The 144179-nt window shown below is 39.7% G+C and overlaps 3 protein-coding genes across 11 annotated transcripts in view; 2 read left to right on the forward strand and 1 right to left on the reverse strand.

The window, feature by feature from the left end:
• The first annotated feature begins 10482 nt into the window (after nt 1-10482).
• LOC113145492 (membrane-associated guanylate kinase, WW and PDZ domain-containing protein 1-like) lies at nt 10483-88850 on the forward strand. 9 transcript variants are annotated; one of them, XM_026332288.1, is made up of 25 exons: nt 10483-11257; nt 35442-35558; nt 54399-54518; nt 58294-58482; nt 59629-59851; nt 60126-60173; nt 60444-60526; nt 61038-61076; nt 62617-62674; nt 62904-63013; nt 63962-64084; nt 64277-64462; nt 64819-65430; nt 72401-72435; nt 75108-75363; nt 77150-77241; nt 78074-78269; nt 78431-78733; nt 81322-81525; nt 83108-83195; nt 83293-83353; nt 84013-84156; nt 84264-84402; nt 85056-85147; nt 85997-86202. In XM_026332288.1, exons 1-25 carry the CDS (start codon nt 10960-10962, stop codon nt 86051-86053), a joined length of 3873 nt encoding a protein of 1290 aa, XP_026188073.1. In that variant the 5' UTR covers nt 10483-10959; the 3' UTR covers nt 86054-86202. The 9 variants fall into 9 exon arrangements, with proteins under 9 accessions (XP_026188073.1, XP_026188066.1, XP_026188069.1 ...); XM_026332281.1 differs by lacking the exon at nt 85056-85147 and having other exon boundaries at nt 85997-88850; XM_026332284.1 differs by lacking the exon at nt 85056-85147 and having other exon boundaries at nt 81358-81525; nt 85997-88850.
• Nucleotides 88851-94130: 5280 nt separating this feature from the next.
• LOC113145314 (rhodopsin) lies at nt 94131-95189 on the reverse strand. The gene has a single exon (XM_026331890.1). It carries the CDS (start codon nt 95187-95189, stop codon nt 94131-94133), a length of 1059 nt encoding a protein of 352 aa, XP_026187675.1.
• Nucleotides 95190-119684: 24495 nt separating this feature from the next.
• Nucleotides 119685-144179, forward strand: part of LOC113145800 (prickle-like protein 2) — a 31038-nt gene continuing 6543 nt past the window's right edge. Inside the window, exons 1-2 of the mRNA XM_026332884.2 lie at nt 119685-119756; nt 142046-142230. Of these exons, the coding sequence (XP_026188669.1) occupies nt 142099-142230 (132 nt within the window). The 5' untranslated portion in view covers nt 119685-119756; nt 142046-142098. The remainder of the gene's footprint in view (nt 119757-142045; nt 142231-144179) is intronic.

The following is a 144179-nucleotide window of genomic DNA, read 5'->3' on the forward strand; positions in this document are numbered from 1 at the left end:
CAGCCTCTTGTCAAATAAACTTATTATTGTATACCTATGTATCCAGAATAAATTTACGTTATTTAAAAATACTTTAAAATTATATTACACAACATATATGTAATCTATCTCTCATTTGGAATAGATAGCATGAAAATATTTGGTTTGTGTCCTGTGTCCTGAAAGATGCACTTCAATTCCCATGGAGCCCTATTAGGAAACAGGTACTCTATAAAGACAGAAAACATCTGGTGAACACATGAGAAACCATAGCATCTGTTCTTATTTTGCTGCTCAGTGTTAGTGACACAACAAAGTGTGCCAATCCATCACCTGGACCCATAAATATTTAATAACAGCAGCCTCGAAGTCACACAGTAATGTATGTGCAGGTCATCTAATTACTATCAAGTAGCTCTGATTCGTACTTTGTTGCCTCATACATCTTATTGACAATCCACTTTATTTCCTATTCATTTATACAGTTCACTAGTGCAGTTGTACCTACACACTCGGCACTATATGAATGCAGATGATATAATAATGCATATTTTCAAAAAATATTATATTATATCAGATATGTGACACTAGTATTTTGTTTTAACTGAGGAATAAACAATGTAATCTCAATTTGTGTATATTATGAATGGCCACTATGCGTATGCTTGTGTGTATGTGTGTGTGTGTGTGTGTGTGTCTTTATGGCCCTGAGCTCAGCGTCACAAGATGAAGATACAGTCTGCAGCCAGCTGATATAAAAGGACACCCAGCAGCGCCAGCAGTGGAGCCAAAATGATTCAATAAATGAGAACGCAAAGCCACAGTACAAAGCTTTGTGAAGCCAACTGTTTTATTCTCCAAACTCTGTCTATTATCCAAAACAAGGCCAGTGAGGCTGCAGGCAGTCAGCCATATTCAATGGCTTTTTGAAAGATCCAGAAATTAAAAGCTTATTGCTTTGTATAAATGAAGACCTTCTGTCAAATATGTACAATGTTTACTGCCAACAGCAATATTAACATTTCCACAGTGGGTGTACATGTGCAGTATACTTACAATTTATGATCTGGAAATATGACCAATAACATAGGCCATGGTTCTGATGTGGCCTTCTCTGTTAGGGACTGTTTATCAAAATGCTAAAAAATACTGAGTAGATTCTAGATGTGTGCAGTACAGAAACAAAGTTGACCAATAATAATAATAATAATAATAATTAAAAATGTATTTATCTTTCAAAGGCCTTTGATATGGTTGACCACTGTTTATTTCTCAATAAATTAGATTCAATTGGTCTCAGCTCGAATACTCTTCTATGGTTTAGTGCTTACCTCAGTATGTTGTTTTCAAGGTCAGTCAAGCAGTGTTATTAAAAAGGGTGTCCCACAAGGTTCTACTTTATTTTCATTTTCCTCCATACTTAAAAGAATTTCTAGTTTCTTGTGTTTCTTGTGTTTGGTTTCTTGTGTTTGGACCCCCTCAAAAAAGAGGGGGTCCAAAAACACAAAACACAAGAAACTGATGCTTCATCTCAAGGGGCATTCCATTAATAAATTCAAATAATATTATAATTAAATGTAATAATAATAATAATAAGAAGAAGACTTGTTACTGTTGTTATTATTATTAATAATTACATACATCGTTGTTATTATTCTATTTCCATTTGTGTGGCAAAGACCAGAAAAGACAAGATCTCTCCATTTTATTAAAGGAGTCAGCTCTCTCTGTATTGTTGTGGTCACCACCACCACATGATAGGGTTGTGTGCAAAGGATATCCTTATTTTTTGTAAAAAAAAAAAAAAAAAAAATCCCCCCCAAAAAAAAGGCATTCTCTTCTAGTTGCTTTGCTGTGTGACTTCCTGGACACCAAGCAACCATATCCTCACACCCACCAAACATCCTTTGTGTGGTATTCACAATAATGGTCTGACTTATCTCAGAGGGCAGATAATGGAAATCTGTCATTGTATCAGCTCTGTTGCTGTCATCACTGCTGTTTCTAAGACCTTTTTTTTCTTCAGTTTTGTAATAAGAGCTTTGAGACTTTTGCACTTTTGCAATGCCTTTCCCAGCAATACAACTTAAACTGTGTTGGTTTTATTTCACTACAATCAAAGACTCACATTTAGTGGCATCAATACGAAAACAAACAAATTGACTAAGCGTAGCTCCTCCTATTATACTTTTTGAAGTGCAAAGTACGAATCATGAAAAAATAAAACCTGATAGACTTTAATATCTCTTAATTGTATTTGTAGGAATGAGAATGATATTAAAACACACTTAAGAAACAGTGTAGACAAAGATAAGATCTACATACGGTAAAATTGGCAGTGAGCCTATAGTGATCATTGCAGCCTTTTGCCCCTATAGGGACTGTTACCAGTAGCAAATATAGAACAAGATCAATAAATTATTGAGAACCATCATAACATTAACCATTAAAATTAGAGTTTCTGAACACATCTGATGTTGAGCACAACTCACAGGCAGCAGAGATGATAGAAAGCTTCACAGTGAAGGTACAACAAGCAGCTACTTTCTTTGGAAGAAAATAAAACAACAAAATAAATAAATAAATGATAAGAGGGAGCTGAGAACAGCTTCATGTCATCTGCTCCAGATGAAAAAAGTGAGGCAGAGTTTCACATTGATTATCTATATTTTGGTTATTGAAAATAATTATTATCTTATCACTGCTGCTATAATTACTGAATTACTGAATTACTGAATCTGATGTTTAAGTGGAAGAAAGATGTGGCAGCTTATCAGGGCACATAAAACACATTCTTCACGCCTGTTGTGAAAGATCACAGCTCTTGGTAAGTATACAAAAATAATAGTTGCAGCTAAGTAGTAATTTTATCTTACAGATCAGTGATTCCAGTTAATTACATTTTTTTCACATTACTGTGTTTTCTATATATAAACTCTATTGTGTATATTTCTGCCCCATTTACAGTATTATTCTACTTTCTGTTATTAGACTGTCAACCCTCATCTGATGGATTGAGGATACCTTGAAGGCAGAGAGTGCCCCTGAGATTTGAAGACAGCATATTAAAATGGGAAAAAGGAGATATGAGAGTGTGGTTTGCTGGACATACTGCTCATTGACATACATGTATTACCTGTAGACCTGAGCATTTGTTTTCAAAGAAAACAGCTCTGAATATGTCCCTGGGACTCTAAACAACATGAACATATCCATGGACAGAGCACATTTACATGAAATTCAACAGACTCTTCAAGAAGAAGGGATTTTACTAGCACATTAGCATAATATTTGCAATTAAAGCAGTACACAAGTTAGAAATTGGACTTTAATGAAAGCAGTTGTACAGTTATTACCATGTAAGCATGGTTATCAAATGTGATGTTTGAGAAAGTTCACATCAAAGACCACCATAGCCCTTCCTTCTATAGACATATAATCTGTGATCAAACGGTGTATTCACTTCACTGGTTGAGGTGGACTGTTTGTCCCTGTTTCAATCAAAGGTCAGATTAAACTGTAATCTGCAAAAAATTGCATCTTTTTTGGCATAAATTACAAACATTCAAAAGTTTTGAAATTTTATTTTATTTAAAAAAAATCAACCCTGTTTCTACAGCAAATATGAGTGACTACTTTTGACTAAAGTGTAATCTGTGATTCATTGCAAAACGTCTTAATGAGTTATGTTTGAAAAAATGTGTCATGACCTGCTGGGCACGAATGAGCTCATGATTATAAGCTCTGGGGTTGAGTGGTCAGAGTAACTAGTCCTCTGTGTATTTACAATTACTCTAATAGTGAGGACACCTAGTTGATGCCAGCTATCATGTGGAGGTGTCCTTTCATTTATCCCATTCATTTATTGAATGGACTTTACTCTTAACTTTGACTAGCCCTTTACTAAAACCTGATTAAATTTGAACCTTTTAAGAAATGCATGAAACTCAAAACAATTAGTTCAATCAGTTTTCTTTGGGTTTTCTTTTATTTTAAACCACTGTGAAGTTTTATTTGCTTAGTTTACGTTAGATAACCTTACTGGTTAATTTGATTTTCTTTCATTTTACTTCAATTAGACCAATATGTTTTTTAATTTTTACAATCACTTCAAAGTTGAGTTATATGAGATGTATATGTGAGTCTAATGCTGTAATATGTGCTGCTGTGCAGGATTGTGGCAGTCTTACCTTCAGGGGCTCATCCAAATCTTCTTTTGAGGAAACCCTGGTGCTATAATTTTAGGCTTTTTTTGTTTAGGAATTTGAAAAAACTTACACAGGTACTAAGAGTTTAACACTAATATTTTAATCAATGAGTATAAAAAGGATTTAGGCTTCACAAAACATGGTAAATAAATGAATAAAATTAAAAATATGGTCAAGTAAATGTCAGAGAGAAGTCACCGAATCTCAAATTCAGGCGTTTTTATAAGAACTCTGGCCCTGAGGAGGGGAAGTGTTTTACTGTTTATCTCCTCTGCATATAAGGCTGCAGCATGACATCCACTTTTCACTGTGCAAGCAGTCACACCCAAATATAGCTGGATGCACTGTTATTTCCTGTGTTTGCACATAGTGCAAGTTAAGGGCTTCCAGTAAATTTAAAACTTGAACTTAAAAGTTCAGTTCAATTTAATGCAAACTGTAGTTGTAATCATTTATCTGTTCGAACTTTTATATTCAGCTGCTTTTCATTTTCATTCAGTAAATTTTCAAAGAGATTTTGTTTAGCTTCCAACTTAGTACCCTATCCTTAATATACCAATATCTGGAGGAGAGCAAATCGTCACTTTAATTCCACCCTTTTCGACAATTAAATAAAACATTTGAAGTTTAAATTGTTTAATTACCACTTGTTGTGAGTATTGACAGTACAGCATAGCTGCTGACTGTGCCTGTCTATATGTGTGTATATTGGGTTTGTAGAATTTTGTTTTTGTTTGCAGAAAACATCTGTGATGACTACAACCATTGGAAGCTTTCAGTAAAATATAAATATGTTAAAACAGTAATTATCCACTGTTCTTCAATAAATGCACTTAGTTTCTTTGTGTCATGTGGGTGCACATGTGCATAATTAACACCATAGTCAGTATTATCACAACAAACACCACACTGAGAAGCATTACAGGAATTTGCATGAATAACCGACTTTGTCTTTTTGAATTCTCATTGCTTTGGTTTCCAAACTAAAGTCAACGCATCCCTGTTCCCTGCATTGCTGCAATGTTCTCTCTGCCTGAATTATTCAGTATTGCTCACTGTCTGCTCCTGTTGTGTACTGCATGGTTAAGAACCACTGAAGGGGACAGGCCTTGTTTTCTGCGCCTGCAGCCAAGCATGCGTCTTATGTAAGTGAGGGGGGTTGGATGGCCAGAGTACAACGTCCACTGCAAACATATTCTTGCCACTCTGTCATCAAGTGTCTGTCCCATCCACACTGACTTTCTCATTACTGGCCTGGTTTTTAATTTTTTAATTTTTAACTCATCATTGTCTGTCTCATATTCTGCAATCGTGTTGTTGTTCTTTGAGGTGGTCTGTGTTCATGATCAAAACATTTTTTAATTTCTAATGAAACACTTTATTTTTTACTTTAGGAGTTATGTGTTTCCATGCTGTCACATTATTATGTTACATGAGGAAATGTGTATGCACAATAAACACACACTCATGATAAGGTAACTGCAGCTCACTGCATCTACTCCAGTATTTTCTAAAGGAGACAGTTTGAACCTTGTATCCTGCAAAACATCTGGAATATGAGGATTCAGCTGGTAACTGCTGCATTATTTATCAGTCCCTCCAGCCATCTGATCCTTTGCAGGTGGATATGAGTTTGTTTCTCATGAATCCACAGCACACAAACACTATCCCCCTTAGGTATTTCTCTGAATTACAAATAGCCACTGAATTAATGTGTCAATATGCTTTTTATTCCACGCTTGGAAGCTGTTTCTCAGCTTTCCCTGGTTTTCTAGAAGTGAACAAATACTTTAATAAAAGATTAATAAATGTAAACAGTCATATTTCTTTTTAAATAATAATAATAATAAAATAAGGGCAGTATGGTGGATGAGTGGTTAGCACAGTTGCCTCACAGCAAGAAGGTCCCGGGTTCACAACCCGGCCTTTCTGTGTGGAGTTTGCATGTTCTCCCTGTGCTTGTGTGGGTTTTCTCCAGGTACTCTGGTTTCCTCCCACAGTCCAAAAATATGTATGTCAGGTTGATTGGTGACTCTAAATTGCCCATAGGAGTGAGTGTGAGTGTGTGAGGTTGTTTGTCTCTATGTGGCCCTGTGATGGACTGGTGACCTGTCCAGGGTGGACCCCTGCCTTTCACCCAAAGAGAGCTGGGATAGGCTCCAGCAGATCCCTGGGACACCAAATAGGAATAAGTGGGTATAGAAGATGGATGGGTGGATGGATAATAATAAAATAATAAGATTAAAACACTGTTTCTCAACACACTTGATCTGTTACACCCATCAACATGACCAAACAGAAACAAAAATGAAGTGCAGCATGTTGGCATATTTTTTCATGTGGAACAAGATCTAAATCTTTCTAAACTCTGACCAGCTGTTCAACCCTTTTGTACTAATCTCGCTCACATGTAAGAAGTAACTGAAGGCATCATCCTGCCCAGTACACACACTGACTGGACATTTACTTAAACTGATATCAATCAAATATTTTTATAATGACAACATGTCAAATGCCAAATGCAAAAACAGTGGCCCTGCAGATGGCCTGCACTGTGACTGTGCATGCACCAGACAAGTGAGCTGGATTTCCCTGCATGGATAAACCATTAGTTTCACATTGTTTGACCTGCTGTGTTAAGTAGTTGCACAAAATGTTTTTCTTTTATTGATTTTTTTAATGTTATTCAGTAAAGTAGTGCTTCTTCTTGTTGTCAGAGCTCACCATTATGTGCATTTGTTTGTTTGCATTTGTTTTTGCTTGTGTCAGTCAAGTATCATTCATTAGGGTTAGGAGAGCCAACTTATCCAAATTATTGGGCACAGTATGCTTTCCGCTTTTCAAAACATAGAGACTTGTCATGTATATTAATGCATCATTTTCTATTAACAAATATTTAGAGAAGTTCAGTGAAACACCTTAAGCTATCCCAGCACGGCCTTTTGTCACAGGCCAGAGCTTTGTTGCAGTATCTCTCATTCTTTGACCACCACAGCAGATCAATGTAATGTTTGACTTGCTGGTTAATATTTAATTATGGTGCATTGATTCTGGAGTCATGGCATTGCTGAGGTTTGGACAGCCAATTACTGTCACTCATAAAACTAAACATGCTCTCTGTTACACAACACTGGAGGCTTTGCATTTATTATTACTGAGCTGTTGTCTGGATGTGCCACTCACTTGTTACTGTTTTTATTTGATTTGTATAAAAGAAGCTACTGAAATTGTTCTGAAATCTTGTTGAGGGCCATCAAAGTAGAGTCAGTATGGCCTCACATTTTTATTGATGGCTGGTGTTTTCTGTCTAGAAACAAAAGTTAAATTAAACAAGATTACTCTATCTGAAGTCACATATACTATAATAAAACTATCATTTATTTTATAAATATCTTGTTTTAAGTGTTTTTTAACTGAATTGACAAAGTACTTAAAAATACACACAAGGGACACCTGTATACATGATGCTATGAATGATTTTTTTGAAAATGGGAAGATTTGTTAAAATTTGTCTTTAAAAGGAAAAATGTAAATAATTGTTGGAACGTTTCATGTGTCTATGAGTTTCACTCACAGGACTGTGGTTTCTTTGACAAAGGTTGCAAATTATACAAATTCTTATCAAATATACTGTTATAAAGCTTTGTCATTATCCTCACACTCCTTACAGCGTCTTTTATTATCTGCTGCTGGTTATTATTTGTCATTTACAAACCAATAATAGAAGCAATAGGAAAAAAATAGAAAAATAGAAGAATTTTCTTAATGAAATTTGGTTTGATGACACATTTTCTCTCTGGTTGCAAGTTTAGTAATTTCATTTAATTATGACTTGTGACAACACAAAAGGCAAGTGTCTCATGTAAACCATGATAATGTGACAGTGGGTCCAGAACAATACCAGGAAACTGAAGCAGCTAAATCTGAATTCAGCCATCATTATTTTGCATGACATGTCAACCTGCATTATTCTATTCTGTCAAAATGTTTCCTGTAAATAAAAAAGCCAGATTGACATCTCCAGTTTAAAACCATTACCATGGAACTTCTTTATTCCCACCCTTCTTCCCAAGTTCACAGACTTGATTGAAACACAGCTTTTTTTAATGCACCATTAGAACCAAAGGGGCTCTCCTTGCTTTCAGATATTACCATCATATGTCAGAGATTTTGTAGTGCATGTGTAATGTATTTGTGTACCCAAACACCTGACTCTAGTATTAATATGAGCACAAAATAGCTGACAATCAAACTAGAAATAAAAGCAACACAGTGAACCTGTGGGGTCCACAGAGGTTCACTTGCCTGCTTTTCCCCACTGGCAATCTAACTTCGAAGACAACACTCATCTGTGCATTGTACCAATAAAGATAAAGTCTTTGGGTGGAGTTTTCAATTGGCCATTTGTTGCAGTGTACCCTCTCAGCAGTCAGGGTGTGTGTAAGGTTCAATGTACAGTTACTACTGAGAATGTCTATAAGGCTTGTTCCTACAAGTGTTTCAAATCAGCTTCACCAGATTCTCTTTAAGTTGTTGTAAATCACTTGTTTCAGGCAGATGAACATCACCTGGTGCATGTTCATGAGATTTCTTCATTAGCATAGTCAGTTCCTCTAAAATTGCCATATAAAGCTGCCTTTCCCACTTTGTAGTAAAGTTTCATTCATGTCTGCTGACTAACTAACAGCAAACTAAAAATATGCGTGTTGTTAACAGTACATTTGTTGGTGATGTGACAACAGAGCAGTACTGTGGCAGAAAAGAAGAGGGAATGGTTCATGCTACATGAAAAACATCAAAGTGGTCCATGACTAATGCAGAAGACCAGAGGATATTACAGCGTACAGCAGGTGATGTTGCAGCAGAGCATTATACTTGGCATTGACCTGCGTAAAGATCTGTGAGGCAAGAAAATGTCTATATAAATGTAAAATTTAAGTTTAAGTTGTTCTGTGGAAATATGCAAATAAAATTAAAAAAAATAGATAACTAAATAAATCAGTAAATTGTCAAACCATGATGATAACAATAATTCATGCTAAACAATATTAACCTAGCATTCATTTCTTATATATTTTATATATTTTAATTCAATCAATTTAGGTATCATATTTACAATCCAAATTCAGATTATGCAGATATAAATTATAATTCAAACAAGTGACACTGTGATATCTGTACAACACACAAATGGCAGGTCTGCACCACTCGTGAATCATCTTCTCATGAGAAAACTTGTGCCAAAAATTCTCTTAAATCTCTCGTATGTGCCACTTAAGAGGCCAAGTATCATATGATGTGTGACTATCAGCACAGAGCTCAGTTTGTAACACGGTGTCATGAATATGTCGTGTTCACACAAATACAGATACATGTGACTCAGGCTGACGTAGACACACAATAAAAGCAGGGAAAGACAGTTGTGTTCTTGCTATTTGACACAAATACTTTCTATATGACAAGCAGAAGGAGTAAAAGTGACACAATTAAGTGAACATAAACACTTTCAGCACTCCTCGCTGAGGTGAAATGGCATGGAAATGGCCCTTCATGTGCTGTTATCCAGGCCAGTGCCCTCACAGCCTGTGGCAGAGAGCCAGTTACTGTACTTGATCTGACCCAGGAGGAGCCAAAGGGGAAACACAGCTCTTTGTGTTGTTTTTCTCCCCCTGTAATGGCATATGTTTCTCACCTGATCCCACCTTACTCTTCCCAAACAGCAGACGCCTCAGATAGTAGCATTACTGTGGATAATGTTACGGCTAAACATTAACAAGAACTTAAAAAAACAAGCAACCTTGACTTTTTAGTTCAGGACAACACCACAAGCTCCAGTTATACAATGGAAGTTCCATGGAAACATCAAACAGTAATTAGGCCTAACACTAAATTATCTCTTGTCAAAAACACTAAACAACTGACTGTCTGTGGGAGTGAGGCTGATACATTAAAGGGTGTGAGTTCACTATCTGTATGTGAAGAGCTGTCAAATGAGTAAGTGCAGTTTCAGTCAAAATTCAGCCTCAATCACTTCTCACAGGTCCTGATCACCTGAACCAACAATCTCAACAAACCTGCAGCTCTGCTGTAGGCAGAGTCCTGTGTTGTGTCTCCACTGTGTGTGAAAAACACTACATGCAGGAGCTCCTGGGGGTATTAGGCGAGGAGCAGCGTTTGGAAATACTGGGAGGAGCTTTAGGATCCGGGGGGTGTGGGGTCGGGTAAGATTTTCCCCTGTGAGGTTTAGCAGCTGGACGCATGCGCCCGCCTTCCACTATTTCTCCATCCTCTGCGCAGGAGCAAGTGAACTTGTCGTGTTACCTGTTTAAAGGCGCCGCCGGCTGTGCGCACGGATTGGCCTGCTCAATGGAACTGAACTGACTAACAGGCTTTTTTCTCTCCTGGAAAGTTAAAAAAGGGGGAATATATGACAGGGGAGGAGGCAGAACTAGACTTTTCATGAAGAGAAGCGTCTTTGAATGTAAACCGGGCAATCAGCGAGCGGATTAGATCCCACAGCGAGGAATCAGTGCGTGTTGATAAAGATGCGGAAACAACAACAGAAGCGACAACCATCTGGATTTTGACCCACTGTGGTATTTCCATGCAATGGGAGCAGCAGCATGTCGTGGCTCAGGAGAAGGATGAAAATGTTCCAACTTGGAGAGACACAAAAACAGCCCGAAGTTTTCTGTGTGTTGGGACTGTGTTTGTGCCATGACTGTTACACCATTCCGCGGATCTAAAAGGGTTTGGGTTGGACTGAATCATCATGTCAAAAGTCATTCAGAAGAAGAACCACTGGATCTCCAGAGTGAACGAGTGCGCGATTATCCGGGACGCGTGTGGGGAGCTGAACGCGGAGCTGCGCGGCGGAGCGGAGAACGGAGAGTTTCCGTACATCGGGCAAGTTAGAGAGGATGCTGTGGTTTACCAGGACGGGAAACTGTGCGAGGGGGAGCTTCTCCTGGAGGTCCACGGTCTCTCTGTCGCTGGATTACCTCTTTATGACATTTTAACTGTGATTAAATACTGCGAAGACCCCGTCAGGTTGAAAACTGTGCGGCAAGGTAAGATAAATATATAAACTGGAAAGGTACCTATGTGTTTGTCACAGATAGAAATTATGTGTGTGTGTGTGAGAGAGAGAGAAAGCTTAACTCACGCACACACACACACACACACACACCAGAGAGTTTAGAAATCCCAGTGGAAGTTGTTTTATAATTGCCATGTGACAAAGCATTATAAGCACACAGCAAAATGGTGATGTGTGTGAAGTGGGGCAGAGGAGCAGTGCTGCTGCTACTGCTCATCTTCTCAGCTGCCTGGAGTTTTCAGAAGCTTTGACATGAAGCTTCTCTGACAGTCCTCCTGCCCTGGTCTGAGGCCACACTGCACACACTGTGTACAGCTGCAACAATTAAAATATTATATTGATAAGTCAATCATCAGAAAAATGTGTTTTATAAGATCAGTTAATGATTTTATTCATTCATCATTTTTCAATTGATGTTTGAAGTGGATTTTTCTTTATATTCAGATATTTTATATGCCAAACAGTGACTCCATTATGAAACAATCATTAGCTGAAGCTCTTCTAAAACCCATTGTGTCACTGTAGCCTATAATTTTCTCTGCTGGTAGACTCCCATCTGCAGTTTAAAATCTCACTGTTATTTTTTCTTATGAGGCAAGAAACGATTGGTTAATCAGCCAAACATTTTTTCAATTATTCAATAAATCAGAAATATTTAGAAAACACAGCTTCACTGAACCCAAGGTGAAGTCTTCAGGTTTTTGCACTTACGGCCCAAAGCCCAAAGATATTCAGTTTACCATCATATATGAGAAGCATTAACATCCGTCTTAACATTTTGAGAAAGTGGAAGCTGACAATGACAAGCATTTTCATGTTTCAATAGAATGACTGAAACAGTCCTTGACTGAAGTAGCTGTCAATTATTTTTTGTCAGTTGACTAATGGAATTAATTGTTGTATCTGTGTTTTTCTCTAAATTAGTGCTGTGTGGAGTGGAGCATTGTTTGTGAGAGTAGAGAGCCACTCACGGGCAGCTGAGGTTATTTCTGGAAGTGCTTGCTGTGTGTTAGATGAGCTTGACCCATTGCCCACGGTCTGCTGCATCTGCATCTGTCTATGAGGCAGCTACAGGGAGAGGCGTACAGCCATAGATTCAAATTTCTTTTCCTCAGTATCTTCAGTGTATTGTGCATGCCTTTTGCTACTGTTCTTTGATTGCCTGAGCAAATATTCAAATATCTTTTTGTTTAATTTTAAGTCAGCGACAGTTGTATATTTTGCCTTAAATGCTTGTTTCCTCAAACACTCAGGTTCATTCCCTCACTTACTTACTCTCACAGTGTAGCCTCCTGTCTGGGGAAATCATTAACATTATTAACAAGTGTGGTTTAGGTTCAGTGTAGCATTGTTGCCTTTCTGCTGTACTCTATGTCCATAAGTGAACATACAGTGAATGCTTGACCTCTGAAGCTGAAGTCTTGACCCCTGAGACAAAAGCACTGACACTGCCGTGTGTTTGCAGAACAGCTGTTTGTTTGACATATAAACACAGCAGGCCTGCACTGTGGGAGATTTTTAATATCCATAAATGGCTTTGCAACTATGCTGAACTTCTATGGAAAGACTTTGTACACACTGCTGCTGCAGCCTGACTGTTGACATAAAGGATATCCTAATCCTTCTTTGTGGCTTTGTCATTAGTTTATTGCATAAGTCAACAGATGATCCTTGTTTCTAATTAAAGCAGATGATATTCTTCCACCATCTGAGTAGCTCACAAGACCTCCATTGTGCCTCACAGTCTGTAGGGCTCTCATGCAGAACTAGACAAGATCCATCTGGATCCTTGTCTCTCTCCTTCTCTCTCTCTCCTTCTCTCTCTCCTTCTTCCCCGAAGAACTGCAGGTCTTATTACAGGAGGCCACATCGTCTCAGCACTGAAACCCTATCGGTGTGTGCAGGTAGGCAGGTTAGTGCTGTGGTACACACCGGCACCCACAGGTGTGTTGCTCCAGGTGTGTTGCAGAATGAAAAACCACCTGAATGAAGTCTGAGCATTCCTGTGGAGAAGGTGGAATATTACACTCCTGTGGTTGTGACTGTGGATTTTATTAAGCTTTGTCAATAATAGTTAAAATGGTGAAGGAATGAAAGAGACATGAGAGAGCTTGTTATTCCCCCAACAAATGTTTAATCATACACTTTTAATCCCATGGGCCTGGTGTAAAGTATGGAAGTCAGTGAATAGTTAGCTTTTTCCAGGGGTTTTCAAAGTCTGTCACTGTAAGACCCCAACTTCCATAATCTGGGGGCTTTAACAGACGTAAAGAGAAAATGTATTGTTTACATAGAGGTGCTGAGCTAAGATTTAGCGACCAACTTTTTTAGCTTATGTTTTCATTTTGACAAACTAACACAATTAAAAATATACCAAATTACCTAACTAATGTCGCCAACTAATTAACTAACACAAATTAGCTAAAACTTAAAATCGTAATTCTGGGACATGGTTGCTACGATGTGGTAGTGGTTAGTGTGGTTGCCTTACAGCAGGAAGGTTTCAGGTTCGACCCTGGGGTCTTTCTGTGTGGAGTTTCATCTTCTATCTCGGTCTGCGTGCGTTTTCTCCAGGTACTCTGGCTTCTTCGCACAGTCAAGGCTTAGGCTATTTGCCCATTAGTGTGAATGTAAGTGTGACTAGTTGTCTATGTGTCAGTGCTGTGATAGACTGGTGATCTGTCTATGGTGTAATTTGCTTCTTGTCCAGTGTCAGCTGGGATTGGCTCCAGCCCCTTGCGACCCTGGATGTTGCAGGATAAGTGGTAGATAATGGATGGAAGTTAGAGTGTTCCCTTTTCTGTGATTTCTGACTGGGTTCAGGGAAGTTCAACTGTGATGAAAACTGTAGAAAATGAAATCCTTAGAACAGGGGTAGCTAAACCCATGTTCCTCATGGCCAGCTGCCCTCCTTGTTTTCCAACTATCCCTGCCCTAACCTCTGCTGATTACCTGGAGCAGGAGTGTTCAGCCAATCAGAAGCTGGAACATACTGTACCAATTCACTTTGTCTTCCCTCACTCCACCCTCATCTGAGATGCATTAGAAGGACATGCTGAAACTTAGTATGTGTATCATGTCTGTGCTGAGATTTGTCTGAGGTATGACTGAGAATGAGCAGCCTATGAATTTTAATTCAAATTAGGGTGTGAAGAGCTTTAAAGTACCTTAATTGCCTGTAGGAGCCTGATATGCGTGACCCAAGCAGTGCTGTTGCTTCAACTGCTGAACAAACGTGGACTAAGACACCAAACTACAATGATGACTATAATTGTCTTTAGAACAACAGGATGCACCTTTCCCTTTCACCTCACACTGTATCTTTGCTTCACCTCCTCCACCTCCAGTGAGGCATGCTTCACATCTTGAAAACTACGGGCTTATAAAACCAAAATGCATACTCAAAAATCATACTTCACATACACTCAGTTAATGTGCAACATACTCCTCTTCTTTCCCTTTTTTTGTTTGTTTACACAGGCTCAGGTGAATAATGAATAGATTGTCAATTCACAGGTAAAGGTTTTTGTTGTCATTGCTGGGTCCTGACTGGATGTGGAGCATTAGATTATGTATTGGGTGATTATTATTAGATTGATGTCTTTGAAGTTACAAGATTTGATACACAGGTTGGGCAAAATCACAGTTTGGTGTGAATCACACTTTGCTCTACAACATGGACATTCTTCTTACCGCTTGAGTTCTTTACCTTTTAAGTACACCACAAATACCTCAAGTACTTAACGGTTTGGGGGTTTATGGTACTCTGATCATGGTTGGTTTGGCTGGGTGTCTGATCTCTGGGACAAATGGCCCATGGTCACCTTACTTTTTTTCTTCACTTAAACACTTGAACCCAGCCAGGGAGAATCAGGGTAGTCTGCTGGATGCCAGGCATTCCTAAGATGCGGGGCCAGGAGTTCATTTGGTGCACCCCGATGAAAGAGCCTCCGGCTTTCATGTCTAATACCATTTTTTCCCTGCTTTCCTTGCTTTCTTCTATAACCCTGCTCTCTCCTGGGTGTAGTGATTAGGGAGACCATCTGTTTAGTCATTCAAACATTCAGGATTGGAAGCATCTGCACTGCTTAAGTGTTCTTGAGCCAAACTTGTGTGTGTAGCATCTTTGGAGTTTAGTAATAGCTGACTTTACACTTACACTTACACTTATGCTGTGAACAGTAGCTAAAGCAAAAAAAAACAAAAACAAATCAATGCGGTATCATAAAATTAAAATTATCAACCTGGCCTGCTTATCTTTATCAAAAAAGACAGGTGACTTGACATTTCCCCTTATGACATTTTTTGGCATATTTGCAGAAATGTTGGGAGAGATTCTGGGAGTGTGTTTCCCATGGCAACAGTTGACTGACATATAAGAGCTGGTGTTGTGTTGTCAGTATTAGTAGGTTATATAGCCCTGTAGTCTGCATTTCGGTAAAAGACATCACGCATCCATGTATTGTTTGTGTCAGTAGATCACAGTTCGGGGGCCTCTCTTGACCATAGTAAAGGAGGAGGGTAGGTGATGTAGTGTTTATAAAGTCCATGTTAGAAGCAGGTTGTGGTAGATGGATGGGTCAGAAAAAACTTTCTTGAGGATTTTCTCACAAATGATAGTTTTTCTGATTCCTCTGTGAAAGATGTTGGTACTGTAACCTCAGCATTCTGTATGTTACCTGTAATGTTGCAGAGTGTCAGACTAAGCAATGGCTAGTTCTGGCTTAATCATTATTGTGCATCGTAATGAAACAGACTGGTATGTAAAGACTGCACTGGAGTATGACACTGAAATTGTCTCTGTGGCTTTGTCGTGGTTAAGAAGGCTTACACACATCCAGAGGGTGTGAGGGCTTTGCAGACACAGATCTCTTCTGTGCTTGTCCCAGAATGCAAGTGCCTTACATTTTCTTAAATATGAGGACTTTGTCAGTCTTGATTAAGTGCAAGCGACTGCATAAGTACATCCCTGAAAGGCTTGTCAAAGACTTGTGACATGAATCCTGCAGCGTATCTTCTCCTCCTCTCTCTACCCTCTGCTTTTTCCTTTTCCTTCCACAACCACCATCTTTTTATGGGCACTGTGTTTTAGGCAGCAGTGAGCTTTGTCAGAGGATTCAAATGCTGCCCCTGTAGGTATTCATTGTTTTCATTCAGCTGTAGTCATATAACACAGTTTGTCATGAGTTATGTTTTTGTGTTTTATTATACTCTATTTGGGTCAGACGTCAAAACTTGTGTCCATAACAGTATCCAACTGTCAAATACTAAAAACTGACATCTAATGTCTCCTCAGATTGGGTTGCTTCTTTTACCCACTGTTTGATCACTTAGATCCTCATCCAAATCAAAATGTTGCCATTTCAGACACTATTTTAGCTGTTCTTGTTCAGAGGCTTGATTTTAGACATTTAAAATTAGAGATGCTTCTTTTGGCTCCACCCACCCCATGACCCTCTAGCTGATGTAGGGATGGACACTTGGCTTCTTTTACTACATGAAACACCTGGTTTTATTTATTTATTTATTTAAAAAATTACATTTTGTAACAAATATATTGAACAAATTATTTTTGTGTTTGCGTTGAAACTGAAATGTCAGTCCAAGGTTTTACAACTAATATTACCATTTTTAAATTGATCTTCCAATATTTAAATTTGTATTAATAAATCATTTATAGAAAAATAGGAGTGTGAAAATATATCCAACACAGGCTCCCATGGTCTGAGGTCATGTCTTGTTTTGTCTGATCAAAAGTACAAAACCCAAAGATATTGAGTTTATTATTATAGAATAGTACAGAACCAGAGCAGAAGCTACAGCTAGTAAAGCTTGGGATGTTGACACTTTTGGGAAATGGCATGATTTGAACATCACACAAATGAGGCTATTGATGTTATTCTTGTACACAAGTGTTCTTTCAGTGGTGCAGAAAACTGGTGTTGACTCACAGGGATGCAGGAAGTCTCATCGGACCCTATGTGTCCACAGATGTTGTTTTTATTAATGGCTAAATTCAGCTGTGTTTCAGGCAACATCTGAGTTTTGTCTGATCATCAGTGCCCGTACGTAAAGAAGACTTTAAATTTTAGTAATGACCTCAGCTTGAAAGGAATTCTGTATGTGATAAAGGAAAATAAACTCATGACCATTCAGTAGGTTCATGAAGAGGTACTCCTCCGCAGCATAGCAGTCACATTATCAGTAACAAACATGGTGAGCCTTCAGGGTTTTTGAAGTTAAGCATGTTTCTGTCTTGTGCAGTTCACTGGCATCCTAATTCACCTCAAGCAGAGTCCTAACAGAGACAGGACACAGCAAAAACAACAAATAGGCAGATCTTACTGTGCATAGACAATTGCAGCCAAAATGCATTGGATTTAGTTTTAACCAGTTACAGGCACTTTGTCCAACACTGTGTGTGTAGATATCCTGTAAGAGTCTATAGTTATCATAACCATCACTAACCACTAAAGTGTATTAACATTTGATAATTAGCATTAAACACAAATATACATCTTTTAATTAGATGCTGTTCTCTCTGTGCTGTTGACCACATGCTGTCTGCAACAATATTATTGTTCGAATCAGGTGATCCAGGAAAAATTAGTACTGTCATACAGCTTTAAGAGCTTGCAATTGCCTTCTGTCATGTGCAGTGACCTATACACACACACGTGCTCCCTCTTAGTCAATCAAACACACACACATGCTTGTTCACTGCAAGAGAGCCTTGTAAAGTGGAAATAAATTGACATTTAAGCTCTGCTCCTCCTAGATTCACACATCTGGAAGGGATTACTCAGCATTACAGACTCCATTTTATACACATGAATCATAGTTCTACTTTTAGTTTGTTTCTTTGAGTTTGTTGTGGTTGTGTAATTACACCTTTCTTTAGATGCAACATAGCATTTCTTGTGAGAAGCTTTCTATTTTTTCTACATCTTCTGCCTTCGAGCTAGTTTTCAAAGCCAGAGCAGGACTTGAAAATTGAAAATATATTTATTAACAGCTGATCTGTGCTCAGTTGAAAGGTTTGCAGATAATCACTAGAGGATTTGTCATACTGCCTTCTGCCCTCTTAGTCTGTCAATTCAAATTGCTTGTACGCTCTGAGTCGACCCTGCAGGGTTTACTAATCATGGCAAAATACTGTTACCAGTATACACCGCTGTTTTGTCTGTAAGCAGCTTTACACTAGTACTAGTGAAACATTTCAAAATAATATCCTGCAGCATAACTTCAGATGACCGTTAATTCTTTTTTAAGACAGAGAAAAGCTAGATTTAGTTTATGAGTAAACTTTATTTTAAGCTTTACCATTGTTGTATTCCCACTGACAGCACCTGTACTGTGAAAAGGATATGAGGTTGTGAATGTGTTCCATTGGCGGGACACTGCTTGTTTATATTTAATAATTTACAGCATTGGTGATCTAATGTTGTAAGAAGTTAACTTGTTCAGACTTGGAAAGTTCCTCTAATATCTGTTTAGAGGAACCTGACTATTTTTCCCATGATCTTATACCCAGAGTTTGGAAAAAGTGAAAAAGGTAAATCAGAGCACTGACAACTTAAAACAGGTGGAGAAGTACATCCCAAGGTTCAAACACCTTTATGAGCTCTGTGTATCTGTGTGTGTGAGTGTGTGTGTCCCAGCATCCACATTACCTCCTGCATTCCCGATCATATATCTGCAACTTGTGGCAGGTGGAAGGACGTTCTGTGTAAATCAAAGCAGCTCTGTGGGAACTGGCTTCCTCCATCTGATATTCTCATTACACTCAAGGAGCTTGTTCCGTTTGAGGTGGTTTGAGTTAGTCACAGTGGCACTGAAGAAAGATATGACAATAAAGGTGATTAGTGTTGTAAGAGAAGTTTCACTGCTATGGTGTGCACAGCCCTGCAGCTTCTTTAGTGTACACAAATCAATAACAGTGAAAAGGTTGTGGCTACTGTTTCGGACTGATGACAAAGTTTTACTATAATGAAATGTAGGCTACCACAGAGCTCATGTGTTCAGAAGCTTCACACTGTGTGATTGATGTGTAGCATGTAAACAGCTGTATGTGCAGCTGGAATTCATCTGCATAATACCCATAAGACTGATCTCTGTTGACTGGCACATCAGGCTGATCCATGATCTGCCACTGTGAGAGACTTTATCTTCTCTCAGGTAAAATGTTTCTGGTATTTCTGGTCTATACAGGCTACGCTCTATTATTTTTCCAGATTTCATGGTCCAGTTGCTCATTTAATGAAACATTGATTTACTTTATACCAGTAATGAAAGAGCAGAGTTAGTTTCTGTTAGTTTTATTCTACATTGTGAGGAAATTATTGGTTAAGTACACTATTCCACAGAGCAGACTTTCAGAATGAGCTATAGTTGCTAATAGCTCTTGTTATCATTCTGCATGTTGTTATACACGCTCTTTGTCTTTATTACTGTAACCATGACAATGAAGATCCTGTGTGTCTGCTGCCACAGGGCCGATATTTCAGGATATAAACCAGTGCCTTCTGTTAGAGGATAGGAACAAGTGGCCTGTCTGATTGTTTAGGTTACAGGACTTGTGCAATTCCGTAGTATCTTTTATTACTCCTTCAATTTGTCAGTCAAAAGCCCAACAACTATTGATCAGCTTATTGACTGACCAAGAGGGCTGGATTTAAAAAAATATATACATTTTGTATTTAATAACTGTGTAGAATTCCAGTCTATAGATGGACCCTAGACAGTTTACAGGACCATTGTGACCTCTAATTAGCTAACTCTGTGTGTGTCATAGCAAATCTAGAGATCACTACTGAGAGTCAAATTCTGCACATTGACCTCTCTGTTTTTGTGTTTGCTGAAGAAATATCTCTGCTTACAACATGTGAAACCACGCAAGTCAACTGAACAGCCTGTTTGCAGTAGGATCAAGTGGATGTATGTACTTAGATAAAGGAGATCTGCTACTGACAGTCCATGTGTAAGTACATGTGATACAAGTATTTAGTTTGTCGATATGCAGGACTATATGTATGTGATCTAGGTTTTATTTTTTGTGCTGAATTGTTTTTCACACACAGATTTAAAAAATATTGTCATGTTTTGGATAAGCAGGTTTATAATTTAGTTATGATTCTGTGCTTTACAATAGTGTTGCTCTTCTGAATGTATTAAACATTCACATTCTTTGGATTCATTTTGATAAAACATTCAGGGACAAAGAATCAAATAAAAATCAATTAATTCTGGACTAGTTCATCTAATTTGATGAACTATCATCAAATCAGTCGCAACATCCTCTTTAACTACTTGCAATCCTGGACAAATCCTCTTATAGACAGAATGTCTCTGCTGTACAAAAGTCATGCATGACTTTCTGGTCATGACATCACATGAACCTTCTTTAAAACCAAGATTTTCTTTTTGTCCCCTGGCCTGCTTTCACATACAAATCTACCACAATCTGACACGTGCCTCTGCATTTCATATCACTTGCTTTTTTTTCTCCAACTGTGTTTCTGAATTACTGTATTTCTGGAGTAAATTTAGACCCTTTGACAAAGTGAGATAATGATGGAAATATTTTTTTTGAGCTGATGGTGTCAGCTAAATGTGCTTTGAACACTTAACCCACTCTCCCTCTCATCTTGTGCTACGCTGCATTTTGAAAACATGACCTAGAACTGACTCAAATCTCAATGAGCTTTCAGAAGGAGAACAATATTTATTTCTTTTATGTTTGTGTCTGTTCTCAATATAGAGCTTCAGCGTAGGGTATATATGGTAGCTGAGTCTGTTTAATCAGTGAACTGGCTCACCGTGTGCTTTACTCTGATCGAAATGTTTTAAAAACCAAGAGCAGAGACAGGCATATTTTGAAATGCTCAGCAGGCAAAATGATAATGGGTAAATATCTGAAACACATATACGTGGTATCCTCCATCTCAAACACTGGAGATTTTTTTTCTGTTACCATCTGGGACTCTTTGCAAACTTCTGTCTGTACAAGGGAGGGAGTGACCTTGGGCTGTGGCTCTTCAGCAGAAGTTGGCAGCATCTGGCAGTGCAGAGGAGTGAGGTGTGGTGGTGAAGGAGTCAGCTGAACAGACAGAACAACTCTGTGCTGAGCAGGTCAGGCTGCGTTACACAGAGGACAAGACTGTAATTTGTTAGCGTGAGACAAAGCAGCTACAGCAAATGTGATGATATTTGTGCTTTGGCATATTGTCAGTCTATTACCACAAATTGTGGACACTTTCATAACTAGCAGACGTTTGTGGCAGGGAGACACTTGCTTATACAGAGAACGTTTAGTCCTGACATCCTGAAGCTGACTCTAAAGCCCTTCATATTGGCTTGTTCAAGGAAAGCGTGTTTGGTAACTGTCTGATCTGTGAAGCCATATCTCATGGGTGTAATGGTTCTTGGCAGTCAACACTTAAACATTCAGTGTCAGAGGCTCTGAGTGTCTTTGAGTTTACAAGTCTTCAGTTTTAAAGTTTCCAGAAACTGTCTCTGCTTGCACATGCATTATCCAGTGTCCAGTTTTATAGGCTTAACAACTTTTCAAAGGTTTGCTCACCCACATAAAATGACATAAGGCATTTTATACTTACCTCTTCTGGAGTGTAGTCATTCACTAACAATGTGCCTTTGTTTGCCTCCACCTCAACATTATTATAAGGAGCTGAGACTGATTTGCGGTTTTAAAAATCATTAATTATCATTTAATCTATTGAGAAATATGACAAATGTGAGCAACATCATAAGCTGCCCTACATAGCTTTATTATATGAACAGTACTGCAACTAACAATTTGAATGAGTTTGCTGGTTTTCTCTATTAGTTATCATTATAATAGACTTTTATCTGTACATATATAAAACAATGTGAAAAATGGCCATCACAGTTTACCAGATGGCCATAAACATCTTGAATTTTTCATAGAAAATTTTTTTTTCTTGGTTTGTCCAACCAAAAGTCTAAAACTCAAGATGTTTAAATTACTCTCAGAAAAGGTCTGGAAAACCTTTGAATACTGTCATTTGAAAGGCTGGAAGCAGAGAATCTAGGAAGTTGAATTAAAAACAAAAACATTCATTCATTTTTTTTTAAGATCAGTTGTTCAGTAAAAACATAAATATACTGTGCATACAATAAAGAAAAGCTTTTCTGTTGCCAGTCTTTTTCTCTCATGCACATTGTAACTTCCTTCTTGACTGAAAACCCATTAAAAAACCCAAGGTCTTCACTATCTTTGGCTACATTTAATACACATCCTTCCTTCTTTTAGACCTTGAACTCAGCACTAACTTGAATATGCCTGGGTAAGCTCTGGAAATGATCCAGTCCTATTGTCATCACCATGCCAGCTCTGGTGGTTTTCTTGTGGTTAGTTTGAAGGACATGGGAAGGAAGGAGCTTCTAATTGTGTTGTACGGTTCATACAATAGCCTTGAATAGAGGGATGGTACTGTACAACAAAGGCTAGAGAAGTAGCTACAAGAGAAATTAGCTCTATTTCAAAACCTCAAATATGACATGTCACCTGCTTGTTTTGCCATCAGATCCATTTATCATAGATCATAGATGTTATCCTGTATAATTGTACAGTATAAGATTGTTAATTTTGTGTGACCACAGAGTCTTAAAATAATTAGAGGTAAAAAACAAACAAACAAAAAAAACAAGGACACATTACAACACACTAAATGAGCCACCTTGAAGCACTATCAGCAGCCACACTTAAAGACTGCACAGACAGTGAGAGGAAATCAGCACCTGACCTCATTTTAATGATTCCTAACATTTTACTGTTATCTGTGATTAGGTAATCATTGCTGAAACGGACAACAGTTTCTTTTATTGTGTTTATTTTTAAGCTGTCACCATTTTTTCTGCCCATCTTCTCACTTATCAAACAGTCAACATCAATGGTTCCCTGTGTTCTCTCATGCTGCAAAGGTACAGCTTGTGCCATTATGCAAGCGTTTGTCTTAGCGCTTCATATTCACCACAGAAATGAAACCTGTTAAAGCTGGAGGTACAGTGGAGCGCTTTTTTTTTTCTGACCTCATGTCCAAAACGTTTGTTTTGTCAAACTAGTCAAACGTGCACATGAGGTCAGAAAAAAAAAAAGCTATTTATTTTTGTTCTCTTCTGACCTAGGGTGTGGTTGTGTTAGTCTTCATTGGTTTTGTTGTTTTTTGCAAACAAACCAAGAGCTGTGTAAGTAATTTGGACTGTCAGGTAACCTGCTGATTGGACAGTTTTTCTGATTAACAGTGCACTGTCATCAATACAGTAGCTCGAAAGATGCTAATTGGTCAGAGGTTGAACGCTCTACCCTCTCATCCTAGACAGCGCGACTCTTTTACAAAGCTCTTGTCACAGAACATGACCACATTGTAAAAAATCTAAAATCATATGGACACATTGGTTTTTGCCTCGCAGCATGTGAAATCAGATTTTTACGTCTAAAACTAAAAGCACAAATCTGTGAAAGGGAATTTGCATGCAGAAGGCTGAATGTACAAGCATTTAATATTCCACGATGTAGAAGCAGACCACAACCGTTCAGAAAATGTCTAGAATTTTTTGCTTAAAAAGTAACTGAACAATGAATTTATTATAACAGTAACTGACTTTGTTTCTATAAAAAAAATCAATGAACTGACTGACTGACTTTAGTTCTAAAAGATTCTTCTGGCTCGGTCTGGGCGAGGGGGGCCCACCCTGGGTGGACGTAAATGAATTTCTCTTCAGCGCGAAGAGGGGATATGACCCATAGCGATAGCCCAGAGGGCTGCACACCAATGAGACAGAACCAGTTCTTTCCTTTTTCTCTTTGTCTCCATCACCTGTTTATCTCCCTTTATACTTCTATCTCAGATTTGCCACACTCACCTTTTGTGCCCACTTGTCTTTTGTGCTCTCCAGCAGTGAAGGAGAATCTGTGAATTCTCAGTCTGAAGGTCATGTTTGACCCTGAGTGATTTATGGAGGATGCACAGTGTGTGACTGCAATGTAACATCACACATGGAGACATATTCACCTTTAATCTGAGGCAGCTCGACGGTTGGTTGCAGAGTGGACGTGTCAGTGATTTAATGAATGCTCCAGTTTTGGCTCTTCCCGGTGAACAATGGGGAGCTCTTGGACAGTTAACGTGGTTTGTGTCACATCAAATGTCTTTTTGATGTTCATGGAACATTTTGCAGAAAATATGTCAAAATCATTTTGTATTTCGCCTCTGGTTTGTTACAGGTCTGTTTTTATTTTTTTATGTGAATTCATTTTTGCATGTTGCTGTTTACACACAACAGGGACAGACTCTTCTGTTCACCAGACCATCTGTTCTTTCATCACCCATGGGGATATGCCATGAATTTACCCAACAAATCAATCCCATTGCATCACTGAAAGCCAGTAGCAGCTCCTTGCCCCCTGAGTTTAGGAAATCATAATCATCCTAACATCAGTTTTTGCAGATACATTACTGTTTGATTGATTAGCTGGCTTTTGGTGTTCTTTATAGTTTAATCAAGACTGTTCCCTTTTACTTGTTTTCATGGTTTCTGCCTTTTTAGTAATTTTTTGTCTCATTCTCTTGTTTGATCTTTTTCTTTTGTTTTTTTTTTTGTTGTTGTTGGTGATGATTAGGTTTGAAGAGGCAGAACCGATATGCCCTAATGAAGGTTTGCAGCATCATAACAAAGAGGCTGGCTCCTAAGATCCAAGGTTTCACTTAAATCTCATCTCAGCTGTTGATCCCCAGCTGACAGTCTGCTGCATGTTATCTCTGCTCTGACACTGTGATAGAGTGAAGTGAATCATTCTTACATTTTTTGCCCATCTGTTTGAGAACATTTTTCTTGAACTCCACTTTAAAAATTGTCATTATTTTCAATGTTTCCTCACTTTGTGATTAAGAAGCATATTAACTAAATCCTCTGACAAACATGCCAAGCTGGCATTTCTGAAATCGTGCTTCCTCTCAGCACAAAATTCTGGTAGCAGCATCCATTTGGTAACTGAATGAGGAAATTCACAGGACAGATTCATTTAATGAAGTTGCCTGTGGGGGCTCTTGTCTATCTGATATCTCACTACACATGGCCTGGTATATCTGTTGGATAGCCCCTTGATTAGAATGGCTATTTTTGTAAAAGTGGGTGTTCCATATATGTTAATTAATGTTAAGTTTAACACAGAACTCAGATATATAGGTCACTGTCCTGTCTCCTAGCCTCCCTTTAAAGTCAGCCCTGCCGGTTTGTTTGTGTAACCCATCAACTGCTGAAGCCCCTTCAATTAGGGCCCCCAAGGTACAAATTAGCGGTTATTACACCCAGTGGAAAGGCTTCTCCTTTTCCACTACTTCATCCAGATGCTTATAAACCGTAATTCAAGCCTAATGTGGTAATTTCTTGCCTCGTGTTTTATTGTGTTTCATCATATTAGCTGGCTGGTGATGACACTCTCGTTCCTGTGGTGTGATGTGTTCCAGTCTGCTGCAGCAGTCAAGGCAGGGAGGGAGGGAGGATGGGGACTTGTGTCTCATCTCCATCCCATTGCCTGTGGTCATTGGCTCCTGTGAAAGAGGGGACGTTAATGACAGAGGGGCCTCTTGTGTTTGACGGTGAGGCAGGCAACGACATTTAACAGAGGCAGCCAGTTAGAACTGATGGCATGTTCATATGCTGTCTGCAGTTTGATGCTTTATATCAGCGACAGGGAGGATTCAGCCCCCTTCCAGCTTCAGTGTTTTGACACAAGAAGTGTTTGTTTTTTTTTCTCCTTTATTTTAAATGAAGCCAGGGGTATAAGAATTGAGATCCTCCCATCTGGAGCATGTTGAGTTTGATGATTAAGTATTTGACATGAATAGCTATCCATGTTTAGTCTGAGTGGAAGAATTTTTGGGTGCAGGCAGAATTCATAAGCAACATTTGTGTTTATCTGGGATGGTATCCACGCCTTTCTTTCCACTCCCTGGCTTCTTTTTTCTTCCTCCATCCTTTGGCCTAGTCGGCTAGTAACACAGAGCAGAGGGAGCAGTAGGCCTGGGTTCCTCTGGTTATATTTAGCACTCAACAGATGCAGTGCACTGGAGCAGAACATACCGCCTCTGCTTGCATCCATGTGTGTGCTTCTGTGAGTCTGTGTGTGTGTGTGTGTTTTTTTTTTTTTTTTTTTCGTTTGAAGACTCCTTGAAACCAGTTCTTCCATCATGCAATGCTGAGTCAGACTCAGCAGCACAGCACTGAAGAACTGGGTCAGAACATGAACACAAACCACCCAGTAGTCAAGATCAGGGGGTCTGTCCAAAATCAGTGTTTGTACAGGACTAAGTGGTGTTATCTTTTAAAAACTGACTCTGTATAACATCATGTCTACAAAATGATAAACTTAGTACAAATTAAAAATGTTAGTCAAGAACTGTTTTGATAATGGGCATATTCAAAGTACAAATGCTCCACTGACTGAACCATTATCTGGTTCCTGTTTCTCAACTGTGAGGATTTGCTACCTTTCCTTTATCTTCATCTTATTACAGTAAATATATTTTGATTTTGGGCTGTTGGTTCAACAGAACAAAACACCTTAGATATCCTAATTTAACTTCAATTCACTCAAATTTTTCCTGCCATGCTAAAGTTAACCAGAAACACAAAGCCAAGCAGATAAATGTATTCACAAATTTAAAGAGCTCTGACATGCTTTGTGTTATGATCAGCAGAAATGTAATGATGATGATGTGATTTGTAGATCTATTAGATTTTTATAATATTTTTATTGTTAACACTTGTGGCAATGAATTTCCACACTGTGGAGAAAATAAAGGTTCATATTATCTTGTCCTATCTTATCTTAGCTAAAATGCTTTGTTTGATAGAATGATGACAGGATGTCACAGGATACTAAAAAATCACAAAGAAAAAACTTTTTACTGTATATTATGGTATCATTCGGGGCTCCTGTCTGGTTTCTCCAATGTTACCCAGGCCCACTGAACAAGGCTTTGGACCTGGAATAACAACATAAAAGCAACTCTGGGTGTGGCTGGCTATGGTGGTAATTATAGAAGGAGAAGGCAGAGGACCAATCCATAGCTTTACACAGACCTCTCTGTGATTGTTGTCTTTTCCTCTCCACCCCTGCCACAGTGATTGCAGGGCTGATGATAGGCAGCAATAAGATGGCAGCTGTAAGTGGTGAATTAAATATACCACTTTTATATTTTTGGTTGGTGTGTGTGAAGGGCAAATGTGTGTAAAATACAAAAAGGGAGTATGTGTGTACTTAACTCACACATTAACAAAAAATCTGAGTCCCATATTTAATATCATCATTATCCTGTCAGCCAGGATAATGGCTGTGCAATAGCTAGAGATTGATGCTACTTTTTCCCACCAAGAAGCCCATCACTGATAGCAGGAGCATTTTATTAGTTTTGTGTGAAGCATTCCTCCCCATGTTCACCTCTTTCAGACATCCCCTCTTTGTATGGCTGGATAATGTAGAGTTAAATGCTCTCATCTGTAACTGGAGAGTCCATGTGTTGACTGACGGGATGTCCTGAGACCCACAGGATGCAGCTGAAACAATGGAATTTACTGTTTAAAACCAGCATTTCCAGTTCCTACTCTGTGGCCATTATTTGAAATCAGTCAGAGGAAATACAATATTATTTGTCCTCTGGAGGAAATGCCATCTCTTTGTGCTCAGTTTGAGCATGGTGCTGTCGACCTGAGATGGCTTGGGAGCTGTGTGAGACTATGACAGGGAGGGGAATTTATAGATTTAGAAGATGATTTAGTAAAATAAAATTGTAATGAACAATCAATGTGTTATTTGGTGGTTGTAATTTTGTTTTTATTGGTCCTGTTGTGCCACAAACAGAAGGGTGCAGACAGAGTGGTGCCTTTTTAATAAAAACATGATAACAACCAGGCTGGTGAAATCCCCAACTGACCGCTGCTTCTGTTTACTTTATTGTTTTGTAGAACAATACTTATTACCTCATAGATTTACATCTTTACATCTGGATGTATTGTCTGCTCCTTAATGATAGCCATTCTCATGTCTAGCTTATCTTACCATGAATTGCAATCTGAGGAAACAGCTTGTCTGGTTTTGTCTGACGGTAATAAAATACACCTCCAAAGTCAATATCTCATTTTTTAATCTGTACAAAAAACAAAGAAATAATCCTGTATACCATCCAGGTCCATATTTGTGCAGTAAAAATGCAGCTGTAGCCAGAATGAAGTCCAGGTTTGTAGCTGGACTATTTTTCTAGTTCCCAATTTAAAGCTGCAATATATAAAATGTGAATAGGCTTAGTGGCACCTCGTGGTGAGACTGCAAAATGTGAACCTCTGAGCACCCACCACCCTACACCACTGTTTCTAGGAGGTTATGGTCACATTTAACACAAAACACAATTCCCCATCTAGTGTTTGGTTTGTCCATTCTGGGCTACTGTAGAAACATGGTGGTGCAACATGGCTGCCTCTGTGTCGATTTAAGATTAAGAAAAGGCAACGGTTGGTATTTTCCACTAATTCCACACTAATGACATCATTTTTATAAATACTATAATCCATTTCTGCTACTAGATCACTCTAAATCTTACACATTGAAAGTTAAGACAGCTGCAAGTGTGGTGTCAATCTTATCAAAAAATACAAACAATCCTGTTTGCCAAAATGTAGAACTATTCCTGTAAAGCATCTCCTGCCAATTGCATTCATTCTGAATACAGTGAGGCACTCTGTCTTTCTAATAGCCCAACACATAGACAGGGTTACATTAGCCCAACACCCTCTGGTGAGGCTTGAGTTTGGGAGGGCATCTTGTCTTGTGCTGTAATTCTCTCTGTCATCACTACAGGTGGTGTTTCATTAGCTAGACCTGTGTGTGTTGGTGTCTTCCAATTAGTGCATTACTGATTGTCTGTTCTCCTCTACCCAATGTGAGGGCAATTTACCTGTCATTTAAAACCTAATCTGTCCCAGCAGCAACTTCCAGGGTAGAGTTAGAGCTGATGTGTCTTTGGTCATGTTTGTATTTGTTATTTAAATAGTAGGAAAACAAGAATTTAAAAGTTTTTATGCTCAATTTTTTTTATGTGTGTATCTTGCAACACTTAGTTACTTATTAACTGCATAGCATTCACCCATAGAGCAGCTGTAATTCAATGATGTATGTTTGCAGGTAAGGATGCATGTATCGCCTGTATCTGGAAAGAAAACTGATTTTTCTACACCCAGTAGACTAATTTGTTGTCTATGGCTTTGGGTGTGTCACAAACACCTTGATTTCAGCGGTGAAAGAAGTACTTCTATACTGTACTTTATGTCTACAAAATGAGTGTGATACACACTCTTATTTGAATACTATTATTGATGTTTTACCACATAGGCAGCATTTTAATTTTACAGCTGGTGGATTTCCAGCTAATTACTTACTTTATACAAGCACTTGTTAGAAAATTAATGTCAAAAGTAGTCAGATAAATCTAAAAGTACATTACACATTTGTAGATCTATTTCATCCCCTTAAAAAAATTCCTAAACTTAAGATCCACCACTGGGGGGCAGCAGCCCATAATGACCACACATGGCTCATCTCATTTGCGACTGACTCTGGTTACCATGGTAACGGGTGTGCAAGAAGCAGAATTGTTGGTGGTCAGGCTCGGGGACACAGAGGGCAGTGTTGAGCTGGAAGGCAGGAGATGAATCCCAATCAGCAGCTGAACAGAGCTACACACACACACATACACACACACCCTCACACACACACACACACACGCACACACACACACACACACACACACACACACACACTGACATGGAGGTTGTTTCGTCCATAAAGTTTTGATTTCATTTTCTGGTTGTACGTACAAATAATCAAAAATGCCCAAGCCACAACTATATGGACATTTAGCATTTTGTTTTGAAACGGTAACCACCTGGCACATTTATTTCCATAGGCATGATTGACCGGTAGTAGCATTGACTTGTGATGATGACAGCTGCTATGTGGTACTCCAGGCTGCAGCTGCTTGGCACAGTCTTCTGCTGATTTTTTAGGCAGCCACTACCATATGTTTCTGCTCTTTTGCTATCAGACTGGCATGTTTTTCATGCAGATTTTGTTGAATATTCCCTAAATGTCACTTCTTTTATACTATGTTGCATGAGCTAAAATTCTCCAAACTGTTTGAAAGAAGGGCTCTTAATACAAATTTTGAAAAGGACAGACTTGGGTGTTTGAATCTGTGCTTTCATGTTTACAGAAATATATATGGGAGAATGTGTAAATACCTCAAGAGATGTGTGAAAGCACAACCCCTCCCCCAGTGCCAAAATGAGACAGGGATGCATAACTAGATTTAAGGTTACATAATGCTGACTGTAGGGACTGTAGGAAGATGATGTGTATAATCCACTTTTATTTGGGTTAAAACCATCTCTGTCTCATGCTTTGTCAATCTGCACGAGGACAGGGGCCTCACATCCTCACATATAGCTTATGTTTTATCAGAGGTTAAAAATGTTTTCTGTCACACAATCTACCAACATCTCTGCTCCTAGGAAACACCTCTCAACATACTGATGCTTCTTGTGTCTCATGTTTCCCTGTTAGAGTGATTTCACTATTATGAAAATGAAGAAGATCCTTTCTCAAATGAACAAACTCACAAATGATCCAGCTTATTATTTACAGACTGATTGCCAGCTATTTTCAGTATCTTCGCTGACGGAGTAACATGGCATTTTGTAGCCCTACAGCTAACAGTTATTTTTCATTAGATTAATGTTTTGGTCTAAAAATGTCAGAATGTTGAAGATAACTTGCTTTGAATTGTTTAACAACAGTAACATGTAAGAAAACCATCAAATACATTTTAGTAGCTAAAAATACAGAATTTATAACCTTTTTTCTTAAAAATTGATCCTGTTAGGTTCTACAGATGGCAATATTGATTTCTCTTTTGGTTGGTCCATGGTCCAAACTTTAAGTTGATCAATACTTTGGTTTATTATCAAACATCTGCTAAACTAGAAAATTCCTCACAAGTGCAGTACTTAGCACTAGTGCCACTTTGTTTTGTGCTAATTATCAAATGATGGCTTGCCAACACACTAAACTAAAATGTTGAGGTGAATATTACATGTGCTTAGTATCAATGTAGCTTTGTCATTGTGAGCATGTTAGTGCCTAAGTACAGCCTCCAGCATGGCTGTATACTCTGTAAACTTCTTTTACTGGCAAATGTTATTTTTAATTCAATGATACTACTACTTTCAGTAATATAGTTATGCATGGTCACCAATGCAACAAAATGTTAGACTTTGTAATTACAGACTGTATTTGTAGTACTAATTGTACTACCCCTAGTACGGGTCTCGGAGTGGAGTGAAACCAACCTGTGAGATAAATTGGAGGTTCCAGTCCAGCTTTTTTCTTAGACTGATGAAGCCGCCTGGATGGGTGGTGAAACATTTTGGCCTTAAAACTGAAAGTCCAGTTCCCGTGACTCAACCTTTAGATACTGATTAAAATGTCTTTGTAGACTTTGTTCCACACTGTCATTAGTATTATGCACTGATATTCATTATATTTATGGACTGATGTCTATATGAGGGCTCTCATTATGCCTGTTCTTTTACGTAGTATCAGTATCTTCCAATACAGGAAGTGTCTATCATATTCAAATTAGATCTGTATATGTACCAATATGTTTAATCTGTCATTATTAATAAAATAAATAATAAAATAAAAATATGAAGGCAGTCGAGACAGCTGTGTATTACCGGATACTTTCCAGCACATTCCAAGTAAATACTGTCTTATTGTAAATAATATAAGGATCTCCATTCAGTAGTCATGGTGAATTGGTCTATTCACAATGTGTATTGTGCATACATCTGTGGGGCTATGCTGTTCTGTTGTTGTGGAGCTGAGATAATTCCTCCTGTTTTCTCTCCATGTCTGGTTGTTTTTGTGAGACGTTAAAGCTTTGTTTTTTGATACATGCTGCTGAGAAACAGCTATAAATGGGTCAGAACATTTATTTCAAAGCTTCAACTTCCATTAGAAAAAAACTTTTGTAAAGCAGAAAATTATCATAAATTGGAAAAAAAAAATCTAATAAATTTGCTCTATCTCTGGATGTATTTTGTCAAGTGTCTAAATTTATTTATTTATTTTTTTGAAAATGCAAAATAGCAATTCTACAGCGCCATATTCCCTTTCTGCTCAGCGAAATAGTATTTTTTTTAGTCCAGAAAGAAACTAAGGAAACAACATATGGTCTGTACACACAGGCACACTTTACGCTGACTGGAATCTCTGATCCAGTTTTAATCCTCATAAATATTGAATATTTGATGACTTACTTATTGATGGAGCATGACACCTGGAGGGCCCGCCCTCTGCTAACTGTATGTACCCACAGGAGGGGGTTGTTTCTGACAGCAGTTCTTATCTCAGGGAAAGCATCTGAGCCAGCAAAACTGACACAACAGTGAACACAAACACTAATGCATATGCGGCATCATCCAATTATATTTTATTTTTTGACGAGAGGCTGTTTACATAAACCGAACCATCTTGGGCATGGAAACTGAGCAGCAGAGGACGTACTAATTGAAATACTGTTAAGTGTGTGTGTGTGTGTGTGTGTGTGTGTGTGTGTGTGTGTGTGTGTGTGTGTGTGTGTGTGTGTGTGTGTGTGTGTGTGTGTGTGTGTGTGTGTGTGTGAGGGTGTGTGTGTGTGTGTGTGTGTGTGTGCGTGTGTGTGTCCGTGCAGTTGTATCTGTTTTCCCTTTTACAATCTGACTGCTGCTTGCCTAGCAGGGACCATAATGGTGGTCGTCAGCACTGGCTGGTTGCTAGGTAACGATTACCTGACTGTGCTTTGCTTGCACTGACTTACACAGTGTCGTGTGTGTGTGAGGGTGTGTGTGTGTGTGTGTGTGTGTGTGTGGAGGAACAGAAAAATATAACAAAGTAGACTACAAACCACTGTCTTCACTTCTGGGAAGAAAATGCCCCACACCAGAATCATATCCATACCATAATATTAGCTGATTTCGTATGATTATATATATCTTACACATTTCAAAGTAATGTGAAAAATGTATCAGTAGGAGCATTTTGAAGTGAATTGTCTCATAATGACACATTCATCAGAGGCCAGTTGGTCTAGATGTAATGTTTGTTTTGTGCCATTGTGTGTTGTTATCTTTTGGGACTCTGTGCTTCACATTAGTAGTGTTACATGCTTCAGTATTTATAGTCACGTCCATCGGGGGAGGAGGTGGATGTGGAGCCTGGGCTCACAGATGATGATATCACCACAGGGCCACACCTCAGGGAGGATGACAGATACTCCTCTGCTTTAAGATGATGTTCACTTTCTCAGCTGCAGTGTTACACTGATGCTGTCCTTTTCCCCAAATCTAATCTCTCAATAGCACTTCCTCTCAGGGTGCAAGCACTTCCTGCCTATCTAAATGACAGTATCCATTGGTTGTCCATTAGAGTACGACCCATAGGACCCTTCCAGCGACACGCTTAACGGACATTCGTTGTCATGGTAACAATCATAAGCGCCATACAACCGCGCCAACAACCAGTGTACCAGTTCTTCATCCTCATGGAAACAATAATGAAGATGTTTACGATTACCCATTACAGTTAGATTAGATTTACAGAAAGATGTGTTTTTTTTTATTATTTATTTATTTATTTTTTAATCTCTGTTAAAATAATAAATGTGGGTGAAATTGTCACGGATATAAAATAAAATGTTTTAAGTGGACTGCCCCAGGGAAAGTCCTGTACCTGTAAATGCTAGTGTATTTTCTGTAAATGTGTCACAGTGATATCAAACGTCAAATCACAGCAAATAAACATACTTTCAGTATTTTTTCATATTTGTGTTTAAACCAGGGAACAAAAAAATTAGAACAAGCAACTTTGAAAAAAGAGGGCTCTGTTTTATTTCTGTCTTTGTGGTAATTTTTCAGTTATCATTTCAAAAGTCCCTCCTTTTCTTTGCTTGTAAAATGTTAAATTATTTTTCTTGACTCATCTTGAACTTTAAATCCAATAAAACCTCACTTGACTGTGAGGCAGTCATTGGTTGAGATGTACCTCAGCTGGCCAAAACTATGTTTACATTTCCAAGGAGTTGAGAAGCTTCACAATCTACAGCGCAAAAAATCAAATATTACCAACACGATCAAACTTGATTCCTAACTAAACCATCTGCATACTGTTTTACTTCATAAAATGTTACACTGCAGAAGCTATTTCACTTTAAAACATCTTTTAATTCCTATTTCCTAAATTCATCAAAGTAAACTGCCTGCTCTCTCAGCACAATGACCCTGTCATCCTGAAGCACAGAGCCAGGAGAAACTCTTCTGCTGTGATCAGAGGCCAACAGGAGGCCCTGGCACCTCCCCCATGAAGGTCTTGCCAGCTCTCCCAGACATGGATGATATATTTGGAGATCATTAAATGGTCCTAAATGAGACCCTGGCGTGAGAGCGAGCTCTGACCATCTGGTCCTATTGTGAGTCTGGAGCACTCAGCAAGCAGCATCAGCAGCTCCTATTGGAGAATGCTGAGCAAGCCTGGGTATTCCAGCCAATCAGAGACTCTTTTAATCAGTTACCCAACCTACCTGAATTTCTGTGTTTCTCTCTAAATTTACTGTCTCTTTTGGTGTTGTATTTCTCTGCTCTACTCCAGGTGTCGATATAGTTTCTTTTTTATGAGGTGGATAAACAATAGAATAAATGTAACTTACTAGGCTTGTAACTTACTAGGCTTACTATCACACCCCCCCCCCCCCCCCCCGTCTGTGGTAGGTCCACTGCTTTGGTCTAGACTAAAAGAACCAAAAACTATTTGATGGCTTAGCATGAAGTTTTGTTTCATGACATTTCAGAGTTCTGTTGGCTCCTTTGTTGGCACTCATTTCAAAATGTGATGGGGTGCACTGAAATTTAGTACAGACATTACTGTACTGTGAAATGACAGCATGATATTAGCAAGCGACAGCCTTTTTTTAAACTTTGAGGTTTGTTTACTTAAGCTGCTTCTGTATGTCTGCCACTTCCAGGTCACAAGCTCAACAAGGACCTAAAGCACTACCTGAGCTTGAGGTTTCAGAAGTCTTCCCCCGACCACGAGCTGCAGAAGATCATCCGAGCCAATCTGTATCGCCATGCTGTGCCTTGTGAGTAAAAATATTAGTATTTATAATAATGTGATGGTGGATGTTTACATCATGACAGCTGCCTAAAGAATGGGCTTTAACCAGTGTTTACTTGCCTTTCATCATGTAACATCCTCACCAACTCTGTCTCCAGCAAATGACAGCAGCAGACATACATACATTTCTGGGCACAATCACTATCACTGTAGTTTTTGCATTAGTGTCTATTAAAGACACTTGTCACCGGGGCACTGCTTTTGCAGCTGCTCACATAGCCATGAAATACACAAGTGTGGCTCGAGCCAAATTTCCCAGCACTGTGCCAGACTCCACAGCTGGGCTCTGTTATGTCACAAACTGATGGATCACACAGTCCAGCTCAACTTGGTTCATTCTTCTGCTGTACACATGTCATGTTTGTGTTTCAAAAATCTTTTGCTTGAGTTCTGATGACCACAAAGCTTGAGACTTAAAGTGTTTCAACAAAGTAGAGCAGGCTCTATTGGGAATGTGTGTGTGTGTGTGTGTGTGTTTGTGGGCTTTTTCCCTCCTTGTGTAATTGTTTTGAATATCAAACATATGTATATGCACAAGAGATCACCATTCCCATCGAGCAATGCTTCCTCCTGTTTCAGTGGACTAGAGCTTGGCTGTTTGTGTCTGTTTTGCATTTGTTTGAATTGTGTTGCTCCCTAGGAGCCTAGATTTATATATATTTCCCTCTCTCTTTCTCTTCTATTCTTTGCATTTTACTCTCTGCCTCTCAATCTCTGGCTGTCTGTCCTTCTCTTGTGCTCAACCATGTGACGGGTAAATCCGCCTCTCTGAGCAATCCCTGATGCCCTCACTGGGATTATGATGTTCTGATATATTGAAAATAGTTTCCTGCGTGATTATGTGATGAACATTTTGGGCTCTCACAAAGATCACAGGATGATGGAAACTGTATAGACAATGGCCAGAACTGACAATAAAATTGAACATAGACAAGATAAAAATGCTAAATATGCTTTTCTTAATAATGGTATTATAAGGCAGTGGGATTCTTATTTAGTTCTTGCTTTTCACAAATGTTTGCTTCTAGCAAATTACTGATACATCAGATCAAATATATTGTATGTGGTTAAGGATCCAATTTATATCTGACCCATACTTTTTAGAATTTGATGCAGTTTTTTTTTTTTGCTCATGTCACCTGCAGTCATTACACTTACAGACTGATGAAAATAAACTATTTAAAACCTTAAAATCCCACAAAAAAACAACCAATAATCACACTTAGGCAATAACCTGTAATGAGGAGTCACAAACAGAATATGGTAGATTTTAAAGATTGAGCACCACATAAAGTCTGCTGATTTAGACATTGCTGTCAAGAGATTCAGTAAAACCCTTTGAATTGTCTTTAACAATAACAGGATAATCCTTGAGCCAGTGCACATCTGTTACTTTCACTAAGTTTAGAGGATGGAAAACCATCACAACAGTGCTTGTTTCTTCAGGGCGGACTTGTTAGTCTTGTTAGCCCTTAGATTTGAAATAAGAAGGCTTCAAATGAACAAGGTCATTGGTATCAGCTTTCCTGAGTAGCTAAAACTAACTTAATGGAGATTTAAGATATTATAGATAGAAACAGTGTGTAGCTCAGGTGTCATTTATTCCAGCTTTACTGCACTCTCTTACTTTCTTTTTATATTACAGGTGCAGTGTGTAAAATTTAGTGGCACATAGTGGCAGAATGCCCCAACCCCTTTTTCCAAGTTGTGAGGGAGATACAATAGCCATCATTCTTACATGATTTCTATCCACAGCCAGTGTTTGTCCATTCTGGGCTACCTCCTCGGCTGCTTGCTGATCTCAGATATAGAGGATGTTAGTCTCTAAGTCAAAATATAGTTTAATTTTTTTGAAAAACTTGTTAGTCAAACAGTTTTTAGGCACAAATATGATGCTGCATTGAGTATTTACAGCAGCAGAAAGGTGTATGTAAGATTGACTTGAAATGAACTATAGTGCCCATCTTCATGTGATTTTAAAAATAACCCACTTCATCCAATGACACCGTGTGGCTCACTGACATGTTTTAATTGGAGGTCTGTCACAGAGAAATGAGAAGGTTTTGGCTACAATGAAAATGAATCATAAATATAACTTATTAGTATAACATCAATTGATTGTTGGTTTTTGTCTTATGTGTTTTGTTCATAGTGATAAAAACATCAGCAGAGGCTTTATAGTCTCTTTAAATTTATTAATCACAATGTGTGTTGACTGTCTGTCTGATATTTCTTTTCTGGAAATGCCTCAAAAAGGGAGAAATTAGGCCACAGCACAATGTTGGTCAGTCTACCACTGAAATGTTTATACCCCTGCTGTCTCTCTTTCTTTCTTCCTGTCCCTCCCTCTCTGCTTTTCTTGGTGACCTACTATCACCACCGTTTATTGTCTCTCTCCCTCTCACACGCACACACATGCAAATGTTTTCTTGGCATGACAAGGCAGAATGACAAAAGCAGTCAAATAAAAGCCACACTTCTCAGCCCTCTGTTTCCTTTGTCTCTGTCTCTCATGTCTCCTCCCCCTCTCCTGAGCATGTGTTTCTCCTTCGCCCTGCGCTTGACTCGAACAGGTGCTTTTCCCTCCACCACTGGCTGAGGTGGGGTTTTTTTTTGGCCTTTGTGTGTGTGTGTTTGTGTGAATGTACGTTAATAGGAAGAACACAATCCCCTCCTCCTGTCAACCCACCCTCCTTCCCTCTCCTTCATTGCCCTGCTGCTACAGATGGCCATTGTTTTCATGTGCAGCAAATGTCATAATTGATAGAGAAGTCGCTCTCTTGTGGGATTCATTTTCCTCTCACGTCTACAGCTGCTGCTTGGGGATGAGGGTTATCTCGGCGTTATCCCAGCGTTTGAGCCACACAGCGAATCAATCCTCCCTCCCCCCCCACCTGATTTCTCCCTCCTGTTCCCTCTCTCTCTGTCGTTCTCCTCTCTTCACTTCAAATCCTCCAGCGAGTGTCAGCGTCCCTGTGGCTCAGCGGTGACTGCTGCCTTCCTCTGTCTCTCTCTGTCACACTCTAGCTGCTCCCACTGTCTCCCTACTTCTGCTGCTCTCACCCTCCATCACTCCCTCTTTCTCTCTCTCTCTTTCTCTCTCTGTCTCTCTTTCTCCCTCCCCTCCTTGCTGTCCTTCACTCCTTGCTTCCTTGTTTTTCACTCCACTGCCAATCTTGGGGAAATCATTGCTGGAGACAAATTTCTCTGTTTGCCGCTCATACAAAGAAAGGGATTAAAGCTTGATTTGCTGGCTCCAGGCTCGCTCTGCATCCAGGCAAGTGGCAGCTCCTTATTCTCTCCTCATTCTCTCCTCCTTTTTTCCACTTTCACCACGATTCGCCATCTGAAGCCTGTGATGTATGCATAGCGTAGAGTGTGTGTGGTTGATGCTGTGTATATAGGCTAAGGGAATCGAGTGAGGTGGGGGTAGGGGTGGGAATTATGTTAGGGGAAGAGAGAGGCAGGCACACTTGTAGAAGGCACGTCCAACCTAGAGGGACAGATGGCCAGTAGCTCTGCTGCGTTTTCCTCTTTGGTTTTCTAATTCACCCTGCAGGCTTTATGTAAGGCCCACTAGTACACAGACCTTCTTTTCAAGAAGGAAGAGATGGCTGCTCTCCTTGGCTGTAAGAGGGAGGGAGGGGAGGTATCTGTGTGTTTGAAAAATGCACAGGGTATAGCAAAGGAGAGGAGAGAAAGGAGGAGGAGGAGAGGAGGGGGGAAGGTTGCTGTAGAGCCAGAACAGGTTTTTAAGAGGTTAGGAGAGGAGAGTAGAAGAGATGAGGAACTGAGAGGGGGGTCACCAGCCTCGAATGCATGGAGGTCAGGTCCAGATGCTGCTCAAACAAAAGGGCTTCTCTGGGGGAACGGCAGGGGGAAGCGTGGCACTCGCCATTGTGCGTGTCGCTGCATTGCAGGGTGCTGCTGGGAGCCTCATGCTAATGATGGCCATTCATTCTTGTAACGGATGAGTGGGCCCCAGCTTCTGTTTGCCTGCTTTTCACATACGCACAGTTTTGTTCATGTGATCAAATATCTGCTGTGTTAACACAATTCACCCTGAAAATGACAAGAGATGAAAAAATGATGGCTTCTGAGCCTACAGAGGAACCTGGGCAAATATGTTTTTGCATAGCAATGATGTATGAAGACAGGTGCAGGCTCTCTTAGTGTGTGTGTGTGTGTGTCTGTTTGTTGAGGTTTTGTTTAATGTATGTGTTGGTGTATTCATTGCCAAACAGGCATCATGTGTTACCATTACAATAAATCACATACAGGCCAACAGAACTGTAGCTCTTCCTTCTTGTTTTATCGTCAGTGTGATTGGCAAGTGGGTGGAAGGTGGCACTGGAGGCTGTGGTCTCTGACGTTGTCTTTGTTATTGACAGTCTCCTGCAGGCCTATTTAAAGGCATCTTATGGTACATCATCCAGAGGAAACCATTACAACAACACGTCTGTTTCTGCATTTGCAGTGTAGAACAAACTGTACCCTGATCATCCACTATGATCATGAATAAAAAGTGCACCTCATAATAATGCTATTGTTATTCAAAAATACAGTTACTGTGTCATTGCATAGCTCATATAGGGCAATCATCCTTTGACCTTAAGATGAAATGATTGTTGTCAAGTTAGGACAATATAAACTGATAGTTCCTGATTAAGAAAAAGTCACTGTCTTGTCCCACAGCTGCAGCACTGCTTCATATAGGTGACAGCTGTGGGTGGATCTGTGGATCAGAGGTGTGTGTTACCTGCATTATTTACAGTTTAGAGTGTGATGATCATAACCCTGTGTCTAAAGTCAAGGAAATGAACTGTGCTAATGCACTGGCTAAATAAGATCTTCTGTTTTGATCATGAACTCTATAGCAAGTGTGTGAGTGTCTTGTGATGGTTTGAATGTGGATCTGCTGTGGCAGCCAGCTAGCCTACATACTGTAGCTCTTCAGTGTTTGCTGGCCTCCATGCCTCTAAGCAATGTGTGATAATGCCTGATTGGTCTACAGTCAGACACAGTTGAACTTTTTTCACAGGATTTTATGTTCATGTGACTGCTTACTGCTTGGTTGCCTGTGAAAAAGCACACTCTTCTTATCCTAGAACCACTTGTGATGTTTATTAATAACAAAGCAGTTTTAGCTTGTTTAATGGCATGTATATTGTTGCTCCCTTAGTGCGGTTTACACAAATAATTTACATATTTTGAGTCAAACAAACCTACCAGTATCCTTCAGGAACCCAGGTTTCAGACTGGAGGAACTTTCCCATAGTTCCTAGAACCTTTGGAGAATCTTTGTGTGTGTGTGTGTATGTGTGTGTGTGTGTGTGTGTGTGTGTGCTAGCTCTGTTGTGAAGTGATGTTGTTATAGCAGCCATCAGCCGGTTTACGTTACTTCACTGTTCCTATTGGCGGTGTGAACGTGAATAGAAAAAAGACCCTAAAGTCATGTAGTTCTCAGGTCTATTCCTCAGTGGGGTAGTTACTAGAACCCCTGTAACCCCCTTATTCTTATTTAGGGTCCCAGGGATCTGCTGGAGCCTGTCCCAGCTTTATATGGGTGAAAGGCAGGGGTACACGGTGTTAATGTAAATAAAAGTAATAAACTCCCCCCAAAAGGTATGAAAAATGATTTATTTAAAGTACCATATGGAACAGTTACAGTAAATGAACATACAGAATTGTTGTTGATTCACTTCAGGACTAATATTTTTACACTTAGCTGTGGGATAATAAAGGCATGTGGCTTATGGTGGACCATGTGAATGCAAACAGAAAGGTGCAGTCAGCTCCTAAGGGCAGCTCCTGGGTTTTGTGGTCAGGTTTCCTGGACAGCCATCCATGTCCATGCAGGTACAGGCCTGTGCTGCCAGGTATAAGCTTTCCTTTGGCTTGCCAGTGTACTCCTAATCTCCCAAGGTCCTAATCTAGTCACAGCACAGAAAATCCAACCTGCAACAAACTCTGCTTTCCCTAATCCCAGCCCAAGAACACCAGTCATCAGTTGTTATATTTTAATCTTTATTATTTAAACTTTCTTTTCTCTTCTTACCTTTAACAATAAGATATTGTGCATCCCTCTCATTTTCATGGACCCTTCTGTTTATCAGAAAGGACCATGTGTTAATGTCAAGAGTCTATATTAAAGGCTAAGAAAGCAGGAGAAGGAGTAGGGAGTAAGAGAAAGAAGAGGAAGAGAGAAAAAGCGAGAGGGAGGAAGAGAGGGAGGGTGGCAGTGGGCGGGAGTATGCAGGGGGGCTGTGGGGCTCAGCCATTGGTCTCAGACAGGAACTGGAGTGTGAATAGCTCACATTGGCTTAGCCTCTAAGCTGGGCTGGACCTCTAATTTGCTCTGCTTGTGGAGCTTTGAAGAAAAACGGCAGCTGCCTACTAGCTGCCTGCCTGAATGAGCTCGCAAGCTGGGAGCTAGCACTCGCCCACAGACAGCTGGATGATCCATGGATGGCTGGGATGGAGGAAGGAGAGCAGAATTCAGTCTGGTTGGATTTATCTTTTTGAATATTTCAGTGGAATAACGTGCAGTGAGGGAAGCAGCAGCAGCGGTGGTGTAGAGGTAATTCTATGACATTTACTTCTTCTCCTGGGAGTGATGCCCTGGCTTCCGGGATTAGATAGGAAGAGATGTGGGTGGGGAAAATAGATGGATACACACAGAGGCAGGTGGATTTTTTTTTTTTTTTTTTTTTTTTTTTTTTTTTAGAAAGACTTCAGTGCCTTTGCAGATCTATGGTGTGATATTGATGAGTTGCGATGGTTTGTGCTGGGTGTCTGTGATGATGGCGGATCTGTGTGTGCACACAGATGCATGTTTGTCTATCTGTGATGTGTTTGGTTAAGAGCTGAATTTAAACGCTGATCTGTTGACACACTCGCCTGCTGTTAGAGGACATTATTCTCGGTGCTTCATGTTGGCTGTTTCGGCGACATCTTCTCACGTATCTTGTTTTAATTTTCCATTAATCTTTCCCCCTTGAGTTATACCTACCTCCTTCTTATCAGCTTTAAAATAAAGCTCTTTCTCCTGTAAAACACAGGTTTGTAATAGGTGGGAATAAAAGAAAGCTCTACCATCTTTTGTATCATTTTACAAGATTTCCAGCTTAATGATCCTTCAGATTGTATGTGGTTGGCCACTATTCATTGTCAGTCCCCCTACCTCGTTTGTCTCCCCCCATATTGAAAGGGGAGAGACAGGGAGGGAGCAGAGGGAACAGCAGGAGAATAGTGGCTGGGACTCAGCTGTGCAGTGTTGTGGCGCGAGCTGAAAGAATGGCCTGTTGTGTTGGGCAGCAGCAGTATTGTGTGTCTGGCCTCTCTCTCTCTCTCTCTCTCTCTCTCTCTCTCTCTCTCTCTCTCTCTCTCTCTCTCTCTCTCTCTCTCTCTCTCTCTCTCTCTCTGTGTCCTCTGTCCTTCTCATCTTTAATGGGTAACTCCATTATCCCTTTATCCAAACAATCACAGCTAGGAAGCTGCCCTTGTATAAAAAAATAAATAAAACAGGCTCTGTGATAAAGAAAGCTACTCCTCTGTCCATAAATGTAGGGCTGGGTGCTGTTTGAAATTATGTGTTGCTAGTGTCAGTATGATACCTGAGATGCTGAAACACTACACTTTTAGATACCTTATACTTTGAGAGTGAAATATGATGGCATAAACTGGTAAATGGTGATGCTTTTTTGTAACATTGCAGATGTACTTGCAGCACAATTTTTCATGAGCTTGTTCTGTTTTGTGAGTTTTGAATGCTGTTTGAAAGTGTGCATGGTTTCACATTTGTGTTTGGTTATGGGAGGTAAGTGAAAGCATAGTAGCACTTTGCTGTAGCTCCTTCAACCCCATAGTAGTTAATTGAACTTAGTATAGCATGGTGCACACTGAGCAGCACCTCAGCCCCTGATAGGATCTCCAGTAGGGCTGCTATTTGCTTAATCATTAATCTGAGGGCCTCTGCTTCATTGATTCACTCTCTGTTCCCCTTTATAAATCATTATAGCCCAGCAATCCTTTTAATGGGGGATGGAAGTGCTGATTGAACACAGCCATGGTGCTTAGGACATAATACTCACCTTTCTCTTCAGGTCAGTTGATCAGGACTGAAGAAGGTCCAGTATCTGTCCATTTCAGCAGTAGTAGACTTGTAGCCCTGAAACATAAAGATGGAGCAACACATTGTTTAATTAAAATAAATATAAACCAAACAAGTTGTAACCCTTTGTAATTGTCCTATAAGCATCCCTAAAAAGATTTGTCCCACTAACACCATAATGGATGCAAATGGCCAGCTCTCCAATAGTTTGTGGTTGAGATGCTCTCACCATCTGACCAGTGTATTAAGGGACTACTTGTGTAGATGAGGCCTTAAAGTGGCGCCTAAATCAATGCTGCTCTGCTAATTGGCTTTCAGGCCCAAGAGAGTTCCCTACTAACTCCCTGTGTGACTGTTTGCTATCTCTGCATCTTCTCTGCTGTCTGCTCTGTGATATGCATGTAATTCCTTCTCACGCCACCTCTCAGCCTCTGTTTTCAAAGCATACTCCTCCCCGTCAACACTGAGTGTGTGTTTATCCTGGAAACATGCTCTAGTTTATGTTGTAGCTATGGTTTTGAATTCTGTGGAGGAGGCCATTACGGTATGTTTTAAAAATATAACATTTGATGATACAGTATGTTTCACCCTTGTTATAAAGAAAACCACCTACTATTCTATTTTTTTATTATGTATATTGTTAAGGCATCGTTAAGTTTTCTATAGAAACAGCCATTTCCTTCACAGTTTATGGTCTCACTATCAGTCTAATCTCAATCTCAGGTCAGTTGGAAGTTGCTCAGTCTCGTGTGTCCCCACCCCCTCCTCCATCAAGCTTGCACACTAGCAGGGTTTAAAAACAGCAGATGTTTGGCTGAACAAGTGTGTGTGTCTGTGTGTGTCTGTGTGTGTCTGTGTGTGTCTGTGTGTGTCTGTGTGTGTCTGTGTGTGTCTGTGTGTTAGACAATGAGAGGAAGCTTCCCAGACCATCAACACCAGGAAGGCGATTGAGGGTATCAAATGATACCAGAGAGCTGTCAGCCTCACAGCCTATTGTTAATACAGTTTTTTTTTTTTTTTTTCACCTGTGTGAATGTGATTGTGGTTATGATGGTAGTGGTGTAGTAAAGAGGATCTGAACTGTCAAACTGATCAGTAAGTCATGTGGTTGTAGATATTACCACCAGGTAACGGTGACCCAGACTGAACCTTGGGTCACAGCAGGTCATCAGGAGAGTTGCTGCAGAGGATGGAGTGATAGATATCACCTGTAGCTACCATGACTGTTTGCTTCCACAATAGAAACACATACAATGTAAAATGATTAGATGCTAGATAGGTGATAGATGAAAAGTCAGGGGGTCACCAGAGTTATGGTGGCTAAAGCTAATTCATTAGCGTCAGATCCCATTATTAATCCTTTAGCCCTCTACTCATTTACAGCACACAATGTTACACATGGCTGTCACTGGCAGATTAGGACCACTTTTAAACAATACAAACATTCACAGCACTCAGCTACATGAGTTCAATATTTAGTCAGCTCCCACAGATAACACTCTCCCTCTTGATAAAGGACTGGCATTTTTAAAGCCCTATTCACTGAATACCTTTGAACATGTACTTATTTCATTGGATTTAAGATAGCTCAGTATTTAAAACAAAATGCCATATGCTGTGGAGTAATATATAAAGGAAATAGGAATGAAAAATATGGCTGGTAAAACCTTGAAAGTTGAGCCTTGTGGATTGTAAAAGATTCAGTAGCCAGATGGCATGTCTCAGAATCTGCTTTTCTCTGAAGCGAGATAAAATGGCTTCTAACTGTTTTGCCATTAGTATGCTAGCTCAGTATACACTGTAACATGAACATGAATCAGAAATATTTGCAAAGTGCAAACTTTTCTAGACTCAGCTGATGATGATGATGGTCTCAATTTACTGCATGTGCAGTGCTGCAGGTGGAAATTAGGTTTTAATTATGTTTCTATTGGTCATTTGACAGTTAAATTGCAATGAAATGGAGATCTTCCATTTTAGTAATCTGTCAACTTCAGATTTTTAGACTTTCAATAATCATGAAGGACAACACAGTGAGTCATTTTCTTTGTGTTTTGACTTGACTCTCAGGATACTGTTGCCATCATGGAGGATGCAACCAGTAGTAACTTGCTCAGAGGTGAAGCCTTTCAGTGAGTATCACTGACAGATGATGTTGCCACACTGAACTTTAAGTTGGTCTCCTCCTGTGAAGTTACTGTTCTTCTCATACATCCTCTGAACCTTTTGGTATTTTCCAAGACCTATGTGTGCTACAATAATCATCATGACAGAGCAGAATGATCCGATATGAAAGTGCAGATTACCAGTTTATTATAAAGATTAGCATCATGATTTAAATGCACCTAGTGAAAGATAATATGCTCCTCCTCTGTAACTCCAGGGTTGGTAATTTATGACCTAGGACAGCTCAGATGCTCCTGCAGTTTATAATGCGTATACAGTAGCTGTGAGTGAGTGTCCCAGTATTAGGATGTGGGTCATAGCGAGCACTCAAACAGGCCACTTCAGGGACACATGTCCCCTGATCCAGAGCTTTTTATGAACTACCAGTGAGGACAGAAACTGACTTCCACAACCCATTATTTATAGTCCACATTCTGAATACACTATATACTGTATGTGTTGACACACTCCTTCTCTCCTCTATCTGCAACTTTATTTGCCTCTTTCTCTCTGATTGTCTCAGCATGGATGCTCACACCTGCAAATGTGTGTGTTTACTATAAATTTCATCCCATATACAGACTGTATCTAAATCTAGAGCAGAATACATTGGGATGAAAAGTAACCACACATGCAAAACTCCTCAAAGGGTTGCCTCATGATATATGGTAGCTTTGTTTGCAACTCCACTTCTTATATACAGTAGACCCAAACACTTTATGGTATATTGCAGGTCAGTACAACATAAAACCTTCCTGTATGAAATCAACTCTCCAGTATTTGGACTTCAGGGTTATTGCATTTATGTTGTATTTTAACATTTCGTCTACTTATTTTTTTAATGTCTATTATTCAGGATTTTTTATTTGGTTAAGCTATTTATTTATTTATTTATTATATAGGAATATAGCATCACAGTCATTAAATTAGAACCAAGCAACAAGTTAATATTCCAAGATTGTTTGTTTTAAATGACCAACAGTCTAAACCAGGGGTCTCCAACTCCAGTCCTCGAGGTCCACTGTCCTGCTTGTTTTCCAACTATCCCTGCCCCAACAGTTTCTGATTGGCTCAATACACTTGATCCAGGTAATCAGCAGTGGGTAGCGAAGGGATAGTTGGAAAACAAGCTGTACAGTGGCCCTCACAGACTGGAGTTGGAGACTCCTAGTCTAAGTTGTCAAAAAAAATCTTAGAGCTGTAATAATTTGTTGTTCGATGAATTGGCTGACAGATAATCAATTTGCAACAGTGATAACTGTTTTTTTTTTTTAAGTCAGTTACTCCAAAATCCACTGGTTCCATCTTTCTCAAATGTGAGGATTACTGAAGTGCTCTTTATTATGTAATTGTACAGTAAATATCTTTGTACAATTATAAATATTTCCTACATTGTTAGTTGGGCAAAAAAAAAAGTGGTTAAGTGATTAAAGGGAAAAAAAATCAATAGATCTACTGTCAATCAAACAAATCATTGGATGAGGCACTAAAACAGTACAAAGCAGATTTAAAAAGATTGAAGCAGTGAATTTTGAGTGTTTTTTGTATATTGAAGAACTTAAAATGAATTGATCAGCAAAATGCAGCAAAATTGTTCTCTTGATCATCTAATGCATGAAAATCCATCAACAGACTACTTGTTTCAGCTAAGGTGAAACAAATAGTCTGTCTGTGTGAGAGTACACTGACAGAAATAGATACAATGCTGAGGACGTGACAGAGATGAAGCATGCTTGGACCCCTTTGAGCAATGCTTAGATCAATACCTCACACACACACGAGATGCTGCTAACATGATGGCCAGACAAGACGAAAGTGGCGATGTGAGGAGACGGGAGAGTGTGCCACATTGTTTGGGTCTGTGCTTTGCTCGTGTCTGTGTGTCATTTCTCAGTTATGTGATGGTTGTTTGTCAGACAATGACAGGTGAGAAAGAGGGAGAAAGTGCGAGCTGTTTGTTGTGCCAGGGATTTCATGTACCCATTAGGTAATTGTTTTTCCTGTTGTCATGTCTCTGTACCATCCTCGTCCTTTTTCATGCTCTCCAACTTTCTCCTCTGTGCTGTTTCAACTATTTGGCAGATGACCCCTGCACAGCAGCCATATAAACTCTCCCCACTTCTCCCTGTGGATCCAGATTAGAACTGCTGCTGATTGTAGTGGAGAGAAACTGGTAATAGTTGGTTTTTGTGTACCTAGTTTATAAAATCCCCAAAGGAGCAGGAACATATCCATTTTCTGGTGGACACCTTATCATACCTTGTTGGTTGTGTGCACCCACTTATATGAATATTTTCAAAAGCAGGGAGACAGAAATAGAGAAACTTATTTGTGGTGTGAGATGACGATGAAAGGAGAGAAGGAAGTATAGGTGAGACAGAGCACGCACAGTGAGAAAAAGGAGATACAAATGGGGAAGAGAGTGGGAGGGACACAAGATGCCTACAAAATACATAGAGCAGATAATGAGATTTATTTATTGCATAGTCAAAGGTAGCACCAAAGAGAAGCTGTGGACATAATGCTGTGATTTTTTTCCTTTCCCTTTGAAAGTCATATTGCAAATGCATTCCAGCTGATTGACTTGCAGTATTTCCTGCAAAAGCAAAAGAGATTAAAGGGATTGAGGCCTCTTTATAAACAATATAGCAAAATCATACATTTCTACTGTCTGACACTACTGGGCAGTACATATAAACTTGTGTCATGAAAACTAAAACGCTGAAACTAAACTAAAACAGTGTCGGACAACAGCACAATAATTCTTTGTTTTAAAAAGACAGATGGAGTTTAATTACATAAAGTTGGTTGTGTTTAAAAGATGTTTGTCTTTATTTCTCGTGTGAACTTCACACTCAATTACAAACATTTCCTGCAGGCTCACCCAAACCTTAACCATAAGCACCACTTGCCTAACCTTACTCTGACCAGCATTTGGTCCCGACAGGGAAAGCTGAGTTGCACTGTGCACTGTGTGAGAGTATAAACAGGTTTCAGTCCCCATATTAATACCAGGCCCACATGCATGCCAGCACACAGCATGAATCATTCAACTGCTGATGTAAAGTTTAGTTTAATAAGTGACTCCTCAAGAAATTTAAATGAGGCATTGAAGTTGTTGATGATGTCATGTAAACCACAGTGCACTGGCAGAGTTTGCAAACTGTCAATGTTTGGTCCAGAACTGCACACCCATTTCTTGTGTTTATGCTCAAAACCAAAAAAGCTACCACATAGCTGACCTAAGATTTGACACTGCTTCCTTAATCCTCTACCTTTTCTCCCATTTTTTGCAAAAGTTCAACCATTAAAGTAGCTTACCTTATGTCATGGACAGTAACAGATCAGTCAAGAAAACAGATTTTCCTATGGCACCACGTTGCATTAATCTAAACAAATTCAGTGTAAATTTTCAATTAAATTGACCTGGTATTGAGATCCATTTGTGAATTGCGATCATTCCACGGTGCATTGTTTTCATGCCTATCAGTAACTTTCAACTCACAGTAGATGTTGTTTCTACTCAACAGACTTCAGTACAAAAAATATTTGATGAAACTAAAAAACTCCATTCATCAGGTTTTGCCAAAATGTACTACTGCTGTTAACATTTGGCAGATTTAAGACAAATGCTCAAACAGTAGTGAACACACTTTCAGCTGCAAATCCCTGTGCCAGCCTCAGTCTGGGGAAGCTTTGGAAGGAGCTTGTGTGTAGATTTTAGCTTCCCCTGTTGGCTGTGCATGAAGCCTCTCTATCTGTAGCAGGCTGTCAGAAAAACAGTCTAAGCCTATAACTGTTATATAACACCACAGCTTTGTTCTGTCCCACCTTTTGTTGTATTATTTGTTGTCTTATTTCTGCATGATACACACTTCAATGATACTTTGCATGAAGTATGTTTCTGTAGTATGAAGGCACTAAAAAGGTCAGTAAATACAGAGAATCACTGCACTAATACCACTGTAAATACTGAGACATGGACACATGGATAAGCTTGCACCATTTTGTACATATGCTGAAAGTTGCTTATGGTGTTAAATATCAGAGGTGCTCATGCATTTTTTATTTTATAGTCCTGAGCTTCTATCAGAACAAATGATTAGCTTCAGAAAGTGTGCAGCATCCTTTTATTTATTATACTACAGTTAGGAGCACTTAAGGCAGTGCCAAGAAGTCCCCCCTTTCTTTTTTATGACTCAAGCTCACTGACATCTGACAATGTTGAACCTGAAATGTGGTCGTGCAAAATGGCTTTTTAAGAGCATATCTGGTGCCTGCACAAATAGGACCAAGCCTGATATATTCAATTTTACTGTAACCAAATTAGCCAATAGAACAAAAAACATCTTAATTTTGCCATAATTCCAAGAAAATTCATGTTTTGTTGAATAAGTCAGAAGATCTTTCCCTTGGTATGAATGATTTATTTATTCTTAGAAATATAATATGTTGGCTTTATAAGCTTTTCCCCCTGGCATCTTTATGTACTGGGAAAACCACAGAAAAAAGTAAATTGGGAATGGGGACACTATTAATGTAATCCAATGCAATAGCACTGCAATAAAAATGTGTTTATGAAGCTGGTATTTAATTTTTAGCAGTGACAGAGATACTGCCTCAGTGCTTTGGTTATTTTTATGCAGTGGTTTGTCTTGTTGTTGTTATATTGTTTTATGTTACTGTTATTGTGCCCACCCTCTGTGCCTAAAGCTCTATGCTTTCATATGCTAGGTTTTTCTACCAGTATGGCAAAGTTCAAAAGTAAAACACTTGATGCATTTTACACTGTCTTGTATGGTCTCTGTAGAAGAAATATTACTCTCTGCTTGTTTTAGTGTACATGAAAACTGAAGATATTTCTAAATGTGATACATTTTTCCATTCGTGCATGCACAGGTTGGTTTCTCACAGTGAAAGTAAGACTGATAACTGTCAGTGGAAGTTAGTTAATCAGGGCCGGAGTCAGGGCGTCAGAGTCAGAGTGTCGCCTAGTTCCTCTGGACAGAAAACATAGAGACTATCCACAGTCATAGTAAGGAGACAGAACTTATCTCACTGTTAATGGACACACAACAGATATTCAGATATTCAGCAGGAATTATCTTCCAGACTTTGTGTTACTGGTTTTGTTTGTCATTTGTTAATTTGTGAAAGTGGATAAATTATATTATTAAATAAATTATATTATTGCACTGGCAACTCTATCAGTTCTGGCTTGTAACATCTGCTTCTAGACACAGACTAGCGCTGACTACACACATCTAAGATGTAACTCCTCTGTTTGATTTTATGTAGCCTATTCATGTCACTACACTACAACTATTGATATCTCCTGGTGTGTCATTGTAATCCTGCTGTAGATCTTATGGAAGAGTTTGTACAGAGAAACTGTGAGAAAGCAACTGTGTTTAGGATGAATCCAGCATCATCAAATGCAGATATGTTTTCCTCTAGGGTGTTTTCAGTTTGGTGCTTAAACATTGTGATATATGAAGCACTACTGCAAACATGGAACTTAACTAATCACTGAAGTAGCATGATAAAAACAGCCTGTAAGTTACTCCAGAAGATGTAGCTGCATCGGCAAAAATATATGTTTAAACCTATATAACCTTAGTGTTTCGTGAGTCATAAAGTCAATGCGGAAAAAAATGTATTTCAGTATTTGAGTATTTGGGCAATGGCCTGTGTTGTCTTGTTGTCTTCTGGGGCTTCAGCGTGCATTTTTGCTTGACAGTTATTAAAAAGTGCTTTAGTGTATGAACTTTGTCTCAATGTGGTGAAGTACATGAATTTAGATATCTGGATGTACAGATAGCTGCTATGGTAGCAGATACAGCAAAGAAGAAGGGAGAAAATACATTTAAGCAGCTGTTGCTAGAAAATGTTTGCCATTTAAAACAAAAAGATTAGTGTAGACCTTCAAAATTATACATTTCAGAAATACAACATTAGCTGTATCTTAGCACTCAGTAACAATGAACAGGAATTCATTGCTTTGGGATCATTAATCTGTCACAATACTGTGACAGATGAATGATTACTCCCATGCATGTGGAATATTATCCTACTGTTTGAAAATATTGTGCTTACATTATGCAACATATCACAGAGAGGTATAAACAGAAGATCAAAGTTACATAAGCCAGAATGTCAGAATACAATTCCACTAATTAGGGTTACAAGATAAAAATATTTAGCAAAATAGGTGCTTTATATGTGATGATGTAACAGAAAAAATTGTGCTAATGCAGTCTCCAATATTCTGTAATACAAAAGTATTAGTCATCCTATCACAGGCCTTCACTGTGGGAATATCCTGGAATGACAGCTCCATTCCCTGGTCTGCAGACAGCGTCATTAGAGCACAGAGAGCCTCTGAAACATCCCCTACTCTGGGACCACCCAGTCCTATGACTCAAGCTCCCAGACAGCTTAACTTTCATTTCATCTCACTCCACTGAGGTGAATACAAAACAGCACTTTGTGTCTTGGATTGCTGGTGTAAATGGTCAGGTATATGATTTATAATGTTTTTCTTTGTGTGAGGGATATGCTTTGTTGCAAACAGTCTAAGCATTGTATCTTGTCAACTAAATTGCCTCCTTCTTATCAATTTATCTTGAGTATCGTTTTTGGAATGACAGGAAGGGTAGTGGTAAGGGAAATCAGTGTTGCCTTTGCAGTGCAGTGCAGTGTAGTGCAGGTGTAGGGCTGAGCAGTGCACAGTAAAGACTTGCTTATTATCAGGTGTTTTGTGGGCTGGATGTACCCTGAGGGATGGAGTGTGAGCTTGCATTTTGGAGAGGCACAGGTAAACACTTGAACAAGAACGAGTCTTACTTCAAACATGAGCTTTCAGAGCTTTCTAGAATAACACAGTGATAATGAAAAGTGAAAAACTCAAACTGTGTGACTTTTTTAGCAGGCTAGTGACATGCATAAAAGAATGACAATGTCTATATGATGCTATGTGATGTGAGATCTGTGAAGTGAGATGTAATTTTGTGAAGTTATTTATGAATTTTAATGACTTTGGTGGTCCCCTCACTTGACACTTGTCTCACTAATTGTTGGTTGAGTTGCCATGAAATTTTATCTAGAAATTTGTGTGCCCCCTCAGGATGAATTGTAATAATTTTGTGATCCTCTGACTTTTCAGCTTGGCTATCTGAAACTCAACTGAACTTCTGCTTGCCCTTGGACATCACAAATCAGGGTCATTTCATGTGTATGCAGAAACATTTGCACTATAGGGTGAACTCTTGACACCAAGAAAACCATTCCCTTTATTTGTTGTATTTAACAACATAAAAATGTATATTACAAAGGAAAGGAAACATTGTGTGCAACAGCTTAACAAGAATAGGTCTAAGGATAGCAAATAACCACGCACCCCTTGTCTGGCCCATGCAGTGTGGACTTTATATATATATATATATATATATATATATATATATACAGTACGTGTGTGTGTGTGTGTGTGTGTGTGTGTGTGTGTGTATATGTGCAGGTAAACACTCCTGTCCTGATCACAGATGGGTTACAACCTCCTTCAACCATCTGGCTTGTCATCTCATCTCCTTTTTGCAAAGACAAAGACAAAATAGCCCCTGTCTCCATTGTCTGGTGTCAGCTTCCTTCTAGAAAGTGTTCTCACTACAAAGTAAAACATTAAAGGCCGCAAATCATTAACTCCAGTGGGGCCCAGGGATGTTAGACCAGCAAGGACAGTGGTGATGGTGGTCTACTTTTTGAGCTTATTTGAATTGAGTCCAATCACATCTCTAATGTGACATTACATCAGAATTATGTCAAATATTCACTGATTAAGTAAGAAAATTCACTGACAATTACTCTTTCATGTTTTCACTGGTGTCATGACACAAAAGGAGTCAGCTTTGTTTCATATTAGACTGAAAAGCCTTTATTACACTACAGTTAAAACCTAACAACATCTCAAAATACAGTAAGTAGCTCTTCAGCATTGCAGTTGTAACTAGAACAATAAGAGTGTTATGCTACGTTACTCTAATAGTATTACTGTATGTCAGTGATTTCCAGACACAGCATGGATTGATAACAGTATCAGGATTAGTGTCTTGCTAAAGGTGACCTTTATTTTATCTTCTAACTTCACAGCCGGCAGTTTCCCATGGGGCAGAGAGATGGCTCGAGATGTGAGCCTCAATTTAATTTCCTGACATAATATTCACAGCCACTCAGCAGTCACTTTGCTCCCAGTCACCGTAGTGAATTACAGAACTCTCTCACTTCCTTCTTTAGAAACCCTTTCTTACTCCTGGTCATCATCGAGAAAAAGCTAAATGAATGCTGCGACTACATTTTAATATTAATGATAGGCTATCTGTGTGCAAGTTGTGAGAGGAGAACACTGAACGTTTTGTGCCAGGAAGAAAAATCTCATTTCACCTTCCGTCGACTGTGAGCACAGAGCTTGAATTGTATCTAGTTATTAGCAACCACCTAAGTTTTTTTTTTTTTTTTTTTTCCTGTCCTCAGGTACAACCCGCCCCCCTCGAACTGGAGAGGTCCAAGGGGTAGATTACAACTTCCTGTCTGTGGAGGACTTCTTAAAACTTGAGGAGAGTGGCACTCTACTGGAAATAGGAACATATGAAGGTGAGGAAGTTGATGATGATCAAAACCGACACTCTTTGCAACTCATGATAGCGCAGGTGTCCTGATTCACCACAGATACAATGAGCATAGCAGCAATCAACATTTATTTTTCCCTACATGCAGGCGTGCTGTAAGAGTGTGCACTCAGTTGATTATGATTAGACCGTGCATGATGCAGGGAGATGCATCCAGGAGACAGCAGGTCACTCTACATCTGCCCCTCTCACTCTGATTAGGACAATGTCGTGCAGTACTAAGTCTCAAACTGACACAGACCTGTGTGTAAACATGTGTGTGTGTGTGTGTGTGTGTGTGTGTGTGTGTGTGTGTGTGTGTGTGAGGGTGTGTGTGTGTGTGTGTGTGTGTGGTCTGGTGTGTATTTGTACATCGTGTATTTGCTTACAACATTAATCTGCTTGGCACTCATTCTGCTGTGTGTTGGCACGCTTCTCTCTTTCATGCAGACAATGTCAAATACCTGTCCACAGGAGCCTGTGGCCATCCAGACAAGGATGAAGCCCCGATTATTGATTCATTACTGAAGCTGGATTTTTATGGATGTTTGATTGTACAAAAACATTTATGTTATGAAATGTAACTTTTATTTCTAAATATAAATGCAGTGCAGGTGACATACTCAACATCCCTAGCTAAATTAAAACTGTTGAAGGAGTAGTAGGGGAATACCTTTGCATGTCTGTACAGTACATATGAAGCTACGACAACCTGTCAGTTAGCTTAGTTTAGCATGTAGCTCTGTACAAATGTAACAAAATTTACCTATTGTAGGAGCAGCTCATTAATTAACATCCTACGCCTTGTTTGTGTTTGGACAGACCTGTTTCCTCCTATTTCAATTCAATTTAATTCAATTCAATTTATTTGTATAGCACCAAATCACAATACAAATCATCTCAAGGCACTTTACAAACAAAACCCCCAAAAAAACCCAACAAATTCCTTATGAGCAAGCACTTGGTGACAGTGGAGAGGAAAAACTCCCTTTAACAGAAGAAAAAACCTCCAGCAGAACCGGGCTCAGTTTGGGCGGCCATCTGCCTCGACCGGTTGGGGTGAGTGGATAGAGCAGAGAGAAAAGAACAGCAACAATAAACAACAAATAGACACTGCAGGTTGGTGGGACCAGTAACTGCACATCAGCGATAAACAGCTCCAGGACCAGGGACACCTGTAGAAGGTACAGAGAGAGAGAGAACAGAGAGAGAGGGAGACAGTACAAACTAGGGGAGAGAGAGCACAAAGTTAGTGACATTCAATGGTGGAATATACATGTGAGGAGGGAGGAGAGGAGGAGAGGGGAAGGGAAGGGAGAGGAGGGTTAGGGTAGGGGAGCTCAGTGCACCGATGGTCCTCTATCCTGTATTTTACAGGGAGCCAATGAAGAGAAACTAATATAGGAGAAATATGATCTCTCTTGCTAGTTCCTGTCAGGACTCTGGCTGCAGCATTCTGGATTACCTGGAGGCTTTTCATGGAGATACTGGGACATCCAGATAGTAATGAGTTACAGTAATCTAGCCTTGAGGTGACAAATGTATGGACTAGTTTTTCTTCATTATTTTGAGACAGGATCAGACGTCGACAGATATGGGTTTTCTCTGGTGGATGCCGATATAACGTTTTATTCATAACAGTTTATCCATACAACACATGCTACTATAACAATTTAGCCGCTGGGCTTGTTAACATGTTTTGGTATTCGTGCCGTGGTGACAGCCTGCTTGTCACAAGAGGGGTCCTCACGTGTTCCACAACAACGCTTAGCTGATGGCAGATGTGCCTGCCTATAAATCGGCATAATATGTAGCGAAATGGGCCAATGCCGATTAATTAAAATGTGCAACAAAACAGCCGATTAATCGGCTCGGCCGATCGATCGGTCAACCTCTAGACAGGATGTTCCTAATTTTGGCAATGTTGAGCAAATGAAAGAAGGCAGTTCTAGAGATTTGTTTTATGTGTGAGTTAAAGGACATGTCCTGGTCAAAAATAACTCCAAGGTTTTTCACAATAGTACGGGAGCCCAGGGCTATGCCATCTAAAGTAGCTATAATTTTTAGAAAACCTATTTCTGAGGTTTTTAGGCCCAAATACAATAACTTCTGTTTTCTCTGAATTTAAAAGTAAAAAGTTACTGGTCATCCAGGCCTGAGTGTCATCTGCATAGCAGTGGTAATTAATAGACTGCTTCCTAATGACATTGCCTAAAGGAAGCATGTACAGGGTGAACAGAATCAGTCCTAGCACAGAACCTTGTGGAACTCCATAACTAACTTTTGTGCGCGTGGAAGGTTCATCATGGACATGAACAAACTGGAATCTGGATTGGAACCATTGTAATGCTGTTCCTCTGATACCAGTCACATGCTCCAGTCTCTGTAATAAAATGTTGTAGTCAATAGTGTTGAATGCAGCACTGAGGTCTAGGAGGACAAGTATAGAAACAAGTCCATTATCTGAGGCTAAGAGAAGCTCATTGGTGACTTTTAACAGTGCTGTTTCTGTACTATGATGTGCTCTAAATCCTGATTGAATATCTTCAAATAGTTCATTCCTGTGTAAGTTTTATGATAGCTGCTTTTTTTCAAGGATTTTAGAAATAAATGGTAGGTTGGATATTGGTCCAAGCAATGGACTGGGGTCTAAGAGACATGTTGATGATTTAGATGAAGCAACTACTGATGTAAATTCAGAGAGATCTATGGGAGAGAAGCAGTCTAAACATAACAGGTCTTACAGATGATTCAAAAGCTACTGTAGTAGAAGATTCATTTATTGCAGGTATAGGAAGCATCTGCTGAATTTTATCTCTAATAGTTGTGATTTTATTTGTAAAGAAACTCATAAAGTCATTACTGCTGAGAGCTAAGGCAACACTGGGCTCAACAGAGCTGTGACTTTTTGTCAGCCTGGCTACAGAGCTGAAAAGAAACCTGGGATTGTTCTTATTTTCCTCTATTAGTGACGAATATTGTTATTTTTAAACTTTTTTTTCTATAAGGATTATAAGGATTAAACAAAGCAGAAATTACATTTTAGTTTAAAATTGTTCTTTAGATATGCTGTTGGGATGATTTATTTTTCTTTTAATATTTGGATGGAGTCAGGGTTGTTTTTTCCATATATTTACTACTATTACTACTGGCTGTTGTTTTTTTTTTTTTTTTTTTTTTTTAATTCTTTTACATTTACCATACAGACATGGGAGTGGTACCTTTGATTTACCTTTCAGCAAAATGGTGTATTTCCCAAAATTTCCAACCACTCCTCTTTAACGTAGCTTATGGATATGGCCCCTAGGCCACCAGGGCACCTCTTCATCATGTACTTACAAAGAATATGTGAATACATGATTGGTACAATGCCAAAAGAAAACTTTACTTTGACAAGTAAACAACAGTTTCAGTCAGAACAAGCTGCTCAAGTAAGCTGAGTGGTGTGAGCTGGTCCATTGTGTTTGCTCAGTATGCTTCCAGGATCTAGACAATACAGCTCTGCATCATGAAACACAAACTAGGACCATTTTGCTTTTCCACCAGCTGCTTTTTTCCACGATTTGTAGTCACATTGTGATCCAGCTTTATGTCTTTTCCTCTCAGCATAAGATTAGGAGGTTTCATAGATCCTCTGCCTTCTATTTCTCTGTCCGCTGCTCTGCCTGTTTTTATCCCCAGCTTCCTCACTATGTCTCAGTTTCTCCGTCTACCTCCTGCGTCTCTCTCTCAGGCATGCTAATGTCCTTCTTGTTGCCTAGGTAACTATTATGGGACCCCCAAGCCGCCAAGGCAGCCCGTCACTGGGACAGTGATTCTCAGTGATGCGGGCTCCCAGCAGTCCACCCCAAAGCGCACCAAGTCCTACAATGATATGCAAAACGCCCGAGTAGTGCCTGCTGACGACGATGATGACGACCAGGCCACGGAAATGAACAACAGTTTTACAGGTGAGCACATTGTAGTGCCTCTCCAACTTCTTCTGTATGTTGAGGTTTGTTTTTCTTTCCTTTTCTTTGTCTCTGCATGTGTAGTGTTCTCCATCTGCTCAGTGTTTTTTCTGGTGGATATTTGTTTAGGTGTGTCTGTGTATACATGTGTGTCCAAGAGTGGGGATACAGAAGGAGAGAGATAATGTGTGTATGTTTGTGATCCTCTGCTCTGTTGTACGGTGTCTGGCGGTTACATCATGTCTTTGTGATGCTGATTGGTTTTCGGTGAGTCTCCAAACACTGCCATCTGCCTGTAAGGAGGGGTGTAGTGGGGGGAGAAGTGGATTGCAGGCCACACATACAAGATTTATTGTTTTCTCACCATGCCACAGGCTCCATATTCTCTCCTACCTTTATCTTCTTTTTTGGACTTTTTTGCTTTTGCTTATCCAATTCCCTCCTGTATGTGTATGTTCACAACGTGTGACTATTTCTGCTTCAGTTTATAGAAACGTTTACATGTCAGATTTTCTCAGCGTATTTTAACAGTGTTGTCATCTGCATAAGGATGAATTCCATAACATAAATAAAAGAAGACATGTGATAATGTGAGAAATTTTCATGTCAAATCCTCAGTTTCCCATCTTTACCTCTCTACTTTGAGCTCAGTCTCTTTGTGAGTGTAAGAGATGGCGTTTTTTTTTTTCTGCTGTGAATCTATGCCCTCTCTGTGTCCCCCTGCCAGGCAGCCAGAGTGTTGAATTAGCATTTGATCAACCCTGAAAGGCCCACGGAAGTGGGTGAGGACACTGGGCCAGAACTGGGGAGAGAGTGGGGTTGGGGGTTGGGATGGCTAGCTTTAGAGAAAGAGGCTTATGGCTGGAGAGGTAAAACAGGGTGGGGGTCAAAACGAGTCTCAGGAACTGCTCAAAGCATTAGCATATTCCTTAGACCTTTTCGGTACACTGGAAATGGGCGGGAGCCAAACTGAGAATGGGGGGAGGTGAAGTGCTGGGAGTTTGCATGATGTGTTCTAAGAGTATCCAGAGTGAACATGTCTGCTTGTTTTGTTTGTTCTTTTTTGTGGTTGTTCTGTGCTGTGCTCGTTGTGTTACCCAGGATCCTTAGTGCGTAGTCTCTTCCCCTCTCCTTTGTTGTGCACAGGTAACCCTAATGACCAGGATGAGAGCCGTGGCGGCATCCTCCGGCCATTTCCTGCACGTGACAATGCTCCATCCTGTGGTCTGAACAATGCAGCCACCTCCACTGCAGAGAGTGGGCAGCAGACCCTCGCAGAACCCCAGGTCTCTCCTGAAGACCCGCTGGGACCGCTGCCTGAGAACTGGGAGATGGCCTACACAGAGAATGGAGAACTTTACTTCATAGAGTATGTATCAACAACCTGCAACAGTTTAATCTGCTGCACACTCATTTTTGTACTGTCTTAATAAGCTTTTCTCACCATAGCTCATACAGTAGTTGGTGTTTTCTGTATTTTACCTTATCCCTTTTGTTCGTCCAGTGCCTTGTCTTCCCCCATGATTTGGCTTTTAGGCCTCCCCAGCCAACCTGCTTTCCTGTTAATCCCTGCATGTCTCGATCTCTAAAGGAGATCACATCCTGATCACCTGACTACCTCCACCTCTCTGTCCTCTCTGCAGCACGGCAAAGGCACACCACCAGGACATGGCTGTGTATTTTCAGGGCTTGTATGTTCATTTCTGCTATCACTGAATTACAGCATGTTCTTGTTTAACAATAGAGAGAAATGTCAAGTTGCTTATTGTTGATGTCCTGCCTGCGGTGCTCTGTTCTTCTCACTTCTTTTTGCAGCAGACGCCTTCTGTCCTTTGTAAACTTGCTGACGCAGTTTACTTTATAAATTTTATTGATGCATTCAAGCACTCCTGCTGTGCTTTTGTATGTCAGTTTGACAGCCTGTGTTGAGTAATTCTGTTGTCTTGTTGGTTTTCTCTCAGCCACAACACAAAGACCACATCATGGCTGGATCCTCGGTGTAGAGACAAAGCATCCAGGCCTCTGGAAGAGTGTGATGATGATGGTAAGCTGCTATGTATCATTTACACAACAAAAGTATAAATTCACACTCCTGTGTAGTGGCTGGGAATCAGTAGCTCAGATATGAAGCGAGTGGTGGTGAGATTGTTAGTTATTTAACAGTAGTTTATTTATAAAATATGTTTGATCAGATTTGGGATTTGTCGATTTGTTATGTGGCCAACATTTGCCATATAATTCACAAATAATGAATGGCTGTTTGAATAACAAATGACCGTTGACAATTTAAGATTTCAGAGCACAGATTGCTAAATTGCACCATCATGTGGTGGAATTCAAAGTGGCAGACTGCACTTTTCTAGATTGTCCAGTTTTTGCGTTGCTTTATCCTGTTCATAATTTTTGAGACTAAGGGGTTTCTGTTTTCCTGTTTGCCTTTTTCTTGACTGTCACTTCATTCTTTATTTGCTCTTGATCCCACCTCTCCTATGCTATCCATCCATTTTCTATTCTTCATTTTGTTTTCTTTGTTTCATCCTGATTTCACTTTGGAGAAGAAGGGATACATACAGATGACCTGGAGAGTGACCTAGGTAAGATTGTTATTTTTGATCATTGTGAGGTTATAATCTAAATATGTTTTTAAATCTGCAGTTGTACTGTATATGTTGCTGATCAAAGCTCTGTCTCTAATTCTAACCCAAAGCCTTGGGGATTTTTGGACCATTTAACTTCCATTAGATATAACAAAAACAATATTCTACTCTTTACAATTAACAATGTGAATAGCAGGAGATATTTGACTCAGATACACAATGACACATTTGGAATGTGTTATGCTGGGGTTGTGCTGAGGGCTCAGTTTGATAAATGCACTTGGAGTTGCTTCACAGACAATGGCACAGTTGCCGATTCTCTTCCCATTTGCTGGTAGTACTAACAGCCCTGTAATGGAACCACAGTTCAGCCTCAAACAAGACCTTGAATGTCTGGCTGTAAGCCTTTATTATTGCTGGCTGCTCAAATGCAGACAGTCTGTGATTATTGATTGTGAAAGCCAATCTCTTATAAAAGTGTTTACTGGACTTGGGAGAAGCCCACAGTAACACAAGAAGGTAATGTCTGTGGTGAAATCAAATACAGTGAGGAAGAGAACTCGGATGCCAACATCTTAATGGGAATGTGTCATTTTAATAGGCTTGATCTGTTCATGTGTTCCCATGAAGTGTGGTTATGCCGATGTAAGATTTGCATGGACTGAGGAATTGAGGCATTGTTGAGCTGACCATAATATCTTATTATATTTAGCAAAAGAATTACAGCATGTGGATAAATGTAGATGTTTGTTCTTCAGTTTTCAAATTCCCAAACCACAAATGCTTGTTGATATAAACTTGTAGCTGTGTAGTATATTTGTTCTCACATTTACTGTGCTGTGTTTGAGTCTTAATGTGCATAATAAATGTAATACTAGGCAGCAGGAGAGTGATCCAGACCATAATTTGGTTTATGAAGATACTTAACTGATGGATACAGATGTCTGACATGTTGCCTAGATTGGTAAATGTGCACAACTGGCACAGCCAGAATCTTCTGTACCTGATCTGAAATGCTGTGCCTTTACCATAATATAAGGTTGACATTTAAGGGCAGCATTTAACAGTGCTGCAAGTCCCTGGAAAGCTTAAACTTATAATTTATGAAATACAATGAAAGAAAAAAATTTGCTTTTAAAAAGAAATGAAAATGCTTTACATTGTCCTGTTGCACTGCAGTAAATGACACAGGCTGCAGTGTTTCATTTACTTTTATCTGTCATTTGTTTAGGAATTAAAAATAGTGAGATAGAGTGAGAGATATGCCATAACGCAGTAAGTCCTGAGAAACCAGACTTAACAACATAAAGAAACAACAAACAAAATTAAGTAATCTGGACCCTCTTGCTGTAATCAAAGATGTAACATAACAGAGGAATGTGATCCAGTACACTTTTAGATGCTATGGCACACAGTATGTACTGTAAGTGCAGAATAATGACGCTGATGTCTGTTGCTAACTGATGTTAATGACCAAGCTAAAAGGTAAAAAGTGTTGTCATTCTGTGTTTAATGTTGTGCACCTTCTGTATTTCAGAGCTGCCTCCAGGTTGGGAGAGAATAGATGACCCGGTGTATGGGGTGTACTATGTAGAGTAAGTTAATCACCTTATTGATTTAAATAAATACTACTGTCCAATTGAAGGACTTAAAAATATTCCTGCACACTTTTTTGTCCTTAGGCCATGTGCAGCAGCTGTTTTACTGCAAAGACAGAACCTTTACATTGATTGATTGATTGAAGCTTTTATGCCATTTTTTCTTTCTTTTTTTTTTAACCCATCATTATCCCTATTATCTTGTTTTTTCTTCTGTGTTTCTCAGTCACATAAACAGGAAAACCCAGTATGAGAACCCAGTGGTGGAGGCGCGGCGTCGGAAAATCCTGGAGCAGCAGCAGCCGCAGCCTCCAGAAGGTGAGCGGTATATTCGAGGTTCGTTTCCTGCCCTGGCAAGGCACCATTTCTTTCTTTCTTCATGTCTGTGAGCGTCATGTCCTTCTAGTACGTCCACTGTGGTTCTGGGTTTGGGCCAGGCTGCTTTTGTCTCTGCTGTGATCGCTTTCAGCAGTTATCATTAAATGCAAATTTTGATTCTCATGCAGAATATGTTTTAATAAAATAGAGCTGGCCCAAACCCTCGTGTTGTCTTTGGTGTTTGTGTTTTAATTTATGTGATTCAAAATCATAAATGCTGTATGTCATTTTGTATTCAATCACTTAATTTGCCTTATTCAGATTCGTTCTCATGTTTACCACTTAACGCTGTATGCTGAACTTTATGCCGTTGTGTCGTTGTGTCAATTGTAATTCAGCACACTGATTTCGTGCACTTATTAATGCTGTCAGTAGCTGGAGCTGCTGATTGCTGCAATTTGCATCAAAATTCATTGGGTAGTCTTTCTGGGAGTCATAATGCTGTCAAATCTGAAAAGACAAACATGATATTCAGATATTTTTTTTTATATTCTGTGTGACTTGCACTACTCCAAGATGCCATTATCTCCAACATCATCACACATAAATGTGCTTAGAAATCATAAGGACACTTCTTGTTTTCTTTAGTATTAGACTTTGAAAACTTTATTCTGCGATGTCAAAAAATGTTTACTGCCATATGTAATTTTCTTTGAGTCTCCTGGTTTAGATCACACACATACAAATACAACACATTAAACAAATAACACTAGTATAAACTGATGTAAACTGATTTGATTAGAAATAAATCAAGTATCAAAACTGTACAGAATGTGCTTTGAGCTTTGTGTTTGCATGTATGTTTCTGTCAAGTGTTTGTATTTGTGTTTGCATGTGGCACGTACATACACTTTTGTGGCGAGTGTGTGCAGATTAATGTCCGTGTGTGTGATTATATCTGTGCAGAGTGGATAGAAGAGCACTCTTCAGCAGCAGCTCCACTGGCCAACTATGCTCCAAATCACATGGAGACCTACAGGGAACCACAGGTCCCACCAAGTCTACCTCCAGGCCCTGCAGGAGTTAAACGTAAATCTTTATGCTTATAACCCCTGTAGATATTGTACTTCTGCTTGATTTTTATATAATATACTCATGACAGTGGCCCTAAGATACAGCATAATTAGTTTGTTTTCATGTGTTTTCATACTGTGGAAAGTTTCCGTGGAAAAAACAAATCTCTGATTTGATGATAAGAGTTGTTTCCCTGGTTGTCTTTAGGAGGGAAACCTTTCTTCACAAGGAACCCAGCAGAGCTGAAAGGAACTTTCATTAACACAAAGCTGAAGAAAAGTCGCCGTGGCTTTGGCTTCACTGTGGTTGGAGGTGATGAGCCAGACGAGTTTCTACAGATCAAAAGTCTGGTCCTGGACGGGCCTGCAGCTGTAGATGGGAAGATGGAGACAGGTGCAGTACATAACCACCATCCACAGGGGGCAGTGTTTTCACACAACAACCCACACATTGGTGTTCCTATAACACATTCATCCATTTTCTGTACTGTGCTGTTCAGAGTGGCAGAAGGCCGAAGCATTTCCCTGCATGCAATGGGTGAGAGGCGGGTAACACCCCTGTGCGGTTGCGAGTTATATGCAAAATGGTTTTGCTTCATTTAACTGAATAGTGGAATTTCACTATTACCTAAATCACACAAATGTGGGTTGATACCAATTAACACCAACAGTGTAATATGTGACTTTAAAACTTTAAATAGCTGTTAATTGTGTAAATGTTGCTAATTGTATAATTTTTTCTTGGCACAGGTGATGTAATAGTCAGTGTGAATGACACCATTGTGCTGGGATACACCCACGCTCAGGTGGTGAAGATCTTCCAGTCCATCCCCATCGGCTCCATGGTGGACCTGGCTTTATGTCGGGGCTACCCGCTGCCCTTTGACCCCGACGACCCAAACACCAGCCTGGTGACCTCTGTAGCGATCTTGGACAAGGAGCCTATAATTGTCAACGGACAGGAGACATTTGACTCGCCTTCTAACCAGGCTGGACCTCTTAATGGCATGAGGGAGCCTCGACCACACAGCCCCTCGTCTGAGGTGGCATCTAACGGCTCACATGGCTACTCCAGTGATGTGGTCACCCTGGCCTCGTCCATAGCCACCCAGCCCGAGCTGATCACCATTCACATGGAAAAGGGAGACAAAGGATTTGGCTTCACCATAGCAGACAGCCTGACAGGAGGAGGGCAGAGGGTCAAGCAGATAGTGGACTATCCACGCTGCCGTGGCCTTAAGGAGGGGGACATTCTAATGGAGGTCAACAAGAAAAATGTCCAGAATATGAGTCACAACCAGGTGGTGGACCTGCTAAGCAAATGTCCCCGAGGCAGTGAGGTCACCATGCTGGTGCAAAGAGGTATGTATTACACTCTGATGTCAGATTTTTGTCAGCAAAGGTGGATAAATAGATACAGGAACAGGATGTGTGATTAAGCACACAAAAATGTACTGTTATCTGCTGAACAGACAACAGCTTGAATAGTTGGCATGGAAAGAGTGACATACTGAGAAAGCAGGAGAGAAAAGTGAGGAAAGTGAGGAAGAGAGTGGGTGGCAGGGTGAAAATGCTCAGACTGGATGGGATGAAATGAGGAGGTAAAGAGATGATGGGCTGAGTTAGGACAGCAGAGGATGAGCAGATGAGTGTGGGAAGGAGTGGGAGGCCGGGTAAAGAGGCAAGATGGATGAATGAGATTGGAGGGGAGGAGGAGCACATTAGGCCAGGGAATTGTATAAGTTAATCATACAGATGCTGCTATTGTCAGTCTTTACTTTAGTTATTGTCTCATGTTGCCTGTATGATAATGTGGGTAGTGTGAAGTGTGTGCATGTTCTCCTTTTTTGCTTGTCTTTGTTTTTTTAAGTTACTGTACCTGAAATGAATAAGTGAGAGGAGATTAGAGCCTGCGTTCATAAACACAGAAAATGGTTGAATGTTTCATCAGTTTTGATTAGAATATTGAGAACTTTTATGTTTCCTATTGTAGTCACACGTGCAGATTTACAGTGGTCGATGCCATTTTGCCTGCTCACCCCCATACTGTTCCAGTGCACACTACACACTACAGTTTTGGCCTGGAATGACCCAGGGAAAAATGCTTTTTCTCATTGAAATGTCAAAACTAAACAAATTGTTTGCCTAACTGTAAAGTATCCACACAGACATAGAATGACATTAGAGGTCCCTCATTTGTGTCCACTCCATATAGTTGTTAAACCGTCTGTGCCGCCTCACCCTGATCTCTGTTAGTGGCAGGTTATGGTGTGCACCCCACATCAGTTATGCTCTCTAATAAGCTGACCTGTGCACTACTGCTAGAATAACACTGCTCTGTATTTTGTTAAATGTCAGCATCATTATTTGCTCGAGCGTGTGTGAGGGACGTTGTGATACAGAGGGCAGTATTCCTGTTAATGGAGCATATAGCACGAGGCATAAAGAGAGCAGGAGAAATGCAGACAGGGAATAAAAGTGAGGATAGATGGAATGGAGGCTTCACACAGTCACTGTGACAGGCAGGGCACCGGACAGCAGCACAGATTACCTCTGCTGGCTTTGACACCAGCCTGTCATTGTTGTAGGCCCAGGTGAGTGGTCAGGTGATGAGGAACTGAAAACACACACAGGCAGCTGGTTTTTTTAGCTGCTTTCTGAATGGTTAGACATTGGGACTGAGTAATGCTGATATGATACCTGAGAGACAGTCATAATATCATACTAGACTACACGTTTTTCAAAATTAAGGCAAAATTATGAGTCAAGTCTTATCAGTAAAGACTGATAAGATTAAGGGCTGAACATAACTAAGCCCTTTGTTATGTTGTTTTTTTCCTGCAGGGCCCAATGATGAAAATTGACAGTTTTGGTAAAAGTTGCTCATAAATTCATAATGGTAGTCCCAGATTGTGCCGTGGGAGTAGTCCACCAACAGCTAAGATTACATGTGTCCAAATTCGGCGAAACTTGGGGCTAAATTCTCACAGCCTGGCTCCTCTCGACAAACTGTAAGGCTGAATGGGCCACAGGCGATTTTCAAAGATTTCTTGACTAAACTGGTAATAGAGTAACCCTAAAAATATACATGATAGATTAACTAGTTAAAAACAATCGCTAGTTAAATGTTTATAAAGGTTACCAGGCATGAGATTTGTGCTTGGATTTCTATCTGAGAATGATGCATTGACTTTTCAAGTGATTGCTAGCAGGCTAGGGTGTAATTATTTATAAAGAATTATACTGGGAACTAAGAGGAACAAGTTAAAGCAGATAAAAGCTAGGGGAGCTAGGGGTGGTGTTTGGAGGTAGAGAATTAGAGAAGAGAGTGCGAGACTTGCTGAACAGCACTGGAAGTTCAGCGAGTGTTTATGAGAGGATTGGTTTAGAGAAGTATACGTGGAGGAGAGGAGGAGTAGGAGGAACAAGGTGGACTTCAGCTAGAGGAGAAGAAGTCTTAATCTGTTTATCTGTGACTCATCAAGCAGCACTGTCTGACTCACAGTCAGCAGAGCTGTTTTTGAGAGAGGGCAGAAAACACAAGGTCAAGCTGAACATCTAACAATGATTTTCTGCAGGGATTGTTTTCTCTTAAACATGACAGTTATTTTATGTCTGCTACATTCTAATTCTGCATATGACTTTCTGCAGTGACTCAAGTTGTGTTAGTTACATACTTTGTGTTAAAGCTATAAACACATCATTGGAACATTGACAAAATGTAAAAAGAAATCCTGAAACTAACATAGTTAGAGTGCTGAGATTCATCGTTTGTCAAACTACACCGGTTCAACTGTTGGTCTTTTGTGCCCAGGAGGCAGCATTGCTCTTAAATGAACAGTGTCTGAGTAGTTGGCTTATGGCTAAGTAAAAGAAATTCAAATGTGTTTTGCCACAGAACATTTGCAAAAGGCTGCAGTGCTTTTGCCATTACCTTAATGCTCCGTGCAGCTGCGTTGAACAGTTTTTGGATTGCCCAACAAATGGTCCCTCTAGTTGCAGTTCTGTGGTCGTCGAACACCTAGAGAAGGACAGAATGGCAACGTGTAATTTGTAGAACAGGTTTTTGTGGTAATGAGAGAAATAGCTGCTAAAGAACTAAAAGGCTTAATGTTTGGAAATATATATTTATTAAAACACTTCTCTGGATTAGACTTTCTGAAGTTTAATCTGACTTTAATCTGCAGTGGACCCAAATGTGTTAAGCATGTATGATGTGCAGGATCCAATTTTATCGTGAATTTGTTCAGAAGTCCAAAGAGTTATATGTGTGAACATTTACTTGTTTAAAAGTATTAGCTATTAGCTTAAGGTTTCTAGTCTGGGAAATGTTAGTTTCCCATAAAAGATAACATCTGGTGTTCTCACACACAGGGTGCTCCCCTGTAAGGGAGGCCAGGCCAACTATGACTCCTCCATCTTGTCTTTCCATTGTTGTTGCCATGACAATTGTGCACAGTGCTCCTGTCCCCTGAGAAACAGAGAGAAAGAAGAGAGAGAATAAAAAGACACTGAAAAGGGGAATAAAATCTAGAGGAGATAATAACACAATTAGAAAGAGCAAGACTGTACAATCTAGAACAAATTTAGAGCAAATGGTAATAGGACAATCTTATATAGAGAAGGGACAAATGTTTACAGGTGTCACCAAAAGAGATCAAAGCCTATGTTGCGCATCCTCTGACAATATAGCCAACGTGGAGAAAGGGCCCTTTGTTTCCATGTGTAGTCTGTGCATATACCCACCAAGGCCACAGTTTCAACATCATATTGAAGCACTGGGCTATTCACTGCACTGCACATTCAGTTTGAAAAGCTCAAGCTTTTTCATTGCTGCTGCTTCAGGATGAAAGAATGACCCCCACTCACTAACACACACATGCACATTTTGTACCCACATAACTATGCTGAAACACACTATTTGATTCAATATGTGCTCATTGTTTCTGTTCACCAGTGAAAACTAGTGTGTTCACATGTGATTTCTGAAATGCAATCTCTGACAAAGTTTCTTATAGCATTGATAAGATGGGCCAGAAGGCAAGGTCACTTTTTAATGTCTGATCTGAAGTCTGATCCAATCCTGTTATCATTACTTGCCTGTAAACACAAATTATTCAAGGAATTGAGCACAAATGTTGATTGTTATAATATCAAAGTCTTAAAGGCTGCATGTGTCTATCTATCTACACTCAGTACCACATAATGACAGTGAAAATTAGCTCAGGTGCCTCCCATTTCTCTTCAACCTTGCTGAGATGTTTCTACACCTTGATTTGAGTCCGCCTGTGGTAAATTGACTGGACATGATTGACATGATTTGGAAAGGCACACACCTCTCTATAGAAGGCCTCACAGCTGGCAATGCACATCAAAGCAAAAACCAAGCCATGAGCTCAAAGTGTAGGCCAGAGCCCTGACTTGAACCCTGTCCAACATCTCTGGAGAGACCTGAAAATGGCTGTCAACTGACAAGAAGTCCAACCTTACCGAGCTTGAGAGGATTTGCAAGAAAAAACGGCAGAAAATCTTCCAATACAGGTTTGCAAAGCTTGTTGTGTCATATCTCTAATTGCTGTCAAAGGTGATTCAACTAAATACTCAGTAAAGGGTCTGGATACTTATGTAAATGTGATATATTTGAAAATAAAATAAATATTTGTTTTTACTTTTTAATACATTGTTAAAATTCTGTTTTCCCTTTATAATTATGTGGTACTGAGTGTAGATTAATGAAAAAAACATTTTAAACAATAGTGTCAGGCTGCAAAGTAACAAAATTGAAAAAAAGTGAAGGGGGGTCTGAATATGTTCTGAATGCACCGTATTTGCTACCTATTATGGACAGATTTCGCATTTTACTGTTAAAGATGTCCTCCACAGTGATACTGGGCCAGTTTAGGCCACCAAACAACTGATGGCATCACTTTAACTTTCCTTATCATTTGAATGATAATTGGCACAGAGTCATTCTGGTAGAAGGTTGCCTCACTAATAATGAAATCAGGCCTTTTAAGCAAGTCTTGGATCCTTAGTGAGCAAGTAAGAGTCTTTTAAATGGTGCAGCATTTTGTTGCGGTGTATTGAGCCAAGCTTCCTGTCATTCAGCAGACTAAAGAAATATCAGAATAATGGCATCACTGCTTAATATAAATGTGCTGTGTATTTGTGTGTCTGCTTGCAAACTCACACTGTGAAAATATAAAAGCATACCTGCCTGTGCTGATTTTGCATATGTAAAGCATGCATGCATTTAGGAATATCTCTGCAGTGTTGTGCATGTGCACATGTGCATTATGCTCCTCCTTTATTTCTTTCACTGAGCTTCATCTGGATGTGACAAATGTCACATCCATCCAGACTCTGAATTACACATAAATATCAGCATCCCAACACCACTGTATGTTAAGCAGATTTTCTAGACTGCATCAGGCATGAAGATGCATTCATGCTGCGCTGCATGCAAATCAGCTGTTCTAGCTGACACAAGCTATAATGTATAAATGTAGAGCTGGGGTCAACCTATATCAATTCCTTGAATCTTTATTCCCCATTAGTTCCACAACTAAATTTAGTAACCATATGTCCATAGCTAAATTAAATTTCTATCAGTTTAATGCTAATTATGTTGACCTCTTTTGCCAGTTTCAAACAACCTCTGAAAACCTTCAAAGTGAAAGGTTTATACTGACCTTCCACGCTGTTGAATTTACTGCTCCGTGATCACATAACCTGCTGTGGTAATGGGAAACACTTATTGACGTCTGACCTTCTGATATGTGTCCTCCCTGGGTCAGAAACACTTGCACAAAAACATTCATCAGCGCATCAGCAGCTGAGATGTTCCACTTGCTCCAGTAACTGGCACCCCATAATCTGAGGCTGAAAGAGAAATCGGGGGGGGGGGGGTTTAGAAAGGATAAATAATGAATCATGTAGAGAGATGGGTTTGCAGCAACAGAGAGTTTTAACATTTTATGATTTTTTTTTTCCAATGCAGCTTGAAGAGCCTAAGATGGATGCTTGCATGTTGTTGCCTGCGTTAATATGGCTGTGACCTTCCATTAATACTTCCGATAGGTTTTTCACTGTGCATGCTGGCTTTCAGATGTTGTAGAAAATGTGTTTTTAGCGGTGTCCATGTGTCCATAGCAGAAATCAAGCAGAATGAGGCTGTCGTGGATCAAATGTTAAGAATCACTGTAGATGTGGTGCGTTCATGCCTCATACTTAAGAAAGTAGACTACTGCTGCTGTATACAGAACTACTTGATTGCCTTGGCAACTGCAACTCTTTGTCCCAATCCTGCTTCGTGTCATTCATGCATTCATTTGTCTATTTTTGTCTCAACGTACTTTGTTATAGTAAGTAGCAAGAAAAGGTACTTCAAGAAGGGAAATTAGCTTTCCTCTCTGCGTGTGGTATTAATAATCAGGTGGAGTATAAATAAATAGGCTGCTGTTGACGTTTGAGGGAGAGGAATCTACACCATGAATGAGTTTTGGCTTGTGAAGGATGTAGAAAAAAACAGTTAACAGGGAATGTGGATTATTCCCTACACTGATAAGCTGTGAATCCTCTCCCCTGACAACTGGCTCCAACTATTAATATTTCATTAGCACAAATGAGATTGATCTTCTTGGTGACTCTCTACAGTATGTTAACTGATATATGAAAGAGAGAGAGAAACAGAAAGGGAGAGCAACTCATGGTGCACAGAATAAGAGGAGGGGGAGGGAACAAGGAAAAAAAGGCAGGGAGAGAAGATCTCTATGTAAGCCTTGAGCAAAGCAGATGAGTGGAGAGCAGAGGACACAGCTCTGTAGTTACTCAGAAGATGTGCATAGTAAGGCAAAACCTCATCCTTTCTTTTAATATGAAGCTCAAGCTGAGGTTCTTCTCAGTGGATAATAGTTGAGGTTCTGCTGGAGAGCTGGTGCTGGAGACAGCTGGTGAGCAGATTGGGAGAGAACCTGTAGCTTGGACCAGCAGTCTGGGGCTGCTGCAGGATCACTCAGTCTGTCTAATGCAGGCAGATCAATCACTCCTCTTCCAATAGCACGGGTGAGAGCGCTGAGTCGAGCGGGATACAGCACACGGGGTGGAGATTACTTAGATTAGCGAACAGCCTAGTGCAGTGTGTTGCTCAGCGAGAGAAAGCAACAGAGAGGAAGAGGAGGAGGAGGAGAGAGCGTGGCCAGTTGCGTTCTTTTCTGCAGCAGGAACCAAGAGTCCATCCATTCGTCCTGGGGAGTTTTTTGATCAAAGGGAACAAGGGAAGAGCACCGCAGGTCATTAATGCTCTCTCTGTCTCTCTGCCGATGCTTTGCAGGAGTGGTGCCAGCCAAGAGGAGTCCAAAGCTGGTGGTGAGTACTATGATCTTCAGCTCTTTTGTGTGTGTGTGCATGTTCATGCTGAGTGAAAGGAGCACTATTTAAAGAACAAAAGACAATGTGGTGTGATATCTAACTCTTGCTCTGTTGTTCTGCACCCAGAGTTTTGGAAATCTCCCCATTTATCCTTTTGCTGTCTTCTTTACTTTTTTCATAGTCTGCCAATTTAATTTTTAGCTACATGCTTCTTTCATTGTTATCATTTTCTTGCCTCCATGTTGTCATTTCTCTTTGTTTTGTATCCTCTCACTTTCTCTATGCACCCGCCACCCCCCACTCCTGCCATGCTGCCATCCTGTGACTGATTAAGCATAGCCTAGGCAGAACAGTGTAACAGTGACCAGCTGCTGGGGAGGGCAGGCAGCCACAGCTGAGGGATGATGGGAAAGAGAGGCATGAAGCAAAGATGGGAGAAAGGGAATGTGAATGAGGGAGGGATAGACCAGTGTGGAGGTGGCTTGTCCCACAGCAGTGAATCACTATGATAGCCCACAGCTACAGAAGCTAACAGAGAGAGAGAAGGGGCCAATGACGACTGGATGAGTTCACACACAAGTAGAGGGAGAGTGGCGAAGCTGGAGGAGAGGTTGTAACAGATTGCAATGTGACTTGTAGTTGTGAAAGATAAGAAGGGATGGGGAAAGAAGGGGAAAAAAGAGGCAGAAAGAAGCCTGAGGTTCTGACATGGGACACTGCAGTTATTCTGGAGTTTAGAAGAGCAAACGGCTCCATGTTTTGACGATTCATTTCAACCTGATTTAACAAAAAAAAAAAAAAAAATCAATACAGGCCAAGAAGAGATGACAGTGCAATTTTAAATTACTGGCACCCTAATTCACCCCTGGAAAATTGGCAAGTTATAACAGTAGGACATATCCTCTGGACAGACTAATCCAGAGTCAGTGATGGGTTCAATTCCCATCACTAGAGTGAAAGGCAACCTCATCCACCTCATCCAATGTCTCTTGATTGACATTAAAAGCCCTCCCCTGAGCTGGCTGGATAGAAGGATTAGGATTAGTTTGAAATGGTCAGAAATCAGTCAGAACTCTGGGTGTTACCTATTCAGGTCACATGGACCAGGGGATGAGGAGGGCTGGGTGCTGTGAGGGGATCGAGTGGGACCAATAGTGGCTCTGTCCGACTGTCACTATGGATTAGCTTTCCACAGGAAAAGCCAGTTTTCCCCCTCTCTGTGTTATGTCAGTGAAATGTCACGCTGCATACAACTTTGTGTCAACCCAGAACAACCACTTTGCCTCCAGTTCAGAATCTAAATAGATGCTCACAGTTAACTCCCATATTCAGTAGAGACAGTGGTGTCTCAACCCAGTAAGCAAGTCTGGTGATCATTTGAAAAGTCGCTTTTACATGGCTATTGTCCTCATGAAAAAGCATTACTGGAGTACTTGACCATTCGTCTCGTACAGTGTGAGCAGTGAGAGACTAGGAGATGGTGCCATAACTTCTCTACAGTGCAGTGGTTTATTATTCAGGTCAGATAAGAAATGATTCAGTTGTGAATCTGAACTGAAGCATTTCACTAATTGTGTTTTCTCAGTGAGGCTCACTTTTCATAAATTGTTTTAAAATGTGGTGATAGATAACTACATATTCTGGTTACAGAATCAGAATGTAAAGTTTACAGAAAACCATGCCAAGCATGGCCAAGTTATGGTACTGAATGTTTATCCCATACCTGCATCATACCTGGAACATGTACAGCTACACCGCAATATTACCTGCGGATTCCTCATTAATTACTTTAATGAATACACCAATAAGTTTCCCACAGGCCTATTGCCAGAACCCCACTGATGGCCAAATTACTCCAAAGTAGAGTCCTCCATTTGTATATCATTTGTGCACCTCTCTCTTTTGTTTTTTTTGTTTTTTTTTTCAGGACCCTTTTTGTTTGAATCCTGACTGTGTCACTTGACTGGTCTTATTTAAATGAATTACAAGCCTGCATTTTTTTGTTTGTTTTCCTTTTTTTAATGCAAACACATAGTTGGTTTGAACATTGCCTAATGCGGAAGATGAACATTGAATATTTTCATTGTTAAATTGTTTTTAATTTCAAATTTAAACAGAAGATTATTTTAAGCAATTTCAGTTATATGAATAGCAACAGCATACTGGCAATACTAGTCCAAAGAGTTCTTCTCTGCTGGTGAGATTTTACAATGTGCTTTCAAATCACAGATTAGAGATTCCTTTTTCTTTTGAGACCAATCTTTATTCTGTTTCTATGCATACTCTACAACCTTCTGTAATAAACAAAGAATCATGGAATTCATAACGACAATATCTGTGTTCTTTAAAAATCCCTCACATTTCACAGGCTGGCATGGTCTGGCAACCATGGAAACCAAGTCATTTCTCCTCAAACTCAAGCAGATGTTTTAAACTGAAAGATGTTCTACTGCAATGTCTAAAAAAGATGACCTTGGATGATTTTTCTTTCTCTTTGTCCTCCATCATCACTCACTCATCTATTTTTCCCACTATTTTGCCCTTATCACTGACTCACTTATCACTCTCACTTTTCTGTCCTCTTTCTGCCCTCTACCTCCATCTCATGCTTATATCCACTCCCATCCCTGACACACATACACCTCTCTCTCTGTTTTCGGTCCATCCAGCACCAGTTAGAGAGAAAGGACAGCCAGAGTAGCTCCCAGCACAGTGTGTGCAGCCATCGCAGCACCCACACTGATTCCCCCTGCCACCCACCCTCTGCCATGCCCAGCGAGGCTGTGGCTCCCACTCCTGCTGCCCCCACCCAGCCCCTGCCAGGCCTTCCCCCTCAGGACCCTGCAGATGGCACCTTCACCCTCCAGAAGAAGCCAGACCCCTTTAAGATCTGGGCACAGTCCAGGAGCATGTACGAGAGCCGACGTAAGTAGAATTCAATTTTGTCTTATTCTAGAATTTTTCTGAGTGTTAAAGGATCTGCATGGTTTAGGCTTTTGTTACAGACCTATTAATATAAATATGGCCTGAGAAAGAATATCTGAAACACATACATGCATACTGATGAGAGGCATGATCATATGTGTGTATGCGTGCACGCGTCAGATGCTGTTGATAAGAAATTGTAACTACAAAGAACGTGTGTGTACTTTACTGCACATCATGCAGTGAAAGGACAAGTCACACATCAATTTTTAAATCATTTTGCTTGAAGTTTTAAACTAACCACTTTTGCAGCCAAATAGCTGGTCTCGCACCCTGTAAAATCACTGGAAAAACACTATCCAAAATCCAAAACTGGAACACCAGAATGTACAGTATGGAGCCTCTCTGCAAGACTCCACAGTATCATTTGCAGTCATGGCCTATTCTTGCATTATTCATAGGGAACCACTGTAAGGGTGTCAAACCACTTATTTTCTGCTTCTAAAAGAGGAAACTTTGGGAAAACAGATGGATCCTCCAAAAGAACTCACTCACCTGCATGGCTGAATTACATATGTCAAACCTCCTGCGCTCATACTGGCTGTGATATTTAAGAGGAGAATACGTTTGTATATGCAATAAATAAAAACATCTCGTATCGTAAAACAATGCACTGTGATTATAGAGGGGGTCGTGTACATGCCACATATTGCAGTGTTGGTGAATAACCATAGCTGCCTGTAGAATCTAGGACTGTTACTGATTAAATATTAACTTGGCCCAGAGAGGGCTGCTTTAAGCTGCATCTGATTGGTATATCAGCTTGGTAACCCCTAAAGGTGCTGCAGCCTCTTTTTTTTTAGTTGGTAGGGTCAAGGGGGTGGAGAGACAATAACACAGGAAAGAGAGAAGGAAACTAAGGATGACAAGAAGGCCCACATTCTGTGTCTATATTTGCATGCTTGCTGCTGGCATATACAAGCACTCTGGAATTTGTGCTAAGGTGCAGCCACGCATCGAGTGCACTAGAAGAGCATTATATGAGCGGCTGGCAGTATAACTGAAAGGTGAGCTTTTGTGAATTTAGCTTCCCTATGCCTCATGTCACCTGATGCTTGATGTGACACACAGCTGTTCCTCTTACTGTTAGTTTACTTTGATCACTACTCTCCAGACGTGGGTCAGTGGAGGGTTAATTACAAGTCTGGCCACAGCAGTTTAATTCACACTGAGCGAGTTATTGGGGGAACTGGTGAGCTGAAGCTAATGGGTTCACTGCTAGCCTTGCATGGTGGCCTTGTAGACAGCAGGCAGTGCAGGAAGAAATGGCCTGTGCCTCCTGTGCAGACTGGCCCTCTGGGTTGAACAGACTGACGCCAAATTGCCTGTGTCCTCCTCCACAGTCTGCTAAGTCCATGGTGGGATGCAAATGCGTGGGGAGTTGTGTGTATGATGGCAAGTAGGAGGGATGTGCAGGAGAAAGATGCTGCATATTCATGCACATAAGAAAGGTCCGGTTGGGAATGAGTGCTAATAATAGGGTTCAACATTTATATTGCACACAAATACGATTAGGTTTCCTAGCGTGACACTTTGCACTCTAGTTTGTGGTCTACACATGAAGACAACTGGACATGGATTTGTGATAACTAGACAAAATATAGCACATAACGTGTTAAAAGCAACAAACATTCAGCGATTAGCCTGCATAGATGCTAATGAGTCTACTTTGAGCCGAATCAGCAGTTCACTAGAGAATTTTCACTGTTTCTCTTGTGCATTTCAGTGCCAGATTGCCAAGAACAGGACATTTTCCTCTGGCGAAAGGATACAGGCTTCGGCTTTCGTATCCTTGGTGGAAATGAGCCTGGGGAGCCTGTAAGTATCCCTCCACCTTTGTATCTTATCAATAGGTTGTTGCAGTAGCTAATAAATTGTAGTACCATCTGTACTACTGTATATCCGAATGCTCTGTGCTTCTCCATAGGTTATATAAGGTTTTTTGTTTCTCTGTCTTTACCTTTCCTCCTGCTTTCTGTTTATTCTGCTTTTAAACTGGAGTAGCAGAAGGTCTTTACACATCACTCTCTCTCCAGCCGGAGCTGTTACTCTCTGGAGGACCATATAGACCGCTTGTTAAGAGACGCAAAGGCCTTACTCAACAATCCTTCTGGTTGTGTGCCATATATTTGTCTTAAAAGGAGGGAGCAAGAGGGAGAGTGCAAGGCAGATATTGAGGAATAGAGGGAAATAAAATGGCAGTAGGTTTCAGGTCTACCCCACAGGAAATAGTACTTGTTGTTTCTGCCAAATATGGTAGTTGTGCTCTTGTTTCTGTCAGAGCTGTGTATACACTCCTACACAATGCCTAAAGCACGCAAGCTTCTCCAAGGTCCCAGTAGGCTGCACTGGCCTTGGTGGTTTCTCTGAACATTAGCCACACATACCTTGAAGTAATGCAACAGTACACTCTGAAATGCTGCTGTGTTTAACAGATTATTTTAAAATCAAGAGATAAGTCATACTGAGTCAAAGCACTCTCTCTTGGCTGGGTAGTTTAATTTACTGCAGTTTGTTGATTCCTAATTACCCACAGTCTCATAATCATAAAGCTACTTTATTCACATACTGTGTTGATAGACGACGCAATAAATTATAGTGTTGTTACACAGAAATTTGTTCATGCTTTGGGTGTGTTTACATTTCCCAGATCTACATCGGACACATAGTAAAGTATGGGGCTGCAGATGAGGATGGTCGCCTGCGGTCGGGTGATGAGCTCATCTGTGTGGATGGCACGGCAGTGGTCGGCAAGTCTCACCAACTGGTGGTGCAGCTGATGCAGCAGGCTGCCAAGCAGGGCCATGTCAACCTCACTGTCAGACGCAAGACACCCAGCTACGGAGGTGATTAGATGTTTACATAAAACTTCATCTATGTCATGAATGTGCATGTGATGTAAACATCATGCACATTGCATTCTCTTCTGTGCATCAGACAGGCAATCTTCAGAAAAAATCCAAATGTAATGTTTCTCTAAGTAAGTTCTCTTCCTCCTCAATCCCAGTGTCAAAAGGAGAAGGTGACGTTCCTCCATCACCAGCCTCCTCCCACCACAGCAGCACGCAGGCACCCAGCCTGACAGAGGGCAAGCGGACCCCACAGGGGAGCCAGAACTCACTCAACACTGTCAGCTCTGGCAGTGGATCAACCAGTGGCATAGGCAGCGGTGGTGGAGGTGGTAGTGGTAGTGCGGTGGTGCCTGCCTCCCTGCAGCCGTATGACGTGGAAATCCAGCGTGGTGAGAATGAGGGCTTTGGTTTCGTCATCGTATCATCCGTTTCCAGGCCTGATGCTGGCACCACTTTCGGTAAGTGAGGCAGACTGAAGTAGCGCTAGTTAAGATTGACGGTGACTTCTATTCAGTGTGACGTGAGAATTTATTTTGTTTACTCTGGGCTGACTGACTTTAAAGGATTAACATGGTTCAATTTAGTCTGACTCAACTGATTGTATTTGTAATCTACACTGGTGCATGTTTTGTGAAAATACTCTCTCGCAATCATGATTTGTTTCTGTGATTCACTTACTGTAGCAGCACGAGCAAATAATTTAACACAGAGCAACATCACCATATACAGGACTGACAATACTACTTGATGAAAACAATTTTCAATTTATCACCAGATTCTTGAGGGTTTACCAAGTGAACACATCTTTAATTCAAATGCAAACAGCCAGACTGTTTCACTGTCCAAAGTAATGACCACAGACAGTTTTTCAGTATTTTCTAGCTGTAAACACAGTAACACAAGATGGTAATGATATATTTAATAAAAATAAGCAGCGAAAAAGGATGACCGTATGAATTAACTATTACAGATCTTAGCTGTAGTGACAGTTACAGTACTCCACATTTAAGGATTGTACATCCTTTTGCACATAATGTAGTGTCAAAACAATCCCATTCTACTTAAGGGATTTATGGGGGCCTGTGCTATGTGTATAACCTATCACTGACACCCTGATATTAGATACAAAACATTTCATAATCTCTATTACTGCTTATGGGATGGAAAATAGTTTGACCTTTCTAAATAAAATAATTTTTATCTTGCTAAATCCAGTGTTTTTAAGCCTGTTTAAGGCCTGCAGATACAAAAATTACAAAAATTTGACTTTAAACAAAATCTGAATTGGTGCATGTAACAGCACCAGTCTCCAATACACAGTATCCAGCAAGGACACAACTACAGTGTAGTATAAGAGTGAAAATGCACCAGTGAATGAAATGACTGATGCCATCTTCTATCAGAATTACATCATTTGCAGTTACCCCTCATTGATGTTTTTTTTTTCAGTCCACTTTATGAATAGCAGGGTGGCAGCCTTTGACAAGAAAGCACTTAATGCCACAGTTCACAGACCTACAATCATGAAAAAAATCTCTTCCTGTACAGAGCACACTCACTCAGCATCAGGCTGGCTGCGGCTTTATCACAAACACCATCATTACAGATTCACGCCTCACAGCTGCCCTCAGTAATTCACTCAGCAAGTAATTGAGGTCTACTCAGCACAGTCCATAGCTGTCTATACCATTCACGTATCATGGTAAAACAGCAGAATTGAAAGCATTAAAGCTGCTCAGTCACTAATGAGGAATTGTAGACATCCTCCTCCAACAAATTTGCCGTTGACCTCCAAGTGATGAATTTCCAATGCCAATGTCATGCCAACCTTGTACAGTTAGCCATTATAATGATGCACTGTGATGTCACACAAGCAAGACACAAGATTCAATGAGACATGACCAATACTGATCGCCCAGGGAAAGTTTCATTGATCCCATGGGTTAACCATGTCTCTCTGCAAAACATATTGCAATAATTTATGTATTATTTATAGTGACACCAGTGACGGTGTCAACAACCTTGTCTGAATGTCTTCTAGTCTTCTGAGGTTCTTGTTTTTGCCGCTGCCTCACTGTGTTCCCCTGCTCTACTCCAGCACCGATCCTCTTGGGAGGATGAGATGCATGGACTTTACTCTTTTATGTTCTGATCTGGGATTGTGTTGTAGCATCCTTCTCTCACTCTCCTAATGGATTCCAAACATGTGGGGACATGAGCTGAAGTCTCACCAAAGAGGTGTATCACTAAAAAAAAAAAAAAAAAAAAAAAAAAAAAAGCAAGATTCTGAGGAATCTTCCAGGGGCATTGGATGTTTTTTTTTAGTCCTGAAGGGGGGAAAAAAGCATTTTCAGCATTTTCAACCTCCTATGTCTCATCAATATATAAATATATAAAGCATTTTCCTCCAGTCCAGTAAAGCCCATCCCCTCTTAGTGTGACCCAGGGTTGGTGTATCTCTGAAATGAGGTTATGTAATAAATATGGATGTAGCAAATAAATAAATAAATAAAAACAACAGGGCTAGCATAGGGAGGAGCACAGATAAAGGGGGGCAGACAGAGGGAGTGTAAGGAGAACTGGAGGTCCCCAGGGTTTGTTCAGAGCTTCTGTTCAAAAAAGTTGTGTAGTATTGAATACTGTCTCTAACATAGTGACTGTGTTTATTGTGGTGCTTGCACTGTCTGCATATATTAGCTACAGGCTGTACCTCCCACCTTAGAGTGCTCCTCTTTATAAAATCTTACCAAGACACCATAGCTGCAGCTTCTGCATTCTCCCAGAGCCCATACATTTTGTACATTTTGCATGTGTACTCATTCCAACATGTTAACCTAGGATAGAGTTTTTCTGTGGGTGAATTGGGAAGTGGTGGTTTCAATAATTAAACTTCTCCTCTCTCTCTCTTTCTGTCTTCTCCTTTTTTATAAAATTTAAATCACTATCACAATCAAACAAATAATCTCCCAAATCAAACCATCAACACATTATTTCTAACACACAATATGTATAATCAAACAAACCAACTTGTATGGTAACGCAAAAGCTGGAAATGCTTGTGTGGCCATGCCCCACAAAATAGGACGCATCATTGAGGGCAGCCCAGCAGACCGCTGCGGGAAGCTGAAAGTCGGGGACCGAATACTGGCTGTGAACGGCTGCTCCATCACCAACAAGTCACACTCAGACATAGTCAACCTGATCAAGGAAGCCGGGAACACAGTCTCGCTTAGGATCATCCCAGGTGATGGTAAGGCTTTTGGCTTCCTGTTTTATAATACATCATGATGTGACTTATTCATGGATGTGGTGGGAAGAAAAGGGCACGGCTGCTCTATACAAGCAAGAGCACTTTTAATGAGTGTGTGAACCCTGGTATCTCAGAGTGAGTCACTGAGTAGGAGTATGGTGAAGTTGCGCCCAGAAACTATTGTAAGACTCTCCCTGCCTTTTCTTTATTTTCTTGATGGATATCTTGAGATTTGTTCAGAGCCACAAATCAAGTGCCTATTCTTCAGCTTAGATTAGGAAAGGACACAGGACTCTAAACTCAGCTCAAGCAGTTTATAATGAAAGATTTGAAACAATAAAAATACATAATTGTGTAGTATTATACACTACACAATTATGTATTTTTATTGTATTTTTAATTATACCATGCCACGATACAACACAGAAAATGTGAATATAGCTCATATTTTTGTCCACCAGAGGGAAACATAAACCTATTAATCCTAATTACAAAGCACTGTCAGTCGTCATTTTGAGGCGTAAAGGAGGTTTTTCTTGTTTGAAATGGACACAGATTGTCCATGTCAAAATGAAAAGTAACTGTTCAGTCACAGCATTAAGACAAAGTGATACTGCTCATGGCAGTACACACTGAAAAGAAATTCATTTAATTATGTGTAATACATTTCACTTTATTTCCTGCTATGCTTTTCTTTGGTCATTTTAATCTTCTAAAGTTTAAGACATGTCAGCAACAGTGCCTGTTATTGGCTGAGCCACAGGTCAACTAATAAAAACACTGAGCAGAGCTGTGCTGCAATACCCTCCATAGAGACAGAAAACGAAGCTTAATTAAGACTGGAGGTGAGAGAGTTGGGAACAAACTCCCACACACACATGTTCACTATTTCACAGGCGCACGTGTGTATGTACATGCACAACGTGAGGTTTTCTAGTAGAAAACATGGTATTGCCTTCTAATATGCGAACAATGGCATTTATTGTATTGAAATATCATCAAAGATGTGTGTAGCTATAGCAAACTGCTCACCTCAGAAAGACAGAGAGGTGGCTGTGTGGTCATATTTCTTTCAGTAATGACGAGAGTATGAGTAAAGAGCCTGACACGACTGAGTCAAGCTGATGTTCTTGCAAAAAACAGACAGAGCCGTACTACCACCAGTCACTGGAAACTAATGTGTGCTGCTGAGTTCTTGCTGGTGACAAGATGGCATTAAAGAGATGCAAGAAGGAGCAGCTGACCTTGTTTTTTTTTTTTTTAACCTCCTTGAGTAGCAAATTAAACACTGATGTAAGTCATGAGTTTTATTATTCTCTTTACTGCTGGTTTTAGTGCATGCAGCAGGGCCAGTGTTGTCCATGAGCAAATGACAAATGACAACATCACAGGCAGTTAGCATCAGGTTGAAGAGAGTAGCCTGTGGGTGGATCAGCAGGACTCTACTGGACAGTAACATTTTGTTCTCCAGAGTGTCTTTTGAAAACATAGCTACAGGCAAATGCATTTAAAAAGCAGGGACTTTGTTTTAGTTTTGGTATTTCTTTTCTTTTAATTGTACTTTTCTGCTTTTTTTTTCCAGAATCTTCCAATGCTGCTCTACTTACTAATGCTGAGAAAATAGCTACCATCACCACCACACACACACCTCAGCAATCCACAGAGTTGCGGTGAGTGATGATGCATAATTGTCTAAAAGTATGCAGAAAAAAACCTCTATTTTTAATGTAGGATAAGGCATATTCATTTAAGTTTCTCTTTTCAAAGGAATAACTCAAAGTCAAAAGGAGCCCCTCCTCCTCCACCCACACAAACTCAGACAACACAGGTAAGGATAGATGTTTTCTCCACAGGTAATGGTCGTCTAGTTTTTTATTCAATTTCAGTACAACAGTTACCAACTATCAGTCACATCCCCCAATAGACAATAGCAATAAAGATATGAGTAGAGCTACTGATGCATCATTTTCTTTTGAATAGTGACAGAACTAGTGTGATGAATGTAAACCGAGAGCTAAAAAGAGAATTTCAATGATGGCCAATCAAGGGGGTTTTAATGTTTCAGTTTCAGAAAGAAAGGTTACAGAAATCTAAAATGACCACATTTCTACACATTTTAACTGTTGCCAATTAACCAGTGCATGATATTGGAGTGCCTTAATTTTGAATAAAGCTTTGAACCTGTAAGTAGCAGAGAAAATGATTTTAGAGGGGGAGGCCATACTTCTGTTAGGAGGACACTTTGATTACTATGGTAAGTTTTAGGTCCAGCCCTTGTGCTGCCCTTGCCTGTGATCCGTACCCTGCTCACAGGCTCATGCTGCATAAATTATTCATGTCTTCCAGAGTATTGTACTGCAATTGACTTTTGGGAGTTTTTGTGGGACATACCTTGATTAGTCCTGAAGTTTGGACTCACTTTTTGACTCCCTTGTGCACCATGGATTAGTTACTTCTCCTTGTATTATCTCTCCTTTTCTATCTCAGGACGCTGAGTTCTACTCTGTGGACCTGGAGCGGGAAAGTAAAGGTTTTGGTTTTAGTCTGAGAGGAGGAAGGGAGTACAACATGGACCTGTATGTGCTAAGACTAGCAGAGGATGGTGCTGCTGTCCGAAATGGCAAGATGAGGGTATGAAACCGGCTCTTCTATAGACCTTGGCAGCCTGAAGGTCCCTGAGTCTTTGCACGCTGTTGTTGCTAGCTAGCTGTGAGTATAACAAGGCTTCTCTGTTTTAGGTGGGAGATGAGATCCTTGAGATTAATGGTGAGAGCACAAAGAACATGAAGCATTCACGTGCAATTGAACTGATCAAAAACGGTGGCCGGAGGGCACGGCTCGTCCTCAAACGGGGGGATGGATCAGTACCTGAATATGGTACGTAAACACTTGATGTAAATAACGCTGCAAATGTGAGCAAAACTTATTTCTTTTTCCAGCGGTACAAACTACAGGCTATAATACTGCTCCTGTCTGATTAGCACACTCCTCTTTTCTAAAATTGATGATTGATGGAATGATTTTCACGATTGTTACTGCTGTGAACCTCTAACAGGAAGATGTTTTTAGGACATGAGCTTGCAAAGATCATTAATCAATTAAAGGAATTGCTCCCACATAAGTTAGTTCAGTGATTTATTCTCTACAGGATCTTAAGCAGGTATGTTTTATAGTTGGTATTCCCTCCCCAGAGCTGTATGCTCTGCTAATAGATTATGCCCCTCACAGTTGTTGTATTTTACAGCATTATTTTATTATTTATGTATTATATGTATATAATATTTATTATATGTATATAATATATATTTGTTTAGGGAGGGTTTATTGGTCTAACACTTTTCCCTCCTCATATGTTTTTTTTAATACTGTATAAAGTGTAATGTTTTCTTGCCATTTACAACAGAGCCCTTCTTTTCTCTGTTAAGACACACTGTAAAACAGCCTCTTGTCTGTTTTATTTGTCTCCTCTCTATCCCTCCTCCTTTCTCTCTGATTGTCTCTTGTTGCTGGGCTCTTCCTCCTCTCTCCAGCGATGATGGCTCCTCATCTCGCTGTTGGTACAATGAGGAATGACAAGATGGGAGAGCCCTGTTTCTACCTAATGGGCCAAAATCAGACCACGGTTTGTAGCCAAAAGTCTGTCCCAGTCCAATCTCCTGGTCATTTTTTTCCCTTTAAATTTTATCCACCCTTCTCTTCAGCTCATCCCTACCTGCATCTTACATCTCACTGTGTTTGCGCCTGTGTCAGGTTACATAGTGTACATGCTTAATGTCTTGTGCCTGAATTAAACTTTTCTTAGTTAACTTCTGTGAAACCGTACATGTGCGTCCTCCAGTGACAAACCAAATATTTTTACTGAAACTAATTTAATGCCACTGCTCATTACATGCTGCTGCTATAGCAACCTGTCTCTAATCTGGCATACTTGCAGTCAAACACACTCTTGTTTTTTTATTTTTTTTTGTTTTGCCCCTCCCATTGACGCACTTTGAGTTCTTCACGATTTTGTTTTGAATGATTCCCAGGTGCCTGCTGTGTCATTGATAACCTCTGCCCTACACTTGCTGATGTGTTGCACCTGCTGCTGTTGCTGACATCACCTTGTGTTGCAGCCCTATAGAGAGAACATATTGAAGTGTTTAATCACTTCAATGCAATTCATGTGTATAGATGTAAATCAGAATGTTATACATCACTTTAGATCACCCTCCCTGTTTATGGGAATATATATATATATATGTCTATGTATATATATATATATAATATATGAATAGCATATAAAAGAGCACATATATGCTCGATTTCTATTTTCTATATTTTCTATCTGTGCATTGACCCTCAGTCATGTCAATGCAAGAGTTCAAATGAACCAACAAGAAACGTCATGCCATTGATGTATTCTTCTTCTCATTGACTCTATAAGGTATTTCTAGTCATCGTTCTTTTTCTCCTTTCCGCTCTCCTGCAGACGGCAGCAGTGACGGGCACGCTTCCACACCCGGGGCACAAAACACTCCGGAAGTGAGAATGCTGCCATCCAACAGCCGAAATCACACCTCATTGGAGTCCAGTTATCCACCAGACCTTCACAAACCATCACGCCAGGAGGAGGCTGCGCGTGGCCGAGACAGGGACAGGGCTGGGTCAGATCATAAGGACTCCCACGGCCGGCAATTTAACTCCCACCATCATCACACCTGGAATAATAATCACAGTCAAAGTACTCCCAGACAGCAGTCTCCAGAGAACAGTAACAGTAGTAGCAATGGCAACAAGAAGAGTCGAGGCCGCAAAGTCAAGAAATCTGAGTCGGAGAGCGGCATCTCTAAACTCCTAAAGACTCTGAGGAAAGATAGCTCGGGGAAAAAGGCTGCAGCTGCTGAGAAACTGAGGGGGCGAGAGCTCTCAAGCAGCAATTCTACTTTGGATGAGAAGTTTCGTCTGCAGCGGCGCGGCTCCCTTGACCGCTCACCAACCCGAAGGCAAGCCTCATCTCCCGATCGTCGGCGGGCCAAGTCCATGGACCGCAGGGCAGAACGAGCTCATCGGGATCGTACACCTGAGAGGGAGTACGATGATGGAGGGTTCCTCGCAGTAACCCCTGAACGAAAGTTCTATGAAAGGAGGTTCCTCAAGGATTCACAGATGGCTGGGCGAGTCAAGGAGGCTACTACCCCTGAGCGCAGCAACAACGTTGGGGATTCCATGTCTCTTTCCAGGGGCCGTACATATGATAGAGCCACAAAAAATGGCAACCTCCTGAGAGACTCTTCCTCAGAGAAGAGGGAAGAAAGATATTGGATCAATGGTACACCTGAGAGACGATACCGAGTGGAGCGGGACTCTTCCCCTGACAGTAACTACAGCCGGGACGAGCTGAACTATGCAGCAGCACCCAGACTGAAGGACTACTACAGCATGATGAAGAACAACAATGCCGCCTACAACAACACAGGCCATAACAATAACCCAGTAGGCCGCAGCCCAAACCAGCTCCCTGAGCCCAAGAGAAGGCTGTACAAAGAAAGCCCCAAAGACCTCAGCATCTAGAGCAGAGCAGAGATCGCCCTCGCCACTCTCTCCTCTATCTGTGCAAACTCTGTACCATACACTGGAATTGGACTTCTGAGGATAGTAACTCTTGTACTTTATTTGGTTGAATGGTTTATTGATTGATTTGGTTGAATTAACTATTTGTGATCCCATCCAGAGATTCATAAAACAGCAGGAGTACAATCCTATCAGTTCATACTGGTTGTTTTGTCATTGTTATAGTTTTTTTGAACATAACAGAGGTTGTTGTACTATAGTAAAGGTATTGTATGTGCCTGCATATGAAATCAGTGATATTGCTTTATGTAGGCATTGCTGAATCTAAATATTTGTTCCCTCAGAGGTATGAAATATGCTTCCAGCTGTGGTAACTTCTAACTACTAAGCTTGTTTTCAACTTGTTTTTAGATGTCTTTTCCATACTTAATTTCTTTACTGAGTAAACTATAGCACAAGACACTGGTGGATAACAAAAACTGTAGAAATCGCATTGGACAAAAATTTAAATTCTAAAGTAGAGTGCTAATTATATAAATAATATATGACTTTATTGCATTTGCTCACTATTTATTTTTAATTTGGCACATATATTGAGCAAGCGTCACTGAACCTTTAAGGTAGAAGTGCACACCATACCTGGGAAAGCATGCTGTACCCTCGTGTTGCACCCTTGAAATGTGTGGCAGCTCCCCTTCTTCTCCCACCATCTCAAAATTTAAAAAAAGAAACCAAACAACTGATGTAAAAACTGTTATGTTCCTAGCTTCTCCCTTGGAATAGGATTATAAACATAGCTTGAACACTCTGGCCTACACTGTGGTTTGTCACTCTGTTCTGATAGTGGTGAAGGAACATGACTCCCTGTCAACTGGTCTGGTAGATTCTCTGTTGAAGAAAAATTATAAAAATTTGTTGCTCATCAAAATTTCAATTTAGTACTTTAGATGAGTCTGCGTTATGCCAGAAAAGCAGCTTGAAGCTGCCATAAAAATATTTTTCAGATATGGATGTTATATGGATTACAGAAGAATAAAAAGTATAAATTATCCCTGTGCAAGATGCATGTGTAAATTAAAGTGTAGTTAACCACTTTATCTGATAGGTTTGAGTGAGAATAATCAATATGAAACATGCACTGTAATCCCACAGCAACTGTTAGCCCTGTCCTCATGTAAATGATACCCACATTTGTGCACCGACCATCTCCTGGGTCCTGACAGAAAGAGCTTGTTTGGTAATTATGGAGAGTCCTGATACAGGAGAAGACCAATCTGCCATGCTGAGCCATGCCGTCACGCCACTGGAGTCTGACTGCTGCTTTATAATGTGTTTTGTGTGTATTCTCTGTTTTATGTTTCATTTAAGAACTAAAAATATATTGGATTAATCACAACAAATGCATTGTTTGATCATTCTTGTCACCATGGTACTGTATTTAAACAAAAAACTAACAAAAAAAACACCTTTAAGAAGTTAACCCGTTGGCCATCACCTGTAAAGAATTTTCCCAATGTAACTATTAGGAACCTGTCAAGGAATAAAATGTTGCCTTTTTCTTGTACAAAAGAGAAATTTATGAAAAACTCAGCAATGAGGAATGTGATATTGTGTTTATATCTCTGAAATGGACCTGATGATTTATGGGAAATGTGTTGATTTATTCTGGATCAGGTATGTAAAAAACATTTTCAAATGAAAGACTGTATTTGGTCAGTTTGAGTCTCTCTTGATGGTTAGCCTGCCTTTGTATTATAAAGCACTTGTATGCAGTCTGTGTTTTTCAAGCATTATTTCTTGCAATGTGCTCCAGACATAATGCTGTCTCTGTGTTGATAAAAGCAGTACATGTATATGGGCCAATCTTTTTTATAAAACTATGCATATATAAATACTACATTGTTCATAGCTTTATTTGACCCATGAAGCTATACATAACATTAGTCTAAGTACAAGTAGATGTGATCTTATCCAGCTTCTATCCTTGAGATGGATTACAATGTATATGTAGCTATCAAAAGAAGTCTGTGAATGCTATTTTTATTATCAAATAAAGTTTTCCATACAAATTCAAAAGGATTTCATATTTCTGCACACGCTGTTGTTCAGTAATGTCTCAGGAGAGGCTTCAGAGTTTGTTCATTTTTTGACCAAAGCAGCAGAAAGAAATCATCAAAGAAAAGACATTTTGCTTTCAAAACTAAATAACCAGTCTTCTCAGTTCTCAAGCACTTAGAAGTGATGCCACTGTTCCAACCAAATGTGCTGCTAACATCACACTGGGGCTGGGTGTGGCTGTGGCTCAGGAGGTAGAGCCAGTCACTCATGAACCAAAGGGTTGGCAGTTTAATCCCTGCCTTCAAAAGGCTTAAAAAAAAACAGAGAAACACCCACCATTTAAGACACCATGTCCAAGAAAAAAACAGGACAACCCAACAATAAGTAAAACAAAAAAAAATTAAACTTATGAAATATGTTGGGGAATTAAGGCCTAGTGTAAAGGGAGAAGAATACATTTTTCATAAGTAATTGTAATGTATGTAATGATGTAATGTAATTTCCACAAGTAAACTTATAAATGGGCAAGGGACAGTGACATGGGGCTGTGGGTGGATGGGTAAGAGACAGTTGTACTGAAACAAGGTGCTTACAGCATCTTATTTTAAAAAAAAATCAAATGGGAGAACCTTGTGATGGACTGGTGACCTGTCCAGGGTGGACCCCTGCCTTTCACCCAAAGAGAGCTGGGATAGGCTCCAGCAGATCCCTGTGACCCTGTTTAAGGAATAAGAGGGTATAGATGATGGATGGATGGATCAAATGGAAGAAATGAATGTCACTTTCATTTGTTTCTGTTGGAAGTCTACAGAAGTACTGTAATGGCCTTTTATGCAATATTATATTTCAGGCCCAGTAAAATCTTAAAACCAATCCTAAAACGCATGGAAGTATAGGGTTGGTGTGATTGTTCCGAGCAGCAGCATTTTGTATCAGCTGTACTCTCAAAATGCTTGGCCTGCTGATACCAAAATAATTGCTGTCTTCTCAGTACAAAAGCAAAAGCAAACAAATTGTGCAAAAGCACAATTCATGTTTTTGTTGGAAGGCTACAGTAATCCCTTAATAGCAATATCTTTAAACAGTGATGTATAAACTGACAGACACTGTACAGAACTAGATAATTGTGCTTTATTTCACTGGACTCATGAGCTTTATTTACTTACAAAAACAGCTACATAGTATTTTGTCTGTGTGAATAAAAATCCATATATTGGCATCTGTGAAATGTTCTGAAAATACCTTCATTAAAATCTTTAGAGCATGAGTGTCGAACCACAGCAAGAGAATCTTTTTGTCTTAGCTTTTCTTTGGTCGTTACACTTAACTTGAGTTCAGCATATTTGTATTCCATGAAAGATCCATGGATATGATCGTTGCTATAGCTACACATAAAGGTCATTATGGGAGTGCTCTTAAGGTGTTTGTTTTCCTCCAGTCTGGCATACTGCACAACCAAAAACTGAGACGGAAGATATCGTGACTTGAATTTCTGCTGTTCATTTTTTGTTCTCAGAATTAAAAAAAAAAAAAGACCAACCTTTAAGAACTTTACCCTCTAGCTGAACAGTGTCACTAGATATGGGTCTATAATCATTGATAAACCTTCCCATCATCTGTAATAGTGTACCTTTTCAGAAATGCGGTTCTTACTATGGTGTTATTATAGATTTATATTGGCTTTAGTAATAGTTTGCTATTTACCAATACGCTCTTTAAAATGTACAACACACTAATTTGTAAACAGGTGTAAGGACAGTGAATTGAAGAAGAAGAAGAAGAAGAAGAAGAAGAAGTACTTTATTAATCCCCAAGGGGAAATTCAGTTGTTACAGCAGTTATTAAATTTGACATTATTTAAATTATATTGATTAATAGTAATTCATAAAGTAATTAATAAAGTAATAAAGTAATTAACTATTTACTTGGGGGGGTTTGTGTGTGTGTGTGTGTGTGTGTGTGTGTGTGTGTGTGTGTGTGTGTGTGTGCGTACATGCATGTGTGTGTGTGTGTGTGTGTGTGTGCGTTATTGTTTATATTGAGGAATTATAGAGTCTTATGGGCGTGGACACAAAAGACTTCCTGAATCTTTCAGTCTTGGCTTTAGGGGGAATTAGTCTGTGGTTGAATGAACTTCCCATTCGCCACAGTTCCTCATGAAGTGGGTGGGCAGGATTGTCCAATATGGAGTTTATTTTGTCCACCATCCTCCTCTCTGCCACAGCCTCCAGACTGTCCAGTTCCAGTCCAACAACAGATTTTGCTTTCCTGATTAACTTATTTAGTCTGTTGGCCTCACCAGCCTTGATGCCGCCTCCGCAGCACACAACTGCAAAGAACAGTGCACTCGCTACTACAGACTGATAGAACATCTTCAGTAGTTTGCTGCACACACCAAAAGAACAGAGTCTCCTCAGGAAGAACAGTCTGCTCTGTCCTTTCTTGAAGAGTGCATCTGTATTGTTTGACCAGTCCAGTTTGTTGTTAATGTGGACTCCAAGGTATTTGTAGGAGTCCACAATCTCTACTTCGTCTCCAAGGATGGAGACAAGGACTGGGATCTTCCTGTTCCTCCTAAAGTCCACCACCAGTTCTCTGGTTTTCTTGATGTTGAGCTTTAGACAGTTGTTGTTACACCAATCAACAAAGCTTTTTATCAAGTGTCTGTATTCCTCCTCGTTATTATTGTTGATGCATCCAATGATTGAAGAGTCATCAGAGAACTTTTGGAGGTGACAGGTTCCTGAGTTGTAGCGGAAGTCTGAGGTGTAGAGTGTAAACAGGAATGGAGCGAACAAACTGTGGCCGCCCAGTGAGGTAGTCTTTGATCCACTCCACCATATCTGCGGGAACTTCCATATCCTGCACCTTCGCACTTAGCAGGTGGGGCTGAATAGTGTTGAAAGCACTTGAAAAGTCAAAAAACATGACTCTCACAGTGTTGCCCTGCCTCTCCAGATGGGAGTATGCTCTGTGCATTAAGCAGATGATGGCATCTTCCACGCCGATGTGTTCTTGATATGCAAACTGCAGGGAGTCCAGAAATTCAGACACTTGGGACCTCAGGTGTTGCAGGACCAGTCTCTCAAACACTTTCATGACATGTGATGTTAGCGCTACTGGTCTGAAGTCACTAAGGGTACTGGGACGGGTTCTTTTTGGTAATGGGACAATACAGGAAGTTTTCCATAACTTAGGCACCTTTTTGAGCCTCAGAGAGAGGTTGAAGAGTTTCTGAAAAATCTCTGCAAGCTGTCCAGCACACACCTTAAGTACTCTGGGACTAATCTCATCTGGTCCTTTTGCTTTGTTGGCCTTTAGTTTAGCTAATTCCTTCCTCACCTGTTCTGTGGCAAAGGCTGGACCTGTGTATTGTGTTGATGAGGAGTCAGATGATGAGGGCAGGGGAGGAGTTATTGGAGGTGAGGTATACGTCAATGTTGTATGGCTGCTGATAGAGGAGATGGTATCAGTGGGCAATGGGGAGGCAGCATTGGCAGAGATGTTGGGTGGGGTGATGTGAAGAGACCCCAAGGCATCAGCTAAGGTGGTGCAGGGAGGAGGGATGGTGTGTGAGGACAATGGATCAGCATAAGAAGCAGAGGTGGTGTCAAATCTATTAAAGAACAGGTTAAGTTCATTAGCAAACTTTGAGTCTCCTTCCACAGCAGTGTGCGACTTCTTATAACCAGTCATTATTTTCATCCCATTCCACACCTCTTTGATATTGTTCTGTCTCAACTTGTGCTCTACTCTGTCTCTATAGAGCTGCTTTGCCTCCCTCAGCTTCCTCTTGAGTTCCTTCTGTGCGGCTCGGAGTTCCTCCTTGTCTCTTGCCATGAATGCCCTCTTCTTCTTATTGAGGAGGCCTTTAATGTCCTTATTTATCCATGGCTTATTATTACATGCATGGATTCTTATACTGAATTGGTGCACAGAATTTGCCACCATTTATAACCAGTCGGGTGGAAACATTTCATTACAATTGCATGTTACTTTATTGTCACTAAGTTTCTATTTATACAGCAACCTTCGCCTATGGGTACCCACAGTTAAGTAATTGACAGTGTTGACAAATAAATTAATAAAAATTCTTCTTACAACTACAGTTATGTATTTGAAACCTTTTATTCATGAGGTCTTAAAGTATTGTTCTTTCTTTGACACTGGGTGTAAGGTGTACAAGATTTGTATGATAGACGACTAATTGTTTTCCATTTCATAACCTTTACATGAAGGTCTCTCTTAATAATACTGATGTATGTTATCTAATAAGTCTTTGTTAATCTTTGATTAATGTGATTAATAACCACCCTCAGATAAAGTTGGGTGTTGAGTCATGTTTATATCCACCCTTGATTAATAATGTCATAATCCCTATTGGCCATGTTCTAAATCCAAGGTGACCTGTGATTGAAATGAGATTACAGTAGTAATGCAGACACCACTATGAAAGAAATCCAAATGTTATTTTAAGCTGTTGTACTGTTCTGTCTGTATCACTGAATAAGCAGAAGAGCAGCAGCCAGTTAGAACAATAGCTCTAACATAGAAATTGACTCAAGACTTAAATGGATTCTGAACATGTCATTCACATTTATTCATTGGATTAAATACTACAGTCATATGACATTTGCTCTGTAAGTAAAACAAACAATGAGTCATTTGCAAAGTGCGTTTTATTTTATGTTGCCTTGATTACATGCCTCTACATTCAAAAATAAGCCATTATATAGGATCCAACTGTAAAAGATTACTATTTTTTCCCTTTACTCAGGAAAAAATCTCACAGATTAAGTTGGATATTCTGTACATACAGGAACAACTCTGCAATGGGCTGACCTTTCCTGTAACTGTCTTTAGATTGAACCATCTCATTTGTAAAAATACAAAAAGGAAGTTATTTCTGTAGACATTAGCCTTCAGTCGTTGCTTGGTGGAGCAGAACTCTTCTTCTTGGATAGTGGATTATGGAGCCTTTGGTGACGGCCCGTTTATGCAGGAGACACAGAGCTGGAGGAGACAGAGGAAGCCTCGGTCTTAGTAGTGGATGCTCCCTCCTCTTCCTCGAAGGGATTCTTTCCACAGCACAAGGTGGTGATCATGCAGTGGCGGAACTGCTTGTTCATGCAGATGTAGATCATTGGGTTGTAGATGGAAGAACTCTTGGCAAAGAAGGCTGGGAGGGTCATAAACAGTGGTCCAAACTCAGAGCCCTGATGTGTGAAGATGTACCAGGCTACGCCAGCATAGGGCAACCAACATACGAGGAAGGCGATGACCATCATTACAACCATGCGAGTGACTTCCTTCTCAGCCCTCTGGGTGGTTTCAGACTCCTGCTGGGCAGCAGCAGCCTCCTTGACAGCACAGAGCAGGCGACCATAGCAGAAGAACACAACAAACATTGGAATTAAGAAGTGGCAGGTGAACATGTAGACAACAAAGGATTCATTGTTGAATCCTTCTGCACGTGTGTAGTAGTCAACTCCACATGAGCACTGCATGCCCTCAGGGATGTAACGAGACCAGCCAACAAGAGGGGGTACGGCGCAAGAACAGGCCATTATCCAGGTGAAGACCAAACCCATAATTGCATGATTCTCTCCAAAACGGAAGTTGCTGATGGGCTTACAGACAACCAACCACCTTTCAATAGCCAGAACAACCAGCGACCAGAGGCCCATCTCACCACCGAGGGTAGCAAAGAATCCTTCCAGATTGCAGCCAAGACGTCCTAGGACGAAGTAACCATGCATAGAGGTGTACATCGTTGTGGTGAATCCTCCGAACACCATGAAGAGGTTAGCCACAGCAAGGTTCAGCAGGACGTAGTTTAGAGGGGTTCGAAGCTTCTTGTGTTCGATGGTGACATAGAGAGTGAGGAAGTTGATGGGGAAGCCAAGAAGGATGAGCAGGAACATGTAGGCACCCAGGGCAGCATAAGCTGCTGGGTTAACAAGGTAGTACTGAGGGTATTCATAAGGACTCCGCACCATACCAGTGGTGTTCAACATAGGGACATAGAAAAATGGTCCCTCTGTGCCATTCATGGTTGCGGCTTGTGGTTACGATCAGCCCTTGCGTGGTGTTTCTTCTGGCTGTTCAGAAGATTGATAGAGAGGGACCTTGCTGCAAATGGACCCAGAGGCCAGGAGCCTGCCTTTTAAAAGACACACCTTGGATTATGATTTTCCAAATCCGTCAGCACAAAGTGATTTAGGCCACAGTTAATATCTAATCCAGCCACCACTGCAAACATAACTGACCACTCATCAAGATATTAAGGTTATACGTGCTTATGTCTATTATTGGAGTTTTACAATTACTGCTGCTTTTAAAGCATGATAACAACATATATCTTGTGAATAAAATTAAGCTTTTGTGTGCATTGAATCATAAAGCTACCCCTAGAGGCGCTTCTGTTCAGATGCCTGCCATATTTAGGCAAGCTTCCTTCAGGTGATTCCAACTTCTTAAAGTTGGAGAGGATTGCGTAATATTTACATTCGTATTTAGTCACCAGTTTAAGGCGTCTCTGCTTTTGTGCAGAAGACCCTTCATAACACCACCCCTCGAGAAAAGCTGACAAGAAGTAAACCTAAACCTAAATGTAAAACTGAATGAACATCTGATGTAACATATGATATTTTTTTTTTTTTTTCTTCTGTTCTCAGATAATATTGTACTAAGTGGTACATTTCCTACACAACAGTGTATTGTAAAATATAGAGCAGAGGCAGTAGTGATGCGGAGTGGTTGACCATCTTAGCTATTGATGAAGAGCTCAGCACTTTCCTAATGAGTGTTGTATTAAAGAGATTTGGGGCTTATGGATATGTTACTCTTTTAGACCTGTAATGGATTTTATGTCACTGAGGATCATTGTCACTCACTTAGATAATAATTGATAATAATGATAATTTTATTTATTTTTTATTCAAAATTTTGTACATAAATAGGTATTATGTTAGACTGTATGAACTTTGACGAACCTTCAATTAGTAACTATTCATATGCAGGATGCACTATATACTGGATATATGCAACAGGGCTTTGAGAATCCATTATGCTGTCAATAACTGTTGATAAATATAGTTATAGCAACATATGAAAGTTGCATCTCATATTGATGAACACACAGAGGATTATCCCCTGAATCTGAATCAGCTTTCTGGAGTTTTACTGTAAAGAGTTTAAATTGTTGTTTAGATCACTAGGCCACAACTTTACTGTACTGGTCCACTCTCGACATTTTTATAGTATTGCACTAGTACTACAGACAGGATTTGTTCAAAAAGCTTGTTATATTGCACCAAAATGTTGGAAAAACACTGAAACTGTCCAGAGGTTTTAAATCTCAGAGGTTTAGTACTATAATGGAAGACAATGACGAGCATCAAATCCTCAATCTGAGAAGCTGGAACCATCAATTGCTTGATGTTCTTGCATGAAGAAAATTGACGATTTATTTTGCTGATTTTTCTCGGCTAAATCTCAGAATTCATACCAAGATATCTTACAAAATTTTGCTTATTGAAGAAATAACGTTTTTGTTCAAATAAAATCAAGAAAAAAAGTTAATGATAAACAAGACTTTCATTCTATTTTGGGTGAGGTGAGGAAAGATTTACGCTGAAAATGATAGTGTGGTAAGTAAATCAAGGGAATATTTGTCTTCTGAGTCAATTATGCTCTCTGGTGGAGAGGAAAGGGCATTGGCTAGGTACTTAAAATAAGAACCAATTTATTGAAACAAAAAAGGCCATGTTGTGAAAACCTTTTATAAGTTATTACGCTTATTAGTCCCACAATCAGGAAATTCCATTACCAGCCAAAGTGCACACACACAGCAGTGAACACAGCAGTTGGGGGGTTCGGTGCATTGCTCAAGGGTCTCACCTCAATCATGGTATCAAGGGTGGACAGGGTGCTGGCTATTCACTCCGTCCCACTGACAATTCCTGCCAGACCTGAGCCTCGAAACTGCAATTCTCAGGTTACAAGTCCGACTCCCTATCCATTAGGCCACGACCCCCCCCCCTTTTTTTTTAAGTTAATACAGTTTATACATTTGTTATTTATGTCTACTGTGAACACAAATTGATTACAGCCACTGTAAAAATGAAATATCAGATAAGAAAACTCTGTGGTAGCCTAAGCTGCCTGTCTTCTGGCTCTAGCCTCACATTTAGCATTGAAACATGAAGGTGCTATGTTCTATCTTCTGATACAGCTCCCAAGACCGCAAGAACATGAGAGGCTGTATTTCCAAAAATACCAAACTATTTCTCTAAAGCTGATTGACATTCAATCCACTATTGGAGTAATCAAGTGATAGTTATACATCATTATATAAGAACTTACAATATTATTGCATCATTCAATCCTGCACCTCTTATAGTGGAAAAATTAAACATTGGAAAATATTGTAGGGGCAGAGGTGCAGGCTAGATGTTAAACTTTGACTTTACAGTAGTGTGACAGACCAAACTGTCAAATTGTTTTGACCACTTCTTTTGAAATAAATGAAAACAAACTCTGGACAAAAGGACACATGAAAAGCCGGTAACCATAGCAACAATGATCTCCAGTCCTGCAACTCTGACCAGTCTTTACTAGCATCTTAGGTGCAACAAATCTGTTACATCAGGTTTAGCCTTCATCTTCACTTTTAGGTCCAACAAGTGTTTCTAAACATCATTTGAACTGATACCATGTGTTAGAATTCTGTGTAGCGAATATAAATATATTCATGTAAGGCAAGGCAAATTTATGCGTATAGCACCGTTCATACATTACGCAATTCAAAGTGCTTTACAAGGCATGTAATTACATTAAAAGTATGGAAAAGAGCATTTAAAAACAAAAACATTTAACATAAAATGAATTTAAATCATCCATCCATCCATCCATCTTCTACCGCTTATCCGGGGCCGGGTCGCGGGGGCAGTAGCCGAATCAGGGATACCCAGACTTCCTTCTCCCTGGACACTTCCTCCAGCTCTTCCGGGGGGACACCGAGGCGTTCCCAGGCCAGCCGGGATACATAGTCCCTCCAGCGTGTCCTGGGTCTTCCCCGGGGCCTCCTCCCGGTGGGACATGCCCTGAACACCTCCCCAGGAAGGCGCCCAGGAGGCATCCGAAACAGATGCCCGAGCCACTTCAACTGACTCCAATCGATGTTTAAATGTTTAAATTTAAATCAAATAAAGTAATTTAAAATAATTATTAAAATTAACTAATTAATTATTAAAATTAAGAAAACAAGGATGAACATGAATGTGTTTATTATGTCTGGTTTATGAATTCTGGGTGTGTCTGTCTGTGTACTGTCTTTTTGTGTTTTGCTGCGCTGGGTGGGGAATCCATCGGGTTCATCCATCTTCGTGATTAACGATACGGTTGGTCCAGGAGGTATGCCATCCTTGCTGATGATTGGTTCACAGGCCTGACTGTGATTGTGCGATCTCACTAGTCTGCGTGACGTAACACCAAACTTTCCTTTAAGTATTAACAGTTTTTAAGAATGTTTTCTAAAATGGGAACAATAATTCCTATTTCCACCAAGCCAGTTTCAATCACAAACCCATGGCACGCTCAGCAAGTAATTAGAGTGACGTTCATCACCCACATAAATGAAAGTCAATAAAACTTCACATAGGTACATGGAGTAACCACAAGCATGAGTGACAGATAAACAATAGCACAGCTTCTATCCTGCACCGTAGTCTGACAGCGATGCTCTCCGTAGGTCTGGTCACACATACAATTTATAAGTCACTGTGTAGGTTTCAGGTCCTTTCTGGAAGGGGGAGTCTGTTAAGAGGGGTTCTCTTAGTAAGAGCTGGTGGTCTGCTCTTGGACAAATGGAGTCTTGACAGTATTTGGTGGAGAGGGCTTTGACACTCCCTGCTGTTTTCCTTACTGGGTACTAAAAGCCACAAAATTACTGTATTTTCATTAATGATAAATTCTATTTTTCCTAAGTGCTGTGTTTTTTTCATCCAGACAACAGTTCAGCTACACCTTCTTGGCATGGATATCCTTCCTAGCATATTATTTATGTACTGTTACGCAATAGTTTTACGGGTCTATTTAAGACTGAATAGGGTTAAAGAACTGGGTTAAGGACCAACAGACCCCCCTACTTGGGTTTTGAATCCCTATTTTTATATGTCTCAAGGGTGGCAAGTATGTGGGTTCCAAAGTTAATCCTAACAATATGTGGTATATGTAGAAACATATGCTGTATATACAGCACTTTGGCACATAGTAAGTGTATATACAGTATTTACACACAGTAAGTACATAGTAAGAGTATAAATAATTCCACTTTGAGTGGACTGACTGGTGTTATAGTAAAGTACGTCACTTCTGTGCAATGTAGAATTTAAGTTAAAAAGCCATTAAACTGTGAAAAATGAAGTAAAGACAAAACAGAACAAACCTGGTAAGATGAGGGCTGCAATCTGCACCAATTATTCATCCACATGCTGAAAGGATTTACAGATATAAGAAGAGATCAGGACAGACCTGTTGCTATACTGCCAGGTTGTTTAAACTGTTGTTGGAGAGCTATAGGTGTTCTGCTGCCCTCTTCAGGACATCAAAATAAGTACACTTACAGTATACTGTACCCTGGCTGGTAATAAATTATTTAGCCTCAATTTTGTGCATGTATAAATATATATATATACATGTCTGTCAAGGTTTTTCAGCCGTGAAACTATAACTTTGCTCAAATATTCTCTATCCTTTATAAATCATATTTTATCTGGCATTTTTCTGCTTTTGTTTCCTACATTAAGCAGAATCTCGAGATTTTATGTTGTGCATGTGAACCCTTAATAAATCATTTTATCTTCTATTTTATCATAAGATTATGAAGTTCACAAAAGATTTTGTCTGAACCTCATGATACATTGCAAAACTGGGCATAAGCAATTGTCTTGACCATGGTCAGCAAAGTTTGTTTGGTGACATCAAGATCCATGCATCTGTCAAGGGTTGCAAGGGGGCTGGAGTCAATCCCAACTGTCACTGGTCAAAAAAGATCCATCAGGAGCTACATTTAAAATCTATTTCTCTGGACTAGTTGAATCTGCGCTTTTGACGGAGTTGATGAATGAGGGAAATGTTAGAGACCACAGAGTAGAAGAGGAGACTGTTGTGGAGCAGGAAGTAGCAAAGGTCAGTAAGGATGAAGTGAGGAAGGCGTTGAAGAGGATGAAGAGTGGAAAGGCAGCTGGTCCTGACGACATACCTGTGGAGGTATGGAAGTGTTTAGGAGAGGTGGCAGTAGAGTTTTTGACTGGGCTACTTAACAAGATCTTGGAGAGTGAGAGGATGCCTGGGGAATGGAGGAAAAGTGTACTGGTGCCCATCTTTAAGAACAAGGGAGACGTGCAGAGTTGTGGAAACTACAGAGGAATAAAGCTGATGAGTCACACAATGAAGTTATGGGAAAGAGTAGTGGAGGCTAGGCTGAGGTCAGAAGTGAGAATTTGTGAGCAGCAGCATGGTTTCATGCCAAGAAAGAGAACCACAGATGCAACATTTGCTTTGAGAATGCTGATGGAGAAGTACAGAGAAGGCCAGAAGGAGCTGCATTGTGTCTTTGTAGATTTGGAAAAAGCGTATGACAGGGTACCGAGAGAGGAGCTGTGGTTTTGTATGAGGAAGTCTGGAGTGGCAGAGAAGTATGTTCGAGTGGTGCAGGACATATATGAGAGCTGTAAGACAGTGGTGAGGTGTGCTGTAGGGGTGACAGAGGAGTTCAAGGTGGAGGTGGGACTGCACCAAGGATCGGCTTTGAGCCCCTTCTTGTTTGCTGTGGTGATGGACAGGCTGACAGATGAGGTTAGACAGGAATCTCAGGAGAGTGTGGAAAAGAAGTGAAGAGACGTGTGCAAACAGGTTGGAATGGGTGAAGGAAAGTGTCAGGTGTGATGGGTGACAAAAGAGTGTCAGCAAGAATGAAAGGAAAGGTGGACAAGACAGTGGGGAGACCAGCAATGTTGTCTGGTTTAAAGACAGTGGCACTGAGATAAAGACAGGAGGCGGAGCTGGAGGTAGCAGAACTGAAGATGTTGAGGTTCTCTCTGGGAGTGACGAGGATGGATAGGATCAGGAATGAGGACATCAGAGGGACAGCTCATGTTAGATGTTTTGGAGAAAAAGCCAGGGAAGCCAGATTGAGATGGTTTGGACATGTTCAGACGAGGGACAGTGAATACATTGGTAAAAGGATGCTGAGGTTAGAGCTGCCAGGAAGGAGGCCTAGAGGAAGACCAAAGAGGAAGTTCTTGGATGTAGTGAAGGAGGACATGAGGATAGTTGGTGTGGGTGTGGAGGATACAGAGGATAGGGTTAAATGGAGGCAGATGATTCGCTGTGGCGACCCCTGAAGGGAGCAGCTGAAAGGAAAAGAAGAAGCTATGCCATACACTTTTTAACGGACACAACAGGCCATCCTCACACTTATGCATACCTGACCATGGTTGCAAAACAATTTATATAAACATATGCATAGTTTCTACATGATCAACTATAGGATCATTTCCTGGACAATCCATAAACAGGAGGTGGATTCAGCAGTAGTTTGTCATTCAAATCTCAATCTAAAACCACACTGCAATACAAACCACAGCAAAGTTTATCTTTATCAATTCGGCTAGTTGTAAAAATACCCCCAAAAGGAACTTGAGTTTGTAGATACCTCAAAGAAGAACCTTACCTTATGAATAATACACCAAAACGTTACAATGTGTAAGGTAGACATGATCTGGACTGTTGCACTATTCAAAACCTGACAACATATGAGAATAATCCTATAATTACAAAATGGTCTATTACTTTATTGCTAGTAAACTTTATCTTCCCTTCTGTCATTGTCAAACATTTGAGTATTAAAACACAAAAACAAGCACTGAACTGTTTCCATTATTTAATCTGTGGTTCTCTATCTTGGCTACTGGAGACACATAAAATAATACGCACAAAACTTTGACTATGACTATATTCCATCAGCTACAATGGCTGATTTCAGTCATTTCTATTTATTTATTTATTACACATGAAGATGACTGTGGCTTTTAGAGGACAAATGTGTGGGCAGAGTGAGAGAGCATCGCACTCTGCCCACAGGAACTCTCTCTTGCTGAGTGACCGGTAGAGAGAAGGGAACACTGTGACCAGGACATGGCATATTCCACACCACCAGCTCCCACTTACATTTCACACTTAGGGTTATACATCATCAGACCCGTAAGAGTAAAATTAACTTCAACTGGTGCTGAGGATGTCCAGATTCATTTTGAGTGTCATTGTCAGAAACAATAGAAATTGTGTCACATGTTGTTCTTAAAAGAATCTCTGATGTTAGGGCTGCAACTAGCGATTATTCTCATCATCCACAAATCAGCAGATTATTTTCCTGATTGATCAATTTGTTTTGTCTATAGAATACACATACTAGGAAATATTAAAATGGCTCTTTTCACAGCTCAAGGATTCAAGTATTCAAAAGTGTTTTTTTTTAAACCAGCATTCAAAACCCTAAGTATATTCAGTTTATTGTATGCAATAATTCTCATATTTAAGAACCTGAAATCATTAACCCATAAATAAACTTTTCTAACATTTCTACTGATGCGAAATAAACTAGCAAATATAAGACAGATGTAGAAAGTATATAAAAGAAAAAAATATGATAGTTGTATGAGTTGAAACTATCTTATTCATTAATTTTTTTTGTCAATTGCTTGACCAATTAATCAACTAGCTGTAACGTATGAACATGTGCTGAGTGAAAGAGCTCCAACCAGGACCCCATGAGATTGGTAACATGGATCAAAGAGGAGGAGTGAACAGCTAAATAAAATATATTTACTTTTACTATTAATTCTTCACACACATTCTATCATTTAATATAATCTCATCAGCAAAAATAAATAAACTAGGCCATTGGATATGGTAAACAACTGCTTTGTCTGTCTTTTAAAGCCGAGAAAATGACAGAAAAGACAGTTGACTGGAAATCTCTGGTGCTGCATGTTTGCCAGCAGTGGGAGCTGTTAGCCTGCAGTATACTGCTTGATGTACAATTCTTTTGCATTATTAGTGATCCTATAGCAATCAATTAAAGCAATATGTCTTCATGTTGATGAATTATAATTATCTTCCAGGTCGACAGTATTTAAAGCTACCAAACAGCTTCTTTTGAATACATTATTTACATATAACAGGAGTCATTACTGTCTGAATCCTGGTGCATCACAACTGATCCTTGTTTCGTTAACTAAATCAATGTATTTTAGATCTTCACTGCTATTATTGTGTGGAATACTCCCAGTAGACAGTAATGTATGTGAGATTGACCACTCAGATCCTCAGCTTATGTAAACAGAGACTGGTATTTGTCTGGAGTAGCATCCAAAGTGCAGAGAGGGTGAGGTCAAAGGTGTTGTTACAGCTTCATTCACTGGAGGGATAGAGTATGCATCAGGCATTGGAAATGGATTCTACTGTACCTTTTGCATGTTTTAAAAAGTCTGTATTGTAAGAAATAAAATGAATGCATCTTCAGTGTGTTGATCAGGAGCATCCTTCTGGTCAGTCAGAAACAGAAAATATGGCATTATATTTGTGCTATTCCTGAAAATGTTCTGTGCACACACAAAAATGATATTTTAAATAGACATTATCACACATTTGTTTGAGCAAGCAAAAATATATTTTATGCTCAATAAATATATTTGCAGGTTTGTGCAACTCTGTAGCTCAGTTTTACTTATTTGCCCTGTCAAGAATTGCTGCATTTTGCACGATTCCCACACTCTCACTCTTTTGACATCTTCTCTCTGTGCGTGCTCAACTTTGCCTGTATGCTTGTTCAACTCCAGCACAATGTTACATGTAGCAAAAAAAAAAAAAAAAAACATCCAATCAGAGAGAAGGTCAATTCTGAGTAGCTGTTTCTTCTCCAATCAAAACAAAATACTTCCGGAAAAAGAAAAGTTGGATAACTAAGGCTGTGTTACCCTTGTCTCTTTAAAATATCATTTATGTACATGCAAAAGACATTTTCCTGTCCTCAGAATGTCCCATTATTGTTCACAAACATGGCATCGCCATAATAAACCTCTTTCATTATCCAGCCTCGACTTTGCCTTTTTTCCTTTCTGTCTCTTTATGGTAGTCTTTTAAAAACAGGCATACAACTGGTGACGTTTCTGTGACTCCTTCTTACCGCCCATTGTTCATGTTTGACAACTGCAAAGAAATTAGCAGTCTTTGGCATGATTCATCATCTTTCAATCGACTGGTTGCTAAGGTGATGAATCCACGGTGTATGTGCAGAGTGCTAAAATCCTGTGGAGTGTGTGGAGGACGATGTCCTCAGTTTGACACACATGCACACACTGATGATTTGGTGGAATCAGGGATGGAGTTTTACCTCTACTGATTTTATGTTTTAGGGTTTAAAGAAAGAAGCCCCAGATGCCAGTGCTTAAACCTCTCACTGTGCGCACAAATGTCACTCTCATCAGCAAACACTTCCAGACACACACAACACCTCCCACGCTCTCATCTGCACACGATCACACAACAACCGCTTCAGAGCGACACATATTCATCGGCCCTCTCTAACTCCTTTTTATCATATCTTGCCATTCATATGCTAAACAACCGCACAGATTTTGGGGTTGTAAAGTAGAGCATGGCAGCTGGTAAACACTCAGGTCAGACTTGATCCCAGTAGGATGGCGTTTATACTGTTAGGCTTGTATGAACAAATGATTTTCTCCTTTATGTTTGGTGCTCCTTTGACAGTGAGCACATGTGGGGCACAGCTATGTGATCTAACTCTAGTATATGTGATCATGCCAGAATAGTCATAAACGATGTGTCAAAAATCAGAAGTTGGGCTACAACTGGCTTAAAGCTGCTAAATGAATCTGTTTCTAAGCCCACACTTCGAAAAACAGCAGCCAAAACTGGCATCCAAAAATGAATATCAGAATCTATATCAAATACTGGGGCAGATCTAACTTGAACTTGCTGCTTCACTGCCAAACACAACTGAATACAACAATGCTCAGAAAAGTTGCCCCACTTCAACTGGCAGGTATAACAAAGACGGTACTGGATTTTAGAGATTGTCCAATATTGACATTTCAGGCTTAAAAAAACTGCTGTATTATCTGACAGTCATTTTTAATAAGCTGAACTGATTGGTCAATTGATCTACAGAAAATGTTTTGTCACATATATTTTGACACTGATGAGCCAAATAACTTGACCGCTCACAAGTCTGGAATTATCAGCCAACATGTTGGTCTCAAGCTACAAGCAACCTTAGTAAAATCTGAGCAGAATCTACAGGATAAAAAGTATTTAAAATGTTGCCGACATCGTATCCCAAATAATGACAACAGTACTGCTCTTTGAATAAGTGCTTCCAAAGCATATAATCTTTTTACTATAATTAGAGTCCTGTATTAGAACAGATGCATGTGCTATTGCCACCAGCCACTGTTCTCTCACTGCTTCAAAATACAGGATCCACACTAACAGTTGGTAGTGTTATTATTACACTGTTTAACTTAACAGGGTTTCTCTCTGACGTATTGTTCAGGCTCGATCAGATTGTCTTGTGCGTTCATTGTGAAAACCACTTTGATTTCACACGTAGCTTGACCCTGCAAACCCATTACAGCTATTAGGTGTATTATAGCTATTAGGTGCCCTCCTGCTAGCAATAGGCTGGGCTGCACTCTTCTTTCTTGTTCTATTGAAGGTGTTTTGTTATGTTGTTTATTCATTCTGCAGCCTCAACAGAAATGCAACACAAAGCGTCATGGCGCTGTTTTGTGTTGTTTTGTGTCTGGACATCACAGGCCAAAAGAAGATTGAGGCTCTGTCAGGTGAGGGGCATAAATAGTATTCAAATATCCTCACTGTTTGAAGCTTGTCTATGTTAGTGTGTGTGGGTGCATTAATATTTATTTCATTTGAATGGGTTCTACATGAACAGAGTAGTAATCCACGATGCCACTGTTCTCTACAAGGCTATCTTTAGCTCAAAACGGAATTCATGAACAACACATCACTTCCTATTTACAGTTTCCCACCACAGATCAGTTTTGATGAACTGAGTGAAGTGGAGACAAAGTAAAACATGTCAGGGGATTAAAACAATTTCTAATAAAGCCATTCATTTCCTTAATGAGAAGGCGGGACTATTTTAGACTCAGACAGTTTAGCCAATGATGGACTTGGCTCCTGAGGGGTGTGACTGGGAATAGGCTAAAATGGCTTTCTACAACATCTGCTTAGCAACCTGATTTGACTCCTCGCAGGAAGATACAGCTTTAAATTACTTTGATTTATGAACACAATGTTTTTAAGAAGCACTTTCCTGTTGATAAATGTGAAAATGAGATGGCCCACTGTTCTAAATGCCAGAGATAACACTGGAGATGATCAAACTCTCCTTCCCTCTCAAGAGGATTTTGTGTGTGTTTAATTCACTGTCATGAAAGACACCAGCGTCTCTCTAAAGATTTACAAAGTCTGACAGCTATAATCGAAAAGCCTGAGAGTTCATTCAAGTCTGCTAGTTAGATAGAGTTCCCTGCAGAAACAGTGGGACGAAAAGGCCTCGGATATATTTATTGAATTGCATGAGGATCTGATGATTAGCATAGAATATGCCTGCTAGGAAACTAACTGTGAAAGAGTGGCAATCATGTGCCTCTGTCAGCATGACTAACTAAGGTAGGTGAGGAGGAGCATCACTGCATAAAGATCAAACTCTCTCCTATTCACACTTTTACAAAGGTAAGAAAAACGAGCTTTTTATCGTGATTAGAAGAGAACCTTTTGGGCAGAAACACAATAAACTGTTTGGCCATTTAGGAGTTGTGTCAAATGGTTTTACAGTAGGTACATGATTCCTGCTAACTCAAGACACCAAATGTTAGCAAGTAATGAATAAAACTAAAGAACACTGATTAATCAACAAAATATTCATTAGTCTTGGCTGTAGGTTGGTCAGCTCCATTAGGTGGACTTTACAGTGGACACTCTGCTGGTCATTACTGCTGCAGTGTCTGGTTATGCTGTTTGCTTCTACCTGCTACACACAGATGCTGCTGTTTACGCCTCCTTCAGCCCAACCTCCCGCCCCCTGTCTTGGTTTCCTATTAATCATACATTCACTGGCATTTCTTATCTTGTGCATTATGTATATGCCACAGCTCAGTGATACATGTCTGCTGATTTCTGTTCCGTTTCTGTCTGCATTTTCTGCTGCTTGAATGCTGAGTGCATTCCCACTGAGTGCATCATTTTTCCCCCCATCATACACAAACATAAAGCCATTTGTAGCTAAAAAAGCTCCAGTCTTCTTTGACGCAAGTGTTGCTCAATTATTTATTCCTATTGCGTGTTGACAGTGGACACAGCCAAATATAAAGCTCAAACATGGCAGAATAAAAATTATACAAACAATTACATTTAGTTGTTTGGACAAAAATCCACAAGCAGGAAAAAGGTGTTAATGCGGCATGAGCCACATTCAGACTGTTGTTATTAGACAATGAAAGAGGAATAGCTGCACAGATACACATTTCACCCTCCCTGCTTTTGGAGATGCTGGTAATTTCTATCAATGATGGATGTAGTTTTTATTTTAACTTTTAACTGTCTTTTTTTACAGAATGCCCAGAATGTGTGTTTGCTTGTGTAGTGGTTGATCAAGGCTGAATTAGATGAATATATATTTGCTTATGTGTGTGCATCTGTCTGCACATTTGTCTGCATGCGTGTCATCCTCGTCAGAAATGAGGGCTGCACATCTTGTGATGTTTGTTACGATAACCACTGTTAAAAAGGTTGAACCCCACTATTACACATATACCCTCCCATCTTCCTCACACTCTCATGTATAAACACACACAGCAATGCTTCTTCTCTCATCCTACTATAGTAGCTCATTTAAAACACAGTCCATTTTAAAGACCTCCTCTGAAATCAGGTTGCCAAAAATATGATTGGCCCATCAGTAATCCCTGTCAGACTTGGAACAGAAGTGATTCACCCAAAAACTAACATGATCATCCAGTACTTGGTTGCATAAGTGTTGGTACTTGTGTATACAGAGTGGTTAAATACTGCTGTCCTTCACCTTTGCACTCAGTTCTTGTGATTCTGCTGCAGCACAGTTTAATCTCGGTACTTTCAGAACTGCTTTCTGCTTGTCTAGGAAGCTGCTGGCACAACACCTCCCCTAAGCTCTGTGCTCATCCAAAAGACAGAGCTCCTCACTGTTTGGTGAAATGACAATGTCTTACAGATCATGGCCAAACAGTGTGCTCATGCCTACTGAGATCAGGGTCTTATGATGCACCAGTCTGCCCAGTATTCCAGACACTTGCTCTTTCCAGTAGCACAGATTTGATTCATTGCTTTCACAGCAGGGCTGGCAGCATCCAATGTTGGGTTTATGTTCCATGTTCAATGAGTAAAAGTCTTACTGTTGAAGCAAAAACAAAGCAACTGATTTTGCTGCATCATCTGGCTCAAAGGTTTTTGGCAAAAGAACACAGCAAAGACCCAGCAATAAATCATGAGATGTAAGAACATTAAATACAGGATAACAATCCCAGTGTTTCTTCATCTGCTTTTTTTTTCATACCAATTAACATGTTGCCAATCAATCAATCTGATATGGTTAAATAAGCCCAGACCAAAAAGTTATGTTTTAATATTACTCAGTGTCTACTTAGACCAAACACAAACCTCTTCAACAGCAATTCCAACAATGCAAGTAACATAAATCACAAATCCTTCACTGCTAAATGTTTATGCTTCTTTGTACTGTATATTCAGGGAACTTTCTGGAACAGATATGTTTTAGAAATTTATCTGAAATGTATCTGAACTCCATTCAAGACATTTCCTTTGGTGGCATCCACCTGGGCGCCACTGACGGTACATTCCTTTGATTTAAACTTGCAAAAAATAAAACATTTACTCAGATAATTAAATGGGGGTTTGTTTAGGTCCCCTGAACAGACTCTAATGACAAACAGACAAAATGAATAAACATTACATCCAGTCCAGCTCATTGATTGAGCCTGATTGGCATGAGAGCGAAATATCTTCCAGTATCATAAGAACCTCTGACAGCAGATGATTAACTTATTTGCCAGTCTCACAGTAGACTCTACATCGTCATATTGTAAGTGTATGTATTACGAAACAAACAGACTGCAAAATCAGGTGCCACATGTATAAGATCCTCAAAAGCTAGACATCATGCCGAGATCCAAAGAAATTCAAAAACAAATGAGAAAGAAAGTAAAATGTAGGCTATTACTCAAAGGATGAATAACTTTTTCCTCCACGTGAAAAAGTAGTGGATGTATCTTTGAGGGTTTGTAGAAACACCTTCAGAACATCAGCAAGTTTAAATGGCTTTCTGGGTTTTTCAGACCATCACTGTTTAATTGTCTTTTAGCAAAACTGGTAGTTACTTCTGTGAGAAGCACAAATAGGTTAGTGCTGATGCTCCTGCTCAAAAATCACAATCTAATCAGTTTGAGTGTGAAAGCTTATTAACCTTGGAAAGAGTAGGTGACATAAAATAATTCCATTTACTAACTTTTCCTCTGGTTTCCAGTCACATCTCACAGTCTTCTTCAGTTGTCACAGGGGAGAAGCTCATAACCCTTGTTTGTGTCTAATGCTGTTGTATCCAGTGTGACTGGCCTCTTTGATATTTTTCTCACTCTTTTATTTGATGAGGTTGCCTCTGTCCCATGTAATTCTATGACAGGTTTTAGACTGGTGTTAAAACCTCCAGAAACATTTGACCTTGATTTAAGATTTTGTGACAAACTGCTGCAGTCGGTATTTTGATAATTACACTCCCATTATGAGAGGTGGACGCAAAGGAAAATAAGAAAGCTTTCAGTTTCACTGGATACCTTAGTTAGAAGATGTAGTTAATCCTGCCTGTATGAACTGCAGCTCTTTCTAACCTTCCCAAAATAGGAATTTTTAATGGAATTCAGAAAGGGGTATGACTGAGACAGCCTCTTTCGCAGAGAATAGAAGTGAACCTTTCCCTGTCAACAGTATGATATGACCCCCCCAATCTGGATCTTAGAGTGTTTTGGTTGACCTGCCCTTCCTGCTTGATGAGGTAAGATCCTACCAAAGCTGTTAATGCATGACAAGCCATGGAGACATTCCTGAGAGCAGACAGGAATAGAAATGCAAATGGTGACAGTTTCATACCTCATATATACGGTAGAAATCACTATTCTGGTCACATTTATGTGGCACGTTCCTTCATGCCAGCATAGAAAACATTTAGCAGTTTTTCAGCATGGCTAATTAGTGTCAGAAAATTGATTCACACAGAGCATATAGTCAGTGTCTGTTGTGTGAGAGGAACATCGTTCTCTGATTGCTCAAATGTATAGAGGTTTTATGTTTCATTTTTAATTCCATCTCATGCCATGAGGGTCAGAGGATCTGGAGTTGCACTCTCTAAACACATGCTACATAACAGACCCAATCAGACATGATTTACTGCCCTCATAGCAGATGCAAATGGCTGTGTGATAAAATCAGCAATCTGATCCCCAGATGTGACTTTCTCTATAACTGCACTTTGTGGGACAGAGGATTTATTCACATCACAGTTTTTCAGATATGTAAATGCAGTTTTCAGCTGGGGCTCATTTGTGCATTTATAGTTTAAAGTTGGGGCTTTTTAACTTTGTTTTTATTAAATCTACTACTACACTTGTGGACAGAGATGAGCGAGGGAAGTAAACAAACATTTGATAGCTCCTTTTGTGTTCCATGCAATGGTGGTGTCTTGTGAAAATGGTAACAGATTAGACTGCACACACTGACCGTGTGTTTCCCATCTCAGCTATCGAACATGTTGTCATTAGGTGTCTTATCTAATTACTTCCAGCCAAAGTGGATGTGGCAGATCCAGAAGGCTCATCCTCAGATCTCCACACTATTGATGTAATGACATGGTGCTTAATGGAAAGGGACTTGTGCATACAGAAAATGTTGGTTGCAAAAATGATTAGAAAAGTCTACTGCAAGAAAGACGCACATTCAATTCATTTTTTCATGATTTGTTTTCGTCTGATTTCATGGAGGTTAGGGAAATAGCAGCAGCTAGAGTTTTTTGCATTGCAGCAGTAGCACAGGATGAAACAAGAATAGTGTCTGAAAAAGAAACAGCCAGAGACCTTGCCTATCATTTGTGCACTTTTCATTTTAATTTCACCCCTCTTTTGAATGACACTTTTTTTTTTTGGTTTACTGAAAATGCCAAAGCCTCACAAAGACAACTACTGAGATTCTCAAGCTACTGATAATAAACACACAGCAAGGCAGAATGTGAACTGCATGTTCAGTGCCTTGTTTCGATTTCATGCCACATTTGTAGAATATTTCATCATGTTGTGTAACTATGTTTACCCAAAGTATGCGGAGAATTGCATCCATTTGTATGTGGATGTCCATGCATGTGTCTGCGTCTATCAATTGAGTCTTCTTTTGAGGGAAAAAATGACAGCTCAGTAGCCAAGCAGTTGAGATAAATTAAAATAACAAAAAAAAATGGTTAACTTTTCTACAACGTTACAACATGGAGTCCTTTTCTAAAGGTGTGCTGTTTAGCAGTTGAGGCTTTAAAGGGAACAGGTAGCCATGGCAATATGTGGAGGAGATGGATGTTAACAGGAGGAGATGGATGTTAAGTTGAAAGACTTACAAATAGGCACAACGACAAAGCAACGAGAAGAAACACCCATCTAATTCTACCTGAATCTTTCTTTTTCATTTTATTTTATGATCCAAATGCTTTTCCTGACCCATGAAAGTGGATTATTTTTGTTATATGACTCACCTCCTGTATTCTGGCTGTGCAGTTGTGTATTGAGCCACCAGGGAATCAGGCATAGCCTAAGTAACCTGAGAGTCGAACTTATAACTCGAAAGTTGCGGGTTCAAGTCTCAGGACCGGCAGGACTTGTCAGTGGGGTGGAGTGAATAGCCAGCACTCTCTCCACCTTCAATACCACGACTGAGGTGAGACCCATGAGCAAGGCACTGAACCCCCAACTGCTCCCCGGGTGCTGCAGCAATGGCTGCCCACTACTCCGTGTGTGTGTTCACGGTGTGTGTGTGTTTGCCACTTTGGGTGGGTAATGCAATTTCCCCATTGTGGGTAAGGTAAATAACTTAACTTATTGGCTAAGCTCCTCAAAGGTCCTAATGGTCTTAAGTGTGAGTAGTAACCCTTTAGGTGCTGAACTGTCATTCAGACTCAAAAAGTGTAAAACGGTACACTTTCTACTGCATATGTTGGCTTAAACATGACACAGAGAGACATATTGTAATCTGTAAAATGCTTTGTCGTCTAAATCTCCAATACCAAATGAGGTTAAAAACACACTAACTGTATTGCATTTACCACTGTCAATAGTCAAATGCTTGTAGCAATACATGTAGCATCCATCTTTTTCTAATTCTGTAAATTTAATTGGCTAAAGACCATGTTTAATAGATTGGAAAAATTATCTTCTTCAGCTGGATCTTAAATAGTAGGATGAGCAATGAAATGGTCTTGTTGTATTATTAGATTTCTATGAACAGCTTGGTATTTCTGGGGCAAAATCACAGACCTTTGTCAGTTAAAACCAGGCAAGGTAATTGGAAATGGGACACTGGGACATAATCACTCCTTCATAGTCCTGATACACCCTGTAAATATTCACACTTTGGTGGCACCAAATAGCTCCTTGGAAATTGTGATGTTTTGTTTAGGTGGAAAGGTCTTCTATAAAAAGCAAGGCCAAACAAAACTGAACACAACATGTGTCTTTGGCATTGCGTCTGCAGCAAAATGTGTTTTCACCCAGAGGAAATAAATATTTTTCATGTTTGTCTTTCTGTATGTTGTGTTTTCTGTGTTTCCTGGGAAGGGGATAGCATTTCTTCCACCCTTTGAAGAGTAGTGTGAATTGTATCTGGTCTCAGCTGAATAGTGTCAGTTTCAGTGAGGGATGTTTATGTTTTTGAGCTCCGTGAACCCAGCAGTTACAACTGACATGCCATTCATTTCTTTTTAACAATGGAGTTTTACATTGCTTTAATGTTACGATTTCACGATTTTTACGATTATTGTCAAAATATTTAACAGAATCAACACATTACACAGTATTTACATTTCATATCAGGTGACAGTTGAACATATTGAACATATTAATTAGAGAATCCATCCCAAAATTGATTTTAAACCATCAGTAGCATCACTCAAAAGATGGCAGTGTCAGCCAGTCAGTGGGTCCACTTCCCACCAGACTTTCAATACTTTAACAACTTTTTGATAAATTGACAGCTTCTGGAGGGCTCCAAAATATTTAGCTAAATAAAATTAACAAAATTCTCTGATAAAAGAATAATGAAAGATTGAAGATTTGATGCCTGTTTGTTTTGCTGAGTGCTGAGGACACACTTCAGTCAAGAGTGTATAACTATTCTTCTTTACACATCTTTATTCCTATCAGCCTATCTCTGTAGTACTTGTTCTATAAGTTACAAGTCTCGCTGTTTACTAAATATCCACATCTGGGGATGATAAAAACAAGTTTAGTAAGTCCTGATTGGCCCAAAGTTTAGGAAACAGGGTGTGTGGCCTAAGTGAGGCTAGAAGACAACTAGAGGTAACCAAAGAGGAAAAAAAATTAACCTCAGAGGACGTCCTTTTTCTCAGTGGTAAGAAATAATTCCATTAAGCCAAATGAGTTTAGTTTTTTTTTTCCAGTAGCTGTGCATTTTCTTTCAATTTAATCACTGCTTGTTGTGTTATTTGACCAGGCGTCTGTTTTGGAGTGAGTCTGGGTGTCAGGCGTTCTTGTCGCAGTGACAGTGAGGGATGATAGTCCTGCTTATCAGGCTGTAGAACTGGATGTGCAATCAAATCAAAGGGCAAACACAGTGACACAGACTCTAATGGAGGCAACACATCACTGTCATCTTCATTATCTCCCTTCTCCATTGACCTCATCGCCTCAGTAACACTGCTCACCCAGCACAATGGGTCATTAGTCTATTCAAGTGTAAATAATTTTCTCACAGTGGAGCCAAATCAGAGTTGTAGATGCAATTAATTGAACTGATTGCTGTACATATTTACAAATAACATACATGTCTGTGGTGCATAGACATTGACGTGGATATGCAATTGCACACGCTGAGCACACCAACAACTCCAGCCACACATTCACAGGGGCTGGGGTTGGGGCCTGACCGCTTTACTATGAAGAGATGGATGAGATAAAACCCCCATGTGTCTTACCCACAGTCCCCCAGAGCAACGACATTGCTCAGTAACTGAAATAGAGTATGCCAGGATGATGCTCCCTGCTTCGCTGAGCATTTAACGTCAGTGTGCTGCTATCAGGTGTGGAGATCCTCAAGGGACCTGAGAAAGTGTGCTGTGGGTGAGACATGACAGCGACAGAGAGAAATCCCATATGGCATAGGAGTACCTTGACATACAGACACTGGTAAAAAAAATCTCTTGTGGATCAGATACTTTTCTCTTTTCATTGACACTGATTAGATGAATCACTTCTTATTGACCCAGTAATCACTGAACTCCTTTTAATGTCATCTTTACCAGGCAGAAATGTGACAGAAATGGTTACATGATGTATTTGAGGATGCAATTGGTCCAGCTGAGGACAAACTAATGTTAAAGTAGTAGTCAACTCAACTAATATCCATCCATTATCAATATCCATCCAGGGTCAAAATTCACTAATGAATACATGATTGTGACTAAGGGTGCTGATAGAAAACGGCCAAGGCTGTCAGCTTTAACATACAGCAATTTTTTTTTTCATATTGCATAATACCTTTTTGGAACATAAATAAGAGTTAGAGATAACTTGTATAGCACAAACTCTTTCCAACATATTCCATTTTTTAGAGGTTGTTCATTTATATGTCAAAGATCTGAGAAATATTACTCCATTAATATTAGGCAGGGCTGTGGTATGACTAATTTCTTCACATCCTAGTTGATATTTCCAAGTCTCTGCCAGACTAAATGCCAGCACAGCCTTATATAGTTGTCATGCTGTCTATCACTCTCCGTTGCCTACAGCTGCTTCTACATGGTCCATTATTCTATAAAGATGGTCAGAGAACTCTTCTCACTGCTTTTTATTTGACCATAGAGCAAATGTTTCCCACTTGATTCTTGTTTAAGTCCATGTGCTGAAAAGAAGAAAGCAGCAGCATGACGTTTTACCTCTGTCCTCTAAAATTTGACACTTTAAGTGAGATGCTTCATCCCCAGTATCAGACACAAATCAGAGTTTGGCACCTCAGGCTAAGCTGTATAAATTGCTGCCATCTCTTACTGACTTCACAGACTACAGACAATTGAGACCAAAGTTAATGCAACATTAATCTTCTGTAGCAAGTTAAGGGAGTTGCTTGTCTGAAGAGAGTAAAACTTTTTCAGGATTATGTATCAAGGGAGTCCAAAAACATGCATGTTAGGTTGATTGGTGACTCTAAATTATCCGTAGGAGTGAGTGTGAGTGTGTGTGGTTGTTTGTCTTTGTGTGTCTCTATGTGGCCCTGTGATGGACGGTGACCTGTCCAGGGTGTATCCCCACCTTTCACCCGAAAGAGAGCTCCAGCAGATCCCTGTGACCCTGGTTAAAGAACTAAGTGGGTATAGAAAATGGATGAATGAATGGATGGATGTATCAATGGATGGTTTTATTTTGCATAATTATTTGTGGCTCCGAGAGGTCAAATGAACCAATATTTCACAAAAAAATCAAATGTTTGGGATTGCATAACTTTAACTGTATGCAAAATAATAAAAATAAATATATACAAGTGTCTCTGACCAGGAATTAACTGCATAGTGACAGTTAAAGTTATGCAAAACCTCCACACACACCCCCCACCCCCCCTGTTAAGTGCTGTACCATCACTGTTATCTTTGTGGGGATAGAGGAAATCTGAAGAGAAAAAATAGCATGTTAGAAATGAGTGCAGCTCAGCCATATAATCATCAGGATATTCTATTATTCGCATCTGATGACAAAGTCTATTTTCAGCCTGCAACAGAAATTTGTGGAAATTACTTTAACAGCTACACTGCAACATTCCTTTGAGTCACATGGAATAAGCTCCTTTTTTTTCACAAATGCTCCTCCTTTTCTTGTTGTTCTGCCCTCAGATAATTTCTATTGATCTGTTTTAGCTTCCATTTATATATACCTTTTTGTATTTTCTCACCTTTATGCGCTTTGGCTCAAACTTCACCAGAGATAGCAACAATTCATTTGAATGTGTGGGCCTGACAATCGGCTGCCACAGACTGGGATTTACAGTTTTGGTGACAGTTATTATTGTTACCTTTATTGCATTATGTCCACACTTCGCATATGTCTCACATCTCATCAGATCTTCTCTAAATCTTATCAAATTAAATCTTGTTTCCAGTGTAGGTGCTTTTAACAATTGAGTTCCAGTGTAATTCAGTATGAGATGTTGACCATAACAGTGTTTGAAATGTTTACATTAAAAACCCCATGCTATTTTAGGCTCTATTTCAGTGGCTTGGATGGGTTGTTTTTTTCACAGGCTCAAATGATGTCTTGCCATAAATCCAGTCTGGTTGGCAGAGGGTGGTGATAAACGGCTTTGAGGTCACAGGGTTGAGTTTCAGTGGTCTTATGGATGTCATGTTGATATTTATATTGCAGTTTTCTAAGGTTCTCAGGAGGTCATGCAAGATCAGGGCTGTAGCTCGGATTCTTGCAGGAGCCTTTAAAGCAGCCTCCACTGATTCTACACATCAAAGTGTGTTTACAGGTCTTGCTGCTCAGTGGGCTCAGGTGGTATCAGTTTTTTTCATTTCTTAATACCTTCCCTGCATTTCACCAGTGTATACAGTTGTGACTGTCTTTATAAGAAAAGAATGTATTTTGTAAGGGAAGATCTGTGGTACTGTTTACTGAAGACCAATCTGAATCTAAAACAACCCCAAATCTCTTTGGAAGAGAACAGTTGAATTATATACATTTCTGTTAACTTGTTATCTGTCCTTAAATCTGAGGGAGTATCTATAAAAAGACTTGTTATTTTTCTCATTGTTTTGTTTTTAAAAAATGTGCCATTATAGGGATAATTTACTTTGCTGCATAAAGTGTCAGAGCAATCACTTGAAAGAGGGTGTTAAAGCTACTAAAAGCACTTTTTACTTCCAAGACACGTCCATGTCCTGCTCACTCACACAATGTCTGCTCATACAGTTGTTATACTAATAGAGTCGTTATACTAATCCCTGTCTCTTTGCATATGGTGGTGTATGCAGCACTGAAACACTGACTTTATGCTGCAGCCAAATATAATTATTTCTCTTAATTTTAGTACTTATAGCTCACACACTTAAGTGTGCTGAGTGATTATTAGACACTGCGGGATCTGGCAAATTGCATTGTAGGAAATGTTTGATTGCAGAGGTGGTAGGGCTGTTTAATCCATGAAATGTAAAAAAAAAAAACAAATAATGGCCAAACGTATACAGTGCAGGAGACCATACAGAATAAACGTTGCTACCAATGCTCTAATTATAAAGAGCTATTTGTAGGAAGTTAGACACTATCTGGCTAGCTATCAACAGGAGATACAAAGACAACAGATGCATCTATATAATCAACTTTATATCAAAAACCACACACACCAACACAGCTGATTAGGCTGTTTAGTTTTGAACCAGTTATGTTAGCTGCTTATAACTAGCAAATTGTAAGTTCCTGCAACTAATGGATATGGGTCTTCACAGCATACAACCTTTGACTACATTCCCCATTGTACCACGTACAAGTACCCATCCAATAATCCATCCCAAAGGACCCCCCGCAGTGACTGGGCCATACCCAAGAAGTCAAAAAAAAAAAAAAAAAAAAATCCACAGTGTATTTTTTTAAGTAATGAATATGGTCATGTTTAAAAATGAGCTCAAACAAAAGTCATAAATCAATAGAGGGCAGTTAAACATAAGCAGTACACTGTGTTTTCAGTTTCTTTCCACTATGGTGTTGGGTAGTGTAGTTGCTTGAGTTTGTGTATATATGTACTGTATATAGCTTTGATTGCTCAACACTGAAACAGAAACTCTTTTTCTATTCCTTTTCTTTTTACAGTTGCTCATTGTTTGAACTGATGATGAAATCAGAAGATGTAAATCCAAACCTGGCTCTAACTGACTGCCACCAAACACAGAAAACAAAAATGAAGAGGGATTTAACTTCTCTAGCTTTGGCTGCCCAAAATAACTCTTCCCACATCACTACATAGAAGGGCACTTGCCACGGCAGTCAGTAGCTACACACTGTAGATCAGTGCGTAGCTACAGATTCCACAGCTCTGCAGCAGAACAGTGGCTCTGCTCTATTTTAGTCATTTCATATTTTAGTTACCAGGGTCAGAGCTTATTGGACTCAGATCTAACTACAACTTTAATGGAATGAATCATATACAACAGTGAGTCACAGCTCACAAATGATGCCGTGATCAGCACTGTACATTTATAACCACATATTGTCTTTATGCTGTAGTCCCTGTGAGAGTTTAGAGCAAACTTTCCCTGCTTATGAAATATTATATGACATAATAAGGTTAATAAGGGATAAAGCCTCTAAGTAAAGATGTCATTTTTGTTGCTGCTGTTTTTTTTTTATTAAACACTGTTGCAATAGTCTTTAACCATCACACAGAGCGAAGATTCTCAAGTCCTCCCAAATAATTCCCCATTTCATTTTCTTCTCCTCAAAACAGAAGTGCATAAATACTCCTGTTATTCTAATCAGAGGCTGGGTGCTGCTACACAATTGGCTGATCGCTGATGACTCATTTCAACAGGCTGGAGTGGGGCTGGAAAGAAGAGGGTGGGTGGGTGGATGGGTAGGTGGTGGTGAAAAGGGGGAGCAGGCGGTGAGAGTAAATCTTTCTCCCACCGCCTGTACATTTGTGTGCACTGTTGCCAGCGCATGCTGTTTGTCACACATACATAACACAAATACTTGCAAAGGGAGTCAAGTGCATCTATATGGACTTCTCACTGTTTTTCTCTTCATTTCTCCAGCCATGTTTGCCTGTAGCTAGATTTGAGGAGAGACACATAGCCTAGAGGAGGGAGAGAGAGAGAGAGAGAGAGAGAAAGAGAGAGAGAGAGAGAGAGAGAGAGAGAGACAGAGAGAGAGAGACTTGTGCTGATCACAGAATCTGCAGCCCCAGCCTTTTTCTCTGTTGCTGCTACCGTACGTGTGAAAGGCAGAGAGGGAGAAGCAGCGGAGGCAGAGCTGCTGTTTGTCTCTGAGACTCGAAGGGAAGAGGAGAGCGCTGTGAGCTGTGCAGTGCAGAGCCAGTCAGTCCTCTGGTATGTGTCCAGTGTGAGTGACTCAGTCCTCTCTCTGCGCACCTCTGCTTCTGAGCTGCTTCACACACCAGGACTCTTACACCAGCCACCCAAACAGGTGAGCCTCTTGATGAAATGCTCTCAGCAGTGCAGTGCCAATTTGACCTGACAGTTTTAATAAGGTTTTTGTTATCGTTACTGACAAATGTGTATTTTTATTAATGCCTTAACCATAATCTAATAGTATAATAGTATGAGAAAGATGTGTTGATTTAACAAATGCCAGCTGAAAGTTTTCTCCGTGAAATCCCATCATTAGTGTGTGTGCATGTGGATGTGACAGGCGGGGGTGTCTTTTCACGTATGTTTGCATGTGTGTTAGTTTGTGTGAAGGCTTGTTTACCTCATGATTGACAAGTGAAAAAGATCACTGGGAATTGGGGATCGCGTTGCCTCCAAGAGGAATGAATCCATCTGATTTCATCCCCGTTTCCCCATGTGTAAATCCATGTGTCCCTGAAAGAGAAAGTGGGTGGAGTGCGAACTGTTTCAGCTCTGACACTGTTATCTCAGTCTTGTTTAGAAACAGATAAACACACACACACAAAAATGACTGCCATCTCAGATGCTGTGCTTTAGGTGGACTACAGTATTTGATGGAAGGCAGATTGTGGACATGTTTTGGTTTATCGACAACTGTTGGAAGAATCTGTAGGTGTTTACATTTCAGATTTATGCTGTTGTCCTTGAGCTTAGTGTGAGCCTTTTGTCTTAACTGCGCAAAAAAAGTACTGCATCCATCCTCATGTTGTAACATTGACATGATGCCATCACTGTTGTATAAGATTGAAACAACTCTCAGTTCAAAGTATAATCAAATGTTTTGAACATATTTGCATTAAATCCAAAACAGAGCTGACATCATCTCAAAGATCCATCTAACGGAATATTAATGCATGGCTATTTTTCTGTAAAAGTATGTGCAAAACACATAATATTAATGATGACATGTCATACCATACAAATGATTTGTATAATAGATTATAGGTTGTAACATTGATTTTGCTTGTATTCCCACTTTTTGAGAGCACGTCTAAAAGTGCTGCCACAGTTTTAATTCAGCATATTTGTTTTGATTTTTTTTTATTCTTGTTTTGGCTATGACACTGAGAGTTCCTAATTTCGAGTGTTGTATGAAGCATCTTCTCCACCATGTTAGCATGTAACACTTGTCACTTGTGCTGTTGCATCCTGGGATGTTCTCTGTGTGTAATGGCAGCTCAGGAGTGTTAACCACTGGGAATCAGCAGGTTGGTCCACAATTATATCCTCCTATGCACAACTTGTTGATTTAACTTAGTTCTTTTGAAGTTTGCCTGTACAGAGAAATACGAGGCTTTGAATAAGACCATATGGTTAAATGGGATCTCACAGAGAGACGTTGTCAGTATGTAGATAATTTAAACCCCCAAGCCATGAGAGTGATTTGGGCTGCTATTGAGAGGGAAAACCCCTCAGTGTTTGATTCTCTCACTGTGGATGCTCCTGTTGATTTAGCACCAGCTCCCCATTGACCCTGTCACATCCAGTTATCACATATTCTTCAATATATGTAACACCCATCATCCACCCATCCATCCATCCATCCGTCCATCCATCCATCCATCCATCCATCTGTTCATCCATTCATCCATCTATCCGTCCAACCCTTTCATGTTTCCCCCACCAGGTTTCAAATGTTGATCTCTTCACTTTGCCTCACACTCCCTCCATTCCCTCCCTCCACCCCCTCCACTCTGGTCGCCACAGAAACGGCTGATTCAGGAAGGGTGGGCGGGTGTCTCAGAGCTCTTGCTGCTCTGCCCCATGCGGCGCTTTCACAGTACATTTCTGCTTCGGTGCTGCTTTTATGGCCCTGATATGCTGACAGTTCAGGTGGCTCAGTCAGATGTTATACAATTGTATCAACTACACAAACGCTGTTTGTTCAGTTCCCTCAGAGGACATGTTTGGTATTTAGCGTTGCATTGTCATTCATGTTCAGTTTTTCTTCTAGCGATTGAATGATCACAGGGAGCCTCTTCATTGCCCACGGACAAATCACAACTGCTATTTTTTTTTTCTTCTGAAAACATTTTTTGCGATTCTCACATCTCTTGACTGGTCATCTAATTAGGTGTTAGGTTGATCCAGGGAGACTGCAAACCTATGACACCTGGGCCCCAGTCACTCTGTGTGTGTGTTTAGAGATTACACTCAAGTGATTAATAATGTAATATGCCATGACCGAGTCAATTAATAATAGATATGCTGTGACCTTTTTCTTACATCAGGTCGATGGAGCAGAATGAAAGTGATGGAGTACAGCATTGACATTAATAGATTGAAAATAAACTTGTTGGATAAATTACCCCTTCTTACCTGTCTATTACAATAGTCCTCCCACTCAAAAAACACTGAGCACCAGATAAAAGATTTGATTCTGTAATTACAGGTGAATTTATCACAAGTTGCTTTTTATTTTTGTGCTGTGGATTTACCCATTTTGTTGCATTTTTAGGATAGCTCTGGTTGCCATGGGGATACTTGTACAGTAGCTTAAAACACTGCATTTAGAAAGGCTTCTGAACGGCAAATGAAACCTGTATTGCACCACAGTCAATTTCAAGCAGGACCCCATGAGCTCGTCCCAGTGTGCCTGATTAGATTAAAATGGGAATATGTATTCACTGAAGAGGTAATGGTGAAGACACGCTCTATCTAAAATTGTTGTGCTCTGTGAAAATCAAGTTTTCTCTTAATTGTACAAACATATTATTGACCACATAGTCTTAATAGTTCTGACAAAAGTTACTCCCAGTTAACGTTATTTTACTATGGTCAATTGTCTAAACAGCAAAGAACAGTGTCTAATAAACAACTTGCTCAAAATACTACTGACCTCATCTTATTTGATAAAATGTTTCAGATTATGTGTTTTCGTCTAGTTTCTTAACAAATAGGCATTGTGTACATATATGCAGGCTGCAGTGATTTTTCCACCCTGCAGTGTTCAGCCATTACAGTCAGTAGTGACGCAGCCGGAGACTCACACAGCACACTGCAGACCTGTCATGAGACACAGTCAGAACAAAGAGCACATACTGTCATCTAAGACAAATATAGATTAAATACAAAGATCAATATAGATTAAAACAAAGAGGCACCCTATACACAGACATACATTATGATGCCATGTGCTGAGATCTGGGTGCTCACCTTGTTATTTTAAAAATGTCCCTGTGGGACCACTGTGGCACTGGGCACCTTAGGTGGCACACTTATAGATCAGTGTGGCATCTGTCAATATGTCTGTTTCTAATTACCAATAATAAGGAATGGGAATTACAATAAAAGAAGTTGTAAGAAGATATTTTTAATTTCAAAAATCAAATGCAAAGTAAAAATGGAGATACTAACCACGAAATCCAGGCGTGTCCTTGAGTGGTGGGCTGCTACACTAATACAGAAACATGCCACCGCATGTGACACAACAAAGACACCTTGCAAAGACATGATTCGTACATATATCTTCTGAATATGCATTAGAAAGCACAATGATGTAGCACAAAAACCTGGGCCTTATACAAATGCAGCCTCGATATGTCCCTACTCCCTTACACCTGAATCAAGTAAACACATGCATCTGTAATGGGTATTAAGTTAACTAGTAATGAAGTGGGTATAATGCATAAAAAAGTCTGGACAATCTGTATATTTTTTTGCCTATTTTATCTATTTTGTCGTAACATGTGGAAGCTTTAAAGTTTTAGAACATTTTATAAAATAGTTTCTGTCACAGTTTCAAGTCCTTTTGCCTCAGTGTAAGTCAAAATATATCATACTCCAGCCCTTACACAGGGAAAGGATTATTGATTTCCCAGTTAAAACATCTGAATAAAATATTATAATCATTTTTATTTCCAAAACTATAGTTTAATGGAATAATTGTTAAAATTGTTGGAATAAAGTTTCCAAAAAGTGCAATCCTAGTTTGTGGCAACATAGCAATAGCATAATAAAATCTTAAAAACTTAAAGGTACCACTCAGATATACATAAAAAATGTTTTAACACAGGATTGAACCACGTTGGAAAACAAGCAGGGCAGTTTCCCACATGGAGCATGGTTTGGATACCCCTGTAATACATGGAATCATTTTAATTATTGTATCAGTCAAAACATTTCTGGTGGTGGTAAATGTTTATTTGCATCAGTAATGCTTGTGAATACAATGAAAACACCTACCCCATTGCCACACAACAGGGAAATATTAAAGATGATTTTTCTTTAAGGGGTGTGACAACACCCTATAAACTACCAATATTACATAACAGAAGCAATAAAGAATGTTTGTGAATCAAAAAGGCCAAAATAAAACTGTCTAAGAAAAATCTACTTTAAGAGGGCACAACAGCAGCAGGTAGCCTATAATAATACAGATGGCTGGCTGGCATCAACCTGATTTACCATGTTAATAAATCATGCATAATAAGGGCAAAACAGATCTAGGACTTCAGTGTGTAAAAACATCTCCAACAACTTGAGCTACCTGGATAACTATAAAGAACATGTCTCCAACAATGAACTGATTTCCTAATTAGTTATAACATTGTATGGCATATTCCTCTGTGCCGTAGGGGTCCTTAAAAAGGTCCATTAGAAAAAATAATCTCAAGCCTTTTAAATGCATGTATAAAAATCATCAGAAGCTGAGAAAGTTCCATCTGGAATAATCTACAGAAAGATGTTTAAACAGTCACTCACTAAAACCTGCATAATATACTGATCCAGCTTAAATGCCTACACAAAGAAAACACACACAACTGTTATTTCACAGGCACTAATGCCTCAACCCAAACAACATGTTAGGTTTAGGCATTCAAAATGTCTTGGTTCAGGTTTGGTTAAGATTAGTAAATAAAAAGTCTTGGTTAGGGTTAGTCAATAACATGTCTTGATTAGGGTTAGGGAATAAAATGAACACAAACATGTATTTATGTCAGTTGCTAATGCTAATCACCATTAACTCTCATTGCCTCCAGTAGATGTAGAAGGCTCCTACTGACCTATATAAATAGGACTGATGCTGATAACACCTATTCAATAGTTAGACAACAGACAAATTGGTTATTTCAAGACATAATATGGTAAATGAACAAGAAACCCCTTAGACAAGAAATGTTAGAATGTTTCGCTGATGTGCTGAGCGGGAGCAACAAATCCATACTTGGAGTAGATTAAAACCTTAATGCATTAGCCGTGTAACTCACCGATTGTCCTCCTTTGGCGAGCAGATGAAAAAATAAACACTGAAAATGGTTGTAAGAGTGTTTCCTTTTTATTGAATTACTCTTAGTCCACTCAGTATTCACCAAGATTGATTTTTCTAATAATTTGGCCCCATCTTTAAACTATATAGGTGAAGGATTGGATAATGATGATTTAGTAGAATATCATAGAAATGTTGCCACAAGGAATTAATGCAGATACCTTCATTGATAATCCTGGGAAATCAAAAGAGGCCTGTAGGTTTGCTATCCAAACGCTAAGAGGATCATACTCAACTCAAAATATACCAAAAGGAAATCCAGTGACTCATGCTTTATATAATGTTTGAGGTACAGATGGACTGACTTGATTTGCATGTGAAGTGAAAGGTGAATATTTAGCCTCAAACTGGTATTTATCACAATCAAGCTCCTCTTAAAGTGGATCCTGGATGATTCCATGCGAGTGCATGCTGTCTGATGACTAATGTTCTCCCAGGTGCCATTTTAAAGCCCCTTAATTGGTTAGAATAAACCAATCATTAAGTTGCTCATTAAGGTTTATTGTACTGTGACTCGATCACAGTGAACTTCTGTGATTGTTCCCAAAGTCTTGTCGTGGTCCTGTCTGCAACATTGAGATTCATCAGCATTAACATCCTGACTCACTTTGGTTGGATTCCTCCACACTAAGTATTGGGGTGTTTCTGCACTAACCTCACTGTTCTGGCCAAAAATTCCCATCTGGACTCACTCTTTGTGGCACCTGCTCCTCTGCTCCTCTATTGACCAGTCCCTTTGACAGTTGTGAGGTCTGTAGTTCAAACTGACCCTCATACATATTTGTAGAAAAACTAGACATAAAGAATAGAAGAGGACACAACCTTAATCATTTGTAAAGCTTGTGGTTTAAGTTTGATTCACCACAGTGTGTTTGTTTATAGCCATGACACTGTGCATCTCAGCAGTTTCCACCCAATCTCTGTGTATCTTAGAATGTGCTGACTGGCTTATGATTGGGATCACTAAAAGAACAATATGCAGTTTATGCTTAGTCAGAGAAAGGCTGTTCCTCTTAAATTAAAAGTTACATCCAGAGAAGGGTTGAGAGAAAGCAAGAAAAAGTCCAAACGAGGGCTGCAGGCCAAGTGCTGGGGTATGGATTATTGCCAGGGGAAAATGGCAGCATGATGTAAATGTTTTTTGCTGCTGCTGGCATTGTTGGGGTTGATTGTGGAGCTAGTTTGGCCTCTCTGACTGATGAATACAAGGAAAGGGGTAATCATCTTTGGTGATGCTATGCCCTAAGGTTTAGTACTCAGGTTATCCTCACACAAATGGCATCATTACTGGGTTTCAGAAATGGCATTTTCCCATTCACTGACACACACAACATGCGTACAAGACATCACACTTTAACATTGGAAAGCTCACAGATGCACATAAAATGCATAATCAACATACAGCAATGCAGAATATAAAGCAAGCATGCATTTATGATTATTAAGTTAATGAAAACTTTATTTTCCCAGTTCAGACATGTACCTTTCTTTGTTAATTTAATTGCAATTTAATGTGTTGTTCTCTCCCTGAAAACCTGATTACTTTTTCATAAAAGCCACAAAGGCTGCCTTACTAGTAACATTAACATGGAATATATCAGAATAAATGCAGTAACAACGACTCATGCACTAAATTATTACATACTGATGTATGCCCTTAACTGACACTGCAATGCTTCCCCAGGCATGATTTGGAAGTGCCAAATTTGAGTGCAAAGAGAAACAGTTTTTTTTTAGTATTTAGAAATGTGATGTATTCTGTCTCTGAAAAGAGCTATATTTATCAGTGAATTTTGCACATGTGCAAGTACGTACTTTTCTGTGATGCTGACTGAATTACCGAAGTACAGTTCACCTCTCTCACTCAAATATCCTCCTCTAAATAAAACAAAGATTGCAGAATACAGGTATTTCTACAATGTTCACAATATTTAACATACAACTAATATTTGGTAATTATAGCACTGAACATAAAATATGGCATTTGGTCATGCACCAGATGACCCGACAGTAATGGATGACAAGTAAGCCAATTACAGTTCATCCTTTAAACAGCCATACAAGATTTCATTGCAATCCATGCAATAGTTGATGAGATAAAGAATTGGACTGATTGACAGACAAACATTGCCTGCATTACATTAAATTAACATTAGTCAGATGAATTACTATTGATCATTTGAAATGATTTAATTTAAGATCTTCTGACAAGGCAATTTATGTTATGTATATAAATGTAAAAACATGACTACACCCTAGAGATGATGTAGACAGTTAACACCTGTGTGATCAATGAAATCTTCTATTCCCATGAGGCTGTAATGGAATCACTTCAGAGCCCAAAATATTTGGTTTCCTCTCATGAGCTCATGCGTCAGTCTGAACGGCTCTGACGAGAATGTGATGCAGGCAGAGCTGTTAACCATTACACCTCCTATGTGAAAACCACACACACATATACTCAAATACATGTAACCAACAGATCCTCTCCATTGGTGCACCACCTGCCTCTCATCAACCCCCTCATCAAGCAGAAGAAGATCACTGTGAATCCACTTGTCTTAGCCAACAACATTCCCACTGCAGGATGCAGCTCTTCCCTCAGGGTCCCCCAGAAGCCAAGAGTATTGAAAGGTGCTCACAGCCTACATTTCTACCTTTCCACCTCCTCCTCTCTGACTTTCCTTTCTCTTTATTCACACAGGCACCTTTGATCTTGTGTTATATTGTTTTTTTCTGTAAAGGCAAAGGTTAGTGGATTTGGTGGAAAGTAGGGCACTTACAGGAGCCGTCCAGTGGAAAGTACCTCTCATACTAGTATAGTTTGGTATGAAATTTGAATATTTCCATTTTATACTTTATACTCTACTTTACACTAATATAAATCAGATTTTAATATACAGCACAAAACAGTGTTTCATCATGTTGTAGATGTCTATGAAGTGTCATGAAAAAGAGATCAGAAATGCCATTGAGAGATTTTACCCTCAAATCCTCTCACATGGCTTCATCTAAATAAATGTTAGGCCCCAATTAGTCCAACAATGTAATATTTCACAGATTTGTATTAATCCTCACCATTAATCATGTCATATCTCCTCTGATTCATCCTTGCCTATGCAAAGATCTACTGGTCAAACTGTCTGAATGTATAGTACCTAAAACTAGCAACACCTCATTTTACTGCAGAGCCAATACTTTTACTTTGATAATATGGGTACATTTTACTAATCATGTTTGCTTGTAATGGAATTTTCAATTTTAGTGAATTGCTGTTTTTACTTATGTAAAGGATCTGAGTGCTTCTTCCTATGCTGGAGATGTTTAAGTCTGATTTGAAGTGCTGATCATTGTGAGGAAACTTATTTCACATGTGTCTGTGTGTGTCCTGCCGCACTGTGTGGTCACCTGTGGCACAACAAATCATGCTCCATTCTTTCTGGGCTTGATTTGTATTTGTTTACTTTGACCGCTCCCTGCTAGCTCCCTCAGTGTTTCTGATTGTGTCGCTTCCATCGATGCCTGCCCTCTCATCTTGTGGGAGAGTACACAAAAGCGGGGGAGCCATTGGTGTTATTTTGGCCACAAAATCCTCTGGAGGGCCATCAGGGGAGAACCGGTACCAAGGAGGTAATTGAATTTGAGGTTTCATCTAATGATTTTTCCAACAGTAGGAACATTCCCCCCTTCTCCGGGTCTCACAGTGTCATGCATGGCGTGTGCAGAGCGTCGTTCAGGCAAGCCCTAAATCATCCAGTAATGGCTTTGGAGAAGCTAAGTACCTCCTACTCTTTAAACAGGCATGATTTAATAGCACCCGTTAATCCAACAACATATACTTTCCATTTTGTGTGTAGTCTTACCTGCTTCACTGAACAGATGTTATACTTGAATAATAGACTTTGGACAAGAACTTCACTGTTAAAAAACTATTACATCTCAATAAACTCAAGATACTATATTATACCTTCACATATGAGTTTGTTGATTATTTCATTTTGGTTTTTGGCTCTTTAACTACTGAGAGAATTTGTTTTCTTGTTTAAGCAATCCACTGACATATTTATTTGCTGATCAGAGCCTATTGAGTCAGAAATATTAAGTATATAAATATTTTTTAATTATCTCTAATATGAACCGAACAGTTAATTCTGCTTGATCAATCTTTTTTTAACTACACAGCTCCTAAATTCTCAGATATTTACATCTCAACCTCAGGTTATATACTGACATTCATAATTAGCTTTAGCATCAAAAAGACTAGGTGGAAGAGAAGTATCTTTTAAAGTAATCTAAGTACAAACTCAGACAGATTCACAACATGAAGATGCTCATAATTTGGCAGCTTCAAGGCTGATTGGTTTCTATTTCTAGTTCAGTCAGGAACAGAGACTTCTCCCCTTGGACCTCTCGTCTCGTTACCTCCTCTGTTATCCTTTTATCCGTTTATATGTAGCTCTACACAATCTCCATCTCACTTTCAGTTTTTTCTTTCACCAAATTATATTCAGCTATCTGCCCTCTACTAAGCTCATCAATATATTTATTTCTCTTTACGGTTTGGAAGCAGCTCTTATCACAAAATGAGTGGGTATCATAATTTTTTCTCTTATCCCACCCCGGCACAGCCCACCACTCTCTCACACACACACACACACACACACAGACACACACACACAAGCAGGCATGTACAGTATGCACATACATGCACAACACACACACGCACACACAATGTGCCGTGTTGTAACCCATTTACGTGAGACGTCTTGTCGTTGCCCTTCAGCTGAACAGACTCAGTGATAATGGCCACCAGGTTTTTCTCATTAGTTAATTATGTTTTGTGATAATGTCTAGAGCTTTGAGCTGTTAGCTGAATGACTTTTAGGCTAATGGTAACTGATCACCTCCGTATCCAGGGGAGAATTGGCCTTTTTTTCTGCACTTGTTGCATTGTCATGGCTATCCATTATTAATGACAAGCTGATGTTTATCGTGGCGAACTTCAGTGAACTTTTCCACAGCATTTCACTGCAGTGTTTCTGAGGTTAGAGGTCAATGAAAAAAAAAAAAACACTTCTGGAAGAGATAATGGTGGCACCCATCTATCAATATGTAATCATATACTTTTACCGGCAACTGCCCAGTATAATTTTCCTCTCAGCCTGTAATTCCAGTGTTCCAGTCATGGAGGTGTAGGCGATTCACATATCTGCAAGTTTAATGGGAGCACCTGCAGCAGCTTCTGACCATCACATAGCCTACATGCACAGATTTGTTCTTTTCATAATCTTTGTCTAGGTTTGACTTGATCTATTGAGATATGATCAATTTGTCCCATTTCATTTTCTGCTTCTTTTGTATTGTAACACAGTCAATCTTTGTTCGCTTTAGAACAACTCTGCCGTGAGTCATTACATGTCCATTGTTAATTGCGTCGCTGTACAAAAACAGTGGTTTTCAAAAAAAAAAAAAAAAGCTACAACAGTAACGGAGGGTGTCAAATGAATCACGCTTTCAGTGGCTACTCTCTCCACTCTTTTGAATTTGGTTTGGTACTCTACATATTCTTTCTTTTCAGTGGCAAAAAAGGTTATTGAAGGTGAATTTTACAATAGATAACTTTTCTCTGGCTTCACACCATTTTCCTACTGCACAGTAAACAATCTTACGTGCTTTTCTGTGCTTTTTGTTTACAGTATAATGATGCATGAACAATATTTAACCCAATGCTCAGTCCAATTCAACCCTCCTGCATCAATCAGCTGTTTCTTAGAAATCAGTGTGAAAGTTTTTTGTAAGACACTTGTTCCCGTCTCCAGTGTACCCCTCATGATTAATTATGGCACCTGACGAAGAGGTTCAGACCACTGTGAAGGGTTTAGACATCTCATGAAGATGTTCTTTTCAAATGCACTCCATATTATAAATGTAATGAGAGCAGTAAATAGCTCCCATATGGCAGCATCCACACATTTGTCAGCCCTTCTGCATTGGTTTAAAAAAGAAAACATCACTTGTGGGTAGTTTTCTGCCAGTAAAAGAGGGATTATGGAAATACATTTATAACATTACTTGTGGAGAAAATGCTGACATTGTGAGATTCACACATTGCTGCCACTTGGAAGCCAAGTTTTATCAGCTATAGATGTCAGAAAAGAAAAAAAGCTTTCTTTCCTTAGCCCTAAATAAATTATCTCTTTTACAGTAAAATGAATCAGAGTAGTAGAATGTGGATACTTCTGTTTCATATGTGTGCCATTGCCAGTGGACATAACCTATAAGCATAGCTGTAGGTTACGTAATAACACTGATACAATTATACTTGTCATCAAAGGAAGTAACATAATCCAATTGCTTTTTAAAATGAACCACAATTATATTAGTTCATTTTCATTTAAGACTGTCAGGATCGTACAGTATTGGTACTGCAGTGTTAGCTGCACATATTTCAAAATAAAATACATATATGCCTTTAGACTACAGAATTTATAAAAAAAAAAAAAAAAAAAAAACTCTTAATGTCCAGTCCCTTTGACATCAAACCTGATCAGAGGTTTCAGCAAGCAAATCTCTCCAGTGGCTGAAGGAATCATGAGCAAAGGCAGTGAAGGGAAGTGGTCAGGTCAATAAAAAACCTTTTACACACAGTAGACTGTTGTTCATTCTCCACAGTGACTTGTAACATTAGAAAAGACAATAGGAAATGACAATAGCGGTGTCAAAACAAAAAAACAAAAAGGTGGTTTCTATTCTGTTTTTATACACAGCTTCAGTTTGCACATGAAAAACCTGCAGAATATCATGGAAAATGTCACTTGGCTGAAGTAGAAAAGAGGACATCCATCCATTTCCTATACAACTTGTCATGGAACATCAAGGTTCACAGGGGACTAGACCCAGTCTATCACAGGGCTGATACATAGACACAGACACACTCACACCAAAATGCAATTTAAGGTCACCAGTTAACCTAACCTGCAAACTGGATGTCTTTGCACTGTGGGAAAGAAAGCAGAGTACCTAGAGAAAACCCACATGGACATGCACAGAACATAGAAACTCCACACAGAAAGCCCCCAGGTTGAACAGGATTCAAACACAGAACCATCCTGGTATGAGGCCACAGTGCTATCCAGTGAATCTCTGTGCCAATGGAGAAATAAAAGCAAAATTCAACAAAGTAGAAGCCATGCTAAGGCTTTCAGTCTTTTACTGCTAAAGTGTTGTTGCATCCCAGGAAAGGCTTTATGTGTTCAGTCTTCTCTGCTGTGATGTTTCATGTGAAGAAACCAGTGGGAGGACGTGTAAAAATGCATAGCAACCGGCTCTTTCTCTCCTCACTCTCTCACACATACTCACGCATATGCACACAAATACAAATCTGTACCGACACATATAAAGCACACATGTAACCCCCCCAACTCAAGGCTTTGTGCAATAATAATGGATCCATATTAGAGATTACACCCTCAAGCAAATTATGCAAATGGCATCACACAACAGGAATTGGCCTCAGTTTGTGAATCACCAGCAGCAGCAGTCAAGCAAGAAAATACACTGCTGCCCGTCCAGCTGCACTTTTCACACAGGTCACAGACTCTGTCTGTAACTGATCCGCTCTGTGCATGTGTGTTGCCATTTCAGACAGTCACTCTTCAGTGGCAGCCCACTGCTTCTCAGCCGTCCCTGTCATCATACCTGATCATGCCTGTCTGTCAAGTCATTTGGTAAAATTATCACAGAGATGAGGAGGCTTATGAGCACAGGCAGTATCCATTTCCCTCACTGAGACACAGGATTGCGCCTGTGCAGCAGTGTAGAGTGCAATTGGCCTGTTGAAACCCTGCAATTCTATTTCAGGCCATCCCACACACAGTGGGAGAGAAGCAGAAATGTGTCACCCTTTAATTACAGCTTTTCAGGTCCTTGTGAAATTTTGTGCATCTGTAGGTAAGAGAGTCCTACTTTGGATTTCAGGAACACACCTCCAACAATTAGCACATCAGGGACATGAACAGTAGAACGTGTGTGTGTGTGTGTGTGTGTGTGTGTGTGTGTGTGTGTGTGTGTGAGGGTGTGTGTGTGCGTGTGTGAATGTGTGGATTGTCTGTGTGTGCTTTAATTAGTTTGATTTAAGCATTTTGGATTATTTGTCTGTAGTTTTGGGATCGAATGGCTTCAGTACATGAAAATTATGTCTTTTGATGACAACACAGTGTGAGTAATGCAGATGGCCAATTTGAGTGTGTGTTATGTTCCCAATTATATCACCAGTAATGTCACCCACTCTGAGCTTTTCTCAGTCTGTTCTGACAGCTGAACCACAGGGCTTTTCTGCTGTGGGGTCAACCACTTTCAATTAATTTCTTGTTAGTGTGATCCAAATAAGCTGCAGTAAGAGTTTAATCCTCATAACTGGATTATGAGCTGACTGGAGCTACGACAGAGCTGTTTGTTGTTGAAATGAAGGGTTACATAATTCTGGATTTGATGTTGTAATGGCAACCAATCAGACCCAACCAGTTAATGAACAGTTGTAGCGTTTAAATCAAAAATTTCAAAGGAAAATAATTTGTGTTTATTTATGTATTTTTATTATTCTCTCCCTGATAATAATTTCCCACAAAGACCACAGAAAACCACACACACTTGTGTCTTGTGTCTGCCTCAGACTAAGAAACAAGATGGAGGAATGAAGGATACTAAACGTGCTTGAAAAATTACATTTTGTGAAAAAAACAATTCAATTTCTTCTTGTCAGTGAGAGCTAATCTAACAAAGAAATCTATTACCTGCAGCTCTATGTTCTCTTCTTTATCCTTCTCAAATATACTGACACACACATACAGTACACACAAACACACAAACTACTTCGTCATCTGCTACATCTTTATTTCTACATTTAGACAACTGAATAACATATTTCCTGTTGAGCCTCTTGCTCAGTTGCCATGCTTTTATTGAGCTTTTCCATTTCATTACATGGGTGTGCATCTGAGAGAGCCGGGCACCAGTTACTGTATTTGCTCAACCAGCCTGACTCCATGGCGACCAGCTCCCGTGCCATTATCCTGTAGGTTACTGTGCTCTGGCACATTTATTCCCCACTGCATGAGACAATTCCCTGATAATGGGCGAGAAATGTTGGAAGTTAGAGGAAGTGTGTTTGTGTAAGCAGTCTTTTGTGTTTATGTGTTTATAAATATTGTTAATCAGCAATAACTGTGACTTCCTCAGGGTTGGGGAAAGATGCCAAGGGTTGACATTTTAGGCTTTTGTGAGTCCAGTAGGGGAGACTCACACACCAGTATTAATGAAGCAGTAGGTTACTATTCCAGTCCTTCTCACAGTGCTTTGTTGTGTCACTTTGAGTCTGTGAGAAGGCATTTAAATGTTTGTGAAGGGCCGTCATATTGTAGCTTATTTCCAATAGTATAGCAATGAATGAATAATGAACTGGCCCCCCAAAAAAATAAACCATAAGAAAACAGAAATTGACTACAAGTCATGTAGTTGCTCAATCTGCAAGGCTTGTTTTGAAGAGCCTTTTATATGTCTTTGTCCAGGGGCCCACTGTCTCTTAATCCATCTATGGGTATATCAACCATTTTTCAACCACAAGATTTGTCACTGTGCTTTTTTGTTTTTGTCTGGCAATGTTATCGAACACACACGCAGCCATTTGAGTACCATTAGCATCAGACAACTGATCGAAGTGAAGAGGATGATACAAGATCTCATCCATCTGTTGTCACAAAAAATGACTGTATCAGTGGATTACATAAGGGAGGAATGAGATGAGCACAAAAAATTAGTTTCATAGCATAGTCTTCCAAGCCAAGCATGAAGGATCTCAATATCAGTTGCTGAAATTGATTTCATTAAATGGATGTCAAACCATGTCAGTTACATTCAAAAGCAGAACTATAATCTAATAAATAGTTGAAAACACCTGGATGTTTAAGATGCTGAGTAAATGCTGTGTGACTGAGTAGGAGAATATGCAGCAGTGCAGATGCTTTTATTTTCATGTATGTTGAAGTAGCAGAGAGAAGCATGTCTTAACTGGAAGATAATAAATGAGCTGTTTCACTTTTTTCACCATTTTACAAAAAAATTGTGCAACAATTGAAAAAATATTACCACATCTAACCTGCTGTTTCAGTATTTGTTTTGTCTTGTATTCTCAGTTTTTGAATTTTGATTAATAACAGGTTATCTCTGGATAATTGTGTTGCCTTAGCCCCATCTGTAAAACAAATGATTACATGAATGGAGCCTAGCTGATGGCAAGATACAAGGGACGCTTCATTACAAGATGTTAAAAACATCCACTTTTTGTGCTCCCACTGAGCAATGCTGAAGCCTGCTTACCCCAAAAAAGGTCATAAAAAAAGGTCATATTTGAAGTGTTTGATGGTAGACAGAAAGGGCCTGGATGCAAACTAAACAAGTACCACTTCTTTAATATGAGGCACATATATTCTGAAAATGTAAAAAATCTTCAAACCTCCCACTGTACTCTGGACTGTACACTGTAATATTTCAGCCTTTGAGAATCTGATGCAGCTGGAAGTGGTAAAGTGCTGCCATTACCAACATAAAGCATTGAAGAACTTGAATCTGTTGCATCTTTAGTGATTTTGGTTGGTACACATATTAGGTTAACAGCACTGAGTCCATAAAAGTCCACAAGGTCCTCATCACTGAGACATCTTCTTTCGGTCAGCTTTTCAGATTCTGTATTTTAATATTTACCATCTACTTTGGTAATTGAATTCAAAGCACTAGTTGCTCTTGTTCATTGGAAACATCCATGAAAACTTAATAAGCCCATGTCTACTTTACATCAATTTTACGTTGTTTTAAAGAGGCAACTTGTAAGTTTGCAGGGGATTTATTAACCAATGGAAATTGTAATTACAGTTGACATTCTGTGTAGTGGTAATAAATAAGGACATTATTCTTACTGTCATGAAAAGCATACAGTTGATTCGGTTTAGTATTAGTCTCACTGTAAAGAGTTCATGGAGCCTTGGTCAGGCTCTGTGCTTCAGCCGAGCACCTCCTCTCATGTCAGCTTTTACATAAATAAGAGCCTTTTCTCTCCATCACTCCCGCTCCTTCTCTTTCTCTCATGCACACCCACACAGAGCCTGTCAGAGGCACACGAGGATGGGAGGAGGAAGGAGGGAGGTGGGTGAAGCATGACACGTGAAAAAGGAAAAGCGTTGCTCTTAACACTGCATCTACATCCCTCTATCTATTATTTCTCTAGATTTTTTTCTCTCTCCTTTTGTTTCCAGATACCACATTCTCTCACTAAAATCTGAGCTATTGTGATGTTATACACAGAAGCTCCTCTCTTTGTTCTCAAAATTACCCAATTTGTTAAGACGATCTTTCCTCCTCTGGCACAGAGTTGTTGATAAATCTCAGTTAATTTATGTGTAAAATAAGACGCTGCTAATTGGATCTAACTGAAGAAGAGGCAAATTATGATTTCAAATTCAGACATGATTTATGATCTGTAAAACATGATATGCCTACAGCATCTACATGATCTATTATATAACCCTGAAGAAAACCTTAACGTAATCAACGAGATAGTCAAAAAGAAGGGTATTATATGTCTTTTCTGCTTCGACACTAGATTTAAATCGATAAAATTGGACATTTTTTCAGACGCTCGTAAATGGGTGTTCAAGACTTTGTGCACCAATCGGTTGCCATGGCAACTTGCAGAGTTTTTCCCACTGACCTAGAGTTGGCTGACGGCTGCCTCACCGAGGTACCGTTTGTATGAGTCTCCTTCTCCTCTATATACTAGTCACTGTGCATCATTAAAACAATCTTAATTACTGTCAAATAAAGAACCTATATTTCTGGTTGTTATCTGAGAGGCATCTCTGAAAGCAGCAGGCTGCATTCTTAAAACGTGATGAAAAAAAATGTTTTGTGTTTTTAAATTATATAAAATACATGTAGGAATAGTATGTTATAATTTCCATGTCTCCTTCTGTTGTTCAGTGCAAACAAAAAAGATTGAAATGATGTTTATTCAGTGATACAAGATGATGAAGGAAGAAAACATTTTATAGGTATAATATACCTGGTGTCATCAGTTACTCTTTTTTTACTTACTTCTTACTTTGAATAACTTACTGAAAAGTAATTACATCACTAATTCTCTGCAGCTACGTAATGCTTAATAGTGCTCCTTACTTTACTTTAAATACTCAGCTCTGAACTTCAACAAAGTTGCCTTTAAAGAACCTCAGACCCTCCACACATCCATCGCATCATCGATTTAACACGTGTAGAAACAGAAAAATGGAGCCTGCAGTTTAATCAGCAGGCAGGCCTAGAGAGCGGAGGGATTTACTGACTATCCAACAGCTAGCTTAGCTTTGGTGACTGCACACTGCTCCCCAGAAGTCCTGACCTCAGACATATGGTCACACACCCTCTAACTTTGAAAAAAGAGATGACTCTTGAATGCACAGGCCAGTGTGACTACAACCCACAAAACGTAAATAAATGAACCATGGGACTGCCCCTCCTGTTTTGGTAGGGGCTGCCACCATGAATTTCAGATTGTAATCACTTCTTGTCACTGTTGTACAATACATTGTAGTAATGAATTACTTTTATGTGTGTAAAATTATGTTAAATGTACAAAACATCAGATCTTTGCAGGAATGTATAGACAGACATAATTTACTCCTGTATTCACTACTACATTTACTGTAATAAATCTGATGCAGCTATTCATGCCTACAGCGTGACCCCACAGAGGGAGCTTGGAGTTCTTTCTCACATCACCATTGCAATAAAACCCATGTGAAGTAATAAAATACAAGAAAAGATTTGGCACATTATGGTCCGCCTGGAACAAAGGTGAAATATTTTACTTCAGCTACTCATCTAACCCAGAAAGTGACTCTAATGTTATTGATGTTAATTAGGATCTCATAACGGTCTAAAGGTCAAGTACTGAATAAAGACCGGGGGAATGTCAGGACAGATTGTAAGATGTTTGTAATGAGCGTAGAGTACCTTTTCAGTCGAGAACAGAGAATGTGCAGCTTTTTATTTCAGCCAATCAGTCCTCCAGGTGACTACACTGATTGTTTTGTTCTCCTTATTTGGTTGAAAAGTGTATCGATTGGTTGGAAAGAGATCATGCAGTGTATTTGTTATGTCATGTGATATTTCTGTTGTAGAAGCCCCCGATCCTTTCACAGCCCAAGCCCATCACTCAGCAATGTACCTGTAATTGTGACTTAGGTTTTCAACACCACATTCTGTTAATTCATTCATTTGTAACTGATGCCATTAAATAAAATGGATAACTTCATGATTTTCAAAAAAAATGTAAAATCTCCTCTCTTCCCTCCATTTACTCTATAAAGAAATTATCAACAGAAGACAGTGCTCTGTGAACATGAACAGCTAAAAATGGTTCCCACCTACTAAAAACCACTAATCTGCATTAAAGAGAAAACTGTCTGACATGATTTATTACAATAAAGTATCAAACTGAGCATGCGGTCAGCCAAATTAGTCTTCTAAGTATATCTCTGTTAAGCTGTAGCAATATTTACCAAAGATCTGTTAACAATTCACTTTGAGGAGGGCAAAGAAATTACAAAAATACTGAAAATGACCAAGTAAAGGAAAGAGGACTATTTCTTTTCTTGACAAATATTTTACCATGGCTTTCTTTAGGGCATGAATTAACAAAAACTATGCCTCCACCAGGAAACAGAAGTTCACAACTCGTCTCTCCTCCCCTTGTGTTGCTGGGAACGAACAGAGGAGTGTGTTATGACTAACCAGTCGGCCTGGAGAGTGTGTATTACGTCAAAAAGTCACACACTCATCAGCAACCTTCTGTACCAGCTGAATGTGCATTCAGTCAAAAGTTAGGGTGTAAAGACGACATGTTACATTCAAACTGTTTGACACTAAAGCTGTGCCTTTGTTTAACAATGCACAGTAGACACAGCACATCTTAATAAGTAGGGTGTGAAGGGACCATTAACTGAAGCACTGGTGCACACACTGTCACCGTCATTCCCTCCATCTAACAGTGTGTGTGCAAAATGAATTTCACATGCTTCACAATGGTTTTACTAATGCTGAGTTAGAGAGGATTAGGGTGAGTCTCACTTATGTTACAGCCAAACTGGTTAATTTATTCTTATTATGAATAAGTTGTTTCTCTGCCACAGTACAGAAAATGCTAGATATATTATTTATAAATTGACTTATTAAAAGAACGTAGTGGACTCCTGCATAGACAGACATTTTGACTCATTTTAGCAGGTAAAACCCAGGAATAACTTGTAACATAAATCCTGGCCCTGTTTCGTCTGTGTGCCCCAATATACGACTTCACGGCAATCATTCAGGCTCTTCTTTAAACCTTTGTGTTTCCTGCTAAGACATGTCAAAATGTCATTTCTGAAAAAGGCGTGCTTGAGTTATTGGAAGCAACATTCAGACATTATGGGAACTAGCCTACTTTCTTTCTGACTGGCAGTTAGAGGATGAGATCATCTCTGTGGTCAGTCGCAGCATTGTGGCATAAGTGAACCTCACCGACCTCACTCCCTCATCATCCACCAGAATATTAGAGGCATGAAAAAGCCCACAAGAAAATTGATAAGCTTAGCTAAGGCAGGTACCAGCTATGGCTGTGTTAGTTTAGTACTGAAAAAGTCACATAACTGTGTTGCCGATTGGTGCGTGCTAAGGCATCACACTCTTTTCATATATGACTGTATGTTGTGGTGGCAATGTAATTACTGGCTGGATTATGTTCAGAGGCTATGCTGTTTTTTAAGTGACTGAATGAAGCATTACATTCATTAACAGCAGCACTGCAGAAGATGGTTTGGGTGGATGGTGGTACACAAAGACACATCTGTCACACCAAAGACTCGAGTTTACATCCACAGTCTGGTTTATCATTAGGCTTTGGCAACACTAAACAGTTTGGTTGGGGAAAGGTTATACAGTACAGTGGTTCTGGTTACATGTGACCAGGTGGTTGAGACACACCACATAATGGCCATGTCCAATGTTGGATTTCCTAATGCTAGTCCTTTGACAACTCAGATGTTTTAGAGGTGCAGATGCAACTTCAGCAGCTCATTGTGCTGATTTCATATTCCCAACACAAGTCACGCTTGCACAGATGTCTAACTAGTGAAACTGGCTGCAGGCTTCCCAGCAAGCCCGCTCTTGCTGAGCCTCCATACTCTAAAAAAGGACTGCTTCAGGCCAGACTGCAAGGCTCAAGATTCTGTACCTGCGATCTCTCCTCAGAAAGAAATCAGCAGCACCCAACTCATAGATATAAACAGTACTCAGGTTTTCTTGGACTGAGGCTGACACACTGGCTCTGTGGGAATGTCTGCTGTTCCATGGCCACTGCTTAAATCTTGTTTTTTGCATGATTTCTAACCTACAAGAAATATTGTTGCTGTCAGAAAGGACCTCATAGTTTGAGATAAATCATTGTGAATCAGAAATGCCACAGTGTGTTCACACTTTCTCACCGGCCATCATGCAAACTTGTTTTTGTTGGTGAACTGCCATGACCTTGATACGCAAACTAGAAATGCTAAAAATCATGTCTGTTTTCTGTCTTGACATGATCAGACTCTTTTCTCATAACTGAATTACAGTGTGAGCAAGTTTAACAGTCACTATGGATTTTTCAAATTTATATTTGTTTTTTTTCCTTCCACATTACACTAATCGGCTCTAATGTCTCTCCTCTCATCAGCTTTCAAAATAACAAGCCATGAGATATAAACACGAGTGTCCCAGATGAAAAGTAAATTGGTGTGAATGTGAGTGTAAGCGGTTGTCTGTCTCTGTGTGTCAGCCCTGTGATAGACTGACGACCTGTCCAGGCTGCACCCTGCCTCTCCCCCTCCTTCATGACCCTTGATATAAGAAGCTTTATAGATAACATCTGGAGATGTAAACACAACTCACTCTTCTTCTAAATATTCTAGTTGTCTGTAGTTGAGTTGCATTCATTTTTATACTTTGGTGGAGGAGGTAAAACCAAGCCCTATTAATTATTTATGTATCAGTAATGTGTGCAGCTGTTCTCCTCTCAGACAGAACGAAGGAGGAGAAGATCAAACTGATCTCTAATGCAATTCAAGTGAAGCAGGGAATGAAGATATAGAGTCTGCTGATAATGATGTTTTAGGATTGTATTAGTAGCATAAGATTTTTTTAAATTTAGTACTGTGAATGTTTTTTACATATCTGATTTACTAATTCATGGTGGTATTGTGGTTCTAAAGATGGTAGTGTCACGGAGGTCCTGACTGACAAAGACAGAGGCTGTCACTGTGACACCTTGACCTTTCCTGTAGGATGTGATATTTTTTGTTTTTCAGTTTTATATCTCTACAACTATTGGATTGATTGCCATTAAATTTGGTACAGATGTTTGTGGTCCCCTCAACATAAACTGAAGTAGTTTCTTTAATCTTATTTTTTCTTCCGCACTAAGCTAAGGCTGTATATGAAAACAGTGAGTCCTTCACTGTATATAGTAATAGACAACAGAGATTTCAGACACCTAGTAATGATCATTAGCATTTTACCACCATCTTTGATGACATTATTGTGGATAAATTTCCACACTCAGTATTCAGCCACACAATTAAAATGGCCACCAATAACTGTAGTGCACTATATAACAGATTCTAGACAAAGAGTAAGAAGCATGGATGTTTATGTTAGCATTTATTGCAAAGCCAAGATATGTCTAAGTATATCCACAATACAATTATTTACACTGAATGCATTTTTTATTTTCTATGAATATGTGACAGCAAGATAGAAAAGTATTCAAAACATCCAATAGCCCTGGTCTGTCTGACGTTTTACAGCTGAATATACAGTACATACAGCTCAGAATGTAAAACTTCCATGTTTTTTTTTTTTTCTCCTATTCTTATTTTCTGTTCTGCTCACTCTCTTATCGCTTTCCTTAATAGGAAAACCTGTGTCCACTGAAGCGGTTTGTATAGAGGAGCATGTTGTGACAGCCATGTCTCTGGAGATGGAGAAGACCATCACCAAGCTGATGTATGACTTCCAGAGGAACTCCACCTCTGATGATGACTCTGGATGTGCACTGGAGGAATATGCCTGGGTTCCCCCTGGCCTCAGTCCTGAGCAGGTACAGAAGGTCAACAGTCAAATTCACATATACTCAGCTCAGCTCACACATTTGACACCCACCTTCACATCTCTGCTAAGTGCTTCATTAGCTATTGCTTATTTTCATCCAGCACAGCCAGGCCATATCGAATGGAACCGAATCGGTCAGACAATTTTAATAATTTGGATAATAAAGTATCTATGGCATTTTCCTAATAATCCTCAGGTGGAAAAATCGACTCATCTGAAAACAAGACAATGTATCATCATTGTTTTAAAATCCCCTTCATGGTGTTTTAGTGTCTTTTGGGGGGGGGGGGGCAGATATGATGTGCAAATCACTAAGACTTGGCTGTCAGGCACTTTATGGAAGAATAATTGTTAAGGACATTTTTCAGCTGTCAGTGTTAAAGCTGAGGCTGTGTAGGAACCGAGTTCACAGTCAAACAGAATGACAACCATAACCATAATCATGAATAGAACCACAGACTGATCAGCTGATTGTATTATCTGAAGAACAAATGTGAAACAATGAATGACTTTAGAAAATGTCTGAATCACTGTGTTATATGAGTTCAAAAAAATCAGACTTTGTATTAATCAACCTGTTTTTTAAATAGACAAATATATGTAACCATATAATTTCCTTAATCACCCTGAGGTATGTAATTACTAGTTCCAAAAATATGGGACATACAAATTATATGATTGCATTTACATTGTCATTTTCAGTGTAATGAGGCTTTTGGTATCCTAAGCTTCAATTTGTTCTGTATTTTAGTGAATCCTTGTAAATTTGTACCCAAAGGAATGGAAGTAATTCGAGTCAGTGAATGTTTGGATGAATCTAATTGAAAATGTGTGACAATGTCTTTACGCATGCAGGTTTCACAATTCCCTGTCTGGACCCACTTGCAGTTAAATGCCTTTTAATTGCATGCATGACCAAGCTAATGTAATCAATCATTCACATCCAGAGAAAGATATTTCCTCATCATTTCTTATTTTATTCTGTTGTTTTTGTCAGCTCTGACATAAGATGAACACGATTCAGTTCTGCTATACTGGGTATAAACACGCCTGTCTTTATTTAGTAAGAGCAGCACTCTAATGCAACAGGCCTCCTAGGGCTCTGTTAACAGATGACAGGCTGGGCTGATAACAGTCATTTTCTCCAGTCAGCCATCTTGACAGGATGCTGAAAGAAGCTGCAGCCTCTCTCATCCAACAGGAGGTGCAGGCAATTGTAGCTGCCTGTTGCTTTTTAATGCACTTTGAATGTAATGATTTTTGATTCTGTCACTTCTGGTTTCTCCCTCTCTCCAATGCCATTAATGTGACTCACATTTTTATTTCAAGTATAGTTCATTGAGCTGTCAGAACTCAACATAACCATTCTGACTGCATTTGTGGTGACATTAAGGTCATTTGTGTCAGGATTGACATGGGAAAATGGTTTATTCTCCAAGATACCGACAAAATGATCCTGGCTAAACTCTCTTACAACTATTGACCATGTCTGACCCACTTCACACCAAATACTCACTGTAGTCATAATCAGTAGTGCAATATGACTAAGTACATATACTCAAGTACTCTACTAACTACAAACTTGAGGTACTTGTACTCTTCTTATTTTTACTTATTTACAGTGCCTGTAAAATGATCACACTGATCATAGAAACTACTCAACACTATATACAATTAGAACTCAAACAAATTAATCAATTGAAAATTGGTTTGTACATATTTTGACATGTTTAAGTTATTTTAATGAAAAAGATTAACATTGGGAGGACTTCTGCTTTTCCTTTTAATTTTTTAAATGTTATTATTAATAATTATATATTTGCACTGTTTAGGCAAAGTCAGGGTTGTGCTCTGAATCATTGTGACAGGCAGGTATTTAATATTTACAAGCCAAACAATTTGTCAATAACAAGAAAGTAATAATAAAAAAGAAGAATC

The sequence above is a fragment of the Mastacembelus armatus genome, chromosome 7 (assembly GCF_900324485.2).
Source record: "Mastacembelus armatus chromosome 7, fMasArm1.2, whole genome shotgun sequence".
In the NCBI taxonomy this organism is placed as follows: Eukaryota; Metazoa; Chordata; class Actinopteri; order Synbranchiformes; family Mastacembelidae; genus Mastacembelus; species Mastacembelus armatus.

What these genes read in the sequence shown, in the direction of transcription:
- LOC113145492 (XM_026332281.1), top strand. Translation starts at nt 10,960, where the DNA reads ATGTCAAAAGTCATTCAGAAGAAGAACCACTGGATCTCCAGAGTGAAC. An exon ending in CACCATGCTGGTGCAAAGAG is followed by an intron (nt 65,431 to 72,400) that starts GTATGTATTACA and finishes GATGCTTTGCAG; the next exon opens with GAGTGGTGCCAGCCAAGAGG. An exon ending in CACAAACTCAGACAACACAG is followed by an intron (nt 83,354 to 84,012) that starts GTAAGGATAGAT and finishes TTTCTATCTCAG; the next exon opens with GACGCTGAGTTCTACTCTGT.
- LOC113145314 (XM_026331890.1), bottom strand. Translation starts at nt 95,189, where the DNA reads ATGAATGGCACAGAGGGACCATTTTTCTATGTCCCTATGTTGAACACC.